We start from the raw sequence: 144,179 nt of genomic DNA on the forward strand, positions 1-144,179 counted from the left end.
TTGTGGATCAGTTCTTGCACATCATCAAGGTTTCTGAGAAGACCTCTGAGGTTCCATTGGATTATTTGTGTATCCATATTGGAAGTTATTAAGTGCTGTGTGTAAAGAAACAAGTAGTGAGTATGGAGATTACAGAGATTACATTACAGAGCCCTTTCGAGGCCCTGTAACGGGAGTTCTGCCCATTCTGGAGCGTTCGAGGGACCCTCGCCGCTCCTTAGGCGGTTGGTGCGCCTTGAGGGCAGGTGTGGTGTCCATTGCCTCTTGTGAGGCGCCGGACACGTGCTCTTGCGAGCGAGAGGTTACAAGAGAGGGTCCTGCCTTGGAGGGCAAGACCCCTGCGCCCACCAGCCCAGAGGTCGGTGGGGCACCCTGCGGGATTTGGCTGCGCCGGCTGTTGCCAGCGCTGGAAGGGGCCGGGGAGGTTGGGGCAGCCTCGGCTGCGCCCACCTTCGGGGTCGATGGTCCCCTCTCCTCGGTTGACGGAGCAGCGCTAGCTGCAACCGCCGCGGGGGCAGATGGCGTAACTGCCGACTCACTGACTGTGGGTCGGACAGCCACTGGAAGCCTTTGTGTCGCTGCCCCCTGACGCGTCACATCGGCAAAGCTTTTCTTGGGCAGGTATGAAACTCGCCTGCGTGCCTCTTTGAAAGTGATATTTTCCTTGACTTTAATTGTAACAATTTCCTTTTCTTTCTTCCAGGATGGGCACGACCGCGAGTACGCGGCGTGCTCCCCATCGCAGTTTACACAGCGGAGAGCGTTCTCACAGGTTTCAGTGGTGTGTTCTTTGGCACTGCATTTAGCACAAGTTTGGCGGCCTCGGCAGCTCTGCGAGCTGTGGCCGAAGCGCTGGCATTTGAAACATCGGAGTGGATTAGGCACGTAAGGCCTGACACGGAGCTTTATGTACCCGGCCTCAATTGATTCGGGCAGGGCACTTGAATTGAAGGTGAGAATTAGGTGTTTAGTTGCAATTTCTTTACCATCGCGCCTCATCTTTATTCTTTTCACATTAACAACATTTTGTTCATTGAAGCCCTCTAGGAGCTCTGCCTCTGTCAGCTGAAGCAGGTCATCATCTGAGACAACGCCGCGTGAAGTGTTCATAGTGCGGTGCGGAGTCACTGTCACTTGAACGTCCCCAAATGACACGAGACTGGATAACTTTTCAAATTGTTTCAGATCCTGGAGCTCCAAGACGAGATCTCCACTTGCCATCCTTGTCGCCTTGTAACCTGGACCAAGGGCGTCAGTTAAAGACTTCGATACTAGAAATGGGGAGATTGCACGCACTTGTGTGTCTGACTTTTCAGAGTGAATCACATGAAATCGTGGGAAGTTGGCTCTTTCACGACCAAAGAACTTGAATACATCTTCGGTGCGCCCTCTTTTGTGAGGGCGATCAAGGAGGGGAGGGAAGGAACTAGCCATAGAGTAATGTAATTTTCGGCAATAACGCCAACCACCCACCGTGGAGCCCTACAAGGGGACGTTACAGGGACTGTAAGAACAGGTCCTGCAAACGCCAGTTGTACGTTATCACTATAACCAAATATGAGATAACCTAGGTTGGTTATTCACACAAGGTTAACCCTTGCTGCCTGGAAAAATTGGAAATAAACGGAAGCTAGGAGAAGACAGGAAAGGCGGAAAGTAAGAGAAAGACGAAGGCTGGAGGGAGAGAGAGACAGGAAAAGGCAACTACCGATTTCCCCCGGGTGGGTCAGTCCGGGGGTGCCGCCTGCGTGAAGCCGAGGCCAAAGGGGTGTGTTGCCGCCGCCGAGGGGCCATAAAGGTCCAAACACCCGGCATTGGCTCAACCCCCAGGATCCCCTTTTCCCCGGACACAGCTAAGCCGCGCACGGCTACACGCGGGAGGGTCCAACCCTCGTGTGCTCGGGTACGTGGTGTCGCAACGCACCAAACGCCTGCTTACGCAGACGCCCCTGCGGGGCATTTTTTGGGAAAGTGCTACAATCTATAGCATGACAAACAGTGACTACAACAACATGTAGCAACACCGCAAGTGCGTCTAGAAAGCCTCTATAACAGCTGTAACATAAAAAAATTGTTGTGTGCACTTGACTTCTTTTGCAAAGACCTGGGAAATTCAGCCAGAGTCAGTGAGATAGACTTGTTCCTTGTTATCTTCTTTGTCCCTGCTCCTAATCTGGACAGAACACAAGTTAGACAGAAGCAGAAAAGCATGACTACTGCATTTTTATCTCACTCATTCTTCTGATGGTGCTGCAAAGGTTAGCGCCACCTGCAAATGCACAAATTGAGAAAGATAGGCACTGATGCTGCCTATGTGACTTATTCTGTCACTTTAAATGTGTGACATTATGCAAACAATCAGGGAAGAAAGGCAGAAAATAAATTACAAAACAGCATTTACACTGATTTCATTAAAGGGACACTAAAGAGGAACACTCAATCAGTCCAGATTGATCAAGTATTCTTGAAAAACTCTAGTATTGTTGCTTTCATGGTAATATTTTAGAAAAGAAAATGACGGTGAAAGTTTGTTGTTTCAATCTCACACCGAAACCCAGGCTGGTACGTCAGTATGATGTCATGAATAACTAAGTATTGAAAAATATGAAAAATAAGTATTTTTTCACATTTCAACCATTGTGGTTCAGTAAAAGCTCTTAAAACTTCCTAGCTTCCGCCATTGGCTCTATTACCATGCAATGTAATTAATTTCTATCCGTAGAAATTTACCTAGGAGCAAGGAGACGGGTTCAAAATGCACAACATCATGGCATGCTGGTAGAGGAATTTCAAGGCGGTGTCACCACCTTCTTTTCGTTTTTGTGTCTTTTCTGGCTTACCAAGCGTCTTCGTGCAGTAAGAATGGCTGTGGTGTTATATCAAGAGAATAATTTACTATAATACAGTGCAAGTCATTGTTTACTTTTTTTGTTTCTGCCTTGTGTCTCTGTTTGCTTGCGTTGTGTTACATGTTTAAAATGAATCGCAAGAAACTTACCCACCTCATCATCTCGCTTTTTCTGTCACTCCATTGTTGAGATAGATTATTTTAGTATTCTGGTTAAGCATAGACAGCAAGTTCGTTGCGAGGTTTACAGGGTGCTGCCTGGCAACGTCGTGGTGCCAATAACTCACTCTTGTACCCAATGAATGTACGGAGTGCAAGAAGGGAAAAAAAGCAGAAGACTGAAGAAGCTCTCGTCCGACTTGCATTGTCACTCTTCACTCTTACACATCATTTTCTGTGTATGTATTGCACTGTCATCCCTCATCACGAAGCTCCTAAAGAACGCCTTGCTGGCAGGGGTCCGAAATTTCTATTTAAAGTGATCGCCAACATCCTTGGATCGTGCGTGACCCGACACATGCTTACCGCAGCGTTAACAGCCCCAGACTAATGTGCCAACACAGAACGATTGAATGGCACCCTCACAGACGTGTTGTTGATGCACGTTTCTGCGTGTTATAGAAGCATGTTATAGTTATTTATTTAGGGAACTCTCATACTTGCCAGTATTTTTCTAAGGTTTAGAGAGCTCGAACTTTCATTAAATGCAGAAAAGGACAAGTTGGAAATATCGTTTCAGTACTGCTTTAGAAGTCCTAAATATGGGAACAGCTAGGCACTCTTAACTATATTGGAATTAAGGCTCCTGTGTGGCAGGCACAATGTCTAGTGTCCTCTTTTGAAGTCATTTGGCCGCCTAGCTTTCTTATGTGGTTGGTGTACATGTTTTTATGTGACTATGTCATGATCATCCCCAACCAGACAAACATTTGTCAAACACTAGATGGCTTTGTATGTGTGTAAAATGAGTCATAATTTTGCGCTGGATTGCATTTTGTTAACGCTCAGATAACACGAAGATCTGACATAAAAAAGATAGTGCAGATCCCTCGCACTGTGGGAGTCAATGTTACATATGAAGCATTTTATAGGCAGCTGGCTATGCAGCATTGTTTGGGATTCCACAAAGCATTGCCAGGTTGACCAGTGTGCTCATGTAAATCCAGTATTTGTGTCTGCGACGTGAGTACAGTGACCTAGAAGTAACGCTAGTGTGTGTGCGTGACGACAGCAGCAAGACGACGGCAACAGTAATGACGATTGCAATTTCTAAGAACAGCCGAATTGATGTGAACAAGTGGCGTGGAGGTGCGAGGTGGGTAAAAAATGAAGAAACTCGCTTACAGCAGCACATGGTATCACTTAGAGAACAGTAACGAGTGGCTTGATGGCGATACTTCAGCAAAACCTGAAGCCCATGTCCTTTCATAGCCATTTCGCCAAGTGGTATGGTGCAGCTGATTGCCTTGGCTGAGCCGTGATGGTGCCGCCATAGTGGAATTCAATGCAGTATTGTCGTAGTCGGACACTATGTAAAAAGCACGCCTCTATGTTTGATTAGGCGGCCTGGTAACGACAAGAAAAGCTGTAAAAGTCCAGTGCAAGCTTTGGGAAGAACAACATGGTCCACTGGGTTGGCTTAAGTTCCTGTCATGTTATTGTCATGCCGTGCATGTATGCATGCATGTCGTGATAATCATGGGAATCATGGCATGGTTTGACATACAGGCATTCGTATGCCATTTATTTTATGACCTACATGGCTTGACATGTTGTTAATGTCACATGTACATGTCATAACACGCATATCCAGAACATGTTCAGTTAAAAAAATGCACATTATGTCATTCAATTCATTATAGTAATTTCATTTATGACATTCGTGTTATGACATGATTGTCGTTCATGTCAGCTCCATTTTCTCACAAGTTGTATATCAGGATATCCATGACATGAGCGAAAGGACCTGATATGCATGTCATGATGGGATTATCATGAATGATGCAAACATGAGACGATGGTGTCATGATAATTTCTTTAACTGGATAGGAATCAAGATAGGTGTGGCGATACATGGGTGCATGACATGGAATTACATGCTCATGCATGTCATGACATGCATGCCATTCATGTCCAGTTATATATAAGCAACCACTGCAGCATCCTGTCATTCATACCATCTGTGATGACATACATGCCATCACAAGCATGTGATGTCATTGATGTCATGAAATGTCATTCATTCCAAGTATGCATGCCTGTCATACTGTCCCATGCCTCTTCCGATACATATCCTGTTGAAAAAATGACCAAAATGTCATCACGACATAGGAGGATAGACAGAGAGACGGACGGACGGACGGACTCAAAATGCCTGAAGTTCACAAAGAATGCTTCCTGTTAAAATAAGGACAATAACAGACGTGTAATCATATGGGTACTTAAGTTAACGCGAGTTCATTGTATGTACTTACATGCAGGCATATTGTCGTGTCCTTTAATAAAATTGTTGTAATTTTTATCCTTGCATTCTTCAGCAGGAACATCGCTCTAGGAAATCTTGCAAGTGTCGAGGTCTGGCATGACAACTCTGGAGAATTTCCATCTTGGTTGTTGGAAGACTTGATTGTGGTACACTGGAATACACGTAAGTGTCACAAAGCTCCTCTCTTTATGCACAGACCACTGTAAACGAAGGCACTGTAACGTTAATTGCATTTATGTGCGATATAGTTAAAATTTATAGCTATTGTTCAGGTTGTTCAGGTAGATGAATTCCACAAAAATACACAAAGCCAAGGAAACTTCAGAAAAGGGAGAATGGTTATCTTCCGAGAAGCATCTAGCATATAGCTACCATTGAGAGGCATGTCCCTTTTCTCCCATGCAGGTTTTGAGCAGAACTTGCACATTTGAGCGTTGAATATGTCTGTGGCTTCAAGTATTCTAATTATTCACTCTCAACCTGGCATCTACTAGTGTCCTGTCTGGGTGGGTTGTTAGAGTGACTGGCCCGATAAGGAATAACTGCTGTGTGACAGTATTGCATACACTTTTGTACTGTGCATGTGACGATTCCATCTCTAATAATTGCAGTTATTTCAGGGACACCTGGCTATGGCCGAACGCTTCAGCTGAACTTCTTTTGTAAGACATCCTGAGGATTTCCATTGAAAATCCATGAATGATACTCACATAGGGTTGCAGACAGACATATTCAAAAGGGACATTTGTTATGGCTGTTGAGGTGTTTACGCAAAAACAGATATAAATTAGTTGTGTCAAATAATGTTTTCATCTGTCCACTGGCAAGCTTATTTTATAGGTAAGATGTCAGTAACATGTTTTAGTGAAACTCGCATGCTTAGTTTACACGTGTCTTCTCAACCAGTACACATTACAAGGAGATGCTTACTAATTAACAGGAATAGCTAATAAACACATAGAGAACATGAAGTGAAAGTTCCTAACTAAACAATATTTGTAGCATGCATGTTCTTAGCAATTGCATGCAATATAGATATATGTATTGATATCTGGCCATATTTGCAAAAGGTGTACATGACTCTTAGTTTTGAGAAGTCAGCACCAATGTGTGATTCAGATTGTGCTGGCATGTTATTGTGAGGAAAATAACACCGAGCAGATTGCTTTGAAGCCTAGGCTGAGTGTGTGTTACTGAATTTGATTTTGTGCAGTGGAAAATGCATAAAATCTCAATTTCATTAAGAATAGCTAGCCTGAAAGTAACTAGCTATACTTTCCATACTAGCTAGTTTTTCAGACACAAGTCGGTAATTTACTATCCCCATGTGATAATATTTCGAATCTTCAACAAATTTGTTGTTCAGGTGTACAATAAAAGAAAAAAATAAGTAATATTTTAATGCTTTTTTGGATTTCTTGCTGGCACTAAAGCATTTAACAGGTCAGCTTATTGCCAAAGGGCATGTTTGCCGGTATCATAAAGGTCCAGCTTTTAGAAATAGAACATTATGGTTATTAATTTTGCTAGTTGAACCCAGTCTTTTTATGCTTGTATTCAATTTAAAAAAATTTTGCTACTCAAACAACCATGTTTGCTAAACTGCATTTTATTTACTGCTAAAATAGGCTGCTTCTAGCTTGTTCTGTATTTTGTATATATCTATATATATCTATATGTAGCTATATATCTACTCCTCATTTCACATGATGATGCAATAATTAACCGATTGATTCATGGGGACTTATTCCCAGAAAATGACACTGAAACAAATACAAATGTAGCTGTAAGGGGCTGCAAAATAATTATGACCACCAAGGGTTCTTTCACATGCACCTGAAACTAAGTACATACAAATTTTTGCACCGAGGCTCTGTAAGAGACTTGGTGTGAAATTTGGGCACTGTAACTGGGTATTAAATCCTTACTATTATGGTCAGCAGCAGAACGCCGTAGCTTTTGAGTTACTGCAGTAGATCACATGGGAATATAGTACTAGTCTAACATTTGACAAAAGCACAATACACTGAGCACTTGGGCAAGTACCTAGGCAAGCACTCATCTTATTTTGACCTGCACACAATAATACAACTACTTTGCAAAAGGATAAAAAGTTGGGCGAGTTGGTGCGGTAACATGATCTTGGGCTGCAGCGCGAAGGGACACGGACACAGACTAGAAGCAGACAGGACGAGCGCTAACTCTCAACTGAAATTTTATTGAAATGAAAAACATGTATATAGGTGGTTGCAAACAACCGCAACATAAAAACAAGACAAGGTACAACGACATCAGTTAAACATATCAGGAGGAAGGGAAGTAAAAAAAAAGAAAATGATACAACAAGACACTACTTCAGATTAACACGCGTGTTGTGAAGATGCTGAAATTCGCATTCTCACATAGACAAAGATGCATGGCTAATGCAAGTCTCTCCTAATCTTCTAATGTGGAATGCCTTGATTCCCATGTGGTTTGGCATTTGTGTCTTGAAAGTATTTTTGCGTCTTCAAACAAAAGTTTACAACCGCAATTGAAACAATGTGACGCTAGACGTGAAGCATTAGGGCTGTTAAATGAATGTTTGTGTTCTTTTATTTAGTCTAATACATTAATGCACCTGCTGCTCTGTCTAATGTATGTTCTCCCACACATGAGTGGAATCTGATAATCTATACCAGTGTTACAAGGCACAAAAAGGGATACATGTCTAATGCCACAGTCATCTTTTCATTTTTTCCACCCTGTTCAAGTTTCCTGTTTATCATAGGACACATGATCGACAACTTGCGGGGGACCGAGAAAACTGTGTTGACGTCGTATCTATTGGCTACGTTCCGTAAACCATGGGATAATCTATGTACATAGGGCACCGCAGCAAACCTTTTCTCCTTTTTCTGTTTTTCTTGTTTCTTAGCTGAACTTTTTACCCATTTTAAAAGCTTTTCACAGGTTAGTGATAATAACGGCACAGGATAACTAGCCTTCTCAAGCCCATCTATATTTGTTGTGAAAAACTTTGTTGCATATTGTGTGGACATGACTTAGTAATGACAGACCTAAGAGCTGAGTAAGCTATCCCCTGTTTAACAAGTTTGGAATGGCAGGAGGAAAATTCAAGAGAGTGTCCGTGTCCGTGTCCCTTTGCACTGCAACCCAAGACTACTTTGGACTCAAGCATGACAATGTAATAACCGAATGTTTGAATAGCGTTACACATTATTTGTTCCCTTTTCTTGTGCTTGTCAGTCGTCTGGTAGATACAGTGCAAAAAAGAGAACCTTTGATGATGTGTGGTGTTTAATGGCGCAAGGGCCAGGTTTGGCCAAAGAGCGCCATGACAGTAGGTAATGTTGACGATGTGTTGTGAGTGATGTGCACAATGAACTCATCATGGTAGGTGAGATATGGCTGTAAAAGGGCCTAAAAACTTCCGCTGTAAGAGGAGTAGAATACATAGGTGCTAAAATAATGACGATGACTAGGGTGTGATATGGGCTATGGCAATGGACTTTCGTTAAAACATGATGCAATAAAACTTAGCACTGACAAGAGAGTTTCAACAGAGCCCTTGAATGCAGGGCTGTTAGTCGTGTGCTAAAAGTTGCTTGGCCAGATGATTTTCAGGGTGTCTGTTTCGGCTAAAATCTCTAAGACTGTTTGCAGATTAAAAAGCGGTTCATCGCTAAGAAAAAATGCAGGGTGAAGGGGTAAATTCTCGCGATATGCAGCAGGGAAAAACTTTTTCCTGTCTGTTTCTGTTGCAGGGCACTGAATAAGAACATGGAGGACTGTGAGGCTATTGCCGCACTTAACACAAGTTGGAGGATCGCCCCCAGTCAAGAGATGAGAGTGGGTACCGTATGTGTGGCCTATCCTTAAACGGCAAAGAAGCACTTCCTTGTAACGTGCTGTTTTCCCACTTATCCAGTTCCCCAGTTTTGGTTTTATTATGTAAAACTTATTCATTACTTGTGTATCCCACTTGCCTTGCCAATGATTCCTTAATTTACGGCGTAGAAAAGGCTTTAGGTCTGTGGTAGGGATGGGAATATTTCTATCTCTGTCGCTAAAGGTTACTGATGTAGCGCTTTCGTCAGCTACTTCGTTTCCTTTTATACCTTTGTGACCAGGTACCCAGCATATGACAATCACTTGATTGCACATATATAGGGTGCACAATAAATTATACAGCTCATTCAAAACGGAATTCTTATGTTTTTGTAAACTGATTAGTGCTTTCACGACACTTAATGAGTCTGTGAAGAGAACAGCCTTAGCGATGTTTGTGAGCCTGATGTGTTTAATAGCCGAGAGTATAGCGTATGCTTCCGCTGTAAATATGCTTGTGTATTGGTTTAGTGTCCCAGATATTGAAAATGATGGTCCAAGAGCTGCATAAGCAACACCATCAGCGGATTTCGAAGCATCGGTGTAAAATTCAGCACAGGAATACTTCTCTTTTAGTTCAAGGAAATGTGATTGTATGTGAGCCTCAGGCGCTCGTTTCGATATTTCTAAGAAAGATATGTCACATTGGATAGTTTGCCACTGCCAAGGCGGTGGCAACCGAGTAGGAGCCATTGGGATATTTTCTAGAAAAGCGACGCCTGTTTCTTCTGACAGTACTTTCACTCGGAGGGATAGAGGAGGCCTGATGGCTGGGCGGTTACGGAATAGCCTGTCAGTGGACATGTCGCTAATTGCAAAATGACATGGATGCTGAATATCTGCTTTAACTTTCAAGGCGTAAGAAAAAGATAAATATGCCCTTTGTAGATTAAGAGACCATTCGTTGGATTCAACGTACAGGCTCTCTACAGGACTACTCCTGAAGGCACCTGTAGGAAGACGGATACCCAAGTGGTGAATCGAATCTAACATCTTCAAGGCACTAGGCGTAGCAGAGTTATACACTATAGCACCATAGTCAAGGCGTGACCTTATCAAACTTTTATATATGCTCAAAAGGCATCTTCTGTCACTTCCCCAGGATGTACGGGACAAGAGCTTCAGAAGATTCATTGTCTTCATGCACTTCGCCTTCAGGTATTTGAGGTGGGGGATAAATGTTAATTTAGTGTCTAATATGAGGCCCAAAAATTTATGTTCATGGCTCACTGGGAGCTGTTGTCGATTAAGGTAAATAGCGGGTTCAGGAAATATACCTCTCTTGTTCGAGAAGAGAACACACGTACTTTTTTGCGGGTTTAATTTAAACCCATTCTCGTCAGCCCACATTGACAATTTGTTTAGCCCAAGCTGTACTATCAGAGTCAAATGAAAGTTGAACAGCGGAGCGCGTGGCCCAAGCATAAGTGAAGATATAGTGCGCGCCGTCCAGTCATCACCATTGACAGACGCACACATCCGGTTTGGCCGCACTGCGCGATCCTCCTCTAGTGAAATAATTTCGCTTCTGTTCTGGTTCTCACATTTGAAAGGGAGAAAATGAAAATGAAGCTAAAATGTTGCAGTTTACGGCGAGTCTTGTCGCACAGATCGCCGAAACCTCCAGTGCTGTCGGAGCAAACAGCGGCGCACGTGGTGCAGTTTGCACCGTCATCGCAAGGTAGATTATGCCCGCGCGGCGCGGGCGATGACGGTGCAAACTGCACCACGCGCGCCGCTGTTTGCTCCGACAGCACTGGAGGTTTCGGCGATCTGTGCGACAAGACTCGCCGTAAACTGCAACATTTTAGCTTCATTTTCTTTTTCTCCCTATCAAATGTGAGAACCAGAACAGAAGCGAAATTATTTCACTAGAGGAGGATCGCGCAGTGCGGCCAAACCGGATGTGCGCATCTGTCAATGGTGATGACTGGACGGCGAACACTATATCTTCACTTATGCTTGGGCCACGCGCTCCGCTGTTCAACTTTCATTTGACGCTGATAGTACATGTCGCTCACAGATGGAAAGACTGCATGATTTAAAACCTATTTGTACGTCATCTACATACACAGAATAAAACATTGTACGTGGGATGATAGTGTAGAGTGAGTTCATTTTTATAATGAATAGAGTGCAGCTAAGCACGCCACCTTGTGGTACACCTGTTTCCTATGTAAATAGACGAGATAGCACATTACCAACTCTGACGCGGAACGTGCGGTTAGACAGGTAACTCTGGATGACATTCAGCAAATTACCTCGGACTCCCATTTCGGCCAGGTCACGGAGAATTCCGAACCGCCACGTGGTGTCGTAAGCCTTCTCCATGTCAATAAATACTGAAAAAAGAACTGCTTGTGCACAAAAGCATCGCGAATATTCGGCTCGATGCGGACAAGGTGATCAGTTGTGGATCTACCTTCCCTGAAACCACACTGTAGGGGATCTAATAGTTTGTTACTTTCAAGAAAATGAAGGAGACGCCGGTTAACCATTTTTTCAAAGAGTTTACATAGGCAACTTGTCAACGCTATAGGTCTATAGCTGTTGACTGAAGTTGGATCCTTGCCGTCTTTTAGTATTGGAATAATTATTGCTTCCTTCCAGGCGGATGGAATGTAACCAGCGGAGAATACAGAGTTGAAGAGTGATAGTAGTGTTTTGTGGGTTTCAGGGTGTAGGTGTTTGATCATTATATACAATATTCTGTCACTTCCTGGAGCAGACTTGTTACAGCCATTCAGCGCAGCCTGAAATTCTGCCATGCTAAATGGGCGGTTGTAAGGTTGGTTGCTATTTCCTTTCCGACCCAGAGGCAGTCGTTCCGCTTGTTGCCGGTATCTCAGAAATGTGTCTGAATAGTGGGATGAGCTAGAAATCCTTTCAAAATGTACCCCTAGAGAGTCGGCTTGGTCAATGAGTGTGTCTCCCTGTGTATTTACCAATGGTAGAGGATGAGTTTCGCGGCCTTTTATTTTGTTTACCCTGTTCCAGGCTTTTGCCTCGTCTGTATAAGAATTAATACTAGAGATGTATTTTTGCCAGCTTTCCCTTTTGGCAAGGCGGCGCGTTCTTCTACCTTCTGATTTTATTTTCTTAAAGCTGATCAAGTTCTCGGTAGTTGGGCAGTCGCGAAGGCGACCCCAAGCCTTATTTTGATTTTTGCGGGCTTCCTTACACTGCTCATTCCACCAAGGAATACGCCGTTTAGAGGGTGATCCATTCGTTTGAGGGATACATAGTGATGCAGCATCAGTTATAAATGCCGTCAAATATGATGCTCTATCATCGATTGAGAGGGTACAGATGTCATCCCAGGTCAAATGCGTCAGCTCTCTGTATCGTTTCCAGTCAGCACAGTCGACCTTCCAACGTGGCAGATGTGGGGAACCCTTATCGTCTTGTGTTAATTTTAAGAGAATTGGAAAATGGTCACTACCATATGGATTTTTGATCACGTTCCACTCCAGATATGGCACTAGTGTACTTGATGTTATGCTTAAGTCAATAGATGAGAATGTTTTATTTGCCACGCTGTAGAATGTAGGTTCTTTCTTGTTCAATATGCATGCATTGGAAGATAAAAGGAACTTTTCTAATAAACGTCCTCTTGCATCACAACGAGAATCTCCCCACAGGGTGTTGTGTGCGCTTAAATCACCTACTACAATGTAAGGTTCGGGGAGTTCTTCGATAAAACTCTGGAATTCTGTTGTAGAAAGTTGATGGCATGGAGGGATATACAAAGAGCTAACGGTTACTAACTTATCAAATAGCACAACTCTGATTGCCACTGCCTCAAGGGGCGTTTGCAGATGTAAACGTTGGCAGGCGATACCCTTATCAACTATAATAGCAACACCGCCTGACGAGGCGAGAGCGTCACTGCGATCTTTGCGGTAAATGGCATATTGTTTCAGAAAGTTAGTATGTGAAGGATTGAGGTGTGTCTCTTGCACACACAGCACCCTTGGATTAAACTTGCGAAGGAGTTCCTTAATGTCATCAAGATTGTGTATTAGACCTCTCACATTCCAATGCATTACCTGTGTGGCCATATTGGATGTGTTTTATGGTGTGTGTCAAGAGATATTAGGTTGGCTCAAGGGACCTTTCCAGGCCCCTTGATGCGGGGTATTTCCTTTTTGTTGGCGCGCTCCAGGGAGCAACGCCGTTCTTTCGGCGTCTAAGACGCCGGAGAAGTTTTCGTTACATCCATCGCCTCTTCAGAGGCGCTGGATGACGCCCGCTCAGCGGGCACTCTCGGGAGTTTTTCGGGCCTGTCTGCATGAGCAGTGGCCCTGGGACCAGCAGGCTCGGAGGTCTGCTGGCCCTTCATGGTAGGGGGCGGAAGAGCAGTAGCTGCTCCCGCCAGGGGGGCTGATGGCTTAACCACCGTCACACTCCGTGTGACTTGCGCGGTAGCCAGAGGATGTGGCGCTGCCCCCCGGCGCGTCACATCACTGTAGGACGGATTCGATTGGTGGTGGACAGAAAAACGCTTGCGCGCTTCTGGAAAAGAAATGTTTAGTTTGACCTTCAGTTCGATTATTTGTTTTTCTTTCTTCCATGACGGGCACGATCGCGAATAGGCGGGGTGGTCTCCGTCACAGTTAGCGCAGTGGGTTGCGGAAGAACAGTTTTCTGATGTGTGGTCTTTAGATGAACATTTTGCACAAGTAGCACGCCCTCGGCAGCTCTGAGATCCATGCCCAAAACGCTGACACTTGAAGCATCGGCGCGGATTGGGGATGTATGGTCGTACCCGAAGTTTACAATGTCCGGTCTCTATCGAATCAGGCAGTTCACTTGTTCCGAACGTTATTATTACATGTTTTGTTGGGATTTCCTTGTCATCGCGTCTTAACTTAATTCGTTGCACCTTTACAACGTTTTGGTCTTGCCATCCATCCAACAGTTCGCTTTCACTGAGTTCAAGGAGGTCGTCATCGGATATGACACCACGCACAGTGTTCATTGACCGGTGGGGGCCCACAGAGACGGGAATGTCACCAAATGCAACAAGTTTAGTCAGTTTGCTGTATTGAAGCTTGTCACGTACTTCCAGAAGTAGGTCGCCGCTTCCCATCTTAGTTACCTTGTAACCAGAGCCGATTGCTTCTGTCAGACATTTTGCAACCACAAATGGGGATATTGTACGGACTGTCTTGGTATCATGTTGACTATGTATTACGTGGTATTTGGGAAATATTTCTTTTGGTTTCATCAGAAAGTTGAAGGTTTCATCGGTGCGCCCCCTCTTCAGGGAGCGATCAGGGAGTGTAGGGAAATTTGAAGCCATATATAGGATAAATGTGTTCGGCAGGAATGCCCGCCGCCCACCTCGGAGCCCAACCTGGGGACGTCACAGGATTAGAAAAATTCTATTCTGCGTACGCCAGCGGTACGTTCCCACTATAACCTAATATATATATACCCAAGATTGGATATATTACACAAGGTTAACCCTTGCCGCCAGGAAATAGGAAGTTCAGGAAATGATCAGAAGACAGGAAAGATGGAAAAGTGGGAGAGAAAGACGAAGATTGGAGAGGAGGACAGGAAAAGGCGACTGCCGATTTCCTCCAGGTGGGTCAGTCTGGAGGTGCCGTCTATGTGAAGCCGAGGCCGAAGAGGTGTGTTGCCTCCGCCAGGGTGCCTTAGAGGTCCAAACACCCAGCATCGGCTCAACCCCCAGGATCCCCTTTTCCCCAGACACGGCTAAGCCGCGCACGGCTACACGCGGGAGGGTCCAACCCTCGTGTGCTCGGGTCCGTGGTGTCGCCACACACCAAACGCCTGCTCACGCAGACGCCCCTGCGGGGAAAAAGAGAACCTTTAAAAATTCTATTAGATACATCTATGGTGTATTGAAAATGGCTCTCCTATGTAAGCACATATATTCGCTTAATTTCAGAACGCACTTGGTGCTTTGTTTTTGATGAGTGGCTCTCCACAAGCAGCAAGGATGGCAGAATCGAGAGGGAGGCATTCGCTTCGAAGAACAGCCCACCTGTGCTGAGGGTAAGTGGTGGCGAAGTGAGGCAGGGAGTCCATTGGTGGTTTTTATTTACACGAAATTTTCACATGCTGTGTCTTGCTGTCAAGGCACGTGAGTGATGGTTACAACAGCAAAAGTCACATGGCCTGTGCCCTCAATTGCACCAAGAGCTGCCTCACGGCAATGTCCAGCATTTACATTTATTTCCCAAGTTGACGTGCTCATGAGCTCTTACATTTGTCTGAGAGGTTTCTGAGGTCAGAGCTCCAACTGATGCCAAACCACTTCTCACTGTGGTCAGTCCAGTACTCCAGAGATACTGTAGGGGTGCATACAGCACACACAGTACAGTTTGTGCAATTTCTTGAAATTTCCGTTAAATTATGAATGTGGTATGTTTGGTGCCCATTTTGTACATGAAAGAAAATGGCTGGAAGGGTAAACTTTAGCATAAATTAACGCAATGGTTTGCTTGTGATGTGTGAAACATTTCAGCACTGTGGGTGAAAGCCATGTGGTGTAAAAAAAGGGTGGAAATGTGAGCCCAAACTGAAGTTTGTGCTATGTTTGTAATTTTTTTTTCTCTAGATATGAAGATCCTGGCAAGATTATATTTATTCTAGCAGAGAGAACTTATGGTTAATAGCATTCAGAAGAACTGTATCGATTGCAGTCTGAAAACTGTTCCTTTAATACTTTGGGAAAGTGTCAATAATGCCCAGTTTATGGAGGGTGGTCTGAGGCATACGAAATATTGGAATTTTTTTCCGGGTAAATTAATTCTTTTGTCGGGAAAGTAAGCTTGGATTCACTTTTGCTGCTGCAAAAATTATGTTCTAAATATTGTTCATGTAATTTAAAAATGTCAACAAGAGGTGGTTGGTTGATCTTAGCTGATACCAGTCACTATATGTTTTTATATATAACTCCACCTCTCTGTGAATGAACCCACGGTTGAAAGGGAATGTCTTGTCTGCCTGCTCCTTGTCTTTCAGTCATTCTGTGTAGGTTTTAGCACTGCCCATCAGACATGAATGCGTACCAGCCTGCCCAGTTCACATTTCTTTACCTCATCGATATGTTGTCTTAGTATGTGTGAATACTAATTGCATGGCATAGGCATAACATTTGTGTGAGGGGTAGTGTTATATTTGGCTTCCTGTTTTTGGGATGAAAGGATGGGAGGGATGCGGGACCATCAGTGTCAGACCACTCCTGCAGTGGTTTCAATGAAATCTCTTGTGCCAAGCCCGATTTCTGTGTATGTCCATTCATAAGTGAAAGAATAGCTTGCTTGTAGGTATCCCAGATGCAGCTCCCATGGTGCGGCAATTTTTTATCTTAATTATCCAAGGTTAGATAATGTATGGTAGTGAACAGTTACTATATTCACGTGTTATTATACAAAGAGATACAATTATGTAAATGCTTGTTAACTCACTCTAATGTAACTACGAGCATCGGTAATAGTTTGCTTGCAATAATTGAAGCTCACATGGTGCACCAATCTCTGTCTGAATCATGCAAATTTGTATAAGGTACCGTAAAAGAGCAGCTGCGGTTTTCACGTATTGTACAAACAGATAAACAAACAAAAAAATTTTGTGCTTGCTCACTGCCAGAGTCTATGGAAGCGAGATAAGAGAAAGCACATATGAAGATTTCGAAGCCACAAATATGCAAATGGGTCGTCGGCAGCATCACGGCGTACAGTTAAACCTCGATGTAGCAGAGAACTTCAATATAACAAAATTCTCAATATAACGAAGTATTTAACTTTTTATAACTTCTTGTCTATGAAACGCCGTATGTATATAGAATCGCAATATAACAAAGAGGATGAAGCATAATTTCAATATAACGAAATTTCACTGCCACCTGGAAGATACACCAGGACAATAAATGGAAACTTCCGCTGACACAGATGGTGACGTTGAATTATAAGTGGCCGCTTGCGAACGCATTTTGAAAATCATGCGCCACGCAACCAAGTGCATCCGTCCAAGTGCAGCAGTGTCGTATTTGGTAAAAAGTCCAAGTGCACAAGATCCTATCGCACCCCGCACTCTGCATGCTTAGGGTGCGAGTGAAAGCGTGTGAGGGGGAGCCGAGATGGATGGAGCTTGATGAGCATTGTCTTCCCACGCGAGCAAGGGTAAAGGAGGGAGAGGAGCCTGCTTGCAGCAACGTATCAAGTAGAGGGGGGGGGTTGCCTTATTTTTTTTTTTCTAGCGATGCCATGGCTTTGAATGAATGTCAGCACGGCTGACGTATATATGCAGCCAGGCACGTACCCAGGGGAGGGCCCGGGGGGGCCCGGCCCCCCCCCCGAAATCAAGTGGCATACCCCCCCCCCCCCTCCCCACCCACGCCACCACTCCTCACACATTCCTAAAGCGCTGCCAGATTAATGTTGAGACTTGGCAGCTGTTCATCGGTCAGCATTATGCTGCCTTTGTCACTCCTTTTATATGGCGGTAGTTATCGCCATCTCTTGTAATGTGAAGGACAGTTTTCTCATAGATTCCGCACCCGCGCGATTAACTCGAGATGCGCTCAGTTGTCACCATCTATTCAACCGTCACGCGCATAGCTGTTGCTTTTGTTAGTTCAACCTTCTTTGTTTAGGCTGATCCTGGGACCAGGAGAGGGATGCGGCAGTTACTCAGCTGGTCTGTACTCTCATGGAACGAGTTGCGGCCGGAAAAAACACTAATTGCGTTTAACTTTTCCCTTTGCTTCATTATTTCCTTGAGTTACGGCTCGCCGCGACGCTGGCAGATGCCCGGAACCATATACACATGATATAGGTTAGATAAGGTGGGAAATAAAATAATGTGAAAGAACGTCCATCATGAAGCCCTGCAATAACCCTTAAACCCACAAGCAAGATGACTGTCGCCCGTTACCTCGTCTGTTTTCCCTAATTGTACAGCACTTTTTGTGCAAAATTGGAAACCGGAAACAAAAATCACAAGGAGTTGAGAAATTAAACGATCTACTAAGGGAGAGAGCCAACGCAACAACCAAACTGCAAGCAAAAGCGAATAATAAAAATGTTAGCCGTTGTTTATGAGAATATTTATGGATCAACATCTTTTTATTTAAAAAGGAAGTAGAGAAAACGCCGCCGGAAGTGGGGAATAATTACTTGCTTTGAATGACGCTTCTACAGTTATCGGTCGAACCGCCTCACGTAGCCACTTCTCTGCTGTGCTTATGTGGGTGTTTTTCTAACCTTTCTCGGTGAGCGCAGTACGTCTAGAATCGCAGAGTCCTGCGCTCTACGCGGTTGTATGGGACTGGCGGCCGCACAGCGTTACGCAATTCGCGGAACTGTCAAAACTGATCCACAAGGCGAAAATAACTGATATTCGAAACTATAACATGTGAAAGACTGAAGAAGCCGTAAAAAAATGAACGCAGCCTGAAATCAGTAAAAAAGAAACCTGGCATAGGACAAACCACGATGTATGCACTAAGCGATAAGAGGGATAATATCATAAGCAATCTCGAAGATACAGTAAAAGCAGTGGAAAAATTCTAAGCTGACCTGTATACAGTACCCAGAGGAGTCACGATACCTCAATTAGAAACAGTAATGTACAGGATACAGAAACTATCCTATAACTAGCGATGAGGTCAGAAGGGCGCTGCAAGACATGAAACGATGAAGAGCGGGAGGAGAAGGTGGAATAAGTCCATTTAATCAAAGATGGAGGAGACATAATGCTTGGAAAACTGGCGGCTCTTTATACGAAGTGTATATCGACTGCAAGGGTCCTAGAAAACTGGAAGAATGAAGACATTATACTAATCCACAAAAAAGGAGACGTTAAAGAATGGAAAAATTATAGGACCATTAGCTTGCTCCCAGTATTATATTATATATATTTACCAAAATAATCTCCAATAGAATAAGGGCAACACTGGATTTTGTCAACAAAGGGAACAGGCTGGCTTCAGGAAGAGATACCTTACAATGGATCACATCCATGTCATCAATCAGGCTATCGCGAAATCTGCAGAGTACAATAAGCCTTTCTATGTGGCTTATATAGATTACGAAAATGCATTTGATTCAGTAGAGATACCAGCAGTCTAAAGGCACTACGTAATCAAGGACTACAGAACGCTTACGTAAAAAGCTTGAAAAATATTGCTACATGCGTGTGGTAGTTGTTTGTTTGAACGAGGTGCGTGGGCGCCATCACTTAAGAAAAGAGGAGGAAGAACGAACTGGGCTCGCGCTGTGAATCTAACCGGTCAGCGCTGCAACCGTTGTTGTAAATATAATCTGTAAATAGTTTCTCTTCTTACTGGCTCGTCCTTCGCGTAAGAATATATACAGAGGTTCTACAGCTACCTTAATTCTACACAAGAAAAGCATGGAGATACCTATAGGAAAATGGGTCAGAGAGGGAGGCACAATTTCTCCAAAGCTATTCACTGCGTGCTTAGAAGAATTCAAGCTATTAAACTGGGAAGGCTTAGGAGTAAAGATCGACGGCAAATATCTCAGCAACCTTCGGTTTGCCGATGACATTGTTCTATTGAACAACAATGCAGACGAGTTACAACAAATGATTGGAGACCTTAACAGAGAGAGTGTAAGAGTGGGGTTGAATATTATTATGCAGAAGATGAAGATAATGATAAATAGCCGGGCAAAGGAACAAGAGATCAGGATCGCCAGTCGGCCACTGGAGACTGTGAAGGAGTACGTTTACCTAGGTCAATTAATCACAGGGAAACCTGATCATGAGAAGGAAATTCACAGAAGAATAAAAATAGGTTGGATCGCATACGGCAGACATTGCCAGCTCCTGACTGGAAGCTTACCATTATTATTGAAAAGTAAGGTTTGCAATCAGTGCATTTTGCCAGTGCTGACATATGGGGCAGAGACTTGAGAATGAGTTAAGGACCGCGCAAAGAGCGATAGAACGAAGATTGCTAGGCATAACGTTAAGAGAGAGAAAGAGAGCGGTTTGGATCAGAGAGCGAACGGGTATAGACGATATCCTAATTGACATCAAGGGGACAAAATGTAGCTGGGCAGGCCATGTAATGCGCCGGTTAGATAACCGTTGGACCATTAGGGTTACAGAATGGGTACCAAGAGAAGGAAAACGCAATCGAGGACGACAAAACACTAAGTGGAGCGATGAAATTAGGAAATTTGCGGGCGCTAGTTGCAATCGGTTGGCGCAGGACAGGGGTAAATGGAGATCGCAGGGAGAGGCCTTCGTCCTGCAGTGGACATAAAACATGATGATGATGATGATGATGATGATGATGGAGGTGGTGGGCCCCCCCCGAAAAAAAATCCTGGGTACGTGCCTGTATGCAGCCCATGCACGCTGCTTTAGAGGTAATCTGCTGCATATGCAAAGAGTAGGTATGATGGTGTGTGTGGTGTCTTCCCACGCGTTTAGTACTGGAGGTTGCGTAATCTCTAGTTTCGGAGATTTGTTCAGGCGAGAGGCAGACAAAGCATTCGCTCCCCTCTGCCAGCGCTTCTCATGATGGCATCATACCACTGTGGGCGGTGCTATCAGCCACGGGCGCGGAGTAGATGCGAAAGCGTGGCTGGCTTAGCTTCATACCATCGGACGATGTGAAGATCGACAGGGCATCAAACATTATATTTCGTCACCGGCTGTCAAGTTCAAAAGAATTACATTTTTTTCTCATTCAAGTTTGCTTTTTCCGTTTTTCCAATATTTCGAGAAATTTGGTGCCCCTTCCATGTAATGATAATCAATTGGCGACTGTACTGATCTGCATAAAACATTGATTTTCAAGATAGCACAGTTTTGATGTAACAAAGCAAATAGCAGATTTTACCGACTGCGTTATATTGAGGTCAAACTGTATTAGATATTGTCAGCATAAACTGCAACCTGAGTATCAGATTGAGACTCTTTTGTAAGCAATTCGGAAATTTAATCAGTTTTCATGCACAAGAAAACCAATATTATATGGATTCATCACTCATCTGTCAAAGAAAGCTTAATCATTAATGAGGTATGATATCAAATCTATATAATTCATGCTGGAATGCTGCTTAGGTGTTATCTGTTGTGAGAAGGCCTGGACATGATGACTGGCAGCATTAGAGTGGCATGGAAAGTAAAGGTGACATTTCAGCACTTCTTTAAAAGAGTGCATTTATTACATCACTGAACTGAAACAAGTGAGCAAGCCCAGGCCTCGCTTGGGCCTGGCATCAGGTAGGCGTAAAGGAGGCGGTGGAGTTGGTGCTGGGGATCAGTTACACCAGACGGGCACTCGAATGAATGGGCGCTTGCACTCTTAATGGTTGCCCACGCTTTACGTCGCCAGAACAGTACTCTACACGGAAGCACTTTGTTGATGCTGCTCTTTGTGACAGATAGCTTGCATTTTGCTGTGCTTGAAAATGTATGTATGCCCTGGTTTCGTTTTGCAGACTATGCAACGCTCATCGATACATGCACTTTGTGAGCATCACTTATGGCACTCTACTGTGACGATGAAAACCTTCTTCTCTTTCTCGCGTGGCCAGCGGCTTTTACTGTGCCTTTCGACAGTGCTTTTCTCAGGTGCACTGAGCGCACTTCACATCTTCTTCACAGATGTTCAGGTAAGGCTATTGTGGACTGACAACCTTTGCCCTTGATCAATTAAAAAAAAAGCTCTAAAAGATCCCCAGTTATCTATTTGATTGACACATCACATGACGTGCGCAACCCTATTTTTTTCTCTTAATCTCAATTGGAGGGCAGCTCAATTGGAGGGTGCTCATTGGTCCTTTATCTAAATTGCTGTCTCTCTACCTCCCAACGTTACATTTTATTGTGTTCATTTTTATCCCTCTTTGCCCAGTGCATGGCCTTCTTTCATGTTTCTTGAAATCTGAAACTAAGTACATTGTGAGCGTGGCTGATTTAGACCGTCAGTCAATCAGCTGGTCAGTTGGTCAAGGCAATGCTTCACTACACCAGTAGGAAACACTCATACAGAAGTATTTGAACTGACAGCCTAAATGGTTTACAAGTCTGAAATGTCGCTCCGTGCAGCTGCTTGCTTCAACAGTATGCACAATGATCACTCTTTCTTTTTTTTTCAGCCTGCAGCAACTGGTCTGTCAGCACAATACGTTGGTGAAGCAGGCCTTGTCTGTCTCATAGTCCGCCTAGTTCGCCAAGTCCCTACGGCAATCTTCAGACACTATGACTGCATGGCTTTGCAGCGAAATTTCTGGACCAGGTTCAGGTTGCTGCTTTTGTGCATTTTCGATGCGACATGTGGCCGGGCAACTCGTGGACAAAGCACCCCCTCGTACTCATCATCCAGCTACAGCCTGGACACACTGTATGGCATATACAGAGTGCGAACTGAAGGCACCGGAGGCAGTGCTGGTGGCCAGTCATTTCACTTGTCGCAGTTCAACGAAGATGTTAGCTACACTCCGAGCAGCACCAACAGTTCTGCTCAACTGCGAAAAGGGCAGTTGCGTCAAGAAGAAAGCACACCTAACCGTAGCCATGAAGGATCTCACGATGAACAAGCAGCAGCAGGTCGACAGAACTTGGAAAGCCGGGAGGCGGAGGAGGAAGCTGTCTTTAGGTTAGCCTTTGCACGCTTGCCACGAGACTTCACTGGAAGTGCTTCAATGAAAGTGCTTCAATGGGGATTAGTTGGCATGACAATGGCATGTTTCGATCTGTCAAAGTCGTACTGTTCGGGTAACTGAGATTAAAACAGCGACACAAAAGCGTGAAGCATACAAGATCAGTAATGCACAGTGGTTGAACAAGGAAAGCTTCTGGCATGAGCGAATCAACATTCATACAAGAGGATTTGTCTTCGTCAGGCACTGGTGAAGACAACGTCCCTGGTCAAAATGTCAGCCTGGGGCTTTCCTTGTTCGAGTCATTATTGATTGTTTTGTCTCCATCCTCCTGTGAACCCTTTGTCTGTACAAGGTCTTTGTGTGACTGTGTTTTTCTCGCCAGTGTTTCTGTGTGTTTTACCTGAGCAGTGCAACTTTAACAGCTAAATGGTTTACAAGTCTGAAATGTCGCTCCGTGCAGCTGCTTGCTTCAACAGTATGCACAATGATCACTCTCTCTTTTTTTTTCAGCCTGCAGCAACTGGTCTGTCAGCACAATACGTTGGTACGCCTTTCTGGGGAGACTTAGTGGCTGTAGTTGCTCTACATTAGGAAATTATGAATTCAATCTATAGTTCTTAAAATTTGAAGTGGATCGCTTTTCTTCATAGTGGCACAGAAGACAAATGTGAAGTCAAGTCAGAGTGGTAGATAAGTGTTGTGAGGTGTTTGATATACCAGTTATACAGAGAACTGAGACTTTGTAATTGAGCAAATTACATTAATGTAGACCAGTATTGGTACTGCCACTAAGAAGAGGCAGCTGACAAATGGTTATCGACCACTGTCAGTAATAAAGATAAGTATTGAATACTCTGCATTTCAACATGGAAGAAAACATATCTTAAGTAGCAACATTAGATTTTCCTCCCTCAGAAAGGGAACTTTACACTGCTCTTTACCAGCTTTAACCATTTTCTAATAATAGTCTTATTCAGTGTCCCTTTAAAAATGCATTAAAGCATCTCCTAAAAGATTCATTGTCCTTATTATTACATTCTTGCACTAAACATTCCAGCGTTTACAGAACAGCTTTGTCAGCACAAGCTAGGAAGGACATCAGTATTTCTGAACCACTTGTTTCTAACGGAAGATACTAAGTCTGAGATGCGCGACCTACGAACTTGTGTGCTTTCTTTTTTTTTCAGCAACACTGCATCGCCGGTGGTAGCAGCTTTGGCCAACTTGGTTAAGCTTCAGCGCCAGTACCGGAGAAATGATAATCCTTTTGGAGATGGCTACTTGGAGTCTCAGGAGAGAAGCTTTTCACCTTCTCTTGGAGACTCTGAGTTAACGTGCCTTGATTTTGGTAAGCAATTTCTTATGCAGTTACGTTCACACCTAATAAAATCAATTCATGTGAGTGCAGTGACTACTAACTTTTATATTGCCACATACATTTTGTGAGATTAAATGCGATTTGCACTATCATACTCATGTTGTCTTGTGAGATGTGCATATTGTTGGTCTTTCATTTCGAGTGTTGTAGTCGCATGTGAACAGACAGGCGCATACTATCAAACTGTTTTGTTTATTGTAGCAGGCCCTTGTACTAGAGGCTGCCACAGTCCCGCAAAAGGCACCTACTATAGCTTTGTGAAGAGGTAGCATTAGTTGGTTCTTCTGCAAGAAAATCTAATCAAATTGGAAAAGCTGAGTTTTCTTTCATACCTAAATGTAGCACAATTTACTTTACCATTATTAGTGTACGGTTGACTGCAAGCAAACCGGACATCATACATTAAGGTAGCTGGTACAATGTCCTCACCATAGTGGCACTGACCCTAACTCTTGCTTACATAACTTCCTTACTAAATAAGGCTCTGTTGCCAGTAAAAGTGACTCTTTGTACACCTTGAAGCGCTACTCTGTCACCCTGACTTGAACGAATATTTGCCTTAATTGTCCTTCAATTTAGTCTAGACTCATTTCAGCGGGCATTTCAGTGTGTTGTATAAATTGTTGATATGTAACGGCTTCAGAGCAAGGTTGTGAAAAATACTCCGGCATACCAGAATCTGGTCCTCGCAGAAGTGCACGTAGGATTTATGCTTTTACCATTGCTATCATTAAATGATAGCTTATCTTCGTAGAAATGACACCAAACAAGATGACACATGGCAGTAGATGGGACAGGTGCCAACCTGTCCAGTCTTCTACTACTATGTGTCGTCTTGTTCCGTGCCATTTCTATGAAGGTGAAGCTGTACAAACTAGAGCAACAATAAATCACACTCATTCAAACAGTTGACAGGCAGCTGCGCTTCACGTGTGCCTAGTGTCCCAGTTCTTCACATTCTTGTCTGCAATACTTCTTTGCAGTGCAGTGTTTCACCACGTCACCTAAACAACTGGCCCACTACAACACATTATTGATCTATAGTCAGACTAACAGATGAACAAATGGCTGCGTCCCTATCTGTGTTTTGTCTTGTTCTGGCAGATACTGATGATAATGAAGATAGTGATGACTCTGGAGTGGTATACAAAGTGCCATCACTGGCAGATGCAGCAGCCGACCAGCTTACCTGGCTGGTCGGCTCACTTGGCTGACTCTTGGTGGCAGGGCTCACTTTGGGCTCTCTCTGCGCCCTTGCCTGTTGCACTGAAATGTGAGTCTTCCTTCGTCAGTCACCACACTGCAACAGCAGAATTACAGATCACTGAAATGAATTTCTGGATGCTGTGTATGGCGCAGTAACAAACTGTCAAGATCAATTCAATTTTGTTTTTATGTTCAAGCACACGTCTGTAACCTAAATCTTCATTGCTGTTTATTGGCTTTTATTTGTACGTAATTTTCATGTTTGTACCTAAGCAACAGCATATAAAAATATAAAAGATTTCTATTTACTTTCCTTATACAGTGAAACCTCATTAAACTATAGTTGGCCGGAGCTTGGATAGAGTGCGTACTAAACGGTAGTACTGTTTAACCGAAATAGCATGAGATCGACCACTTACCTGTCAAAAATGGAACTCAGGGAGAGTGTGATGAAAGGGAAAAAACATGCAGTATTTATTCACTTCACGCCACAAAAGCAGCAACGACAGTAGCTTCAAACTTCCTGAAGCTGCGTGCCAGCTTTTCAGCTAGCCCCCTCTTCTCGGCAAACACTCGCATGACAGATTCCTTGTTAGCGTTACGTATTCTCCATGCACACGCGCAGTAGCGCTGCAGAAGCCGCGGGGCGCCTTTTTCTTTGCGGGTGCTGTTCTCATCGCGACGATTGCATATATGAGGCTGACGTAACGTGCACCTTCTGCCACTGTTGGGCCTGAATCGCCCGTGCTGTCGCTTTCCATGTCTTTCTCATCACTGTTGCTAGCCGACATTTCGGTAACAACAGATTACAGATTCAACGGTGGAAAAAAGTTGAACCACGTAGCCGACATCTCTTCGTGGTTGCAGCAGTACTGCCGAGCAACTTCGCATTCCAAATGCCACACACCGTAGTCAACAGCAAATCCCTGTCGCGTGCCAGCCCATCTATGGCCAGCCTGCCAGCGCCGACTTCGTGTCACGTTCGATAGCACGAACAATGTCTAATTTTTCTTCTATGCAGAGCATCCGGCGTTTTTTTTTAATCCGAGCTTCGGCATGACGCGAGTCCTCGTTTGCATGATGCCACAACGCTGTAGGCCCAGTGTTGCCACGACACATTAAAAAATAGTAGTAGATTTTTTTGCGAAAAATCAGTAGAAATCAGTAGATTTTTAATTTCAATTTTTGCACTCAGTTTATGAGCCCACGAATTCAGCGCTTATATTAGTACTCTGTTGAAGTATTGTAGCATCCAGGACATAGTACAAAAATTCACCCCGAAATTCTTAGCGATACTTTTGAAAAACCCGGGGATCCAGAGAGCCATTGTCAAGCACGAATTTAAAACTAGCGAAGCCCTCCGATGGCCTATTCAAAGGCGTCAGAGAGTAGTTAGTACCTGAAAGCTTTAGAGTATAGTACAAGGTAAATGTACCTGGTAGCGAAGCTTCCATAGGAGCCCATACGTTCAAAACATGGCGGTCCATCGGTGGTCCATGGCATAGAGTTTCCTACAAAATTACTAGAGGGAACTCTGGCGCTAGTGTCTACGTGAGCTACAATGCATAGAGTTTCTCACTATAACACCTAGAGGGTAATCTGGCGCCACCGTCTATGGGAGTTTCTTAAGGGGGCACCGTGCCGTCATGGGAATGACGGTATATGTGTCTGCGAGGCTCGTGTTGGCTGGTGTTGTAAGAGGCTTCGTCTAAAACATGGATATGGCTACATAAATAACGCGTTATCAAAGTAAAATCTTCATAAAATGTTTCCATTCACGCATATTACATCTTTACTCACCCACGATGCATGACCAAGCGAAGAAAAGCAAGAACAGACGACCAACTGTTTTAAAGCGAGCGCGAGCCTTGTCGTCTGTCCTCCAACTTTAGCGGCCCGCTGATACTTTTTACGTAACACATAACCGTACACGCAATAACAAGTTCTCATAGTTAAACAAAACATGTTTTTACGTAATAATAAAGCTAAAACAGCTTTTCACGTGCTGTTCTAGTAGAAAATGAATCATTTTGACAGACGTAACGGTACTTGCCAAGTGCGTCTTCAAGGTGTCCTGTCTCTACGAGAACGATGCCAATCCGAATCCACAATATACCAGCATTCCCATGCATACCACAGCGCAGGAGCGCCAGATTTCCCTCTAGGTAATGTAGTGAGAAACTCTATGCTACAATGGGAGCGGTTGTCCCAGCATGGGAATTACGGGAAGTACATGGATTTGCCTAAACTTCGTCCTTTTTGGCTTCAAATGGCTTAGAGACTTTGTAAACTCGTCTTTTTGAACAGTTTATTGCGTAATAAATAATTAAATAAACATCATTAAAATTGCCCGATGACAGGATTCGAACACAGGGACTCTAGTACAGAAGCCTGATATTGAAACCATTAAGCCACGGATGCATGTATCGACAAGCGAATGAAACGCACTTATGAATTTGTAGAGGGCATGCCAGTGCTTTGAGACGCTTGGTGCGTTTCGATTTGGGCACATGGACAAGCTTAATCGTTGCAATTAATAGCAAATGTACGCGTTCCCGGCGTCTTCTGCACTTCGAAGAATAAAGATTGCGCTGAAATATACGACAATAAGATTTATATATCGTAACATACAAAGCCACAAGAACGTTTGAATCCGTAAGCACAAAGATCAGACAAATCCATGTACTTCCCATCATTCCCATGGTAGGACAACGACTGCAGCGCCAGAGTTCCCTCTAGTAATTTTGTAGGAAACTCTATGGTCCATGGGGCTTAGCGCCATCTGTATGTGGTGGGAACACTTCCAGCGGAAGAAAAAATAATGTGATGCCATGTCCGTTAAAAGCAGAAGTGACGTCATTTTGTTTTCGAAGGCGCGAAATTTGTTTTGTTGTTCTTCCTTTGGAGCTATATATTCGAATGCCCTGCCATTCGACTGGATGGGCGTTTCGAGCTTTCAGCGTGGAAAGCGATGCAGGAAAAGGCCAGCCGTACGGTTGTCGAAATCGCATCCCTGCACAGAACATACTTCCTTTGGAGGCGGACGAAAGCTTTAGGTGTAGAGTGCTGATCCTATTGTTGGATGCCAAGCCCATCGGCCAGCGCGGTCGCACGAAAACAACTACACAATTATCTGTCGGTAGTAACTCACTACATTTGACTGAACCGATTAAGAAGCAATGAAGCTACCCACGTCACCAAATTCAGACAAACTTTGACAAGCAAGAAAGCACAAACTGTGAGGGGGGCGTATTTCAACAGGTGATACGAGTGCGCCTTTCTGCCCATTTCAATACGTGCGTTGCATTGAGAGTGATAGTGGCGTCAACGCCCCCTGTAGCGTTGGGCGCTTAAAAGAAATGCATTTATTATTAATAATAAAATTAAACTTGTATTTTCTTAACTCGTCGAGAATGTATAAAATTGTCTAGAAATTTCATTTTTGTTGAATGAATCTAACTGTGTTTCGTTCGAATTAAAAAAACGCGTTTTTCTTTCCGAATGTTTGTTCCCTCCAAACATAGTCGCGCTTCAATCGCTGCTCCTATAACCCCCCGTGCTGATGTCGGTGACCATCTGTACTGAACCGCTTTTCGCCCGAAGCTTCGCGACCTATTCGGATCGACCTTGTATAGTATCTTCCAGACAGGGGTAATTAGAGATCGCTGGGAGAGGCCTCCATGCTGCAGTGCACATAAAAATAGGTTGGTCATGATGATGATAATGGTCGTTTCATAGTTGTGGAGTTCGGTAGTGCACCCACTTTCACAAATTCACCGTTTCCCATAGAGCATAGAAACTCTATGCCTTTTCCCCACTTTGCTCAAAGACAGAGGTAGCGCCACGTTTGAGAGTCTGGAAACGCAGGATTGTATGTTAACCTCGGAGCCAACCACGTTTTTTTTGTACTCGCTAGGTGGCATCACATTAATATAACCTCTGTAACCTCTATGACCATCCATCCATCCATCCATCCATCCATCCATCCATCCATCCATCCATCCATCCATCCATCCATCCATCCCCTGTACTGAAAAAGTTGCAGATTTCGCTTTCATTTCAGTAGAAAAGCAAGAAAATCAGCAGATTCAAGCGCTTTATCACTGAATCAGCAGAAAATTTTAAAAATCAGTAGATCTACTGACAAATCAGCAGCCGTGGCATCACTGTGTAGGCCCCGTACACTCTCAAGTTCAACAAATGGCCACAGAGGGCGAAAAAATCGACCGCGCGCTGCTGCTAACAAAACCACCATAGTAGAATCACTTTGGGATGCTTACGTTAGTTTGAACATTTTTCGCTAGAGGCGCCGAAAAAGCGCAATTTTATCTTACAAACTTTCTCTTACAATTACCGAAGCATTTTTATTACATAAAAAAGAGGGCGAAATTATCATTGCCAATTAGATATTGTACTCTTTGTAAGTAAGTTTGTTTGTTTGCCACTATAAACGCAAATAGCGTTCAGCATCATCGATCTTTCACGTGACCTCTGGCCTGGATTTAAAATTTGGCCGGCGCTGGGCGCACCCACGTGGCAGCAGACGCTGCTGCCACGCATGATGACGTCACAAAAAGAAAACTTAGTAAAAAATACATGAAATGCTAACGTTATCGTTTTGTTGTTAAATACACTACGCCTAAATAAATAAAGCATTTATTTTGTGCTGCGTTTTAAAATCGAAAATGACTGTCGGCGCCTACACACGCGTGCACGCAGTGGGAGGACCGTTGCGATTCCTTGTGGCTGTGTGGTGTGTACTGTAGTATTGAATCGCTGTGTAATATCGGCGAGTACGAATAACGTTGCCGTTACGAAGCTACAGAAGCTTCGAACGAACTGTGCTGCATCCACGAAACAGCACGACATGTCGCATCATTCGGACTGTCGGTTTCGAAGAGTCGTGGTAGCACAGCGCCGACTTATTGGGTCACTGTGTAATATCGGCGAGTACGTACGTGACGTTTCCTCGAAAACATACAGCGTTTGGAGTAGCGTGGCTTGCTGCTTCAGCTTCGAAACCTGCATCTCGGAGTAGTGGGACGTAGCCACCTTTGACAGAGTGTAACGTATGCAGGTATCTATTTCCACAACGACAGTGGCCGCCGAAAAGCTTCTGCTTCCTTGTGTACCCTGCTCTGGGAGCCATCATGATACCTTAGCAGCGCGTATCAAGGCACCTGTGGCGAGCACAATTGAATAGCTCGGGCTGTTTTCCGACGCATTTAAGCGCATTGGCAGCGGTTTCCACTTGCCCGAATATTTCGACCAATTGCGCGCGCTAATTGTAATTTCATTCAAGTAGAAACAAAAGAACAAGGACAAAAGCAGGTAAACAATGACTTTCGCAAAGCTATGAGGAAGTGATGCGAACACAGAAGACCGCTCGTGCTTTACAGCTCTGACAGGGTATCACTCCAGTAAAGCTGTTGCGCTTGTCGCGTGCCTCACCCATTCAATGCAACGATGTGGGGCCTCTGAAGCAAGGCACGTGTGTGAAGTGTGGGCCTGTCATCTTGTTTTGAGAACGTTCGTGTGCGTGTATTAGCCGTGTGCGGATTGCATACAGCGTTGTCATGGCTCCCGTTGCGCGATGTCTTCTTCTTACCACGAACGTCTGTTGACTGGCGAACTCATAGAGTCAGTATTAGCCCCGAGAATTAGGAGTGGCGCCCTCTCGCGTGTGACGTCACGGCCAGGACGCCGCTCGCTCCGTCTCGCTCGGCGGCCGCGCGCGCTCGTTCCCTTCGTGTACGCTTGGGGTGTGGGTGGCTCGAGCCGCACTTATTGAAGGGTATGTCGGCTTATTTCTGCTGCCATGCCTGAACCACAGTTCCTTATCCTAAAGCACGTGAGTCAATAAAATGTGGGGCTTGGATATCGCAAGGTATGTAGCGTTGAAGGGGGCTACTAGTTTTACAATGCATATACACGCCGTGTCTGTCCATAAATTTTGCGTAAAAAGAATGTCTGCAAATTCAATACGTGAAGTTGTGTACGATGCTTGGCTAAACACTTAACATTCCCTTAGAATTTAGCTATGAGAGACATTGCATTTTACACGAAAGAAAAATCTTGGTAATTGGCGTCAGCATGTTATCCGTGTTAGAAAGACATTGCCCAGCGAAACTGTCATCATGATTCTTATAACTCTGGTGAGTTGTTCTAGCCAAATATGGCCATTTATTGATGCGTAAAAGAAAGAGTTAGGCGCCCATTTTTTATGAAAACGTTTGCTGCTAGTTTTACCCCTCTCTGAAACAGGCCTCCAAAAAACGAATCGCTCATGGCTGCTAACACGACGGCGCGTCATGTAGAGTATTTACATAGTTAATTCACAAATACCATAGTAGCAATCACCTGAGAGAAAAGTTTCGTTGTTAAGATCGAGAGCCAATCAATTGCAAGCGATGAAATGTTTCATAGTGGCCCTCAGTAGCCTTTATCGACAATATGGCACACCCATCACGCAACGTTAGCACCCAACAGTAGCAACCGACTGTCGGTATGGCGAGGAACGCTTTGTTCGTGAAACCCATCAGTTCACTACAATTTCGAATTGAAACCATAAAGCATATTTTACAGCTCCAATTGGAATGGCTAAAATATTCTCGAGCTACTACAGCGCAGCTTAGATTGCGTAGAAAAGGAAAATTCAAGCACTTTCTGTCTGACCATGTCTCGATCCAGCGTTGTTTAATTATGCAAACGGAGAACTATTCGCTTCGTCATAAAAGAGAACCTCGCCCAACTGCAGGCAAAATAAAAAAAACATTCATAAAGAAAACACCACAAGACTTACATGTATATTCACTTGATTTTTGACCCTCCACAGGGGAATTATATCTTCAGTATGTCCCATACTAATAATGATAGACGCTTCGACTTCTTTCTGGCTGCAGCCATACAGTCCAAAAGGCAAATTTCTCTAAAAACTTTGGGCCGAGCAGCCTGTGTCAGCTCGCCAAACAAATTCGTCATGTATATTCCTCAAGCACCAGTAAATTTCTCAAGTGAGTTGAACGTGTAGCACAGAAAAGGGAATATATATTGGTGCATTCAATTTTGTATTCTGTAAATAGACGTAAGCCTTCATTAGCGTTACTTCAAATTACCGTCGTATAAAGTAAACACGTGAAAAAGCGCCTAAGTTTCAGAAGCAGTCAAAGAAGCAAGTTGTGCTTGTAGTGTTAACTGCAGTATTAGTTATGTCCTCGTGTTACTGCCGAGCGTTTCTGTGAAGGAACACAAAAAAATTCGATATTACATCATGAACTACTCGTCGTGAGCAAACCGGTTTTAGCAGATTGTAACTGCTGTAGAAGTCATATATAGCCAGCGTCTGTGACATACTTGTTGCACCACGGTAGGAATGGTATCATAACCGGATTCTTATTTTCTATATTTTTGTGGTTGTCGATTGAAAAACCCGCAATGGGCTGGTCTGCGCACCTTCGGGAAGCACTGTAGCATTGCCTTCCAGAGCTGCATTGTCGTCTAAGAAATAAGCTCTGTGAATAAATTTTTTGCAAATGAAGACGTCGTAAAAATATACATGAAACGACCGCCATAAGTATACAAGCAGAGAGAACGCGGGCAAGCAAACGAAAACACCGCAGAAAGCGCCCGCACACCGCCCGAACTGTAGCAGACGACAGGCGCGAGTCCTTGCCCTGACGTCACGCGAGCGGCGCTCGCAGCGCCCCTGTAGTTCGTTCTCGGGGCTAATAACCAACTCTAGAGGAAAAGCTGGCCCGAAAAAGTGGGAACCGCTACGTTCCCGCTAGGGCGCCGCCCTGTTGCTACTGCAGGTCAAGCGCAGTTACTATTGAAATCGCTGAAAACAAGTACATGGAACCTTATGCTTTGTAATTTAGAAATGCATACCTCATGGCTTTATGAAGGTGATGCGTTAAGTTTACGGAAAGTGCTTGCTAAATGCGTGTACGCATTCATGCAATTCGACTTCGCCCTGCCATCTGCTAGCCGCCTGGTTAGCTCAGATCACGGAGGAAGGAAACTAAGGAGAGGCCGCACCCCAAGTTTCATCCTAGACGCCAGCGCTCGTTTCTCCCCTGGCGGAGCGATTTCATCTCCAACGGGTGTAGGTTTCCGTCGCCGCTTCCCTTCGCGGTCGCGCCCGCGTTCAGTTCGCGCTGCGCGCGAAACGTCTCTTGTTTGCGACGGCGCCTTTCGAATAACCGGAAATTATTATTGTGTTGTTAACTGTCACGACAGCAATGTAAACATGATATGGCTGATGCCACTAGTGAAATTCTGCCGATTCACAAGAAATTGGTACGAAAGAAGCAGACGACAGACATGGATTACTGCGGTGCGCCGAGCGAAGTAAACAACTGGCAAACGAAGCGAGCTCGTTCATTGATCACTCCTGAGTGTATGACGGTTTCTATATGTAACCCACGTGAATTTATTAATTACTCGGTACATAATCTTTTTATTCATATAAAAACTTTAAGTTCAACGAGCGCTTGTCCTGTCTTCTTTCTCGTGTTTCGTTTGTGTGTGCGCTGCCCAAGAATGGAAACCATGTCTGTTGTATGCGCTAGCAGTGGCCGAAGTTCACGCGTGCCGAGAAATTGAATATGTGCATGATGCATTGAACATGACCGGAGTTCATTCCCGCATCACCACTGCACCGATCGATCGGGTTACTGGACGATACACAACCGCGTCTTGGTCGCGCCGGCATTGCTGAAGCAGGAATGATTAATAATACTGTCAACTTTCGTCTCTTGAGTACTGTTAAAAAATGGCCAAGCTGTCTACATTGCTGCCTCTATTCCATATTGTAGGAGACGTACTAGTTAAAGTTGTGTGCGCATGTCGTACTTGTGCTATGCAGCGATATATCTCGTTTATTTCCGCACAGTGTCGATAGAAGTCCGTTGTCGCCATCAGATACAACACGGATTTGTAGCAAACATAATGTGACAAACTGCAAAAATGACTAGCTCGCAGGTGCCGTATGTATGTGCCGCATCGTATATGCTGACGATTTTTCCGGCGGCACATACGATGTCGTTTCCAATTACCTTGTCAGCGTCACTTACATGGTTAAGCAGACGCTGCCCTTTCGCCGCATTGCAGCCATAAAAATAATCGTCAAGCGTACCGACCTTAATTCTTAAAGGCAAATATAGCGTGTGCAGTTTGTTTCACACTAAGGGGAAAACTCAGAACGTATTGCATCGCGATGCGGCAAGCAATGGAGTCGTGCGGTGGCGCAGCTCGAGCAGGCGCACACGCTTGAGGGGCGGTGTCGTGATCTGCGTCGTCTGCTACGGCGGCACGCGCTGGCCGCATTTTCGGGAAGCGTGGTACTGTCAGGGGCAGTGCACCGATTTCATCGGTACTGCGGGAACTGAGCTGATATTCTTTACTAAACCTTGTGCGTCGCCACACTCTGATCCTTCATTGGCGATAATGGAGTTCCACAAACTTCTTTTGACAACATGGTTCATTTGTTCTTTCGAAAGGCTGGAGTACTGAGCGTGTGCACGTATATTTCTTCACTGTGTGTGCTACCGTAATGAGCAGCGACAAAACGCACCAAGATGTGCGCGCAACGTGCTCAATCTTTGTTTGACTCGAAAGGAAAACAAAGCACTCAACAATGGGAGTCGAACACGGTGAAACAAAGGGACGCGATTAAATGAACGTTTTAGGATCAGACAATGAGCTGGAAGCGATTTTTCTCGACAATCATTCGCTACACCAGACAGACCCTGCCCGCCGGTGGGGAATTGGACACGTCACGCTCGGAACTTCAGTTAGTATCTCGTCATGTCCCCAGCGGCAGCGATGACAGCGCTCATCCTGGAAGGCAGTGAAGTGTAGAATGACTTGATCAGGGATGTGTTCATTCGCTGTACGTCTCAGTCGCTGACGATGGTGGATCGAAGCCTATCCTCGGGCGACTGATAGAGGGGATGTTGCGCCAGCGATACTTTCAACGAGCCCCAGACATTTTAAATGATGTTGACGCCCGGGGATTGAGGCGGCCGCTCCAAGAGAGTGACTGCGCGCTCTTCTAGCAGTTCTTGCACAGCACGAGCAGTGTGGATCGGCGTCCTATCGCGTTAGAATATAGTCGCCTTCCAGAAACGGGCCGTCAAGAATGTATGGAATCAGTACGTTGTCTATGACTGCCATGCAGCGATGAACTTACATTCGAGGCGTATCAGTGGGCGTCGCCCAACGCTTAGTAAAGAATACCGGCTCATTTCACGCAGTAACGATGTGATCGGCGCCCTGCACCTGACAGTAGAACGTTTCTCGACAATGCTGCCAGCGCGCGCCGCCGTAGCAGACGACACCGTTCAAGATCCCGCCCCTCGAGCATCTGCGCGAGCTGCTGCCGCCGCCTGACTCAAGCGCTCGCCGCATCGCGATGAAATGCGCTTTGAGTTTTCCCCTAAATGTGAAACAGACTGTACACCGCCCTTTGAAGGAAATGTCCACGCGCACACACCGCGCGCGGCGCGAGACGTGCCCAAACACGCGCAGTGCAGGAGGCAATCAAGGCGGCGCGAACGAGAGATGGGAGAGGGGTACCACCCGCTAATAGAATTTTGCTCCGCATGCGGCGCTCTCAACGCCGGCGCAGCAGCGCCGCTCTCGATGCCGTTCTTGTCTATAAAATAGAAACACGCCTCCGCGCGCTAGGAGAAAAGTGTGGCGGAAATGACGTAGTAGGTTCTCATTTTCTTGCTGCTTTTTTATTTTTTTGTTGTACGGCCATGCCCTTTGGGCCACAATGGCGGCGTTCTGATTTTGAGCGCTCACACGTGTTGCTCTGGTAGGTTTCGTGCCGTGGCAAAGGCGCTGTGTGGGCGGGTTTGCGTTAGTCACCGTGTCTTACTGCGCTGTGTTACCTGCACCGTGCCTGCCGGATGTTGCGCGAGCGTGCGCGAAACCACGCGCAGTGCGGCGTGGTTTCGCGAAAGATGTAAACAAGAGAGGAGGATGGCACAGAAGGCGGAGCATCGCGATGAGCAACGCCAACTTCCGGCTTCACTTTTGCTTCACAAAGAGTGACGTCAGGGCCTCTAAAGTTTCCTTCCTCCGTGGCTCAGATGGTAGAGCGGCTGCCCCGGAAAGGCGGTGGTTCCGGGTTCGTGTCCCGGACCGACCAGGACAAATTTTTCTTCAACTCTGAGGCTTTTCTTTCGAGGAACTCGTATGGGTTTACTTTGTAGCAATCGCTACGAATGGGTGGATGTCTGATTTTCCCTTTATTAATGCAATAAAGGGTGACGCGAATTTCGGTTTCGGATCTGTTTCTTGAGATGCGTAGTAGTTTCACACAGTTTGACATGCGATCGCGCGTCAAGATCTGACGCGAGTAGACAGCGTCTGTCATGCATCAAAATCGCTTGAGAAGCGTCACAGTAGAGCATTTTTTTACATGCGGAACGGTGTTTTTCTTTGCAGGTTTCCCTACAGTAGGAAATTGCTCGGCAGGCGGACCAGCGCACCGGAATCGTACTGGCGAATTCGACAAGAAAGTTATAGAATCTGTTTAATTGTTGCACTTTGAACAACTCTGCCCAATTATGCTTCTACAAAGGCCACAGCTGAAAAACAACCTGATGCTGAGTATTGCCGTGCCACGAAGCAATCAAGAGGCGAGTGCCTAATACGGACGAAATCGAGTGCATATGAACGTAGGCGTTTTATTAACTGTACAATATTTTCAACACTTCTATGCCTGCCATTTCATGGCGCATATTTTTTCTGGTCACGCAGCGAATCCATTTGCATGATCGACTCCGGGCTTGTGGGACTGTTCACTTGCACTTGATGCTGAGTCTTTTACATATGTATCGATAAACTGCAGATATGCACATCAGATCCTTACGAGCATTTTCAAAATTCAATTATTTTAGACACCAGGCACATATATGTAATACTGACATAATATCAAATACCCTAGCTGGGACACATTTTTGTTGAGTGTACCCGCAGGTAAAACAGGTAAATCATGTGGACAGCTCATTTTCCTTAAATCAGTGTGTACAAGGGGTATGCAAAAATAACTTTTTTTCTCGCGCACCGATTATTTTGCTGTATAAGCAAGAGAACCCACCACGTTAGTGTAACATATGTTGTACATTACACTAATATGTGCTTTGATTTACCAAGTGAGATTAGTTATACTTTTATGGCTCATTCAGTCAAATCACACTGCAAGCTGCATTCATCACTCTTCTATTGGATATTGCAAATTTTTAATGAAACATGTTTCCCTGTTATGCAGATATGCAATGGCAAGCCCTTAAGGGCTTGCCATTGGCCTTTGGAACACACAAAATTTTGTGTGTTCCAAAGGCCAAATTTAGGCTCTACATTAAAGAAGACATTTCTAGTCAGAAATAACAAGCAAGAATGGTGAATAGATAGTATCAGAAGCCCAAGGTAGAAAAATTATGAGAAGTGCTGAATGATTTTAAGGAAAGAATGGTATTTGAAAATGCAAGACTCTTTAGTGGAGGTCAAGCAAGTCCATATAGGTAGAATACTCTGCAAAATTATGCGAGCGATGGGATGGCAAACAATGGGTCAGGAAATCAATTTTTCTGCAAAAGAAAAGCTGATGATTGTCATTACATAAGTCACTTTAGCATCATGAGACTGCTGCTTGATAAATTGAGAAACAAACAAAAAAAAGACATGCAAAAATAAAAAAAAACAATATATTGATGCTCTCTCCACACTGGAATAAATAAAAAGAAACGGATCACATCTAACGTGGACATCTCAGACGCCTTGTGAAACACTAAAGAAAAATTCAGTTTCGAGCTATGGCACTTGCCCCATAGATGTGCAGGGCCTTGGACCAATAGCGATAGTTACACCTGCATTTAGAAATTGAAAGCATTCATGCAGACAAAGGATGATTCTTTATATTTTTGGCTACCACTTCAAATGCTTCCACCAAGTGTTACAATGCTGCACACAGCCATACTAAGGATCTCGCAGCAACACCTACAGATAAAAAGCAAAAGCAGTCAAAGCGCTGGTGTATTCTGGACACCGTGTTACAAAACTTTTAGGCAGGAAGAGTGCAAGAAGCAGACATAAGAACTGCATTTATTTCCATAATTCCCCATTTGAATTACCTTTTCTTTTTGCTTAGACAATGCCTACGCCTAGCCACAGCAGCTCCTTCATGCAGACTCCGCAAGCCAAGAGGCCGTGGAGGCAAATGCAGGTAAGAGGCAGAAAGCAATAGCACCGGCATTGACATTAATCTAATTTCGTTCTTTTTTTTTACATAATAAACTTGAAGGCAAATGGGACATCGGTGCATTACCTTTTTGAACATTTAGTATACACGTACAATATATGTTGTACCTTGCAGTGCTACAGAGCATATTTTGAAGCTTCCCTCTGCATTTTGCACTTTAAATACATATGTATTGTGTGGCCCTCAATGCAGTTAATGTTGTAGCAGCTGCTTTGTCTGTGTATTGCACATTGGATTAAGCTTGTGATATCCACATGTGCAACAGGCCGATACTTCTCTCACATATACAAAATAAGGTTCTGTGTAGTTCTCAGTGTTACAATAAAAAATAAAATTAAACAATCCCTTCGTGCAATTGTGTTTGTTACAGCAATTCCTATAACGTTTATTGACAAGTGACAACTTCAACTGGTATATCCGTCATGGGAAGGAATTGTATGTATACATATAGCGAAAAAAGGGGGTATGTGGTGTGATGATGTTTTGACAAGTTTTGTTGGTTAAAGCAATACATGCCAGTTTAGCTCTTGTCACTATCAATACGCATTACCGCAATACAGAAGATGCCTCGCTATAGGACACGTCCTCCGTAGTTAGCTGAGACCCTAGGTGACAGGTTCACCCTTGCCGCTTTTAGCTTATCTCTGGAAAACACAGTGTATTGCGGTGAAACATACTACAGCACATTCATCAGTTTAGAATGCAAAGACCTTTGCCTTCCGCTTTTGTGATACACTAGGTATAATGAGGACATATTCACCGCTAAAAACATCCACATTGAAATGAAGACATGAACATTGATGTCGGCATGTGTGATGTTTTATCCTTTTGCTTTGTTGTGTATGTCATACTGCCATTATTAAATTTTCCTCTAATTTTGAAAGGTGCCAACGTGCATAACATCACATTGCAAGCAGTCTGTGTAATTAGTGTTCAAAGACCAGTGTGATGGCTTTTCTGAAGAGAAGTTGGGGTTAAGCTGCTGTTAATATTTTTTTTAGAAGGGTAGTTTTCCATGAAGAAATCGCATATCAGAAAACAGACCTGTGGTATCCTGGGTTTGAGCATGTAATGGTGGAAATGATGCAGAATACATTATTTTTTTTTTTTGCCTGAGACCAAGAACTAGCTGAAATATGTAAAATATCTTAAATAGCACCCATGAGCAACTGCAAGCTGCGCACACCTAGACTCAAAACACACAATTCTCTTGCTTCAGTCCAAGGAGGCTTTTAGCTGCTTTGTTGAAGCCTGAAGTACATTCTCAGTGGCACAGTAATTTCTGTCTACATTTCGCTCAAGTGTGCCCTATACATAAGAGCGATTTACACTTGCAACTGGGCAGCAGCCTTACCTTGGCAAACCAGTGGGAGGGCATATTTTATAAAACTATGTGACGCATAGCATTACCAGTCTGAGCAGAGAAGTGTTTAAATATGAGTCACCTTAAATACCCTTTAATAAATATCTCTAGCACATTTAGATCCTAGATTTTAAATGCTGTATAAGTCGTCTTCTTGTTCACGGCAGTTGCAGTGGGCTCCTGTCCAAATGTGAGCGCACTTATGCATAGCTCATCGGGGAAAATGTTTATTTACATACCTTTTTTTTTATCTCGCCTACAATCAAGATGAATCTGCTGTGCATGAACGTAACTTGCATTGCCACATTCAACAGCACAGTACATGTAGCTCGTGTTGGTTCATTCAAACTATGCATTATTACAGCCTTTAACTGTATATATTATGGTATGAGAGCAGACAAATGGATATGCAAAGACAGTTGGGCTCGTTAAAACAGCATAATTTTCTATGTGAAAAGGTGACATACACCAAATGAGACAGAACACGTGCGCTTTCATCTTTTCTTGCACACAAAAAAGCTGGAGCAATAAGGCTTTTTTCACTGTGCCATCTTTGTTCTCAAAGGTAATTCTTATTTATTGGATTACCTCTTACGCCATGTTTATTTTCTTGAGTGATTGTTTACACGTTAACGTTTCAAACTTGTTTTTATTTTCGCAGACTGAACATACCATGTATTGGATTGACTTCCCAGTAGAGGATACTTCCACTTGGCATGGAGTGATAAAGCAGAACAGTGTACTTTTATTAAAAGCACAGATTTTAGCAGTATAACAGCAGTTCATCAAAAACATGTCTGCTGTAAATAAAGTGTTCCTACCCACATTCCTTGTTTAGTTATGCTTGTATCCCTGTATTCTCCTCAGCTAAACCACTTATATTGGGAATTGATCATGATAAGCGGTCATGAGCATTTTAAGGAACAGCATTGAACCCTTTGTACTGGTGCACTGGTAAAATATATACATGCAACAAAATTGAAATATAAGGCGAAATAACAAACACCAATGCTTGATGCGGCACTACTCAGACTCGTATTTCAGCAATTTTTGCATAAAACAATCTACTGAGAGCATACTAGCACTAGCACATCATCTTCACTCTCACAAGTCGGCGCGTGGCCTATATATCCCCCCCACTGAACGTAGCTGCTGGCCATCACTTCTCCTGGAGCTCTGAATACAATAAAATGCTAAAATCACTGCATTGCATGCTGTCATGACAGTACTAAATTAACAAGAACAGACAATGAACACTCAAAAAACACAGGAATTTATTTGTGCTCTGATGCCAAGTAAACTCTTATCACACATTCTACAGCTGCTAGATAGCAATAATGCAAATACAGACAAATCTCACTTTACGAAACCAGCGATCTAACAAAATATTTGCTTGATTTCACTGCGACATGGTAGAGAGAAAAAATTGGACAAGAACATGGTTACTGTAAGCCTTTTTGTCGCACATTTTTTGTCTTAGCGTGCAGTGGTGTTCAAGAGATTTTCTAAAAGGTGCATTTGCCGACCAAATAATTAAAGTGATAAGAAGCCTGCACAAACCCAATGTGCAATTTCCAGCAATGGCTTGCACTGAGCACACCACATTTATCAAAAAGTTCTTGGGGAGTTTTATCACACTGTGGGTGATTTACTTGCACTTGGCTTCTTGCACTTGGCAAATGGCTTCTCACCTGTGTGGGTGCGCATGTGGCTTTTCACTTCGGTCTTTCGCGAGAAGCTGTGAAGGCATGAAGGGCACTGAAATGGCTTCTCGCCTGTGTGCGTGCGCAGGTGGACTTTCAGGTTGGACTTTTGTGAGAAGCTCCGAGGGCATGAAGGGCATTGAAATGGCTTCTCGCCTGTGTGGGTGCGCATGTGGCTTTTCACGTCGGTCTTTCGCGAGAAGCTGTGAAGGCATGAATGGCACTGAAATGGCTTCTCGCCTGTGTGCGTGCGCAGGTGGACTTTCAGGTTGGACTTTTGTGAGAAGCTCCGAGGGCATGAAGTGCACTGAAATGCCTGCTCACCAGTGTGGGTGCGTATGTGGCTTTTCACTGCGCTCCTTTGATAGAAGCTCTGAGGGCATGAAGGGCACTGAAATGGCTTCTCACCAGTGTGTCTGCGCAAGTGGTTTTTCAAGCTGCACTTATAGGAGAAGCTTTGAGGGCATAAATGGCATTGAAATGGTTTCTTGCCTGTGTGGGTGTGCAGGTGGGTTTTCATGCTGGACTTATATGAGAACCTTTGAGGGCATGAAGGGCACTGAAATAGCTGCTCACCTGTGTGGGTGCGTATGTGGCTTTTCACTGCGCTCCTTTGAGAGAAGCTCCGAGGGCATGAAGGGCACTGAAATGGCTTCTCACCAGTGTGTGTGCGCAAGTGGTTTTTCAAGCTGTACTTATAGGAGAAGCTTTGAGGGCATAAATGGCATTGAAATGGTTTCTTGCCTGTGTGGGTGTGCAGGTGGGTTTTCATGCTGGACGTATACGAGAAACTTTTAGGGCATAAAGTGCATTGAAATGGCTTCTCGCCCGTGTGGGTGCGCATGTGGGTTTTCAGGTTGTGTCTTCTTATGAAGCTCTTACAGCACAAATCACACTTAAACAGATGCTCGCCAGTAGAGACCCGCCCATGTGCTTCCAGACGAAACAGTTTACCAGCCTCATAGTCACAGAAATGGTCTTGTTGGAGGCGTCCCTGCTGTGAATTTTCACTGTTGGCTGTTGATGGAGGAATAGAAGGCCCGGATGCTGTATAAATGACACGAAAGTAGTATTACGACATGCAAAAGAGAGAACACAGATACCAAAGCTAATGATGAGCTGTCTTTTTTTTCATTTGGGAGGTCTTGAGGGTGCTTTAGGAGTGGTGGAACAAATGAAACCTAGTGGTCCTTTTTTATATACACAATATTTGTGTATCTGAATGCTTCAGGACTGTTTATGAAGTACACACATATAAATTATTTTTGAGAAAGGTAAAGAAGTATTAAGTGAGAGAAGCTGGAGTGTTTGAAGACATTCACAGATTTCTATGATCCTTAGAGGACAGCATCAAAAAGTTCCAACCCAGCTTGCTCTCCTATCTCCAACAAGCACTCAAGGTTTAAAGGCCATATTTGGCATTTGCAAAACTTATGATTCAACAACACGCCTTTTTTATAAGACTTCATTAATGGGTTTCTTCTTGATCACATGTGTAACTTTGCTAACATCTTTGTAAGTTGAGATTGTAAAGAGCCAGCTAGCACATGCTTTATTTTTCTGTGTATAATCCGCCAGCGCGCAAAACCCAGAGCTCCTTTCAGTGTCACCCAGGAAAATATACGCAATACCTCTGGGAGATTAAAAAATTATGCAAAGCCACTCAAGACCGCTTATCTGTGGGAATACGAAAGCATTACAGTCCCCTTGGCGAATTTTTTTCCATGCGTTCCTTGTCTGCGCAAGCTCTTGTGCTCTAACTGCGCCTCAGTAAGGTCACATCAAAATGCACCAAGTGTTTCAATGCTTCCTCGCGAGGAATTCATAACTCGAAGGACTGCTCAGCACCATTAAATTTGAGATTATAGCTTATTTTATACACTCATGACATTACGCCACCTCCTGCCCACTGACTGCACGGTCCAGTGATGCATGCATTGGCCACAGCTTTCATACAACATGACATGCGCAATGATAAACGCACTAAGCACACTTCTAGCCAGCCAACCAGAACCGTGGGGCCACCAAGCTGTAAGGGAAGCGTGCTCGCGCCAATATTCGTAAGCCCAGGGGGTGGGGAGGGGGGAGGCATTCTGCTACTGTGGCTCCTGCGTATCACACGGCTAGTGTGGCAACACGCACCCTATTTTGAAGGCAATCTGTGGTGGGGACAGAGACAAGTGCTGACTGCTGATAGCTTCGTGTACACTGCATAGTTTCCGTTGAAGCGAGGCAGCATGAAAGTCAATTAGTCCACAGCTGCTAGTGCGTTTCCTCACTCCAGCGTTTCAGTGAGTGTGCGTGGTGACCGAGTGAGAGGTGTTCCTGTTTGCTTGCCCGCGTCACACCTTCTTAAGTTAGTAAGCTAATGATTAAAATTTTATACAACTGATAAAACTACTATTCTTCATATAACTGCCTCCTAATTTGCTATTGCAATCGATGTGTTGCCTTTCGGGCAAACCTGCTATGTTTTTTAAAGCATTTTTACTTAATAAACCAGCGCGATTCCAAAGAACCTAATGTTCAACTTCTGTTAGACCGTAATAGTATTCCAATATGTTTTTATTCCAGATCCGCCATTAGCCTTCGTGATAGGTCACAATGGCTCAGGCTCCGCCCATATGAGCATTAACAGAGATTGGAATAGTTTTACGCTATACCAGCCTTGGCGAAAGAGATGCCCACCCTCTGGACTCTCTGCAGCATGCGCCTCCCTAATATCTAGTTGGTTTGCAATACCCTCAGCCTACTTCTCGTTCTTCTGCACTTCGGCTATAGGACGCACTGCGCAGTTCAGTGCGCTCAACTGTATTCCAATGCACACTGAATACAATCACTTTGGCCATTCTGACAGCTTGCCGGAATCACTGAAAAGTTGTATTAGAAGCACGAAAATTGCGAGAAACTGTGCAGGGAGCGGAGTCGCATGGGGTGAGGAATGTGAACAGCTGTACTTTTTTACGGAGAACGAATTTCGGTGTTTGGCACAGTTTGGCGCAGGAATTTAGGTTTGTATCAAAATAGCGCAAGTGGAGTCCCATCCCTGCACACTTGATCCCAAGGTAAGAATATGATTCGTCTGAATTCATTTTGCGTCGCACCTCGTGTTAATTTGTTTGAAGTTTACCACATTTTGTTCTTTCAGTCCTTCTAAAAGCACTTCCTCTGTGAGCTTCATCATGTTATCGTCTGAGATTACTCCTCGGATGGTGTTGATGGTATGCTGACGGGTGACCGTAACTCGGACTTGTCCAAAACAAAATAGATTACGTAGCTTTTCATACTGAAACAGGGTGTGAGACCGGGCTAGTTGGTATTCCACGCTGAAGTGACAAGCGGAAAAGTGGACACCGAACACTAAAAAGGCGACAAGGACAAGTGTTTTCATACTGCTATCGTGGAGCTCCAAAAGGAAGTTGCTGCTGGCCAACTTCGTAGCCTTGTAGCCTCTGCCTATAGCCTTGGTCATACATTTACAAATGAGAAACAGTGAGATCACCCTCACGGTCTTATCTGGTTCATCACAGTGTACTACATGGTAGCGCGGGAAATTCTCTCTTTGTCGGCCAAGGAACTTGGAAAACTTTTGTGCACCCCAGTATTTGGGGGTGACCTGGGAGTAGGGGGAAAGAACTTTCAGAATGCAGCTAAGCATGTGCTGCATTCTTCTGTGTTCCAAGGGTGGGTCATTACTCTCAAGAGTACAAACTGGAAATAGGCGATATCCTATAGGCACCTGTTGGTAGGTGTAGCTCTTGATCATGAACTGGATCTGATCGCCGGAGGTATGAGTGTCTGGCTGAGCTGTAAATTACGCAACCACAGTCTATTTTACTGCGTGCTAAAGAGCGACAGATTCATAGAAGACATTAGCAGTCAAAGCCCCCATGCTTCTGCGAAAGGACATTGAGAACCAGTCCATTTTACTGTGCACTAAGGAACGATAGATACAGGGTGTTTCAGCGAACACATTAAAAAAATCCTAAAGGTAAGTTTTTCAAGAAAAATAGGAATGCTCTTAAGGAGCAAGCTTTCAAGTTCGGCGGACAGTAAATTATGAGAAACATGCAATTATATACAGTGGACTCTCGTTAAACGGAACCTCAAGGGACCGGGAAAATATGTTCCGTTTATCAGGAGTTTCGTTTACCGAGAGAAGGTTCAGGATTTCGCAATCCGTTCCAGACTGCTTGGTCCCGACGAGGCAGGCGTGCGCGCAATTGGCAGTCTCCCCTGAAGCGGATCTCGGTTGCAAAATCTAGGTATTAAAGAGGACGGTACGCTATGGGCACAAACTTTATTGCACAAAAGCGGTAAGCAATGAACTTTTTTTCAGAGCACTAATAAAATTTAAAAAAAATCTCAATAGTCCACTTATTCCGCGGAAATCAGTTGGAACTGCGATTTATTGGCTTGTGAAAAAGGACTTTATGTTTGCTTGTTTGAGCTCTCGCAACCGTTTTCTTTGAATGGCACCACTCATGCTAGACAGGCTTCTCAAAAACAGCTCAGAACCTTCTTCTCGTTGGAAGAAACTCTTCAGCATTTGGACTGCCGATTCCGCCTGCGCAGGTGTCACCACAGGATCAGAGTCGGCCGTCTCGTGTTCGACTTCTTCATCCTCGACTTCGCTTTCATCGGGGGGACATATTCAGCTACAATGCTCTCCACGGTGTTTTCCGGACATGTTGCCACATCACTGTCAATTTGAACATATACTCATCAAATTGAATGCCCATCGCAGCACAATTCTCCAGTAGCAGCTCTTCGGCTGCATCTTGGACATCAAGCTCACCCGGTGTGCAGTGTTCTTCTGTAGCTGAGGCAAACCATGCATGTCTGAAGCAGCTGGATATGGTCGTTGCACTCACCTGCCGCCAAGCATCATCAAGGAGGTAAATGGCACGCAGTACATCGACCCTGTAGTCGTTCCCTTTGTCCATGCATAACAGCATCCTCTGGAGAAGGTTTTTGCGGAAGCGCGACTTGAGTGCTTGGATCACACCTTGATCCATAGGCTGCAGCAGCGCTGTGGTGTTTGCTGGCAGAAATTCCAATTGTATGGACTTCAGACGCGGCACAGTTCCATGTGCAGGGCAGTTATCGACGAGGAATAAAACTTTTCTCTTCTCTTGCGAGAACCGCGCATCCTCTGGGGTTCTGCGTGAATGTCAAGTTGCGGTTTCGAGTCTATTTTCGGTTCCGTTTATACGGTGGTCTGAAAATTTAGGTTCCGATTAACGGGATTTTTTTTACATTGCCCTAATACAAAACCAACCAACTGCGAGGCGCTTGTTACGTTTAAGCGTTGATTCCGTTTAACCGATTTCCGTTCATCGAGATTCTACTGTAGTTAATTACCTAAAATTAAATAACGATATCTTTAATTAGCGACTTTCTGCAGTTATTGCCAATGGCAAGTTTGTAGCCACGGGGACGAGGGTGCCGTATTAGCTTTTAAAGCAAAGAAAAAGTCGCTCCCTAAAGCCCTGCAGCGTGCGAAAATCAAGTATTTTTTCCCGCATGAAACCGAAACGCGGCGAACATTGTGTGCCGGAAATATAGTGCAAATGCAACATCTGCTGATGACGTGTTACGGTGACTGCAGTGCCCAATTCGAAATGTCTGTGGTGATTTCCAAGGCTAGGGAGCCTCAACGCTCGGCTTAGACCATGGCTGTCATTTTCTTTTGTTGGTATGTGCAAGAAAGAGGCTAGCTATCGCCCACTGCACGATCACATGTTCTAAGAGTTCTGGTAGGAATTACTAGGAGGTTTGCTCTTTCTTTGTCTCGACCACATCTGACGTGGCTACCTGACAAGCTAAATGTGAGGAATGACTAACTGTTCATTTACTCGTTAGGTTCATTTGCTGTTTGTTTATAATTGCTGCGTGTTAGGAAGCGCATGAGACAAAGGAAAGGTTCGTTTGCGGAGCAAGGAGGACTTCCGCGGCAGTGGCTGCATGCTGTTAGTTCTTGTGGCTTGTAGCGCCAGTTTTACAAACGCGTTTGAGTTTCCCTTTAAAGTGCTAGTTTTCGAGGTGCGCATGCAACACAGCCATTACATTACCACTGGTTTGACCTCGTCCATTTGAGGATGCAGGCTTCAACGCCGCAGTGTTAATATTGATACGGAACACTATTTGCAATCACGAAGAGGCGAGCAGTGTGAAGACTACGACGACGATTAGAGGCTAGCGCAGGCTGTTGCCTCTGGGCCAACTGCGGCGTATTTGCTTGTAAATATACTTGTATATAGCTTCTCATCTGCATCTTCCTACGTAACATATCTGGTGGAGGTGGACGTTCCCTGTACCTCGTCACGGAGCTTCACAGTGGACGGTACGTCGAACCTTCCTTCATGGCTCCCGGCGACGACAACTCGACTCTGCCGGCTCCGACACCTGCTGCCGCTTCGACGACCTACATCACTCTCCCCGCTCCCCGTGATCCTGGCGTATTCTCGGGCAAAGATGGAGAATATGTCGAGGACTGGATCAGCCTGTACGAACACGTCAGCCACAATAACCGGTGGGACCCTATTATCATGCTCGCCAACGTAGACATTTATCTTGGTGGCACACCTCGAGTTTGATTTCGGACGCACGGAGATGAGCTCACCAGTTGGGATTCACTTAAGCCAAATCTCTGAGACTTGTTCGGCAACCCTTACGGTCGCCAACTTGCCCCGGAGAAGACGCTTTCCGGCCATGTGCAGATGTCAACAGAGCTTTATGTCACGTACATTCAGGACGTCATGGCTCTGTGCCGCAAAGTTGACGCACACATGACTGAGTCAGACAAGGTTTCCCACATCTTGCAGCACGAACAGTGGCTGGAATAATTTATTGTGCTTAAAATAAATAAGTGACTCGATTGAGAACAGTGCAGTTTGCGTGAACATTGGGGTCAGTGTCAAAGATGGGCCATTGTCAATCTTGGATATTGACATTTTGGATTCAGACATCACTAAGTTTAAAAACCGCATTGTTTGTGTGAAGCGCCAATATTTCTGCCTTATGACTTAAAATGTCATGGACACCGGCACTTGCTTGGTGATCATGGCTTTCAGCCACATCCGAATAGCTTCCTGAAGGTTACGGTGGACCATCTTGGCCAACATTCTTCCGTCACGATCCACCAGATTACTTGACCAGCTTCCAAAATCTTCACCTTTTTTTGCTAGTCTGATATTGTCTGCTTCGACATTTCAAACTCCTATGAAGTATCCGCTTGCAATTGGCCACTTTGCACTTGCCTGATAACGGTGGCCTTTTTCATTGTCAGTCTCCTATATTTGCCTCACTTCGATGTTTTTGCCAAGCTGGAGGCGGATGACGAAGGTGGTGTCAGCACCATTGGTAGCAGCTGCCAATGAAACCACTACAGAGAATTGGTTGTTAAAGCGGCTGAGCCTAGCATTGCTGAATGCATCTAAAGCAAACCACTGTGTACATTAGAGGCAATACGAATAGTACAAATCACCATATGCAACTGACAGGCGCCGACAGCAATGATGGCGTGAAGCCTTGTGGGAGGCTGCAGCAAGTGGTGCCTGCTATAGAGATTGTAACGGAAATGGTAGTTCTGAACTGGCATGCGAGATACGTGCAACGCAAGTTTGATGTGGCAGGAAAACAAAATGATGGTGATGTTGTTTGCTAGGGTTGAGGATTGGGCGAGTTGGTATTGCATTCTAGAACTGGTACAGCGCAACATACAAAGGAAGAAACAAGCCGAGCCGGCCAGATAAAGGAACAGAGCGCTGACTTCCAAATGGTTTATTAGCGAGTTGCATGAAATATATACCTACAAGAAAGCATCAGGACAAGTCATCACAATACCTCACAAAACGTCACACTGATAGAAGGCTACACCATTATGGGTCACAGAATGCGTAATTTCGTCATGCAAGGTTAAACTAATCAAGAAATCTTGCTTCCTGTGAAAATAGGGACAAAAATGGCGCGCTAATGCACATGCTGCCTGCCCTTGCTATGAGATCAGCTTCAATTGTCTCCCACGTAAGTTGTGATCGGTGCTTTTTTAGTACTTCACACTGATAAAAATTCGGTTTACATCCGCAGTCGCAACAGTGAATTCCTACGTGTCCCTGTATAGTCCGGTGCACATTGCAATAAACCAGTTGGAAGTCAGCACTCTGTTCCTTTATCTGGCCAGCTCGGCTTGTTTCTTCCTTTGTATGTTGCGCTGCAACAGTTCTAGGATGTTGTTTGCATTTTCGGTAGCCTTTGAGTTGCGATTCAGAGACAGAGTCTGGAAAATCGAACGACAACAGTATGAAACATTAAAAACTTTGGTCGTTGTTACACGTTGACCCTATAGAGCGTGTTGTGGTACCATGGCAGAGTTCGAAAAATCAGTCAGCGAATTTATCATTTTTACGCTGTGACAAAGAACAGATACGAATTTTACTTAGTGCTAGTAAAGATTATGTAAGCCATTTCGCTAATCTTATGCTCCAACAGCATGCGACTGAATTACCAAGGAGAGGCTGGGCCTGGGTGAGGTGTTGGAAAATGCCTTTAGCACATGCTTCCTCTGTTTGCCATCTATACTGTGAATCAAAATATGGAAGTTTTCCTGTTTGTAGTAGTCAAAATAGAGAATCATCATTTCTGTTGTTCCTGTGGCCAACACGCCAACTTTGCAAGCGTCTTAATATAGCTACGGGTGCAGAAATATCACCTCCAGGTTTGACTTCATTATTGCATTTGCAAACAATGCGACAACATAGGTGGAAGTGTACAGCAGTATTGCGGCAGTGCATCGCCCGGTTTCTGTGAACACAATTAGAAACAGTGTAAATGTCGATTTTAACTGGAAACTTTGATGCTCAACGGTTACCCTGTTGACAGTGAATGTGAAGACATTGTGGCGGGATTTCTCTGTGAGCACTGTGCATGAGTTCTACTGATGAACGCAGATTGAATTCATTGCAAAGGCATTTCAGTTTCCTCATTAGTGTCTCGCTTCTCAAAGTGAAAAAGCTTCACCTTTCACATCGGCAGGGAAGAAGAAGAAGACCACGGAGTGCAGGCGTGCTTCGTGTCGGCTCCTCTATTTTGCTATGTTTTTGGCGGATTATCGAGTTTCTCGTGGTAATTCTTCTTACCAGCAATCGGCGGACTCATCAGGACTCCCCCGACACCAAGTTTCGCCAGGTGGGCCCATCTTCTGGCCGATAAGCAGCGCCTTTTGTCCCGCCACGCAGGCGGGGCAAGCTAAGCCTATCTCCACGTATAGGCAGGTTGCGAACGTAGTTCCCGCGCCTACTAGGGCGCCCCTCGCGGCGGCGAGCGCGAAACCGGCAGGATACGACCGGCCCGCTTGCGTTCGGAAAGCCTGTATGTGCACTGTTTCGCGCGTAGCTGTTGCCTTTTCTGAGCAATGCCGAAGTGCAATCCGAGCTATTGAGTAGTGGGCTGCAACAGCACATACACCAACTCACGAGGAACAAAGTTTTACAGGTTTCCAAGTCGACCGTATGAAGCCGAACGGCGTCAACACTGGATAGCCCTCGTCCGACGGCATAAGCTGTTTTATGTTCCGGCATTATGCCAAGTGCGTTATAACGCTAAATTCTTTGCTTTTACAGCAATGATGGCAGCAACGGACACCTACAGTCAGTGGCGTAGCTAGGTCGTCTGGCACCCGGGGCCCATAGGTCTTCTGCCCGCCCCTCCCCTTCCCCCGAGCTCTAGTTTATTGGAGAAAGGCGAGGATATCAACAATTTCTGTGTGTCTCCAGACGTATATGACATCCCCCCCCCACTGGCCCCTTGCACCTGGAGCACCCCCCCCCCTTGCTACGCCACTACCTGCAGTGCGTACCAGGATATGCATCAAACAAAGTAGTTTGTTCCTACACTGTACCGCAGTAAAGCTGTGGAACTCTTTCCCAATCCTCTCCCATTCAAACAGTGCTAGGGCTTGCTGAGAGATTTGAGGAGGGGTTGCAGCCGGCTGAGCTGGCATATACCCTTCTGCGCCCAGCATGTCAACGAAGGGGCAGATGCGATCACCAAAATTTTTGACAACGTAGTTTATTGGAACCTCCTTTGCACGCACTGAAAAATCGCAACATAAAAGTATCGCATTTCCAGTAACTAGGGCGAAAATATTTTCCCAGCGTAGTCTAACACAACTGGTAAGTTCATCCCCTTTTCTGTGTTTGGGGAGAGCAACGTTAGAATACCTCTGGTAGGTCTTACGAGTTGTTCGTACGCCCGACGTTCTTAGATGAGATGTTTTGGATTCGTATTTGCCGTCCTGTATGTACAGGGAAACTACCGCGGCGTCCTTGCACTTCCCTGTGATGCCAGCACGGCAATCGCAGCTCCCCGCTAGGATTTGTCTGCTGTCGCCAATCTTCAAGAATCAATTTGACCTACAATTTCATGCGTCCACACCGTAGATAACGAAGTAACTTACGCTGAGCTTCACGCCTCTCGCTGGTGCATTATTTTTCGTTTGCGCAATAAACCTAGCAGTCACTTCCGATCAGTCCGTGTTCAGCACTTCCCTCACGTCGTACACGTGCCCCACTTCAAATAGACGACTTCCTTTCTTTAAATTCTTTTCACGAAAAAAGCTATGAAGATCTTGTAGTTCCCGAAACCCGGTTAAAATTAATATCGGCACGCCGTTTCGCGCCATCGCTACCGTTTCACAGGACGCCAAACACGCAGCGCGGGCTGCTGACGCTGTGAGTAATCCTACCACATTCGCGCAACTATTCGTCAGATGGCGCTAGGGGTCGGAAAGACAGGGCGCCACCTAGCACTTGCAACGTGCCCATAAGCCACTATTGCCCGGCCGCCGCGGCGGCGGGGCCTGCCAAGCCTACCGTGTCGCCGGACCTCATTGGAGCTCCCAGTCTCCGACGGCAAAGTGCCAGGCCTTTCCTGACGTTAAATGGAAGTTGTCCAGGTAGACGGAACAGATATTAGGCCGGAAGATTTCGGCGAGGGAGCGGGGTGGTGCAATGTCAAGAGGAAGAAACAAGCCGACGGTGCGATCGAGTCGGCGCATAACCAGCATGGGCACATGCAGCGACGGACGGTAGCCATGTCGACAGCGGGAGTCACTACAGCGCTGTACAAAAGGAAGTACGCCCGTCAAGTGAAGCAGGTTGCCATGGCAAGCCGAATGCCAGAGTTACTACCGGACGATTACAAAATCGTCGTACGCCCCCGAGGCGGCTTCAACGTGCGCGATTACGGGACGGATCGCATTTACTGCTGCCTACGTAACGCGGCGGGTGTAAACAGAGAAGCCGCCGGGGAAGATGGCATCTGCCTCAACGTTAAGCAGAACGTGGTGGTGCTCAGCACGCCGTCTGAGGACAGAGCCAAACGCTAGGGAGCCATTAGCAAGCTTTGCATCGGAGACCGAGAGTTCGAGGCGAATAGTTATCAAGCCGCCCCGGAGAACACTTCCAATGGCCTCATTAGGAACATTTCCAACACTCTTAAAAAAAAGGTAGTCGCAAGCGACTCTTTTCGGGGTGTATCTGCTCGTCGCACATATGATGACCTTTTGGGTGGTAACCCGTACTCTCTTGAAAATAAAGTGCAGGCGACTCCCTCACAGTACCGGTGACTCTCTCCCGCAAGACCTACTGAGGTGTATGTATTACTCCCAAAGCAGGAGTTGATGCGAGTACCTCAGTGGTCCAAGCAAGTACCCCTTGGTAGTCAGCGGTGCCCCTTTGGAATGGCAACAATGACCCTTCCTAAGGTAGTCATCTGAAGACTCACAATGGTGGTGTACATGACTACCATGGCAAGAGTTGGTTAAACTACCTTTTGGGTGGTAACACGTACTCTCTTGGAAACACAGTGTGGTCGACTCCCTCAGTATCGGTGACTCTCCCGCAAGTACTGAGGTGTATGTATTACCCCCAAAGCAGGAGTTGATGTGACTACCTCACTGGTCCATGCAAGTACCCCTTGGTAGTCAGTGGTACCCTTTGGAATGGCAACAATGACCCTTCCTAGGGTAGTCATTTGAAGACTCACAATGGTGGTGTACATGATTACCATCACAAGAGTTGGTGAAACTACCTCCTGGTACTTAACCAGACCCTTTGCAGCAACTGCTATGACCTCTGCCTGGGTAGTCAATAGACTATCTCTACACTAAGATGGAAGCTCACAACATAATAGATTTTAGTTTGCATGTGCAACAAATGCCTAGTTATTCAGCCACCGTTATTTGTCATGATAAACTGCAATACTATAAACAACTAAAAAAACACTGAGCACGTAACACTACATTGAGGGAAACACCAAGAGCACATATTTCACTACTATCACTGTATTAACCTCAAATGCATCAATGGACTATACCTGGCAAAAACAGAAGACAACAGTCTGATTTGCTGAATTGGAATCAATGGCCAACCTTGAGAAACATTATGCTTCGGTTTACAAGGCATACTAAACAGCTGCAATATGTCCAAACTTATGAGGTAATTTAGCATTTCAGGCATTTGAACAAGGATTTAATCCTTTGCCATGACAAAGGACTCATTTATTTCAATATGCCAGGGAGGCATACATGGACAGAGGAATTAAATTTCTATATTGATATTAGCGACAAATTTACAATCTCACCAAATCAAAGCAATCATACAGCATTGATGCTTATGGAAGAAAAGAAATATGCATAAAGGCCAGATAAATGCAAAACCGGACATTATAAATAGCGCCAGTTCAATATCTTCGTGGTGCCGGCATAGTAAGTACATCCCATAATGTTTCAAAAGTGCAACTTTTTGGCCGTCATTTCATCCAATTTGTCAAAAAAGACTGTTGTCTCACCTCCTAAATGTTTCCATTAGCACTGCCTCCATGTTTGCGTCAAATTCTGCCTGCTCCGGTTAAGATCTGAAAGAACAGCACAACTGTTAAAACTTTGTAAACATTTTATTCAATAAGAACATGAACACATCACAGTAACCTTTAGCAAGAGCACATATAGTAATCACAAGGAACACTTATTTCTTATAAGCAGAGAATACAGTTTACAGCAGGAAGAGAGGAGCCTGAGAATAGCTATAATGCATCCGTAGATGTTCTCTTTGAACGAACCATAAATGGCCTTGCCATCAGGGTATATCACAAGCCCACACACGTGGATACAGAATAGGCAGAACATATTTAAATAAGTGTAAGGATACATGCATAAGTTCATTTTCCAGATTCAACTGGAGGGTAGGTTTTTGGCAAGAAGCTGCCTGCACAGCTTGACTGTGTCCAGAAAACCCCTACAAGCAGTAGCATATGAGTGGTGCAGGAAATCTTCAACAGACACACATAGAATAGTCACATTCAATAAAGAGAAACATTCACTATTTATGCATACAGAGTCTAATAATCTTTGCACAAAATTTGAACAGTAAAATCGAAACGCTGAAATGGTCACACATATGTTCACAAATAATAAAAGTAATAACCAAGCAAACATGCAGCATCTACTAGCAAAGACATAAAATCACATTTCAACAAAATATTTCCGCAGCTCAGCTTTGGTATACCCTTTTGTATGTTTATACGTGTTTAGAACATGGGGCAGGTTGTAAGAAAACATTAGAAATTTATAATTAGTGCGAAAACATGGTATATTCCATGTATTAATAGGTCGTATGTGTATGTTAGCACGACGCATGTCCAAAGATGCCAGAGTAGAATAAAAATTGGCAGTGGATGCCATTGAGAAATAAATTTTTTGTAACAACTTAAAGTTATACAAGTGATTGACGGGGACAGTGTTATGTGCTTCAAAAGCACACTTGGAGGTGGTTGTATTGTTAACATTAGCGATTATTCGAACAATTTTCTTTTGCAATACGAGAACATTATTGAAGTTTGTTTTGGTCATTGTGGCCCATACTAAACTGCACATGTACATTGTACATGGCTTCACTTTGCTGCAAGTAATTTGAGACAACAGCTGTCTTCCAATAATGGGGCTCACTGCTGTGAACTTATAGCATAATGCCCTCCACTGTCACATTTTCACATGAAATCTACAGAATGTTTCTATTATACATGAATGAAATGCAAGCTGTGATTCTATAGGGGAATGGCACTGAGCTAATGCCTACTAAACAATCTGCGTAAGTGTGAATGACAGCATCATTAACAAGACTACCCTGCTGCTTTGCAAGGAGTCACTCCATCACAGTAACATCAAAAGCGGGTTGCGCTCATCACGGAAATGAGACAAAGTTCCAAATAAGGGCCAGAATTATGTAGTATTGTTTATTGATCAAATAATGCTCACTATGTTCTATCAAGTTAACAATGCCACAGAAAACAGCTAATTATAATGGCCGCCGGCAACTCAGTGGTGTGACATACCACGTCTAGCGACTGCCTCATAACACATTATCCTTATGTAATACTCTAATGGCACTTTCCTTTTGCAGCAAGCAGTTAAAGTATTAAAGTACTGCAATGCACTTGCAAAGCAGAGTTATTTCCCCATAGTGGGATCAAGACCACATAATAAAAAGTACACCACAGGTACAGCATAGAAGTGTATTCTGCAGTACTGTATAAGTGCTGAAACTTCCTTCTTGGTACTGCTGAGTGATTTTCATGCTGCCTAGTTCCTGTTTCGTGGTCTCACAAAGATTATGGAATGATCAACACACTGTGACTAGAGTCGCTAAAGTTATACATTTACATTCATTGGAACCATTTTGTTTAACCCTTTAATGAGCACGCATATAAATACAAAAATTATTTTATATCTAAATGTGCAAAGACATTGAGAATAAGCATAATTAACGAAAATAAATGATATTTTGTAGAAACTCCTTTAGTAGTATGAGGGAAGGATTGGGCTTCTCCCCAAGCGACATATGGCTGCGTTTGGAATCTGTACAGAGGGCTCTTTGCATTGTGTGTCTGAGGTCACTACAGCAGATCTTGCACTGGTCTGTCTCCTCTGACCGTGCTTTCCAAAGAAAACGAGTCCCATGTCTTTTTTTTCCCATCCTGTGTTCCTGCTACAAACCGACAAATGACACTTGCTGCCAATCATTCAATGTTGGCTCAATACATTTAACAAGAAACTTCTTACTCAATGCCAAAGATCAGCAAGAAAAATTTATACTTTTTGGTATGCTGTATGCAAAACTCATCAATGAAGGGTTAAAACAACTGAAGTGTCAGAGCAGCATAGCCACACACTTTTCACTACATCATAGTATGTATATCAATATACATTACAGTACGAATGCTGTATTACTAGTCTATAAATGCATCTACCACTACATCTTGAACTAATGTTTCACTCTAGGTTCAAGGTGGCGATGCGATATGATATTTTGCTTCTTTGATCACCTACAAAATCTCTGATGACAGTATTGCAGATATAGTAGCTATAGCTGGATTGCATGTTTGCATTTGTTAAAGAAAACATGTAAATGAAACGAACAAGTACATCAAGAGAAGCAACTAAATGTTTCAACTAAGCCACATAACAAAGAAAGAAGAGCCAGTTTATCTAGTGAAATATGCATGCAAACTTGCAGCTGATCACCCGTCTTCAAAATCCAGATTTGGAGCATGTGTCACAATTTCGCTTGCCTTTCTTGCTTTCACTTATGCATCGACTTCAGGGCATCCTGGTGGCATTCACTTTCGCAGGTTTTTGTACTTGTTTCTTGGGCACATATACCATGAGAACTGGAATGAAATGAAAGCAATTGACTTTACATACCTAATCAACAGTTCAATGACTTCCAGTTTTCAGGTTTTTAAAGAAACTGCAAACACAGCACAGTTAAACATGGAGTTGCCCTAACCTTTGCACTGTTTCCTTCATGTTCCAAAATGTACCAAGTGAGCTATTTTAGCACACCTTCCAACACAATATCTGAGAATTACTTTCAGTATTGGTGTTGGTCAAAACTTTAATGCATGAAAACGGCTACAGGTACAAAAATGTATTATTTAACCAAATACATATTTAGCTGAGCATGCAATTAATTTTACAAGAGGTGGCCATATGCATGCCAGATGCAGAGGTGCTGTTGATATCTTCATATTTAGTTAAGCTGCAAAGCTTTAAAACTACCACATCTCTACTCAATCACAAGCACACAGACCTGAACAGCTGCAAGCAAGGATGGCCATAAACTTTACAAAGTAGTAAGAAAGGCTTTGGCAGCATGCTTAATGTAAAAAAAAATTATGGGGTTTTATGTGCCAAAACCACGATCTGATTAAGAGGCATGACGTAGTGGGGCACTCCGGAAATTCGGATCTCCTGGAGTTCTTTAACGTACACCTAAATCTAAGTACACGGGTGTTTTTGCACTATGCCCCCATTGAAATGCGGCTGCCTTGGCCAGGATATGCTTAACATCTAAAAGTGCAAAAGAAATAAAAAAGTTATAAGAAAATGCTATTACATGGCCAAGGTGCAATGTGTCCCTCAGCGCTGGGTACTTGTTTACGAGGCTCCTTGCAGCAACATTGCACAGTTTATTTGGGTACCTGATGTTTAAAAAAGCATGCATCAACCTTCGACATCAAACAATACACAAAAAACAATATGCAACAGCACTGTAGCGCAACCATTTCCATGAAATAATATCAAACAGTTGAACTGTGAGTCATCAGATGGGAGAATTTAAGTAAACTGCACCATGAAAGCATTAGGTATGTGACAAGACCGAGGTTAGAGAATTTATCAGATGGATTTTACACAGGACAGGGGTAACACTTAATCCTTTTGTCCTGCAATAGCCAAGATAAACAGATAATCATGACCAGAGTTCACAAACTCTTGAAATACTTTCCCCAAACAAGATGTTATAAAAGGTTTTAATTAATATTTCAAGTTAGCTTATTACTGAAACATGCACACAAGGGAAAATTAGCCATGAATACAAACTTGAAGGAGCATCCCCTATAAGAATTTACAAGGGCAGCTTATTAAGCTAGTTGTTGATCCATTATCGTGAGTGTACAGTGCAAAGGTTAAACGAGGACATAGACACAAGCCCTGACTACCAATGGAGGTTTTATTGCTGAATACACACAATAGTGATACAGCTATCTGAAAAATAACTACTAAAAAGGAGAACAAAGCAGACCATCAAGAGGCACGCGAACAAATGTAGAGTTGCATAAAAAATACTGGCCGTAGGTTTGACTTCCCAGAAACTTGCGCTCTCTTTCTGATAATGCAATGCGTGGCTTGCTGATGCATGCACTCGGATCCCGTGCCAATTGTGCTACTTCAAGTATGATATGGGTAAGACCATCCCTGTGCTTGTGAATAACTGACATTCTTTCAAACCAAAGAGTGCAGCCACGCATGCTAGTATGATGTGCCAAAAAAACTTTCTCTGCCATTGCGCACATTATATGCAGGTTCGCACAACCTCTCATGAAGGCATCTGGCAGTCTGCCCCATATGACAAGCGCCGCATGAAAGAGAAATTTCGAACACAATGTTTTATGTAGATTCAACAACACAATGTTTTATGTGGATTCAACATGCCAAATCTTGCGCTTGACCTTGCAGATGCCTTTCTGACTGCCCTATCAGAAAAAGAGCTAATGTTATTCTGGAAGTCACGTGAACGGACTGTATTTGTGATGCAATCTTATATTTTTTTTGTATCTCGATTTCCAGCATAGTTCATTTTTTGCCCACTCGTCTGCTTTTCTTGTTCTATCTTCAAAAGTTTTTCATATAGCTCTTTCACTTGCTTGTGTAAATTCGGCACATTGAATAATAACATCTCTGTTGACAGTCGGCACTTCTGTCTATGCACCGTTTACCTTTGTGGTGTACACTACCTATAAGAACTGTAACCAGCAGCTAAAGAAGCTTTATTCAACGCATCATTCTAGCGCCCTCGCCCACTCATTAACCCAAGACTCATGGCAAGGAAACCACGGAGGATATTGCTCTATTGAAGCATGACATAAATTATGACTGAGTGTTAAGCTTCCTGTAGCTTTCATGACTGTTTTTTGCGAAGGAAAAGGAATGGAAGTAGAAGAAATGCTGCTGGTGGTAACCGAACCCGCAAATTTGACATGACGCATGCAGCGCTGCACCAATTCATCTAGCCATGACTGTCTTTCCCTCCTGGTAGCCAAACCCCCATATTTCACACGAAACACGCAGCACTGTACGAATTCATCTAGCCACAACTGTCTTTCCATCCAATTCAGTTGGTATTTGTATACCCGCATAAAATGTAGCACTGCTAGTGTCACGGTTCGTGTTGTTAGCCAGAATAAAGAAAATGGGCTCAGGGCTGCAATGTCGACATTGCCATTGAATATTTAAATTTCGAGGTTATGAGTGAGCTGTAATTCAGAACTAGTCAACGATGTATCAGTGATAAAAACATTTCGAACCAACAATGCCATATACACTGCTAAACACTTAAAAAGGCACTACACAATTTGGACATTGTTCACTGCTAAAATGCAAAGCTTTAGGAAAACATTTTTCCCCTCGGTTATCGAGCGTTTTCAAGGGGAACTACGCAGAAACGAAGTTATAATCATGAATTAGACAACAAAAACTTGTTTTGATTATAGACACCTCCCACTTGCCTTAGTGACATAGACGCATGAGAATGGAGCGTAATACGCTAATTAACACTGTGCTTACCATTCATATTGCAATACAAGGTTGGGGAAAATGCACGACTGAACATAATTGAGACATTTACTGTGGAATGAATTCTCATTAGGAGTCTCAGTGAGTCCGACTGAGTCGAATTTCTGAAGGTCTTAGCCCGAATGAACCCGGCTGAATAGAATTTTGGTGAGTGTGAGTGAGTTCTCATTATTTTGCCGCCCAATGCATCCAGGTAATTGTTGTGACTTACATTGCCTGAGATGACGAATTGTAGGCAATCCATTCAATTTTCTTTTGAAGATTGTCAGGCACGCCTCCTGCTGTAATATTTCAGAGGTGTGCAGCAACGTCAATGGGCATCGGAGGCAGTGTGTACGTTGACAATTCCTTGTACTGTCCTTTGACTGCATTCTCCGCATGTTCAACTGCACTACCAGACAGCCTTAAAAAAAGAAGTATTCATTGAAATCAACAACAAAATCCAGTGCTAGAAAAACATAAGATGTGGTATCACAGACTATCACTCCACATGCTCAAATATACCTACTATATAGTTAGTGACGAGCTATGAATACAGGAAGGGCTCTTGATAAATATGGGCACATTTGCCATAGCAAATGGAGCCCATTGCTTTTCAAGGATAATGATGTACGAACAGCAAAAATCACTGACTGAAACAACTGACTCGTTAGAGCATGAATGGGCTGTTAAAACGAAATTTAAAGAGCAATTTTATCACCCCCTACACAGATACCTCCTTACCAACACACCATGATCCCTCTCCCCCTTTTCGCATTGGTACCATGCACAAGGAAGGCGCATTTTTGGTCCCTTCACAGACATTGGTACCATGAGCAAGAAGCTCCCCCACCAAGGTTGAATAAGCAACCATAGTGACGCACCTGCAAACATTCCTTCTGAGGAAGACTTGTTGCTAGCTAAATCGTCTACACAGGTATTGCTTTATGAAGGACAAATACTGGGCCATAAAGTGCCAAGTCCAGACTAGCATTGTCTTGGGACCAGAAACAGTGAACAAAAGCAGGTCAGATGAAGGCCAAGGATGATTTGATAGAACAAAAATATACTAGAACAGCATGGTTCTCAAATACAAAAACTAGACCGCTTGTGTTTATCCAAACATTATTAACTCCCTATGACATTTCTGGTGGCTAATGAATTATTATTTGAATGAATGTATTTTTTCTGATAACTTCTTGGTGCCTTTGCTTATAAGCTTTTTTGGTGAAACATCGCTATTATTTCAAACAGGAAGTCAAATGTTCCCTCAGCATTACATAAATCTGAGCTACTGATAGATACAAATGTCAAGGTCCGATAAGACTTTGAAAGATGATACGGAAAGATTGAGGAGTCGCAAACATGATTGTGCTTCTTAAGCTCTTCATATATCATCAGTTATATTTGGGCTGTCTAGACTGCACAAAATTTTAAAAAGTATTTTGCAGCTTTTTGTTTTTATGTTTTCATAAATACACCTCATTTGTCATACCTATTAGTAGCAGAGCATTCCAATATTTAACAAGGACAGTGGTGTGCTATAAAAGTGGAACTAGGACTATATAGATACATAAAAATATTAGGGGAAACAAAACGTTTTATTTTTACATAGTGGAATTGCCCCTATGGCATGCATTTATTTGTTTACTAAATTCCCATGAGCTTATTCCCCAAAGTTAAGATACAACCAGGGGCAAAAAAAAGCTTTAGGACAGGAATGAGTGTCACTTGCTACTACTTTACTGAAAGCAAACAGGTTCATATTTATAGGTGAAGGTGGCCATGTGCGCACATATGTTTGCACGCAATACTCAAACAAGTTTGCCCATTATTATTCAGTCATACAGTACAGAAACTGTCATTCAATTCAGTTCAAGCCACAGATCCGTGCCACAGATGTATCACTGACATAGACGTCACATTTCATGTTGATGAAACAGGCCTCCAATATTCCCATGCAGACAATCATTGCTTTTACCAAGAATGCGGATGTGGAAAAGATATGGCTCACACGAGCGGTAATTGCAGTGCTTGGGCAAATGTGCATTAATCTTATTCCTGGCAGACAGCTCATGTTCCCTTGCCAAATCGTTGGTGCAACAACCTGTCTGGCTGATATGCACCTTGCCGCAATTAAGTGGAATTTCGTACACCATACCGACCGTGCAAGTCACATATGGCCTTGTATGATTTTTACCACAAAGGGTCAGCTTCTGTGGGTCTGAGATGCGTGGGCACAGGACAGTAAGCTTCCGTGGAGCCAAGAAAAGAATAGGTACTTTATACCTGCTGGCCACTTTCTTTAAATCGTGGGCCACTTCATGCATGTATGGAACAACATGCAGCCTTTTCTCCACTAGTGGCTTGGCAAGGGGCATCCAAGCGTTCTTTTTGGCTGTGACGCTCGCCTCCTTAAATCATGGGTTTGCGGAACTGCAATATTTCTATCTCAGCTATTAATGAGCCAATTTGAAAACTTTTGCAGTAGAATGCTCCCAAGAGGGCACCTAACAACTTCCAGCGTATAATTAAATTAGCTATGTGGCCTGGTGAGGGGCTCTTTAAAGTACTGCTAATAGCAATATTATAGCTTTCCAGCATACGACAGGTTTTAATGTTATACAGAGTTAATGCATGAGTACAGATTAAATAAGATCGGGTGCATACGGCTTTTTTGGTGCCTCTGATGCTTCGGCGTGGCTTGGAGAGGCAACCAAGTTAATCAATGCTCCATCACACACCGTCGTGCTTTCACCCATGTCGACGTAGCACTGGAACCGGTCGTTGGAAGATCTGAAAGCACACCCAGATGGTTTATCAATAGTTTTGCACATTAGAAGTGAAGCTGTGGACACGGAACAGGCATTGATTAATTAAACAGCCTTTTTTTATGGTTGCTGTACTGTCCCAAACAGGTTTGTTATTTAGAGCCATCACAGCACAGCACAGCACTAATCCTGCTGCCCATAGGTGAGCTAAGTACAGGATGCATTAAGCTAACAAGGCTAAGCTTATTTATGCAATGTCAGCAACCACCAATGTATAAGAACAGATGATTTCGCAAAGATAGAACCATATTGCTGATTGCCCAAGGTTTTCATAGTCCTATTGCTGAAAATGCCATCAATTTTTTTTCCTCAGTTGGTTCAAATTAACTTCATTGCTGCGTGAATGTTGCAGCGCACAAATGATGACAAACATTGAACAGGCAAACAACAAGTCCGTTTTCGTCGCCTTGCCTGTTTTATTAGTTAAACGCTACAGAAATTTGCAGAATATGGCATATTGCGACCAGTTATGCTAACTAAAGCACCATTACATTGACTGAAGCTGTTACTACTCCCTCTCCTACCAGATAGGGAAGCGATTGCACACCTGACCCCAATATCAGTAGTAAACCAACTGCACAAGTTTTCAGAAGATGGAAGTCCTGAAAAGGCTAGTTTCCTTGCGGCTTCTCGACACGGCAATAATTATAGTTGAGCAACGTTGCGTTCGTACGGGCAAGTATGCGCTACACGTCTCAATTTAAGGCCAAGTGCATTGGCTGCGACGAAACAAAAATATTAGTAGTTGGCAGCACAGTGAAGTGACAGAGCAATTTCGTAAGACTCGATCTGTCAGTTCAAAGCGCGGCAACCGAAGTTATTAATCGTGCTCGACATTTCCGCTACGCATACTGTAGCTACTTTGCCCATATTTATTTATTTATTTATTTATTTATTTATCATACCCTCAAGGTACGGTTGTACATTGCAGAGGGGAGAGGCAAAGTAAATACAGAGGCAAATCACAAAATAAGGAAGGAAGGCAAACAACATTGCAAAAAACATCGTATACAAAATAACATAAAACGAACCAAACAATGACCAAATCCTCTTTGCGCTCCATAACGCGCAGTACATTTACGCTCACCTGTATTAGAAGATCGTTGCCTGTCATCAGGTACACGAACCCTCCCGTCCGCAGGCTTTCGTGGAGGTCGGCGAGTTTCCGGGCGCCTGTGAGCTTCACGATTTTTTTTGATGGCCCCTGCGAAACGAGGCAAGCCGCTTCTTCCGCACCAGTCGGCGAGCGTTCAGTTGAAGCCGGATCGGACGACATACTGCCACCGTTGTCATATTTCACAGGCGCAACGCAAGCAAGAGGCAAACCGCTTCTTCCGCAACAGTTGGCGAGCGTTCAGTTGAAGGCGGATCGGGCGCCATACTGCTACCGCTGTCGGATTTCACAGGCGCAACGCAAACAAGAGGCTAACTGCTCCTTCCGCATCAGTCGGCGAGCGTTCAGTTGAAGGCGGATCGGACGATATGCTGCCACCATTGTCAGATTTCACAGGCACAACGCAAGCAAGAGGCAAACCGCTTCTTCCGCACCAGTTGGCGAGCGTTCAGTTGAAGGCGGATCGGACGCCATACTGCCACCGCTGCCGGATTTCACAGGCGCAACGCAAACAAGAGGCAAACCGCTCCATCCGCATCAGTCGGCGAGCGTTCAGTTGAAGGCGGATCGGACGACATGCTGCCACCGCTGTCAGATTTCACAGGCACAACCCAAGCAAGAGAGGAATGCCACTCGCGTTTAGATACTCGTTCACCGCCGTAGATAGCAAGGTGCCGTCAGAGCCATAGCCGTGCTTCTCATAGTTACGAATCCAAAGTCGAAGTAAATACGAAAGCCGTAAGTCATGTGCCGGGTCCTGAATATTTCGCTGCGCGCGTTCGCAAAACAGTTTTCGCTCACCGCTGCACTATCCTTGCTCAAATTTGGCAGAACGACCACATTTTGGTGTCTACGTCGTTTAGTATAACACTTAGCACAGTTAATTGCCTGATCTTTGTTTTAATGCAAACTTACCGGCGCTCATGAAAATGCGAGCTGCTGCTGCGACGCTGTACGCATAAACTTGTAGCGCCGCCTGTCGTCAGCTGCAGAAAGCAGCATATCAGGGAGCGTTGCCGCGTGTTGCCTGCTCCTGGAACAGGCGACCGTCCTCCGTTAGACGCTGCTTTTTAAAGCTGACGGCTGGCGGCGACACTGATTTATGTTGCGCCGTTACGGCAGCTGTTTGCAGCCTCAATGGCACAGGCAAATTTGCGTTTTTTTTTTCTTACAAACAAGGCACTTAACTGTTTCAAGTGTAAAGTCGACGCCAAAATGCGATCGCTCCACAAAATTTCAGCAAAAACAGAGCAGCGCTTTGCACGTTTTTTGCACAGGGGTTTGCAGAACAGTGCACGAAGTTTGCACATTCCATTGTGGCCGCAATGATGGTACAAACGGACCACAACGTTTTTAGATTCTAAATCTAAAGCGTTGACAGACCACCACGCCCCACAGAAGCCTTCGTACGAGGCAATACCCCTCTAAAGGGCACTGCTTCACAGAAGTGGTGCCTTTTCGGATTGTTACCTGAGATTTTCGCTTCTAAAATTATAGAGGGAAACGAAGGCTGGGAGGTTTACCTCCTATTCAGAGAAGTTGTAGGCATGCTTTTGTATGATGAGCTTCCCTCAGAGTCTCTTGTTTATATGGAGGTGAAAGTTCAAGAATTTCTCCGTTCATTCGTTACCCGCTACCCAGAAGCCCGCATAATCCCTAACTTACATTACCTTGTGCACTACCCATGCATGATCTCTCTTTTCGGACCACTCAAACAAATCTGGCGTACATCAAAGATGAAAAACTTCAAAAACAGATGTAAAACACTTGCAGAGCTTCACCAACTTTCTCAAAGCTATGAATTCCGTGAGATTGTCTTCAACCAACGCCACACCATGTCAGGCCTGAAACCTGTGCGAAGATCTGTTTTACATACGTGCATTGAGGAGCGCCTGCCTCCAGGTAACGTATGGCAGGCGAAGTCAGTCACTGTGCCGCAAATGGCATACCATGTGGGAGATGTGCTTTTAATGGCCAAGGGAGACGAAATTGACTTATGGGGTTTTAGGTGCCAAAACCACTTTCCGATTAGGAGGCACTTGTAGTGGAGGACTCTGGAAATTTCGACCACCTGGGGTTCTTTAATGTGCACCTAAATCTAAGTACACGGGTGTTTTCGCATTTCGCCGCCATCGAAATGCGGCAGCCGTGGCCGGGATTCGATCCCGCGACCTCGTGCTCAGCAGCCCAATACCATAGCCGCTGAGCAACCACGACGGGTAAGGCAGACTACCCACAATTTGCACAGATTGCAGGTATTTTTGCGGCTCAGGATGAGGTTCTGTTCTCGTTAGACAAGATGGGACTTGTTGAATTCAGGAGACATCGATAAGCACGTAAGGTATCTAAACGCAATGTAGTCTGTGCGGCGCAGCCAGAAGATGAGGTATTACCAGAGTTCCTCTATCTTTATCTGGCAGGGAAAGTGGTACCCAGATGTGAATTAGGGGTTTCATTAAAAATAGTAATATTTTCTTAGCTTTATGTTATGAAGTCTAAGTGGGTGTACTTCACAGTTTTTGTTCTGTTGACATTGTGTGTATATTCGTGTTGTATTTTTTTCTTGTTTTTTCCATTCAGTGCATGGTCAATCTACAGAGGTCCGTTCAGGTGTTCCACAGGGTTCCGTTCTTGGACCCCTACTGTTCCTAATTTACATTAATGATCTTCCCTCGCTTATCAACTCCCATATCCATCTATTCGCTGATGATTGCGTCATCTTCAGAGAAATTACCAATGCTAACGATATTGAATTACTTCAGTCAGACCTTACCACGATAGGAAACTGGTGCAATGTATGGTTAATGGAGCTAAATATTAACAAATGCAAAGTCATGCGTGTTTCTCGGAAGACAACTACAATACCATCATACTACATTAACAACATGTCGTTGGAATCAGTTTCTTCATATAAATATCTTGGTGTTTACATCACTTCTAACCTGAACTGGTCTCTTCATACTGAAAACATAATCAAAAACGCTAATCGCATGCTTGGCTACCTACGTCGCAACTTTTTCAACGTACCTACTAATTTGAAACTTTTGTTATATAAAACATTAATACGACCCAAACTCGAATACGCGACTCCGGTATGGGACCCTGCTCATGAAAACCTAATCACTGACCTCGAGATGGTTCAAAATAACTCTGTACGTTTTATTCTTGCTAACTACAACCGCACAGCGAGTATAACTAACATGAAATCTAATCTTTGCCTCCCATCGCTGGCATCGCGCAGAAAAGTGTCTCGTATTGCCCTCTTCCACAAGTTGTACCATCACCATACTCTACGAGATCACCTCATCCCCCATCCAATTTATGTATCCCGTCGCATTGATCATCAGTACAAAGTGGGTATTTCATCATGCAACACCAAAAGTTTTTCACAATCATTCCTGCCGCGAACCTCGCGTGACTGGAACCATCTTCCCGTTGAAGTTGTAGGCCTTATTAATTATGAACAGTTCCGTGAAGCCTTAGCTAACATTGTATATACAGGTGCCATTTAAACGCTCATGTAACCAACTGTCTTTGTCCTTTTTTTTGTATTTACCACTCCACCTTTTTGTATTTACCACTCCCCCTCTGTAATGCCCTTGGCCCTGAGGGGTATAATAAATGAAATGAAATGAAAATATTCATGCACTCCCCCCCCCCCCCTTAAGGTATCTTTATGTACAAAATACGTATTAATGTACAGTGCGTTGCATAAATATACCAACCAGTGTTACTACTTTTGGAGTTTGGTGTTGTACCACCCTGCTTCAATTATTTCTTACTGAAAAATTAAAAAAACAATTTGCCTTTCTTGCTATACTGATTATGCAGTAATACAGCACTGCATGAAACGCATTTTACTTTTTGCGGCTATAGAGTTGAACTCGGGTAGTTACATATCGTGCTGTTTTCTTTGGTATAGTCAATCAGTTATTTGATTGAGTGAGCCAACGAATCCACATTCACTGCAACCTATAACATCATATGTGCCTATCACTGACTCCCTTCAAGCAGCATGGGAGTCATCCATTTCATGCGTTATTCACGATTTCGTTTTGTGACTACCCTTGGAAAAAAAGGTAGTCAGCGACTGAAAAAAGAGAGTCGAGGTAGTCGTGACCCTCTTTTGACTCTCTTTTTTTTAAGAGTGAAGAGCGAGAGCCCAGCAGACATCATCGCTAATCTAGTGACGAAGCGCAACCCTGGAGTGCTGCACGCGAAACGCATGAGCAACACGGACAACATAATCGTTTTGTTCAACGGATTCCACGTACCGAGATACGTATATTACGGCCCCATGCTCGTCAGATGCTCCCTCTACAGGAAGCAGATTGACGTGTGCTACGAGTGCGGAAGGCTGGGACACCGCGCCGACGTGTGCCCCAATCCCAACGACAAGATTTGCCGTGGATGCGGACGCAACAATCCGTCGCCTGACCATCAATGCGAGCCGCGGTGTCGACTGTGCGGCAAGGGACACTTCACGGGAGACCGCAGGTGCAAGGCGAGGTACAAGACCCCATACATAGTCAAGCGTCGTCAAATAGAGCGAAAAAACAGGAAGAGGAAGAAGCAGCTACAGCGTACGGCAGTGGTTACAACAGCAGCAGCGACTGTAATGGCAACGCCGGCTACTACCTCAATTTTCCAGAGATAGACCGTCATTCAGTCACCGACAACCGAAGAGGACGCTCGACTAGCCGTGGCGGGAAGGGCGGCGCGGGAAAATCCCGATCCCGATCCCACTCTCGCAACCGAACACAGACGCCGAGAAGCACGTCGATGACGCGCGGTGGCGGCGGTCCGGGCACCGCAGCTGTGGGCCACATCAACCAGCAAAGTCAGCAGCAGCAGCCGTGGCAGCAACAAGGTCACAGGAGCACTGGGCAACAGGTGAGCTGGGCGGCTGTCGCCGGTTCTCCTGGCGGCGGAGGCGCTTCGGCGGGCCGCTCTGGCGGGCCTACCGTCGGCGGTGGCGGTGGGAACGAGCTCGAGCGAGTGATAGAGCGAGTCCTAAAACAACGTTTAGAACCATTAGAATCAGTAATTGGCGAGCTTAACACTTTTGTGACCGCACCTATTCCCGTCGACAGTATGTTCTCGGTGGTACAAGTTCGAATTTCGGTGCCTCTCCTAGCGCTTAGGACAGCTAGCGCCATCGAACAGGTTAAAGAGAGACTATTTTATCAGGTTCAGATTTGTGTTTCTATTTTCCACCGTGTAGGGATTTTTAAAGCGCCTGCATGGTCGGGGTGACGAGCGCTCGTTGTTTTCGAGATGGCATTTACGTCGTGCGCATCCGCTCCATGGAAACGGTGAGTTTCGACGGATTCCGACGCATCTGGGCACGAATTTGTGGATGATAACAGCATCACAAACTCGGAAGACGACTTCGATTCGTCGGACTTCAGTACGGACGACGACAGTGCAGCAAACTGCCGTGGAACATCGACAGGTATCCGCCGGTGAGTTTTGCTTTCTTCTCGGACCATGTTATCGCATCGTAAGGATTTCCGCCATGTTCTAAGGGTGACAGTTCCTATCTGCAGGGTGTCAATGTCATTCAGACAGGACCATTTGCCGGCGGCCACGCAGAGAGTCGAGTTTTGTATATGAAGACCGCCGGGAGTGGACCTTGGAATCGCGCTCCGGAGTGCTGCGCGGTGGTTCGTAAGAGCCGCCAATTTCTTGTTGTTTTTCGCCGCCGAAATCATCAGGGATATATGCAACAACACAAATAAGTATGCGTGGATGCATATTTTCGAGAAGCGCACGTACAGCGAGAGATAGATCGCGGAAGGAAATCACTCAAGAGGAGATGCTCAAGTTCATCGGACTTCTCGTATACATGGGAATCGTGCAAGTCCCATGCTTGCATTGTTATTGGAGCACATGCAGATTATTCTCCGGGCTTCTTCTACCTACAGTGATGCCAAAGAAATGGTTGAAGGCGTTGCTTGCCTTCCTGAGGGTGTCTGATCCAGAGAAGACGACCGTCGCATCCCATGGCAAGCTTCACCGCATATCCTCCCTGCTTCAGCACATCAACGATTCTTCCACATTATTTTTTCAACCGCGTCGGAACCTCTCCGTCGGGGAGAAAATGGTGAAATCAAAAGGTCGGTCTGAATTCGCCAGTGCATGAGGGATAAAGTGTTACAAATTATGGGTTTTGGCAGATTCAGAAACGGAGTACACTGTTCAGTTCAGCGTCTACACGGGAAAGCGCGAAGAGCCTAACATGCAAGGTTTGGCATTCGATGTTGTGACGCGGCTGTGCAAAAATTATCTTAATCAGGGTTGCATCATTTCTTTGGCCAATTCCTACACTTCCACATCTTTGTTTGTTCGTTTACTGGAGCGCAAGACACTTCCATGTGGGATAATGTGGAAAGATCGGCGTGGCTTTCTAAGTGAACTCAAAGGTACGCAATGGGAAAAGAAGGCGAAGAGCGAAAAGAGAAGGCAGAATTCGATGGCTGCGGGAGCAGGATGTTTTGTACTTGCAATGGAAAGACAGGCGGGTTGTGAGTATGTCTACCACGCAGACAGCGAATAAACTCTTCCTTACAAAGCGAAGAAAGAAAGTTGGGAATATGAGGACAGAAGTGTCCGTGAAGAAGCCGGTGCTGATCAAGAAATACAATGTGGGCATGCTTGGAGGGGATAAATCTGACCAGCTCATCGGATCCTACACCATTCTTATGAAGTCCGTGCGTTGGTGGAAGACACTGTTTTTCCACTGTATCGATATAGCTATAGTAAATAGCTTTATGTTGATTGATGAGCATCATCAGCAGCATCCAGAAGTCCCAGAATTATCGCGAAGTTTGCACTTCAACCAGTTTGCATTCAGTTAGAACAAATCGACCAGCTGCTGGGATATGATGAGCCACATTTTGCGGAGTTGCGCCTGTTGTTCCCTCTCGGAGCGCACCTTAGGTTCAACAACATCAAATACAAAAAATGGAAAGATATAGAAAGTGTAAACTGTGCTATGAATAAAGAAAAGTTGCGCAGAAAACAAATCTGCGAAACGTGCAGCTAACCTCTGTTTCACTTCATCGAGAAACTGCATCGCACGGTGGCGCGATAGACGACACTAGGTCTAATGTTTTCTTGTGTGCCTGAAGAACTTTTGTAGATACAGAGCTAATATTTGCAGGATGATTTCATATGGCCCTTTTGATGAAAATGTATATTTCGATTTGTTTAAATATTTTTTTCGTGCAAAGCAGCATTGATGTTTTTATCGATCTTTCTCATTTTTGTTGCAATTTTTTCGTTTTGCTTAATTTTTTCGTACTATTATTAATAAAAATGTTGTTTGAAATTAATACCGTTGGGAAGATAATTTCTTCTTCTGCAATTTTATAATATACACTACAACATGAATCATTTCCTGTGGCAGGAAAAAAAATAATTACCAGACTACCCTAAAACTACCGATTTTCCCGCAGTCACGAAAGTGTTAAACGCGAAAATGCGCTCCTTAGAGAGGAGAATATCAAATTGAAAGGCAAGGCTCCACAACCGCAGCAACCATCGCAACGTCAAACGACGATGTCGCCGTCCTCGGCGCCTCGATCACCGACTCCATCACGGCCTGAGCCGGCCGAGATGGACACGGACAACGAGGGCAGCTCGAGGGAGACGGCGGATGAACGCGACGATCGTCCCGTTACCGCGAAAAGGATCGCACTAGATCCCGCAAGACCCGAGAGCAAACATGGATGCGGCCGTTATGAGAAACTACAGAAACGCGTAGACAACATCGAGAAGAGCCTCGAGGAAAGTTTTACAAAACAGACGGCTCATATGAACGAAATGTTCAGTAACGCGCTAGCTAAGCTCTCTGAACAAATAAAACAAATGTTCGCCGCGCACTTGGCGCGCATAGACAACATAGAAGCGAGGCTATCGCCAGCTGCAGGCAGACCAATCAGAACAATGAGCAAGCCGTACGCTAGACAGCAACAACACAATCAGCAGCAGCAAAACACGCTTACAGACGTAGAGATTCAACCGCAGGTGCAACCGCAGCAGCAACCAAGTCGCCTAGATGGTGACGGGTTAAATTAAATGCAGGCATCACCATGGCTACACACGCAACGAAGCACACTAACACTGGGAAACAATACACAATCTGGCAGTGGAACTGCCGGGGCTACAGGAGGAAGCGGGGTAATCTCCAGCAATTCATACGCAGCCGTGAGACGAAACCGGACGTGATCCTTTTGAAAGTGTCTGCGTTCACCCGGTCGACGGAACGCAGACGTTAGGTTCACCCAAACGTCACGTCCGGGATGTCGCATTCATTCTTTGTTTTTTGCGTCCGTGATGTCACATCCGTCTTTGGTTTTGGCAGCAGAATGGCAAGCTCAAAGGTGAGCCAGCATCTTTTTTATTCTATGGGTGAGCTACGCTCAGACAACTGGACAAAGATGTGGATCGTTTATTTTTGGGGGCTTGTGCTAGCGTAAGCTATCGTAAGTACTTCACTTTTCCATTCGATGTGCCTATACTATGCAAACCTACGCTTTCGGCTGCCTGATACTTCATTTCCAGGTTCCTTACCAGCTTATTTTCCTTGTGACGCATCCCGCGGACCGCCGCACCGATCAGCCAGTGCTACAGTGTGCTGGTAAGAGCCTTTTTCACAATCACTTGAACGTAACATTACCTGGTTACGGTGCTGCTACACGGCAGAATGTGTAAATGGCAGAAGACCCAAGTGCGGCATGTGCGCGCACTTGTTTAGAGAAAATAAAGTGTATTCATCATTTATCTCGCAATGTAAACGCACATTCCTGACACATGGTTCAGGTCTGCCGTCCGCCGACTAAGGGCGGTAGTGAATGAAGTCGCTAAATGAGTGCTTTGCGGCGTGATTGCACGCGCGGGAAACAGCGTTCGTTTACATAGTAATATGAGCCTTTACATAGCAATATCGCTGCGCTGTCAACAGCCATTTTCTGGTAACCTTTCTCCGCAGCGTAACGCTCGAGTGCTCTGTGCAGATGTGACAAAGGTTGTGTATGCGGTCGGTATTTGTGATTTTCTAGAAAGAAGCTTCATTACAAAGTGCATGATCAGGCTGCGTGGTCGTCCATTCTACTAGAGCGGGACAATCAATAAATGATACAAGCATGGACATACATATGCTGTTGCCAAATAACCCTTAAGGTGGGTCCATTCAGTACTGGTGATTTAATCGTGGATGAAGACTGGGATGTTCTCTTTATGTGCTTGCTTCAAAGTAGGATAAAACGAAACTTGGCCAACAAATTTTACTAGTGTTATAAGGTTTTGTGAGAAAGGGTGTTGTGTATTGCTTTGTAACGAGTGACATTTAAGAGTGCGACATTGTCTTCCATCGCACGTCTATATCCCGGCTGGAAGTTATGTTCATGTGCTCAACAGTGCTTCAGGAACCCTCTGAGCGCTTACACGTTGATATTACAGCCACTTGTGAATTCTGTTCCTAATGTAAGCATTAAGGGGTTTTAGCACTCATCTTAGTGATAACCTTAGACGTTAATTCTATAGTGTATATTGTTAACTGACAAGCTGGGTCTGGTAAGTTTTACATCTTGACACTTAAGAACCTGTGGCATGATGAGTTTGTGCAAAAGAACAGTGCAGGTGCCATCATATATACATTCATTGTCATTCACGCACACTATTGGAGGGACTCCAATCTACATTAAGTACAGCGCAATCGGCGCCAGTACCAGTGGTTGCTTAATGCGTGGTTTGGAATTTACGCCTGTGCAATAATCAGTACCATCTTCAATCATGCACTGACTGGACAGCGTTATGTGAACGATATCCTTGAAGGAGTGGTTGATGAGTTTCTCAGCAAAGTCCCGCTGTCACATCTTCCACTTCTGCTGTATCAGCAAGATGGGCCACTTGCATGCAGCAGCAGCCGAGCACGAAACTGGTTGGATGCTACTTTTCAAATAGATTGGAAGGCACGATCCTGTAAACAGGCTGGCTAGGTCACCTGACCTCTCTCCATTAAGTTTCTTTCTTTGGGGTTATGTGAAAGATTGTTCCGGACGTCAGATTAGTTCAAGGTAAGGATAATGGATAATGGATGTCTGCCATAGAATTCCAGCATCGGTCATCAAGAAAGTCACTAAAGGTGTGATAAAATAGACAGTACTGCATAGCTGCAAAAGGAGACCTATTTGAACACGTCCTCTAGACTGATGTTCAACGGGGCTTACAAATTATTAGATAGTAAGACCACACAGTTTTTTTTTGTCTGTGTGTGCGTGTGTGCCGACATTCGGATTGCCAGTTCGGCTCATAGAGGTGGTATATTTAATTTCGTGAATGCATTGGTTTTGCCTTTTCTCTACAAGTTGGTCGCTATCCAGTGTGTTTATTTCGCTTTTATTTGTTAACACGAACCTGTTTTTGCGGCACGTATACACTTTCATCAAAAATAAAACGCGCACTTTATATTGCCTTTGGTTCGAAGCAAGTTTCTGGGGCGAAATATAACTTCGCCCGCACTCTTTCGATGCGGTGCGAGCAAAGTCTGGATTTTGAAACATTCTGTGCCCATTACATTGCTCTTCACATTTCGTGTGTGGTCAGAGCTGCACTTATCAAGGGGCTTTTGTTATCATTTATCAGTCGGCCTTGAGAGAGGGATAATAAGTGTGACGCAGAGAGAAAGGAGTAGCTGCAAAACCTGCTGTTGGGGCTCCTTCTGTACCATTATCAAGGTGGTGTGCTGTCTATTCGGGTTTGCGATAGGCAATGCAGTTACTTTCAATCAGCTTATTTGAGGGCACTGCTTTATGATGCGGGTGAGAGTTCACTCACATGGTATTTTTCATAGTTCGTGAGGTTATTTTCCAGTCGGTAAAATTGTACGCAATTAGTATGTCGCTGAAAACACTGCAGTTAGATGTCATTTTGGGATGCCAACAAATGCCTCATTGACACTTTGAAAATTATGAGAGTACTTCTCGAGTTAGATCATTGTAATTACCAAATTAAATCTCAGTAACGAAAGAATTACTGGCTACTACTCCACTTTACTGGAAACAATATGCACTAGGTTTTCTTCGAGTAACGGAACTGTTTTTTTTTAATCATAGTGCATGATAGCTGTGGAACACTCTCTCTCTTCATCCCTATACCCCTTTCCCCAGTGCAGGGTAGAAAAACGGACATGCGTCTGGTGAACCTCTCTGCCTTTCCTCTCTTCTATTTCTCTCTCTCTGTAGTTCACTCAGTAACCGTAATGAGGCCAAGCCAGATTCACTTGAAATCAGAATCAACAGCAGTCATGTGCGGCAGCACTTATGCTCCGACTATCAGAAAAAAAAGAGAGAGGCTGCAGTTTGGAGAAAGGCGAAGCAGTGTTAGTGATAGCCAAGTATGCGACAATTAAACGAAGGAAGATTACACCAGCAAGGGGACTCAGGCTGTGAAATTGAACTGTCTCCTACAATGAGGTCTTGTATATACTTAGCGCCGTCACTTCAGTGCTCAAGTCTTCGAGGTCAAACGAAGTTTCTTGAAGTGCAAGAAATATATATATATATATATATATATATATATATATATATATATATATATATATATATATATCGTAAGGAACCGCTTTATTCCAGCCAAGCTCGGACTACTACCTCGAGGATTAAACTGTGCTGCTGGTGATGATATATGCGGATGGAAAAGATGTGCAGATGATGAAGTTGAAAGTCAGGCATGTGTTGTGCCCACGCTAATTCTCTCTCGCCGTGGAAGCGGCCGCCTGGCTGCGCGTAAATACTATAAAATGCGTCAAGTATTTGGTTCTAAGCGGGAGACATGCACTATCTCTGTGCCGCAGCAATGGGAATCGGGTGGCGTTCTAACAAGCGAGACATGGTAATTGACAGGTGATGTCTGCTCAATGACCGTGGAAAGTCGAATAAAACACGATAAATTTTTTGCATAAGCCAGGAACGCACACAGGAGTCCAAAGAACTTTGTCACCAGGAGAAAAAGTTACAGCACTGTGGGTCGAGTCGTAACGAAACTTGCGAGTGTCCTGGGAGACGTCGGTGTTAAGCGGGGCGAGGCGTCTGCACTCTGCGAGGCGAGACACAAACTGTTCCAAGAAAGGAACTGATGGGGGTACAGGAGTCGAAAGGAATGATACATCAAGAATGAAACTTGGTGAACAGCCATAGATGAAGAAAAAATGTTAAAATCCAGTAGTGCGTTGCATAGCCATGTTATAGGCGAATGTCATGAACGACAGGATTGCATCCCCGTCGTGTGGCCAGGGTAGATGTACAGGCTCGTCCACTCTTAGGGTGAACACGGCTCACCGTGGCCGCGCTCCGCGGGGCGCCAGTGGTTCCGGCGCGGCGGCGCATCGAAGCGAAGCGGCGCAGGCGCACACGGACCCAGGGGAGGTGTCTCGCGTCGTCTGCTACACCACTGGAGCGCATCGCCGCTTGCTTTGCTGTACACTTCGCTAGACCCAGGTGACTGAGTGCCTGAGGCGGCATTGCAGGACGGTGCACTTCACTAACTTCAGCATTTTCCAGCTGGTTCCGTCTACAGCTTGTGAACAGCCTGCTTAATCAATATACATAAACAGAAGCAAGCTTCTCACCACATAAGTCACTTAGCATGTTTTTCATATGTGATGAGGGTAAAAATAGTCATTTTTTCGCGCTCTTTATTAGGCTGGGGCCCTCTTATTTTACTTTCACAGCACTTGGTGTAGTGCATACCGAGAAACCTATCAGGCGCGCTCTTGGTTGGAATCATCATGTGATGAGCCTAGCGCGCCGTTTCGCGCATGTCTTGACGCTAGAATGAATGTGCTTAATTGACTTAAGAAAACGACCGAAACCCGCTACAAATTTCGCAGAAAGTTAGAGATCCATTGTTCAATCACGCATCATCATGTTTGCCAATTTTACCATTAAGGAGGGCAATACTATTACTTCGACAACAACTAAGAAGTGATATCCGCTGTTTCGCACTCTCTTATTGACGCTATAATGTCGCTGGTAGGAGAGCATGGAGTGCTTACGCGATGTAAAAAGTGCTCTCCCCGGCATAGCAACTGATTTGGCGCCCATTTTACTCCCCCTTTTCATCTTTCTACATCCTATAAAAAAAAAATTCATTTTTGCTGTCACAGCTTGTGTAAAATCACCGAAGTGGTGCCGGTCCTCTGACGGCTACCTGATGCGAGATGTTGCATTCTCATTTTGAGGAACCGTCGGTCAATTATTTGATTACATTGATTAGGTGAAGTAAAACATAGGCGCCGATGTTTTTTTTTGTTTTTTTTCTCCTTGGAATCAATGCACGCCGCATGCGAATGCTGTTTCCGTCCGTTTCGAATAGGTAATTAAAGTGGGAAGTCTATAATCTACATGTCTGTTTTCTAGTTTAAATTACGTCTTGCCGGGTAATTAAGTCGTTATTCGCTTCTATTTCATTTCAGTACTTCCTCAGAATGGGCCAAATACCTATTCTCACTAGCATATCATAATTTGCTAATTGTGCGGTATACGTCGCGAAGCGACACATGGAGTTACGCCATAGAGGTGGGCATCGGATAAATTTGGAGATTAGGAGGAATTTATTTCTTTTTTTTGGGGGGGGGTAGGCGGGGGTGGGCTGGGCTGAGTAGGTAAAACCCAAATATGAATACGGCACAGGAACCCTTGCCGCGGACAAGCGATGCTGTTGCCGTCGTGGGGAAGTGGCCGGTCCGTGTGTTGGACGAAGGCGGCCACGACATTTAAACCGACGGTCATGAGGCCGGCATGGTGTCATCTGCCCACAGCATGCCGGTCGTCGGCAAACGGACTGGCCGTTTGTAAACGCTAAGCCCGGCCCAAGCCAGATTGCTTTGTTAAGGCCAGTCTAATTTTTATCTGACCATGGGCGTCAGCCCGATCAACCGCTGAGGCCCCCCCCCCTTTTTTTGCGTAGGTCATGCTGCCCCATCCTAGCTTAATATGATGATGCGGTGCAGCCAACGACTACTCAACTGGGTGACTGGCCACTCAGGAGTTACAGATTCTGGGATGACTCGCCAAATCGAAAGACACCAGAGGTGCTTCCATTAAACGCATTTCCGTCGACTTGCATGATGAATCGCATTTTGTTCGGTTGCTGGTTGCCATGGCACTTCGGCAATAAAAACGCTGTAACAGTGCAGGATAATTTCATTTCCCTGGTGTGCTTTGCAAACTAGCCATGTCGCGGGTACTGGAAAAAGAAAGACGACGCACTGTAGATCTGTGCCTACAAAACTATTCTCAACGCGTTATATCGGAGATGACAAAAAGGCCACTGAAAACTGTAAATAGAATCCTCCAGGCTTAAACATAGGATGGAAGAATTGCGGATGCTCCCCGTAAACCCGGCAAAGAGTGACCATTGTTGCAGCGGCTGCTGCAAACCCGACCTCCACCGTCGGAGAAATTAAGAACAGCTTCAGGCTGAGTGACGTCCCTGACACGACTATCAAGCGTCGCCTCTAGGCCCCAGCCTAATTAAGAACGCGATGAAAATGACTGTATTTTTACCCTCATCACTTATAAAAAACATGCTAAGTGATTTATGTGGTGAGATTCTTGTTTCTGTTTATGTAGATTGATTAAGCAGGCTGTTCACAAGCTGTAGACGGAACCAGCTGGAAAATGCTCCAGTTAGTGAAGTACACCTTCCTGCAATGCCGCCTCGGTCACTCAGTCACTAGCGAAGTGTACAGCAAAGGAAGAGGCGGTGCGCTCCAGCGCTGTAGCAGACGACGCGAAGCACCTCCCCTGGGTCCGTGTGCACCTGTGCTGCTTCGCTTCGATGCGCCGCCGCACCGGACGCACTGGCGCCCCGCGGAGCGCGGCCACGGTGAGCCGTGTTCACCCTAAGAGTGGACGAGCCTGTACAGTCGCATGCAATATGACTTGCAACACTCTTGTTCGTGGTTGAAGGGGCTCCACGGCTGCGCAGCAGCTCTGACGTTCGAAATAGCACTTTAATAGACACCACTAATTGAAGCTGTGTTTCGGTCTGGTACTTACCATGTGTTTGCACAGCCGTACAGCCTTGGAACCCCTTCGACCACGGGCACCGGTGTTGCAACTCATATTGCACGTGACTGTACATCGCAATCATCAAGCTGTTGGTCTGCGGATGGTAACTGGAAGTCGTCTTGCGAATTGTGTTAGAGGCGCACAGAACTTCGGTAAAGATAGAAGAGAGGAAGACTGCTGCGGTCACTGAGGAGAACGCGCGGAGCGCTGCGGTGTAAGATAATGTTGTGTAGAAAGAAATCGGCGACTTCAGCAGCAGTCCAGGATGGTAGAGATGCTGTCTCCGCATAGCGTGTTAGATGGTCTATGGCCGTTGCAATACAACGATTCCCATGTAAGGTCATGGGAAGAGGACCGTACAAGTCTATTCCAACTACTTCAAAAGGCGAAGCGGGACAAGGCAGAGGTTGTAAAGAGCCAGAAGGAGCTGTTGGGTTTGCTTTGACAATGAACGCAGGGTGCAACATAGTTCGCAACGGCTGAAGATGGGCCAGGCCAGAAGCAGCATTCATATTCTGTTGTAAGTCTTGTGGTAGCCTAGATGACCAGTCGTCGCAAGATCGTGAAAGGCTTCAAGCACCTCACATTGCAGAGAACATGGTATGACCGGGACCCATTTGTTGCCTACGATGTGATAAATGTTGCGATGTAAAACCCTATTGTGCAGCTTGAATTGATTAAGTTGTCGACGAAGTCAGGCGTTTGGAGGTGACGAAGAATCTTCCATGCGTTGGAGAATAGTTCAGCAGTATGGGTCGATGCGTTAGTGGGACACAAGGACAGATAGGCTGTTGTGTCTTAGCCATTCGAGGGCTACAATGGGTAAAGCTGATGAAGAGGACTCAGGACGTACACAATCACGGAGAGGTTATGGTGAATCGTCATGATTCGGCAGAGGGTAGCAAGAGAAAGCATTGGTGTCTTGATGCTTCTTTGCAGCCCTGTAGGTGACATTGAAATCGTACTCCTGTAGGTGAAGCACACAGCAACCCAGGTGACCTGATAAATTCTTTAGCGATGAAAGCCAGCACAGTGTGTTATGGTCGGTAACGACTGTGAAATGGCGGCCATGAAGGCATGGGTGAAATTTTTGCACGGCCCAACAGCAAAGCACTCCTGCTTGGTTATGGTGTAGTAATTTTCTGCACTGGTTAGCGCACGACTAGCATAAGCAATTACTCGTTTGCGGAATGTGTTGTCGCATTGTAGTAGAATGGCACCGAGACTGACTGCTAGCATCGGTGTGAAAGATGGTGGGCGCGGTTGGATCAAAGTGGCACAGTACTGGGTCTGACGTCAGGGCACGTTGCAAAAGCAGGAAAGCATGTTCACATTCATCGGACGAAACAAAGGGTGCATTACTGGGGAGGAGTTGATGGAGCGGGGACGTAAGTGTAGCGAAGTTGCATATGAAGTGCCGGAAGAAGCAAGTCCAAGAAAACTGTGCATGTCATTTTGACGCAGTGGACACAAAATTCGAGGATGGCAGTAAGCTTCTCGGGGTCCGGTCGAATACCTTCTTTGCAGACTATGTGCCTAAGAACTTTGATGGCCTTGCTGGCCAAACTGCATTTGTGCGTGTGTGTGTGTGTGTGTGTGTGTGTGTGCGCGCGCGCGCACACGCGCGTGTGCGTGTGTTGAGCTGCAAACCAGCATTTGCAAGACAGGCAAGGACTTCATCAAGATGTTGCAGATGTTGTGAGAACATGGTTGAAAACACGATGTCGTCGAGATAGCACAGACAGGTTTTCCATTTCAATCCGCACAAGACTTATCGATCATGCGTTCGAATGTGGCAGGCACATTGCAGAGTCCAAAAGGCATCGCACTGAACTGTAGAGCCCATAAGGGGTAGCAAATGTCATTTTTGCTTTGTCAGATTTGGACATCGGTATTTGCCAGTAGCCTGGTCTAAAGTCAAGGCTAGAAAAATACTCAGCACCGTGGAGTGAATCTAGTGCATCATCCATCCGTGACACGGGGTGAACATCTTTGCGCACGATTTTGTTCAGCGCACGGTAACAGACGCAAGAACACACTGAGCTGTCTTCGTGACAATTGCAACGACATGAGTGTCAACAGCTCAAGTGAGAGTTGATCCACGAGGCAACAGTTGGGGTTCGATTTGGTTTATTGCAGTAAGCAATGCAGACCCCTCAGAGAAGCGAATAAGGCCAGGGGTAATCAGAATTGCTCGAGATAGGGTATGGTCATAGGGTAGAATGAATACGCCGCCATCCACAATGTTACAGGAGTTGACACCTATAATCTTTTCTCTAGGTGGCCAAAGAACGTAATCGGAAGAGGTGACGAGACGAATGCATTCTTCGTGGTTAGGAAGAGAATTGCCAGTGGCATCCAGTTGTGTGAGGCACTGACGACAAGAGATAGAAGCGAACGCCAAAGATAAGAAGTCCCACCCCAAGATGAGTTCATGGGTCACTCACGAAATACCGCAAAAACAATGTGGTGAAGAATTTAGTCTATGGACACACGAACAGGACACGGTGCGATTGGACGAATAATAACGTTGGCCGCTGCACCAAGAGAAAGGCCGGAGTAAGGCAATTCTTGTGTTTTATAGAGTCCCGAACAGTCAGATGGCAATAATCGCCAAGCGTCTTGTAACATGGAGCCACCTCAGAATTGCGCCAAACAAAGATGATGGTTGCAGCCAGTCTTGCCAGATAACTACATTTTGACTATTCTGTATTGTTTGCATTTTTTGTGTAAAAGGAATTGCTGCAGAGAGTTTTATCTTCAGTGGCCTTCAGTTGACGTCATCTGCTACAACTACCTAGCACATAAGTTAACTCCATAGCACCACTAGGATGGAGACATTGTGTCGTGGGGTGCTTCCTTAAAAGTGGACAAGAAGATTCTAAAGGAAAAGTGTGAGATGGTCACAGTAATAACCAAGGCATTTGGCATGGGAATGACCCAGCTATGAAAGTATTATCAGATGTGGACAAGCATATAATACTAAATGGCGCCTTGCACGAGTCCCAAGTGTCAAATGTAATGAGTATTGTGCATTGAAAGGGCCAAAAATGTTTTGTACATGCAAGGGAACACTATGGGCATTTGATAACAGTTGCTTAGATGTACTACATTAACAGGAACCAAACGAACTCCCTTAGACATAAGCATGCAGCAAATTCTAGGACTAGATAAAGCTTCAAAGAAGTAACTGCATTTCATGTAGGATAGGTGTGAATGACCTTTGTGCATGAGATCAGTGACAAAAACACTAAATTAATGCAGTACAGTGTCTGTATCATATCTTGTGCAGACCAAACTAGCCTGGAGTTTCAGCGTTCCTTGTCAGTTCATTTAAATAGGCACTACATTGTTCAAAGAGCAATATTGTTCTACAAAACATAATATGCAAGATGTAGCATGCCAACCCTCGTGGCTCAACAACTACTGAACCGAAACCTCAATGAGCAGTGAAGCTTCCTTGTAATTTTCATCGTAACCATACTTTTGCTCTTGAAAGTGAACCTCTTTAGTGAATTTGCTTGTGTATTAATTTTTCTTTAGGCAAGTATTTTTTATACATGTTAATGTCTCAATCCTGGTTTTTCTTTCCGGGGCTAAAACAAAATGCCTCTTAATTCACTTTGATCTTTTGACCTAGGAAGCCATCATCTCGTGCTGTGTACAGCAAGCACATGCTTCGGGCAAGGAGAAAGCCAGCACCATATCTACATCAGCAAGAACCTCGGTGCTCAAAATAAACATTTTCTGTGCAAATACCTGTCTTTTTATACTTCCAGCATGAATTAATAAGTTTCTTTTGCCTTCACATGCAGGAAGGTTTATAGGAATAAATAGTGACTGTTGAATGCCCAGGAAAAGCCTTGAAGCCATTCTACTTGTACAGTGATAAAGTACATGTGTACTTGAACTTGATAGTACAGAAACGAAAGGCAAAGTAACAGGCAAAATGCTCGGGGCAGCAGTCGTACAAATGGTAGATCAACACAGCTAATTGTGCTGTCCAGTTTCATTCAGTTTGACCAAATGTTGCAAGAATTGCCTTCAATATGAATCATTCAGTTTAGCCAGCTAAAGTCGAACTCGTACAAACTTTGGAATGTCTGCTGAGAATTTTAGCATAAATGGTATGTGTGCATCCTTCAGCAGCCCTACAAGCCCAGTAAGGTTTTTGCGTTACTGTCCCCTCTCCCTTGGGGTTATTGCAGTGTCTACTTCAAGTGCTTGAGGGTATGATGGAGAATGACTCCATTCTCCAATGAGAAGGCTATATAAATATGCAGGACAAGAGCTTGTAGGCCTAGTTATAAGCATGAATTAGATATGTATAGACCAAAGGCAATATGAATACAATATGTTAAATTGCATCCATATGTGGGAACTGCCCACATGAAAGGAAAGAAAGTGCAATACTTGCAACCTACCAACATAAACATCAATCTAGGGAAGGATTCTGTAAGGATCCACTAAGTGGACTGTTTCAGCACACACTGATTAGGTAGAGCTATAAGCTGGTAGAGCAAGCGGCAATCATCACCATGGGGTCTCGTGCTCTATTCATTCAGCGTGTACTGGAATGAACAGTCCACTTAGTCAACACTTACAGACTACTAGCCCCCTAGGGCTGTGGAAGCACGCAGTATATTAAGCTTAAGTCTGGAGTGCTACCTTCTGCTTATGTGGCAAGTCCTCCTGTTTACCTGTTCCTTTCAACTGAGAGCTGAGCACTGCCTAGGTTAAGTCAGAAAAAGCAACCAGCGTCCATAGAATTCAAACTATTACTACTTGCCCTATATAAGGGGACAGTGAGGCCTAAAATGACACTTGACTTGGGCCATATTTTTTGCGATATGCATGAGAATATTGGGATTTCCCATCAATTTTACCCTTCCTACATCACATAGTGAACAAACTGAAAACTTGACACTGTTGCACAGAGCGATGAAGGGTCAGGATTTGAGCGAGAAAACAACACATGACACCTGAGCACAAACTATGAACTGGTTTATTTTTCTGCAAGTGAAGCGTACATAAAGCCTACACGCATGCACAGGAGTCCTCTTCCCGGTCTACCTACACCCTCTATTATCAGTTATTATGCTAATCTCTTTATTGCTGAGTTAAATAGACGGTGGGCTGACACATGAGCCCTGCGGGTCCACCTTGAGGTTGTATGCTTCCACGACTTGTCTTTTCCTTTGGTTCCTACTTCTCAGCAGAATCATTGCCTTGTGATAATCACCAGTTGATAGTTTGTGCTCAGGTGTCTATCGTTTTCTCGCTCAAGTCCTGTCCCTTCGTCACTCCGCACAACAGTGTTAAGTATGTTGAACCAACTAGCACACTGCACAATTTTCCTGATCTTGAAAACAATTGTAAACTAAAGTCCGTGAGAAACAAAGTGTTCTGTCATGACATACAGATTTATGCATGATCACTTTGCTATATAAAAATACAATTTTAGCCAATGTTAACGAAGAGCTTCACTTTTGGAGTTCACTTAAATAATGTCTGTGATGCATTGTGACAGTATGAGGTCCTGGAGATCCTACTGTGGAGATATGTCAACATTGAGCCTATTCCTGTTTAATCTATGGATAGATGCCTTCACGAAGAGTTGGAGAAACTGCACAATACAATGTTTTATATCACATGTAATAATTATGCTGTGATAAAGTGTACACGCTGAGCTTAATGTTTTAGAAAAGCTCAAGAAAAGGCTCCAGAATAGGTATGATGGATAGGCAACCTTTTATTTGGCTCTCTTCATAGTGAAGTCTAGACGCATCACCTCAGCCACACTTAGTAAAATCTGTGGGCTCGTACTGCCCATGCCTTTACTGCACAAGTTGCCTTGGTGCTCCCAGTCTTGACAGGTAACACTTAAGCACCCTCTCATGCACGTGTTTGTTCCAAAGCTACAAACTAAAGTAACTCCCACATGCGATTCTGTAACTCTAGACCTAACTGCAAAAACGCATGCAGTACTATGAGTTTGGCATGGAGTCCACATGACATGTGCACAACTTCAAATTTCCTATAGGTAACAGATAACTGGTAACCTGTTAGAGTAACAAAATGGATGCCAAGGAAAATTCACCCAAAGCCTTAGGCAGGAAAATGAGGTGTTGTGATGAGATAAATAGCAATCACATTTGATCGACTGACTAAAAGCTGGCAGGGTATTGCATTTGACATGATTGAAATGAGCTGCAGCATGGCATGGTAACTGTGGCAGCCTTTACAATGCCGCGCTCTCTGAATTACACTTATGTGCATCCATATGCTGCAGCGACCAACTGTTTTTATTCAAGAAAGCCAGGTTTGTGGTTCAGCACACATCATACGCTGGCAAACTCACTGATGAGTCAACTCCCTGAGATCATCCCATGAGTCTGAGTGAGCCCAGCTGAGCAGGATTTTGACGAGTTTGAGCCCGAGTGAGCTCGGCTGAGTAGTATATTCTTATGAGTTCAAGTGAGCAGCTAAGTATAATTTTGGCGAGTCTGAATAGTGAGTTCCGATTATTTTGCCAACACATATATGGTCCGTGTACATTCGAAATTCAGTTACGACACTTGCGCATAGGTTGGAAATTAAGCTTCTCGCCAAGTGACTACTGCATAAATGATCATAGAGCAAGAGAAGAACGATACGCCTTAATGATGCAGCGTGCCGCGCGGGATCCATGTGTGCAGCGTGCCAGTGGATGGGTGCGTGTTTGGGAAATTAGGGGGTTTCGACCCATCCACAGATAATTTACATAATACCTTTCTCCATAGTGTATTATTGCGATAGCAATTTTTGGACACCCCAAGCGAATTTTCGCCATCACCCTGATGTTTGGTTTAAAGTCCAAGTGTGACAAAAATTATAGTGCCCCGTTGCATCCCACATGCTGGGGTTAATTGTGAATGAAAGGGTGCGATTGTGAGCCGAGAAGGATGGCAGCTTTATGCGCGCTGTCCACGTCCCGTGATCAAGTGTGCGCTAGGGTCGGAGAGCGCGCGACGTCTCTTGCCCGGCCGTGCCCCTGCATATATGGCTGTCCGCGCGCAGCAGAGTGCATATACACGGCCCGCGCGTGCCACATTTTTTAAAAGTAATTTGCGGCCGGTGTAAAGGCGGCAAGCCGACGTGGCTGCTGGTTTCACGAGTGTTGGAAGTAGCGATATCTAAGTTTCGGGCGAAACTTAGAGAACAGTGACTTCCTTAGAGGGGCCAAAATTTTGGGGCGCATGAGCGGCACGTATAGTAGAATGCAGTGTTCCATTGTAAAAAAAAATTGATGTAACAAAATAGAGTGCTGAGTGTTACGTCTTTGTTACATCAAGGTTCAACAAAAATTAAGCGCTGGAAATCAGCGCTGGACGCATATGCAACTCCTTACTCCACACTGAAAACATTTGAGAAAACATTTTTTTAAATACTCCGTACATTTGTATAAATCCCTACCTGCAGATATTCCTCTGGTTTAGCCAAATTATGTGCTGCCTACTTACTGACGCAGCACACATATCATTGCGAAATTTATAATTTTTTTGCTTTTAGCAAAAGCATTGAGTTATTGAATTTTGCGAACAGAAAAAAAAATTGCAACTTCCAATATAGCGCGCTTCCTAGGCTACTAAATAGCTATAATGTTCAAGGAACATACTGTTTCCATGAGTAGTTGACTCACGCAGTAAGATGTACTGCTCCTACACCTTGTAATAAAAAGCATATGCATCGACACATAGCAGCTGATATTCTTGCTTATTTTCTCATCACAGAGGTAGATGGGGCACATGAACCAATATGCTCACACAAATCAACGTGACCAACTACTGCGGAGACATGGCAACGAATTCTTTATTTACTTTGTACACCACAAGTGCGAGGTTTGCGCATTAATTTGACTTCATGAAACCCTACTTATACTACAGACTTTACGGCAATGTTTGCATGGAGTGCGGTGAAGCGCTCGACAAAACTGCACATATTATATGGTTTGTTTGACATTAACTCGAGATGCAAACGTTTGTGCAGGCAGGCAAGCAATGTTTCCATTCACGCAGCGCACCAAAAGAGCGTGGTATATGCACTGATCTGGTTTCATGACATCGTACTTTTGCCACAAGCTTTACGGCAGTGCTTGTGTATAGTGCTGCGAAGCACGACGGAACTGCACGTTATTATACGGTGTGCTTGAAATCCACTCGAGATGCAAACGTTTGTGCAGGCAGGAAACGAATGATTTAATTCACGTAGCACAACACGAGAGCGCGCTCTATGCAGTCCTTTGATTTAATAAAACTCTATTTCTGCCACAGGCTTCACAGCAATGCTTGTGTAGAGGGCTGTGAAGCTCGACGCAGCTGTAACAACATCCCACGGTACACCCGATTTTTCCCGAGTTTGTTTTAAAGGGCCCCTCACAGGCTACATAACAAATTTTGGTTATACGCTGAAAGTTGTTACGTGCCCTCTAAGAAGTGTTCTACCGCAAGCATTTTTCAAATTGGTTCATTAACAGCAGATAGAGAATGATTGAAGTGCCGCGAACACATTATTTCAGGAGGCGAGCGTCGCCGCCTATATAAACATTCTCTCGACATTCCCCGTTTCGCCTGTGTAAGCAAATTTCCTTCACTGCGTTCTCCCATACCGGAGCCGAGGGGTCGCGGAGGGTATACCCTACCGTCTTCTTTTTTTCACCGTCACCGGCACACTTCCGGTGACGGTGTCGCGCAAGCTGTTGCGCTTGTCTCGTTTCCTGTAGCGGACGATAATGCGCGCTCTACACGAGAACACGTGATTAGCGGTATAAGTCAGTGCCCCAGCACTGAGGCCAACGCGACAGGATAAAAGAGCATGCATGATCGCAATGCTGGAACACAGTAGACAATGACGTATAGTTTCGTTCTCTGCGCGCGTGCAAACGTCGGAAAAAGGAGACGAAACGGAAATTCATCTCTCTTGCTACAGTGCGAAGTAAAACAAAAGCACCCAGACATTCGGGTTGTATTTTTCATTATTTCTCTAAACTTTAATTAGTCCACTGCAGCAACAGATTCAACAAATAACTGATGCTGCCTTGAATCTAAGTCACGTGTCACTCTGAGTGCCATCACAGCACAGCCTGTGCTCCTATGCAGCAGCAAAGTTACGGGCATTCATCTGCTTGCTGCTGCGATAACATTATGACACTTGAACTCAGAGGTACGATTTTTGTTGTGTGAGGTTACAGATAGCCAGTAGACTACTTGTCTGATGTTAAATGCTATGACCCACTGGAAATCCACGATGCACTCAATGAAAACGTTTTTATGCTGTGTGTGGCGTGACTCACCAGTGACCCACACGCAAGAATTCTCGCTCTTGTGTTGCCATCTGAGGTTTGAAATTGCAATTAATATATATTTTTATTGCATTGGACATGGGGTGGCATGTTTGTTTCGGAGAGTGGAGTGGCGGCGCATTTCTCAGTTGGTTTTCTTGCAAACTTTCGCAGCAGTTTTTCAAATACGTGCCATTGGAATAAGTACCTGCATTTTTCTTGCTACTCCCAAACTTCTCAGCGTGTCTAATAGATAGATCCTCATGCCCCTTACGAATGAAAAAAAAAGCACAATGCAGAGGAAACAAATAAACTTAGTTTTGGGCCAGAAGAATGCACCAGCAACTTCGCGATCACCAGCGGATGAGTCAAGTGCTTCAGTGTCAGATGTTCAGCAGTGGACAGTGAAATCAGTGACAAAGATAGTGTTTACGAACCATCACAGACCTCAGCCAGCATGTCGAATGGAGAGTCAGACCTGACTGATGATTCTGAGGTGAATGATTCAGGATACAATGCTCTCATTTCTCTCAGCCCATCTCAAGAGAAATGGACACCGGCAACAACCACTTCGCCTAGTGTGACACCACATTCTAGGCCGCCCACTATCATTCAGTTGCCATCTAGCCGTTATGCCCCATCTTTATGTTCACTGTTTATTACGGATGACATTTGGCAAATGATGGTCAATGAAACAAACAGGTTCACACAACAAGTGTTGAAGTCAACTACTCCTAAATCTAAATCACGCTTGAAAAATCGGACGGAAACCAATGCCAAAGAAATTAAAGCATTTATTCGAATACTGATTTGTATTGGTCTCCTCTGTCTTCCTACTCCCAAATCTAAATCAAAGTTGAAAAATTGGATGGAAACCAATCTTCAACAAACGAAAGCATTTGTTGGAATACCAATTTATATTAATCTCGCCCATCTTCCTATCCGAGTCACTACTGGGCAAAAAGTAACCTGTATGGTGTTGAACTCATTTGTCGAAATATGAGCCGTGACCGCCTTTTCTCTACTTTTGAGGTTCCGGCATTTTGCGGACAATTAACTGGTTGCAGAGTTGCAGGATCATGTCTTTAAGATCCATCCTCTGGTAGAGAAATTGAACCAAAATTTTTGCCACTGTGCTTGAGCCAGGAAAGGAGGTTGTGATAGATGAAACAGTAATGCCATGGCGTGGCATACTTTCGTTCTTACAGAGTCGGGCTGTTCAAGGCATGTACCAAAGTCGGTTACCGGCTAAAGGTTGATGTATATGCTAGAAAGTGTGACTGAACAGTTGGCATCGCACACGCCGAAGATGTATGCTTGAAACTCCTGCAAAATTGCAAGGAAGTTGTGTGCCCGCTGTACGTAGACAACTTCCACATGAGCTTGCCGCTCACTCTTCGCGTTCTAAAGAAATGCACTTTCATTTGTGGCACAGTTCGCTCAGTGAGGAAAGGGATGTTACCGGACTTCAGTCCAAAAATGGAGTGAAGGCACTGAAGTGGATGGACAAGAGGCCTGTTCTGATACTCACATCTGTCGCCAAATATGAAGCAACTTTGGTGGACAGTGGGAAGAAAACAAGGGACGGTGCACCAATTATGAAACATCAGGCCGGTCTCGATTACAATGCACCAAAAAAGGGCGTCGACTATAGTGACCAAATGACGTTATACCACAACTGCCTTAGAAAAGGACTCAAGTGGTGCAGAAAGGTAGCTGTTGAGTTGCTTGTTGGATGTGTCATCATAAATGCGTGGAACATTCGTGGCATGCTTGAAGGAAACTCTACGCCAATTATAAAATTTCAAAATGAACTGGCTCATTCACTGTTCGGCCCTCGTCAAGACAACATCGAAGAAACTCGTGGGAGAAGTGTCCACATGCTAAGAAAAACTGGCACATCGGCACACGACACTCAGTGGCACTGCACTGGCTGCTATGCGGCCAACAGTACCAGCAGTAGCCCAAACACTATGGTGAGAGTGAGAAAAGTGACCACTTTCTGTGAATAACGCCCCGGCAAGCCATTCATCTGTTTGTTGTGCTTTAATTCTAAGCACAAGTAACCTGAGAAGCAAGCTAGCTTCAACTGTAAAGTGAGTAGGATGAAAACTTCAAGACATGGCTAATGTTCATACTAAATTTTAGCCTTTCTCTAACTAATAAATATTTCTAACACAGGAACTGACTTCTTGTCTTTTTTAATGGCAAGCACTTTGTAGTTCAACATAGGTTTCTAGCATCTTGAATCCATTGAGGGGCTACAGAATGTATTAAACAAAGCTAAAAATGCATAATGTTGTGCTGAATGTGATCAAGACACATGTACAAGAAACTATAGTCATTAGTTCGATGAGGACAGTAATGTGCTTTAGCAAGTTAGAACTTTGTTACCAACTTGCCCACATTCACATCTTAACAGATTTAACAATGTTTCCACTACGTGGAGAACCTTGATCTACAGTGATTTTATCATACTGAAGAAGGTTGGTGTTCCTATTATAACACGTGTACTTAAGAAGCTCAATCTCTCAGGATTTCATGTTGTTTTACTTGACATAAGCTTACGAGGCTTACAGATTACGTGCTCGTATCTCAACGTAAACACTTACTTCCTTTTCAATGATTTGCATTTCTGTAAAAGCACAGTAAATTTCGTCAGACGAGAAGTGCAAATGTGTTTTTTATTCTTTCATACTTGGTGCTTGCTATTATACAACTTACTTATATCAACTTGCTTGTTTAGAAAACTCATAAAAAACACTCCCCCCACCTTTTTCTTTCTTCTTTTACTTTCCATTGACTCTGACTTTCATTATGCTAATAAACTTCAGAAGAGCTTGCTCTCAGGCTAGTTTGTACACACTGCTAATAATGAAAAAATGGAGAGAAAACGGGACAAGAAAGAAAGGCCTACAGAATGCTGATTTGCGCGCGGCAATCTATATCAAGGACGGGGTGCTGGACCAGGGAAGCTAAGAAGCCGCCACAACAAACTATGGGAGCTAGGTGAATGGCTTCGATGTCCACACAGAAACATAAATATAGGAATGTTATAGAATGCTGTGTCATTCAACAACCCCGTGAATGTTGAAAAGTGGGATAGTGATTAGCTGAAAAGAGTTTCAGAGAGCTCCAGGGAGTGGGGAGGATGATACAGTAAGGGGGCTAAGGTGGTGACACGCATTAAGGGCATCAAGAATGAAGTGAAAAATTATGGAACATAGGGGGATTGTCTCATCACTGCTCGATCGCTCAACACCGGATAGCTGTGGCCAGTTGCCTTAGCTGAGATTCACCTACCCTGTCATAGCATGTGCTGTGCTTGCTGCTTTGCAGTCTTTAGAATAGGCAGGTGTCAGGGAAGCATGCCCATAATGCCTGCAATTAAGTAATAGGCGACTTGCAAAATAGTGCCCACTCTCTTCCATACACAGCCATGGCTGAACCACTCACTAGCAAATCTGGTAAGAAAATAACGCTGACCTTCACTGTTACTTGGGCTGCAACAAGTCTGGGCTGCAAACAAGAAGACACAAGACAGAGCGCTGTCATGTTTTTAGCACAGTTCACTTTCCTAAGTAATGTACCAACAAGGTCATAATATACATTATATAAATACATCAATTTGTAAACAAGATGTTATTTTTAATATGGTCATTTTTAAAAACAGCACAAGGATGATAGCATAATTTTAGGCGTAGTCTTAGCAATGAAAAACTTTTGTCAGAAGTTAAGCAAAGTTTTGGCAACGTAAAAATGTGCATCCTCATTGCTAAAGCATTCCTGTCCGGGGAGTGCTGGGAGTTTGTCTTGGTGTGATGTAAAACCCTCCACACATTTATATAGTGCTAGAGAGAGAGGTGATGGGGGAGTGGTAGTGGCCAGTGGAGAATCCTTCCCTGAAATGAATTTCTGGCTACGTCACTGAATGTCTGCAATGCCTTGTAATAGCAATAGGTCTTGGATGGAAACACTATAGATGATACCAGTGAACCTATTGAGCCTATTCCTGTTTAGTGAGGTGATGCATGTTTTCCCAAAGAATTATAGAATCTGTACAATGGCATGTTTTGTACCACCTGTAATAACCATGCTGTAAGAAAACAGAAAGGCTGAGCTTAAATGTTGTAGGAAATCTCTTAAGAGGCTAAAGGATAGGTAAAGATGACTAACTTCTGTATTCTCCACTCAACCCTCCACCTGGATTTAAATGCACAGCAGCCCCACTCCTTGACACAGGCGGTTGCTTAGCTTTAATTAAACTTCATGTCAATTACTGTGAAACACAGCGTCGTCTTCAGTCAAGGGGTGGCACTGCGCTCATCTCAGTGGAATGAAGCTTCCAGTCATACATGGTTTCAGAATACAGGGTAAGTGACCTCACATTTTACTCTCTTCGTCGTGAAATCTAGACACCAAAGCCTTGGTTTGAACAAGTAATGCTTTAAGCGCTCTCTCATGCATATGTTTGCTTTAAGGCAGAGTCAGCTTACTATTTCCTGCTTCTGCCACATGCAAATGACACAAAAATATCTCAATAAAATGATTGTGATTTAAGTGGTACACACTCTCTGCAATGTGATTAAATATTTGTAACTACTCATGTGCTGGTCAGCATCTGCAGCATTATGTTCACCAAGATAGCTTTTTTGTCTCAATATATTCGATATTGTTGCAAATTTAAGAGGTTTTGCAGCTAACATGTAGCTGTTAACTTGTGTCTCGAGAACATACAGCTTTAGTTGAGAGGAGCGCTATATTGCATGAGACAAAGAAAAATTTTTAGACTGCTTGTTTTATTTATGTGTGAAAAACAATTGTGAAGGTTTTAATAGCAAAGTAATACAGTAGGTGTTGGCAACGCGAACAAGCCATGCAAAGTGTATGCATTAGAAATGAACTATCCAGATGAGGACCCCCCACCCCACTGATATATGTCGATGCTATAATATCATATGCTGTGACATTTAACACATATGGTGACTAAAAAAAAAGGATAACTAAAGCAAGAGCAGCATTAATAAAACAACAATATCAACTGCAAAATTTATACAATTTTTCTCAAAACTTTTATCTTCGCATAAACTGCGACCCCACACACTGTGGGCACTTTTGCTAACAACCTTCACATTTCACTAGTGCTAATTCTAGCTTCCCTTTAGCTTCTAGCTTGATTCTAGCTTCCAGCTCAACTGCAATGTTTTGAATGTCAGGGCATGTGCAAGTGAAAATTAGTTTGTGATGGCCATGTGGATCTGTTTCTCTGCCTGAATAATAGGGAGAGGAGGGCAATATAATTGCCTTGAGAACTATTAAGCAGAAGCAGCATGGTGGATGAGGAGCAGTGGCCGGCATAAAACATTTCAGGAGTTCAATGTAGTAAGGATACAGGAGTAATATGATTAACTTCACAAGAATATGAGGCCATTATAACACTAAGGGAAACAGACTGGCCCATCACACTGAATTTTCAAATATCGTAACTGGTCTAGAACACCTTGCACAGCTGCTGTAATTAGGAAAAAAATCAATGTAGCATTGTCTTAAAAAGACAGCTTTTTTGTTTGTTTACTCTGCTATGCCACTGTACACATTATTACTATTACTGTTTTTTCTTTTGGAACAGAAAGTCACCATATGCCTGGAGGTTTTAGATCACCTTCTTGGTGGGCTCCCGATATATGAACAGTTCGAAAACATTAACATTGTTGCTTGGTTTATTGCCCAAGTAGACCGGCACGTAACGACTGACTACGGAACTAGGCGTGTGAATATGCACACCCTGTATCCAATCAACCCCTATATCAATCAATTTTGTACAATTAGACCTCCGTATATTGAACTTTAATGTAACAAACCGTTTTACTTTGCAGAACTTATTTGGTGTGCATATAGAAATCTTCAATTTATTGAATTCTGTTTATCTGCAATTTCAATTTACGGAAACTATAAATTCTTCTAAAATTTAAATGAGGATATGTGTTGCATTTGAACTGTAAATTCTATGGACGTACAAGCGCTTTCCGGGAGTAAAGCTTCACGATTTCCTTCCAAAGTTTATTCGACTTTAGGACAAAATTCTGCAGCAAAGTTATGAACGACCACAGGTGACAAGCAGCTGAATGCGAGGTATCAGGTACAGACAGACGGGGGAAAACTTACAAATCACAATAGCACACATTTAGGCGAGTATGTAAACAGGCGAACTAAGCAGGGAACAAAAACAACACAGCACTGCTGTCATAGGTCCCGAATGATCAGAGTTTCGTCAGAGTTGGTGCAAGCACGCATCCGCAGATAAAACGGGCTCCCACCGTGCATTGACCAATACTTCGAGAGCTGACGCCTACACAATAACCGGGGTAGGTTACAGCACTTGTTTCTGCTCTGATCGTATAGTGTTCGAATGATGTCGCGACAACGCAAGTACTTGCAATAGGGGCGACGACCTTCCACAACTCCAGAACATCACAAAAGACCGTTTGCACATGTACTAACCAGGCAAACAAACTAACCACGGCAGCGAAGACCACCTAAATCGAACATAGAACGCAGAAACACCTCGTAAAGGTTTCACCATAGAGAAAGGTTACACCTTGTTGCACAGACGCTCACAAGAAATTCAAGAAATGTCCAAAGCCAACGCTTTTTCTAGAAAGTTAAAGGAGGCGTTGCAAAGCGCACTACCGCCGCCTTTTAAAAATCCAACGGGAGCCAAGCCAAATCAGTAATAAGTTGGCTATTTGGGTGAACGCAACGCACCCGTTAGAACCACCGGGTACGCGCAACGCCGGCCGATCCTTTTACAGGAGACAAACCATCCGGTTAAACTTGCCGGCTACAAAGCCATAGATGCGACCACGACAGAGAACAGGCAAAGAAGGAAACGAGCATTCTGCACTCGTCGATTTATTTTATTTATTTACAATACCTTACAGGGCCCAGAGGCCATTGAGTAAGGGGGATGAACAAGGATATTATAAGAAATGCAAAATGTACAGGTCGAAAAAAGGGAAAGGGAAATCATTGCACAGGGCTAGTACTAAAAAGCAGCAACAAACATAAGAGCAAAGTACAAAAAATAACTGAAGTATACAAATACAGCACAAATGTCTGACACATGACTCAAGGAAGAAAATAAAATAATAAGGAGGGGTTTACAAAAACACAATAGACAAAAAGTGTCATTTTGTATACAAGAGAAGGTGTGACGTCACAATGTCGCTTGAAAGTATTCGCACAGCTGATCATGGAATGATTGATGGTTGCATATGGATGCAGTATTATCGGGAAGATCATTCCAAAGAACGATGGCACGTGGAAGGGCTGATGAATTGAAGGCTTGTGTTCTTCCGTATATGCGCTTGATGCTGTACTGACTATGTAAATGGCTCGAAATGCGTGACGGCTCTCCTAGAGCTGACACAGATTCCCTGGGGCAGTGGCAATATTTATGAAATAAGCATAAAAGAGCGATTGAACGACGAATATGTAATGGCTCGAGAGAGAGATGAAGCTTTAGCTGTGTTACGCTCGAAAGGGAACTGTACTTGGATATATGGTTGATGCTTCTGGAATCGGACCTGACCTGGGAAAAATAGGCACCCTCAAAGCCTTTCCTGTGCCGCACTCGGCAAAAGATGTCCACAGCTTCGTAGGACTTCGCTCTTACTTCCGCTGCTTTGTTAAAGATTTTGTCACCATAGCACGGCTTCTCACAGACCTCCTAAAGAAAGATGTGCCTTTTTCACGGGGCTCCTCTCAAGCTGCAGCCTTCAGTTGTCTCATGACCTTAATCACCACTCTACCTGTTCTCGGCCACTTTGACGTTTCAGCCCCTACTCAGGTGCACACCAGTTCAAGTGGCCATGGAATTGATGCTGTCTTGGCACAAGTTCACCAGGTCATGACTGGGTTATTGTGTACGCCAGCCGCCTTTTGTCTCCTTCGGAGCGAAACTACTTCATTACCAAGAGAGAGTGTCTGGCTCTTGCCTGGGTGGGTGCGAAATTCTGTCCCTGCCTATATGGCCGGCCCTTTTGTATTGTCACCGACCATCACGCTCTCTGTTAGCTTTTGTCCTTAAAAGACCCCACAGGGAGGCTTGGACAATGGGCTTTGCATTGCAGGAGTACTCCTGTTCCGTGGTCTACAAATCGGGGCGCCAGTACATCGACGCCGACTGCTTGTCCTGTTACCTTGTAGACACAGCCAACGTTGACACAGATGCTTCCACCTGCATTCTCTCCATCTTCCAACTTTTGGACGTGGCCAATGAGCTACACCGTGACGCCACTTTGCGGACCCTCATTGAACGAGTTGAATCTGCGCCTACTGACCGATCCTTACGGTAGTTCGTCCTCCAGAATGGCATCTTTTACTGCCATAATTTTCACATCAATGGTCCTTCCCTTCTCTGTGTCGTCCCTCGACTTCTTTGCTCAGCCATTCTTCATAATCTTCATGACACACCAGTTGCAGGCCATTTTGGTGTCACTCGCACCTATGACAGTGTCCACTGTTGCTTCTACTGGCCCAGCCTTGCTCACTCTGTATGATGATGCGTTGTGGCGTGCGAGCCCCCCCAAAAAACAGCAACACTTCCTGCTGGATACCTTCAGCCCCTCGACATCCCAATTGAGCCATTCTTTCGAGTGGGCTTAGATGTTCTTGGCCCTTTTCCCGAGTCCAAGTCTGGCAACAGGTGGATCGCTGTGGCTAAGGATTACGCGACATGCTACGCCATGAACCAAGTGCTTCCGACCAGCTGTGCAAGTGAAGTTGGGGGTTTCCTTGTCCGCGACATCATTCTAGTGCATGGTGCCCCACGACAGCTACTCACGGACCGTGGTCATATCTTCTTTTTACAAGTCATTGCTGACATTTTGCAGTCTTGCCCTACCAAGCACAAGCTCACTACGTCGTACCTTCCTCGGACCAATGGCCCGACTGAGCGATTGAACCGGACTCGTAGGTGCCGACTCCGGGACTCGAGCCCCCCCGGAGTTTTCTGAAGGGGGCGGAGCCTCCCTCCCCCCACCCCAGTGATGCTAAAGCCTACGCCCCCTCCCCCCCCCACAATCACACCTAGAATGTCATTACCAGAGTTTTGTCACCCACATCATTTGAGGTTTCTTATGACTTTCCTCAACCTTCTCACTAAAAATTCTATTGTAGCTAATAGCTTACTGCATCATTGTTGGTGCAGATGTTCACGGCTTTTAATTCATACTTTCGCTTTAGTTCAGCAAATCCTGACAATAGGAGGAAAAGTGCATTAGAAGCTCCAGCGGTGGCTGCCTCATCCATATTTTCTCACTTCAACATTGTCTGAAATATACACACAGGACAAATTTTATATTTTTGAAAGAGAAGGAGGTAGCCAATTAGAACCTATTTCTAAAGGTATGGGTAGCCTATGCCTAGAGAATGAATATGCTGCCTGTATGTTGACCACACTTCAAATTGCTTTGCATGCTTTTATTACTCTGAAAAAATAAAAACTGCATACTTCAGTGACCCCTTCAACGGAGCCTTTTATCAACAGCGTGTGAAATGCAGGTGAATGATATGTGTCTGAAATTTATCCGACTTGTTCTTGTGTGGCCTGTGGTGAGGTTGCTACTTTGCCTCATATGCTCTGGGAGTGCGGGTTGCTAAGCCCAAAGTTCACCAAGGAAGAGTGGGACGCGCTCCTGGGAAGTCCAGCGCGCTCGCGATCGGGCCGGCAGACTAGATCTGTCAGATCTGAAAAATTCTTCAAGGTCACACAAAGTTCCTTCAACTGCAACTTTTATTAAAGTTTTTTTTTATATATATATAAAAAGCTTGTCGTGCCCAAGCTCCACCCCCCCTCAGGAAAATTAAAACTTTCCACCTATGATCGGACTATCACCGACATACTAAGCATGTTTCGTCTGACTACCATGACTGGGACATTGCATTACCCTACGTCACGTTCATTTACAATTCTTCACGCCACGGAACTGCTGGTTAGTTGCCATTTTCACTGTTGTTTGGTTGCGACCCTGCATTGCCTTTGGACGCTTGACTTCCCTCCACTAATGCCTCAAGGAGCAAGTATGCCCACGACGCCATTGTCCATGCTGACCACATGAGGCAGCTTGTCCGTGCTCGTCTGCTGGCATCACAAGACAATCAAAAACAGTCAGTCAGTGGCACCATGACGTGCATATTTCACCAGATTTTCTTGTGCTCCTTTGGTTCCCTTTCCGTCGAGTCGGGATCTTGGAAAAACTCCTTCTTTGCTACAGGGGCCCTTACCACGTCTTATGTCAAGTGACCATTGTCACCTATGAGAAGGTAGAGCTGACGGTATGAGAAGCTAGAGCCTCACCTGATGCCACTCATGTCGCACGGCTAAAACTTTACCACACTCTTCCCGACGGTCCCGTTTGTGGTCGCCGCGCTACGCTCACGGCGCGCACGCTCCGATATCACGTGCGTCGGACGACCACCGCTGGTTCGAGCACTCTGAGCCAACGTCTCCTTGTCCGAGCCGCCGCGCCCTGCTTCGGCCCGCTTTGTGTACCGACACGCTGCTGCACGCGTACGCGACCCGCCGGCCCCAGGTGGGGGAAAACGAGACCGCGCGCGGCAAGGGAGACCCTAGGCGTGGTACTCGGGAAAGAAGAAATAACAATTATTAAGCTGGGATTCGATACAAACACCAGTTTTATCAACACGTCTTAATCTAATGTTAATTGCGACACAATACACGGCCAAATGATCGCTGGTGGCTGCTAACGGCACACCGTGACAGAGAGAACGAAGAACCCCAGCAGTAAGACGTTGCCTATCCTTTGGTCAACGCCTGCCATCGCGCGCGCCACAGCAGGGAAAATGGAAATAGAAAGAAACGGCAGACGAACAGACAGGAGCACGATCGGAAGACCCCCGCAGGGGCGTCTGCGCAAGCAGGCGTTTGGTGTGTTGCGACACCACGGACCCGAGCACATGAGGGTTGGACCCTCCCGCGTGTAGCCGTGCGCGGCTTAGCCGTGTCTGGGGAAAAGGGGATCCTGGGGGTTGAGCCGATGCTCGGTGTTTGGACCTTTAAGGCCCCCCCGGCGGAGGCAACACACCCCTTTGGTCTCTGCTTCACATAGACGGCACCCCCGGACTGACCCACCCGGGGGAAATCGGCAGTCGCCTTTTCCTGTCCTCCTCTCCTATCTTCGTCTTTTTCTCTCGTCTTTTTCATCTTTCCTGTCTTCTCATCACTTCTCCTCACTTCCTAGTTTCCCGGCGGCAAGGGTTAACCTTGTGTAGCTGGCCAGCCTTGGTTATGCTGTATTTGGTTATAGCAGCGATGTACGGCTGGCGTTGGCAGGGTTTCTCCTGTCACGTCCCCCTGTTGGGCTCCATGGTGGGTGGTCGGCATCGCGGCCGGAAACCCAATTGTATCTATGGAAAACGCGTTTCCTAAACTCCCAGATCGCTCTCAGAAACGAGGGCGCACCGAAGAAGTCTTTCAGTTTTTCGGACGGCAAGTCCACAATTTTCCTCGTTTTCACGTAATACACTCAGAAAAACCAGCTAAACAAGTGCGAACAATCTCACCGTTCCTTGTATCGAAGACTCTTACAGAAGTGTTTGGTCCAGGATATAAGGCTTCGAGGATGGCAAGCGGTGACCTCCTCTTGGAGCTCCGCGATCAGAAGCAATTTGAGAAACTGCCTAAACTAGTATCATTTGGAGAGACCCAAGTAGTAGTAACCCCTGTCGGGGTTGTCGGATGATCCTACGGCTGTCAAGCTGATGTAGGAGTCGTCGGACTAACTCGCCGCTGCCACCATTTGAAGGAGTCGGAGGTCGTAGATGAGGAACTCGGTTAACAGGATTTATTTACAGGATTAACATATTTTAAGACAAGATACATTGGCAGTCTAGCGCGACTCCCCTATAGAGCCCGCTAGATTAACATTCAGCAAAACAGCATTCGAGCACACAGCTCACTACTACATTTTGGCATAACATCGAGCACTCAGCTCCTTACGACGAGCACGACACGAGCACGAGCACCCTCTAGCAGTCTGCAAACGCTGCTTATAAGCCTCCGCTTGACGTCATAGTTCGACGTCATCGTTCGGCGTGGACGGAGCACGAATGGTCGGGAATGTGCGTCCAATCATGGTAAACTTGCCGCCGCCCCGCAGTACAGCCCACACACACAAAGGCTAACACGTTCGAGCCTACACACACAAAGGCTAACGCGTTCGAGGGCTTTGTAGAACTCTCGGTATAACCCGCGGTGTCGTCGACCGAGGGCCTCGTAGAACTTTGCGCCGTCCCGGGTGGCGCGGCGGCGCACCACATTCCAGAGCTGCCCGCGCGCCACGTGGCCGCCTGTCATCCGTAGTTCTCAGAAGGCGCCTCGTCTGGGGGGGTTGGAACACGCGCAGCGGGCTGAAAGCTGCCACGTTGCCACCCCCGTACGGCCATTCCTAACAGCTCCTCCATGGCCCGGAAAATCTCGCCTGGCCAGTGCTGGCAACCGCTGGGCAGGAAGAGAATGGCTGGCGAGCAAGATGACGGCTTTGCTCTCTGCAACCCCTGCGTACTTGGAATGCCTTCAACCATCTCACAACAACTGGCACAGAAGAGTCGACCCGGCAACACAATACCGCTCAGCGTTCAAACGCCCGGAATTAGCTGCTAACCCACCAGGCCTCCTATCACAATTTCCATGCAAGTCACTCAACTGGGAATCCCAAATTTTGCCCCAAAATTTCGTGCCACCAAAGCGAGCGTTCACGTTCCTCCTGAGTTCGACCAACTCGGCCGTCGCGCTGCTCAAGAGTAAAGGGTTACGCAGAATTAAACCGAACGCTTTCAAACACCAATACTCAAACATAACACCAGCAGCCTAACTTCGCGAACAGCCTGTTACTACCCTATCACAGTGGCGTACTTATCTCATGTACTGCTGCCACTGAACCGTCTGGCCAACTCTGCAGGTACGTCATCACAAACGCGCTAAGTTTGAGGTCCCTATTCCGAACACGTGCTTGCATCATACAAAGTTTTCATCACGCTGACTCACATTTGTTCCTTTAATCCACACAGGACACGTTCCTTAAACAAACAACCACACTTGCGTAACTTACGTAACACAGAGGAACCTTTGAACAAATGTGTCTTTTACTAACTAGCTCTTCGCACGCGTACTAGAGAAGTCAGAATACGGTTGCCCTCGACATACACGAGCAACCCAGTCAAAAACCTTCTGCTTCCTTCCGTCCGCACAGGACACGCGCTAATAGACCTAAGAGCTTTTCTCAGTGCAAATCCCGCACTTACTGAATACCTACTCGCTTAACCTCAGAATTCAAAAAAACACTTAAAAAGAAAGAAGGTTAAATAACACACACGCACGTTACGATAGGCCTCTCAACGATAACCTTGACCTTCAGGTTACTCACATACACACAAAAAAAAAGCCTATATACTTATTAATGAACATCTCGCGAGACTACAGGTTTACATAAAACGGGTCATTCAAATCTCGAGCTTTCTCAAACAAAAACACAAACAAAGCTCAAACTTTACATATTGAAAGAACTCCTAGTCTCAAATCGCGAAAACATTCCGATGCTCAAAATAAATAAAATATACTTCATTTCTACGGAAGGGCTCTTGGCCTCCCTTTCCAAACGCTTACGTCTGACTCATACTTTGAGTCGAACCCGCGGTGGTCGCACTTTACAAGCTACTCTGGCTACGGAGGAACAACAAAAGGGCTGACTCACTATCAGCTCCCCCAAGACGTTACGGTCTCCTGCCAATTTGCGTCCTCCCGCCCCGCTTTCAACAGGACCTCGACTGACCGCGTCGCTACTCCCCACCTGGTCTAGTCTTGCCACCTTGCGCTTCTTTGAACTGCACGCTGAGCTTCGAAGAGAACGACGGAACGACGAGGAATTTGACTGCCCCGTGCCCTTTGTCCGCGTCCGTGCAGAACAAGCTTCTCGGTCCCCCTTTGACCGGTGGCTCGAACTTGTTCGATGCGTCAACATCGTCCGTGACGACCGCACCTTTCTTTTCTCCGCGCCCTGCCTTCTTGCGCTTGTCGCCGTCTTTGGCTTCGCTACATTAGTCACCGCATTCCGATCTTTTCGGCGCTTCTTTCTGCGGCGCTTTCTCCTCGAACTCTCTTTCATGCCGTCATCTCGCGCCTCGTGCTGGCCGTTACACATCTCGTCGGCCCAGATCGGTCTCTTACCCGCACAGTCTGAGTGATTTTCATTTAAATCAACATTATCTCTGCCTCGACTGGCGGACAGCTCAACCGACTCTGGCACAATGCAGCAGGCTTTACTCGAGTAAGACAACTCGCACTCTTGCGAACTGCCCTCTACTACATTGCCCAGCTCACGCTGTGCATCGGCACACAGCCCGTCGGTATCGATCGCTGTCTCACGCGCACAGTCCGAATGATTCCTAAATAAATCATCCATCTCTAGGCTACCTAGACTGGCGGAGAGCCGCACCGATCCCTGAACAATGCAGTTGTTCTCTCGTGAGCTACGGAGCTCGCCATCCCGAGAACTATTCTCAACTGCACCGTCCAGCTGGCACTTCTCTTCTACACGCAGATCTGACTCGACATGGGTGCTCGCGTCTGTCAAGTCAACAGTACCCTGTACCTCGCTAACGACCTTGATACCATGAGATGCGACGCACACACGCGGTAACTGTGCCAAATTGTTCGCAGCTGGCCTAGCTGTCTCTACAGTCCTCTGTTGGCACAGCACCTCGTCGCTCTCACTCTGGCCTTTAACGGCCTCTGCTGCCACTAAGGCATCGTTAGCTGCTAGCACTTCGAGTTCGCTTATGAATGTGCTGCTATTCTCACAGGTACTACTACTCTCGGCTTTCGAACAAAATCTGCTATCTACATCCTGCCACTTTCGCTGCGTCCAGCCTACAGATTTTTCAAGCCGCTGTTGACTTTGTTCGATTAACTGCTCGAAACCTTCAATCTTTATGTTCAATGCCTCAATGTACTGCCTTCTTACTTCTGTTAGGCCTTTTTCCTGTGAAATGCTTTTTAGTTCCTGCCTAGCTTCTTCCTAATCTTGCTTAAATTCTTCCTGTTCCTGTCTAATTGCTTCCTGTTCCCGCTTTTTGCTTAGAATTCGTTTGCCCATTTGTTCTATAAATTTTGAATCATTGTTGCTTTCTAGAATTGCCTTACGAATTTCTGCTTCCGTCAAGTCCTCCTCTACGTTTACCTCGATCTCCTCACACAACCCCAACAGGTCAGCTCTCGCCAAACACATTAGGACCATGGTCGCTACTTTAAGCTTTGGTTCTGCTGTCACACAATACTTGTTGCGATACCCACGCAAATCAAAATACAAGTAAAATATCCCCAGCGAATCAAATCCAAAAACACAGTCAAATTGAAGCCTGGTAAATCTTACAGCCAAAGCCAAACGCTTACCCACTGAAGCAGCACCATATCACCAGTCCTTCCCCGCCGTATCCAGTCAGTTGCAAGAGGTGGTCGCCCAAGTCGCCTCCAACTTGATCAGGATGCCGGTCGGTCACCATGTGCCAACGTCCGTCAGCTGCCGTTGTTGTCTCCCGAGTCGTAGGCCGATCTAGGAGCCGTATAGTCGGATCCCTCCGCTGCCATTCAGTTGTCGGAGTCGTCGGAGTTGGAGCGGTCGTACTTGTAGGACGATCGGAGAAACTTGGGGCCACAGGACTAGGCGCGCAGGATTTAATGGCAGCATTTACATTTTATAACATGAGGTACATTGGTAGTCTAGCGCGACTCCCCTATAGAGCCCGCTAGATTAACATTCAGCAAAACAGCATTCGAGCATACAGCTCACTACTACATTTTGGCATAACATCGAGCACTCAGCTCCTTACGACGAGCACGACACGAGCACGAGCACCCTCTAGCAGTCTGCAAACGCTGCTTATAAGCCTCCGCTTGACGTCATAGTTCGACGTCATCGTTCGGCGTGGACGGAGCACGAATGGTCGGGAATGTGCGTCCAATCATGGTAAACTTGCCGCCGCCCCGCAGTACAGCCCACACACACAAAGGCTAACACGTTCGAGCCTACACACACAAAGGCTAACGCGTTCGAGGGCTTTGTAGAACTCTCGGTATAACCCGCGGTGTCGTCGACCGAGGGCCTCGTAGAACTTTGCGCCGTCCCGGGTGGCGCGGCGGCGCACCACATTCCAGAGCTGCCCGCGCGCCACGTGGCCGCCTGTCATCCGTAGTTGTCAGAAGGCGCCTCGTCTGGGGGGGTTGGAACACGCGCAGCGGGCTGAAAGCTGCCACGTTGCCACCCCCGTACGGCCATTCCTAACACCCCTCACCGCACGATGAATACCTCCCGCGGCGTTGTCTCGGATGATGATTTGCTGGAGCTCACTGAGGCTGAGCTCTTGGAGGGCTTCAGTGAACAGAATGTTATAAATGTCAAAAGAATTAAAATAAGGCGAGATGGCAAAGAAATCCAAACCAAACACTTGATAATCACCTTCGGTTCGAGTGTCCTGCCCGAGTCAATCGAGGCCGGGTACATCAAGCTCCGTGTCAGGCCGTACGTGCCCAATCCTCTTAGATGCTTTAAGTGCCAAACGTTTGGCCACAGTTCACAGAACTGTCGAGGCCGGCTGACATGTGCCGAGTGCAGTGACAATGAACATTCCTCCGAAACGTGCCAGAAAACTCCACATTGTGTCAACTGTGATGGCGAGCATGCCGCATACTCGCGGTCCTGCCCGTCCTGGAAAACAGAAAAAGAGATTGTGACAATCAAAGTCAAAGAAAACATATCTTTCAAGGAGGCACGTAGGCGGGTGTCATACCTGCCTAAGAGTAGCTTTGCCGATGTGACGCGTCAGGGGGCAGCGACACAACGGCTTTCGGCGGCTGTCCGACCCGCAAGCAGTGAGTCGGCAGTTACGCCACCTGCCCCCGCGGCGGTTGCAGCTAGCGCTGCTCCGTCACCCCAGCAGACGGGGCCATCTACCTCCGGGCACGTGACCTCGAAGGTCTCGTCGTCCAACGTGCCGAGGCCTTCACGTCAAGCAAAGCGCTCGGAAGAGCCCGTGTCCAGCGCCTCGCTAGAGGCGATGGACACAACCACCAGCAAGACGGCGCCACCAGCGCCTAAGGAGCGGCGAGGATCTCTCGACCGCTCCAAAAGAGAGAAAACTCCCGTCACGGCGCCTGCAAAGCGCCGGTGAACTAACCTTTCCTTTCCAGAACACACAGTATCCAACTCTATCAAAATGGATACACAAATTATGCAATGGAATGTGAGAGGTCTCATCCACAATCTTGACGACGTAACAGAACTCCTACACAAACTTAATCCAAAGGTACTGTGTGTTCAGGAAACGCACTTAAAAGCTACACAGACAAATTTTCTCCGGTCACACGTTAGTATTTTTCGTAAAGATCGTGACGAGGTCAACACCTCATCCGGCGGTGTAGCGATAATTGTCCATAAAACTATTGCTTGCCAATACTTGCCGCTTAGGACGTCCCTCGAGGCAGTTGCGGTTCGCGCAATTCTTTTTAATAAGTTAGTAGCCGTCTGCTCTATCTACATACCTCCAAACTATCACATGAGTAAAATTGAATTCCACAAACTCATTGATCAACTTCCAGAGCCATTTCTTATTGTCGGGGACTTTAATGCGCACAACAGTCTCTGGCGAGATTCCAGGACTGATTCGAGGGGTCGACTGATCGAATCCTTTCTTGTTACGTCCGGTGTGTGCCTCTTTAATAGAAAAAAACCCACCTACTACAATGCTGCGCATAATTCATACTCCTCCATAGATTTAGCACTTGGATCTTCCATACTTCTCTCGTACTTACAATGGAATGTTATAGAAAATCCATTTGGGAGTGACCACTTTCCGATAACTTTAAGCTTACTAACACGACACGACACTCGCCCACAGGTACGTCGCTGGAAACTTGACTCCGCTGATTGGAAAGGTTTTAAGGAATCTACTTACTTATCACAAGATTTTATACGCGATTTTAGCATGGATAACGCTGTAGCATATTTTACCGCTTTTATTATTGATGCAGCTGAAAAGTTCATTCCACTAAGAAATGGCCACTCAACTAAGAAACGAGTTCCTTGGTGGAATGAAGACTGCAGGGATGCACGAAAAAGACAAAATAAGGCGTGGGGCAGACTGCGCCAATATCCTACGGCGGAAAATTACATCGCATTTAAACACATCAAATCACAAGGACGGCGCACAAGACGGCAGGCTAGAAGAGCAAGCTGGGAGAGTTTTCTCTCAGGCATCAATTCCTATACCCAGGAGGCTAAAGTATGGGACGGGCTGAGAAGGGTAAAAGGGCAGCAGATCAACCCATTACCTTTGATTGATGAGCGAGGGAATACCTTGGAAAAGCAGGCCGATGCCCTTGGAGAACATTTTGCATGTGTATCAAGTTCCAAAAGCTATTCAAAAACATTCGCTCAATATAAGAAAATAGCAGAACTTCAGTCAATAAACCGTAAATGCAGAGCAAATCTACCGTACAACTGTCCTTTTGATATTGCCGAGTTTAGAGCTGGGTTAAGCTCGTGCATGAGCTCTGCACCTGGAGTTGACAAAATCATGTATGACATGATTAAAAACCTACACGCTGATACACACATGACACTTCTGGCACTTTTTAACTCTGTTTGGGCTGCTGGATACCTCCCATCCTCATGGAAAGAAGCTTTAGTAGTGCCGGTCTTGAAACAAGGCAAGGATCCATACGACGTTTCAAGTTACCGTCCAATAGCACTGACAAGTTGCTTATGCAAACTGTTCGAGAAAATGATACATCGTCGTCTTCTACATTTCCTTGAATCGAATAAAATGCTCGACCCTTATCAGTGCGGCTTCAGAGAGGGTAGGTCGACTACTGACCAGCTCATGCGCATTGAGGCAGGCATTCGTGACGCCTTTATCCATAACCAGTTCTTTCTTTCTGTTTTCTTAGACATGGAAAAGGCATATGACACGACTTGGAGATATGGGATATTGCGTGACCTCTCAGAAATGGGTATTCGAGGGAATATGCTTAATGTAATTGAAAGTTACCTATCAAACCGTACATTTCGAGTTAGGGTGGGAAATGCTCTATCCAAGCTGTTTACACAAGAAACCGGTGTGTCGCAAGGAGGGGTATTAAGCTGTACCCTTTTTATAATCAAAATGAATTCCTTACGCTTATATATACCGCAGGGCATGTTTTATTCGGTGTACGTAGATGACGTGCAATTGGGTTTCAAATCATGCAACCTTTCTATATGTGAGCGACATGTCCAGCTTTGCTTGAACAAAGTGTGTAAATGAGCACAGGAAAATGGCTTTAAACTGAATCCTGTTAAAAGCTCATGTGTTCTTTTCACGCGAAAAAGAGGCTTATTTGCAGCGCCCAGCCTAGAACTACATGGACAACACATACCAGTTGTCACACAACACAAATTTTTAGGAATCATATTAGATTCAAAACTGACCTTCATTCCACAGTTAAAGCACCTAAAAGAGAAATGTCTAAAAACATTGAACCTTCTTAAACTTTTATCGCATAAAACATGGGGCAGCGACAGGAAATGTTTGATGAACGTTTACAAAAGTCTTATACGCACGCGCTTAGACTATGGGGCCATAGTATATCAATCTGCCAGTCCAAGCGCCTTGAGGATGCTTGACCCTGTTCACCATTTAGGTATCCGCTTGGCGACCGGTGCCTTCAGGACAAGTCCTGTAGAGAGTCTCTACGTTGAAGCTAATGAGTGGTCGCTTCATCTTCAGAGGTCATACTCTAGTTTCATGTACTTTCTAAAGGTGAATGCAAACCGCGACCATCCCTCTTATGTAACCATAAACGACGTGGCATCTGCACAGCTCTTTAATAATTGACCTGCAGCACGAGAACCATTCTCTCTGCGCATTAGAAAGCTTGCTGAGGAAATGCAAGTTCTAGTTCTTGAGCAAAAACTAATGGTCCTAGCTAAGCCACTGCCGCCATGGCAGTGGAAAACCATAGAATGCGATACATCATTCGTAGAGGTGACGAAACACGCCCCACAGGCACATATTCGAATGCACTTCCTGGAACTTCAATCGAAGTACTCGTGCATAGAATTTTACACTGACGCTTCTAAGTCGCATTCCGGAGTGTTTTATGCTGCAATCGGACCATCCTTCTCTGAGTCCGATGGACTACATCCGGAAACAGGCATATTCACCGCAGAAGCTTATGCAATTCTATCTGCTGTTAAGGAAATCAAGAAAAGAAAGTTGCACAAAGCCATCATATACACCGACTCTCTAAGCGTCGTAAAAGCCCTAATGTTCCTCCGCAATCATCGAAACCCTGTACTCACTGAGCTTTATTCCGTTATTTGCACATCCTACATGTCTCAGCAGCAAGTCATAGTATGCTGGGTACCTGGACACAGGGGCATTGAGGGTAATATGCTGGCTGACCAAATTGCCACATCAATAGCTTCACAAGATACACATTCTACCACTGCACTACCTGCCTTAGACCTAAAGCCATTCATCCGAAAGAAACTCAGAAGCCACTGGCAGCGCTTATGGGATGCTGAAACAAATAATAAGCTTCACTTGATTAAGCCAAAACTTGGTTATTGGCCGCCCGCAACAAAAACACGACGAACAGAAGTCCTATTCTGTCGTCTCAGAATAGGACACACATATGCCACACACAGTTTCCTGCTAACTGGAAATGAGCCACCATCCTGCGGTAGATGCGGTGAAAGGCTCACGGTCCTCCACGCCCTCCTGGAGTGTCGGGAAGCCGAAACAGAGAGAAAAAAACACTTTCCGTTAGCATACCGGCAGCACATTCCCTTTCATCCTGTAATGTTTCTTGGTTCAGAACCGTTGTTTGGCACCAGAGCAGTCCTAAGCTTCTTAAACGATGTTGCCTTACATGTTGTTAGCCCTACGAATTTGTAGCACATCCTCTCTCCAGAGGATGCCGCTGCGATAACTTATTTTTCTACAGCACATGCCTTCAGGCCCTTCAGTTTCAAGGGCTCTGTAAGGCAGTAGTGCGTCTTGCAAACATTTTCTTACATATATTTTAAAATATGATCAATCTATCACAATGTATCTCTTGTGTTCTCAGTAGTACTCACTAGTCATTGCCATAATTTTATTACATATAGCTTTTATGCACTTTACAGAGATCGCTTTTAGGCCCCTTTACAGCTACATCACAATAACTCACGGAACTCATCTACCCACTGTAAACTCATCAGCACTGACCTGGCGCTCTTTGGCCATAATTGGCCCTTGCGCCATAAAACAACAAATTCATCAACGATCGGAAGACGCTGCCTCAGGACATCGAGACGGCGGAATAGTGCGCGCGCGCGCCGAGGCCGGGACCCCGCCTATCCGAAGTAACGATCGGCCGGCGGCGGACAAAGGGGGCCTCCACCGGCAGAGAGGAACACGTACGCACCTTCAGACGCTCCAATGTGGTCCCTCTTCGGGCCCCGTCTTGCGCGTGCATACCGGGAGCGCACGCCCAGCAGGGCCCGGATCGCGCCAAAATGTCGGCCAATGAGTGAAACCTGTTGTCCTTCTCGTGGGCGGGATGACAGCAGAGCGAAAGCTTTATGATGGATGACCCGCTGCCAACTCGTCCAGGCAAGGTGGAGAGGGCCACGGAGCCCCCGGAAATGCGCTTTGAAGAGCTGCTTCGAGTTTCTAAATCGCCTGTTTAAGGTAGGGGCTGTATAATAGAGAGCCATCCCTTTCCAATCCTTTCGCTTAACATCTTACTTACGTCACAAATGTGGACATCAATGCAAGCATGGGCAGAGAGCTGACATGCTTATTGAGAAGCCCAATCAAGTGTTCATTTCTGGAAAATCTAAGCCAGAAGTGTTTTTGTAGAAAAGAATCCACTCCCTCTGTTAACGGGTAGTTATGCAGAGGTATCAACAACAGAAATCTGGTTCTTTTTTTTTTCTAGCTTTCACCTCTGCAGCATAAAAAAATTTGCCGATGTTCAAACTACCCTGGATTCCAAGTCTCATCGATGGCTCCTTCTTTTGAGACTGTGATAATACTGGGTGATGACGAAATTGTGGTCCCTGACCAAGTCAAGGTAAAAATAACACAGACACGTTTCGGGACCCATACGGGTTCCTTGATCACACTAAAAGCAGGCAAGAGCCGCAAGTAGTTTTTATGCCAAAGTGTGACGTAGAGAATGGGTGTATTTGCAGGCAGATTTCCATCAGTCCTGTTGATACTGTTGTCCGTAGTTTGAATAAATAAAGATTCTAACAAGAGTCACGTCATCGGATTCTTTTCCTTAGCTATTATAGCTGCGTATTCCCAATTGATGCGGTGATTGCGATTATCGGCGGGTTCGGCAAGGGCGTTTGAGGCTTTTTTCTTGTTAGAGACGTCACTTTGGGGCTCTTTTAATCTTCTCGTCAATTTGCCGGTTTCTGCAATGTAACTGCAGCTGCAGTTTGTGCATGGTACCTTGTAGATCACACCGGGGTAATTCTTGCTTTCAAGCCGATTCTTTACGTTAACAAGCTGATTTCTCAGCTTGTTGGATGGCATGTGTGCTATTCTAAGATTGTATCTTGAGAATACGCGGCTAAGAGCTTTGCTGACGCCAGACCCATATCGGTCGCCAGCGCGTTTCGTGAACGACTTGCCTTGAGACGGCTTTGGATGGAAGACACGAGCTTCCTTTTTGTTAATAAACTTCTTGGGGTACTGTTTGCGAATAATTCGTGACGAATTTTATTGACTTTGTTCTGCATTACGTGGTCACTTGAGCAGATGCTACGTTAGTTGCAGCTGCTTGGAGCAGATGGTTGTCCAAATGGATTGGGCCAAAAGAAAATAGGTTTAAATATTTGGCAGTCACAAAGCAACCATTTGTGCAAGCTGCACAAGTAAGTCTGTGTGATTGATGATAAACTAGATCCTGATCAGATTCGGTCACAATTGGAAGTGCCCCGTGTGATCGAGGTGCTAGTATTTACTGTTTAATCCGGCACCACACAAATGTTAGTTTTGTATGTTTGGCAATGACAAAAATTAGAAGTCACCAGTTCACCACCAAGATAGCAAGAGCCAGCACTTCGATAGCGTTTACTTTTGGCATCTGCTTTTTATCTATCGTACCATGATTGTTATAGACTAGCTCAGGGTGTCTACCAACCGGGAAAACCGGGAATTCTCAGGGATTTTGAGTAGTCTGGAAAAACTCAGGGAAAACTCAGGGAATTTGTGCTTCTATCAGGGAAAATTAGCCGTAATTTTTTTAGAGGGTCAAAAGTCGCGGTAATGCTGGCTCGAGAAACAGACAGGAGTCGTAACGAATCGTCGTCGGCTGGAGGAGTTGCCAGTGTACAGTCAACGGCCGACTTTCCGGATTCCCGATAACTCGGGCGGCTTCGCGGCACCACCACGTACCCCAAAGAGTCAATGTATCTTAATGTCTGAAATTTCAGACGCAAGAACTCTTCGCCGTCCAATTTTCTAAACGTTTTGCGTGATCGCAGGTCCGAGACGGCATTAATGAAAACCACCACCGCTGCTATTTTGATTACCTCGCCGCCTTGAACCGGTGCTCTCGCACGCAGATCCGCTGGCAACCGTAGCCACCACTGCGGCAACGCTAGGCCTAGCGGCTTCGACGTTCGCTGTTAAGCTTCTTGTTGTTCAGTGCGGTGTTTCTTCATTTCTCCGCTGACAGCAATAATTTTGTCTTCGAAGCTCGGAAAGCATGGCGCATTGCATAATGCTCTTTCCCGAAAGTCTGCTTCGCCTCATTACAGTCGTGTAACGCTGTGAAGCGTAACAAGCGTAGGAAGGGGCAATTGTCGCGGGACGCCGTATGTATTCCTTAATTTTACACGTGTGCACCCGCCCTCACCTGTCACAGTAGGAGCACTGATATGCCTAATAAGTGCACTGACAGGCATTCAGAGCTTTTTCAGACGTACATGTGTAGATTTTAGCCCTTAAGGGCGCTAAAAGACATGAATTTATTTTTTCGGACTGCCTGATTTTTCGGAAGTTTTCGCGGCCCCTGGGGGGTCCGAAAAATTGGACGTTGAGTGTAAATTGACCACGAGTATTCTTCAAATGGTCCGTGGGGTGAACGCGCGGCGAAAGGAGGACGAGAACAGAAAGGATCGACGCACTGAGGAATGAACGGGGAATTAGGTATGCGACCGCTTCTTTGAAGGAGCCTGCGCTCAAAAAACAAATTGTTGGCTGATGCTGAGATGCAGGTGTCCCTCATCCAAACGAAAATAAACTCTTTAAAGCAGTGAAACACAACACTGAGGCGTCTTGCGCGAGCTGAGAGTATGTCAGGACAGTTGCATGACACTGAGCATGCTATCAGTTGATAGAAATAGCTCATATTCGAAAATATTTGCTTCTGTATGCATCTCCTTTTTGTTTGTACTATAGAATGTCCAACTCGATTTGAAAATTTTTTCGAAGACGTTTTATTTGCTGTGCATTTTAATAACCCCTCCCTTATACTCTTTTTTTGAATAACATATAAACACTACTCCTTAGTATTCAAATTGGATTAAGTCAGTTTTCTTTAAAATTTTTTTCATATGCTTACTATAGAGTAACAGCATAGGGCGATATGGTTTCAGCGCGACTTGACATAAAACATAGTTCTGCATCACTCAGGGAATTTTGCAAAAGCACTCAGGGAAAACCTGGAAAGTTCAGGGAATTTGGAAATGTCAACTTGGTAGACACCCTGTAGCTTTTTCCTTCCGTCTGGCAACTGTGTTGTCAGCACAGCATTGGTCTTCAGCCTGTTGCCAGTGGCTTGGTGGTGCTGCCTGTAGTAGGCGCATTGGTGGCAGGGGTGTACAGGGATGGCACAGGTATGAGGGCAAACCTAAGCATGATATGCTGTGTTGTCTTTTAAAATGAAGCTTTCTTTGCCTCTTCCCCCGTGTGTTTGGCGTGTCCATTCGTGTTTTGTCACGCAGCATGGAATCTTTACTGTCAAAGCAGTTCCAGTGAGTGCACTTCTACGATGCCTGTTGAAACAATAAATCCCAACATACAACCCATACATTTAATATTGGTTCATAGGTATGTCTTACGCAGATAGACCTCTAAGTGGAATAGTGTATGATATTGAATGGCTTCATTGGAATTGCTTAAGTTCACATATCTGGGAAGCTGCACTCTTAGCCCACTGGGTATGCCCATTCTTGGTAAATCCTCCCAACACGTATGTGTCACTGAGGCAAGGTGTATAAAAGTCCTTACATGTATTTAGATTGCCTATCTGTGCACAAAACTCCTCACTATTCCCTCGACAAGCACCAAACAACTCCTGTACCCACGTGAAATTGTTGCATCGATGACTCAGTGTGTGCCTTAACTACCATTTGCATCTGGCCACGCTTTGTCAACAGTGTAGCATAAAAACGAACATTGTATGGAGTTAACCCCTTCAGGTGCTGTGTGCACATTTGTGTGTGCCAAGACAGTGCATCAAATGCAAAAAGCACTAATGAAACTAATATTTTATGTGTAGCATTCATGTTGAAATGCTTCTGATCGGGCTTGTGCTGAAAGCTTGAAGGTAGACAACTAGGTATTTGCTTTCTGTATCCGTGTGTTGTCACATGCCAGGTTTGCTTCTTTCCTTGTGTTTCACATGAGGTGCATTTTTCGAGCGGTGGGTTAAGTTCAGGGTGTCATACTGCACTGTAACCCAATACCATACCCAACTGCAGTTTTGTGCTGAAGTGGAACCAAGCCTGAAATGAAAAAAATAATGGTTACTGATTTGGCACGAAACAGTTCAGGCATTTAAGGCATCAACAGGTGCTCAATAGTTTGCATAATTCTTTGAATAACTACTTCTTCAATTGACGCACCCTAGTAGCAAGTTGTTACTGCATTTGCACTAGTTGCATTGTGACGTCCAACCCTGTCGATGGAGACCCAAAATTATATTCGAGATGTTACAAGAAAAGAAAAATTCCCGCAAAGATTGTACCACGAGGATTCAGACTTGCAACCCACCGATTGGCGGTACAGGATTCTACCTCTCTGTTTTTGCTACACCAGTGGAGACTACTGATACGAAAGAGCATGTTTGCACCTGTAGCTGCCATAATTCATTAATGAAATCTGTGTACGAGATAGAGCTGGCGTCCACACCTTCTTCATGTCTAGCACATCCCATCCCCATTTGTGGAGGTGGTCCTAAATGAAGTGGTCTTCTTCTATATGTAATGACAATGATTGAGTGCGTATGCTTCGTCTTCATTAGTCTTCTTTTAGTGCCCAACTTCTTCGCAGGTTAACTGGATGGCACAAAGGTTGTGTTATTTTTAAGGATAGTGTACGGTTTATTAATGGGGTAGCTGAAGTTTAAATTTGAGAAAAGTCAAATGAATTTGGCAGTAAGAAGCTAATGGCTGTTTTAGTAGAGATCAGTGGCTAAGTCTAGATGGGTTAGAGGTGGGAAAAGAAAAACTAAGTTTTTCTACTTCGCTAATGGAAGGTGGAACTTCTACAAACAAATGCAACTAACACTGCTTTTACTTCTTGAAAGAGATTGCTTGCTTGTGCCTGCCAATGTTCACGTAAACAAGCACCGCACAAAGCAGCAAGAGGCTTACCAGGCACTATACTTTGCCAGCTATTGCGCAACTGTTTCATGTTACAGGCGAAACTGTACTTTATTTTGGGGGGAGGGAGGGGGGAGCTGTAGGCTGCATTTTCATAGTTGAGCTTGAGTAAATGTAATCTGTATTGCTGTGACGTTAATAAAGTACCTATGTCCTTTTTTTGCAGGCTTGGCATTCAGGTAGCCCATGCTTCCAGCAGCAACACGGCTGCAAACACTGGAAAGCCGAATGTGGCTTGTGCTGTCGATAGCACATTATGCACAGCAGCACCTTCAGTTCCTGTTCGTGATTTTGCTCCTACGCTAAGTACAAACGATTCGAGCAACTCGCCTATGAGCCATAGGCCCAGTTTGCCCAGACGTTGCAGAGTTGAACCTGGGTGTACTTTTCGGCCAGAACGCAGCGGACAACAGCACAGGCCAGTCACAGGAAAAGTTCTGCATGACCGTTCCAGCAGCAAGACTGATGCCAAGACCTGCGGGCCCTCCTCTGACTGCCCTGCAGGTTCCAAACCATTTGCACCATCGTCAAAGAGTAGGAAAAGTCTGACTAGTAGCAATGAGGCTCAGCATGGGCGAGCTGTTGCCACTGGCACAGGTCATCTGTATGCGCTGCATTTGCACAACAATTGTCCCGAGTTGCCACCAGTAGAGGACATCGTGAAGCGTCTACAAGAAATACAAATGGAATTTCAAAGGGACGGCCTCAGTATGAAACTGCCATGCTCGATGACGGATACGAAGCCCTGCTGGATCTTGAACAACTTGAGGACGTTCAACCGCATCCTGATGAGAGTCGACATTGAACTGAAAGAAGAAGAGCCGCGCAAACTCTGTGTTTGTTCTGTCGACGAAGCGGTGGTGGTGCACTCAAACGACAACTGGGTCTTTGACGCCTGCATCCTGTTCCACCTGCTCCTCAAAAGGCACAAGTGCATACAAACTTTGCACCTTGACAAGACAACTGTAGCATCCAGTTACCCACAGATACTCTGCGATGCATTGGCCTGCAACAGGGGCCTTAGGCGCTTGGCCATCGCCTGTTGGGATTTCTTACCTGCCACAGAGCGCACACTCGTCTACTCATTGTGCAAGATGCCTGCACTCGAATATATTTGCATTTCGAAACTGTCTGTGACGTCAAGCGCCGCTGCACGTATCGGTGACATGATAGCGAGGGCAAAGTGCATACGCAAGGTCAAGTTCCTGGAAAATGACATGTCGCCCGAGGCTGGTACGGAGCTCATGAAGGGACTGTGTCGCAACAGCGGTCTTGAGCTGATTTGGCTTGATGACAATGCCCTTGGAACTGGCGGAGCACATTTTCTCGGTGAATTCCTTGCCACGTCTACCAAACTGCGAGAGCTGTCGCTGAGTGATGTGCCATGCTTCGATGAACAACAACTGGTGTTCATTGCAGAGGGGCTGAAGACAAATCGTAGCCTCGAGAAACTGGAGATTCATGGGTGCCGCGTTGCTGCGGGTGGCATTGACAGGCTTGCCGAAGTTCTAAAGAACAACAGCACTCTGAAGTACTTGGAAGTGTCCGCATGCAACCTTGCGCAAGCGGAAACCAGGTCTTTCGCAATCCTTTTAGAGTTTAACACTGGTCTCCTTGAAGTAAACATCAGGGACAACCTTATCGATGACATTGGAGCAATCCGGCTGGCACAGGCATTGAAGTTCAATATGCACCTGGAGAAGCTGAACCTTGAGGCTAACAACATCAACTCACCGGGAGTGGTTTCGCTTGTCGAAGCACTTGCGAGGAACAGTGTGTTGAAGGAGCTAACGCTGGGCTGCGTTGAAGCGGAGGATGAAGAGGATGAACGGGCAGTCACTGCCGCTTTAAATCGCACAGCTGCCTACGACCGTGTGCGACTGAGCTGCTATGACATTCGGGGTGTTTTCAGCTCTCAGCGAGCCTCCGCATGCATGCTGACCGTATCACATCAGTGCACTTAGATACAAGTGTCGACGTCGATGCCAATTGCCTCAAGGACCTGTTTGTTGCACTGGCTACTGTTTCATGCCTAAAATTTCTCTGCATAGATTCCCAAGCCACTATGGATGGTTCCGCTGCCAGGAGGTTTGCCAAGCTACTGTGTACGACGAAAACGTTGAAGCATGTTCAGATAAACTCCTGCAGCGCTGACAGCGTGGCGCTTGAAACAGTCATGAGGGGCTTGAAGAAGAACCAGTCTGTGTTGTTCATGGAGGTAGAGTTTGCAGCCTGCCACAGCGCTTGCACTGACGCATTTGTGGACATGTTGAAGGGCAACACAACGCTCACCCATTTTGGCTACATTACCACCAAGCTTTCTGAGCTGCAAGTGATTGCTCGCGAGCTGCCAGCAAATCACGTCCTGACCTCCCTCAAGATTTGGGAGAAGCCGAGCTTCAGGGAGACCATCTTCGAGATGCACGAAATCCTTCGGCGTAATGTCTCGTACCTCAACCGAGCTGTCGAGTTTGCCATGGAGCCGGAGAGGTTTGGTACCCAGCGGTATCCACCTGTGGCTTTCGAGGAGCTTTGCCTGACGGACTCTTTTCAGAACCATCTTGCCAGCATTGTCGGACCACACCGTGCACCCGAGGCGATGCGCAATGCCCGTCAACACATCACGACAAACCTGTTTGCTATCACAGGTGTGTGCCAAGTGCCAGTCACTTGCTGGCCGCACCCAGAAGGTGCAAGGCAAATAGACTGTCTGGACATTTTTTGTTGGCTCAACATCTTTTCCCATCTGAGGGTAACGGACATTGTAGTCTGACGGACTGTTAACATGTCACCATAAGGTACTGCAGTGTTATCATCTAGGTGAAAACAATATTACTGTCTTATTCGTTTCTACTATCTTATATTATGTTCATAATTGCACTTTCTTTCTTTCTTTCTTTATTCATTTATTCATGACATTCCTTACAGAAATGCCTTGGGGGACGCGACAAAAGGCACTGAACGTGCCTGACTGGGCCTCGCCACCCTTGGCAGCAGCAGTCACACAAGAACAATAATAACAAAAGTATTGACTACAATAGGCTCAATTTGGAACACGGTAAAACATCAATAAGTGTTCCTCATCAATAACATAAATCATTAACATAATAACATAAATACACATACACATCAATAACATAAATACACATATAATCAGATACATTGCACAGGTACGTCGCAACTATCGTCCGAGTACAGAAAATATATCGGACTTTCACAATGAAAAGCCAAGACACACAGTAAGAGGAAACCAACTGGGATCAGTCCGGCACGATTTTAGTCTGTGTTAAGGAAAAAATTTTTGAGCATTTTTCTGAAAATGTGCACTGAGGTAGCTGTAACGAGCGCTTCAGCAATTTCCGGATATTCGTTGAGAAGGTCTGGTATCGTAAAGCTTAGTTTTTGATCGCCATATTTTGTCTTGAAACTTATTGTGCGCAACAAACAGGGACGAAGAATAGAAGAAACACAAGGACGAGCGTGTTTCTTCTATTCTTCGTCCCTGTTTGTTGCGCACAATAAGTTTCAAGATGAATTTGTTCCAACTAGGCCGACTCGCAGTCTTGCCATATTTTGTACGAGAACATGGCCTGGGTATTAAATTCTTTCGTAGGCAGTACGGACCAGGTTTCACTTGATATTTGGTTTGAATAGGTGTTGTTTGGTGCTGATGCAATATTTCCAGGGTCAAGTTGTGTTTATACAATTTATGAATAGGCAGTATTTTATTAGATTTAAAAAAGGGTGTAGTGTCTTCAGAAAGTTCTAAATTTCCGATTGCACGCACCGCTCGCTTTTGCAAACAAAAAAGACTGTCTAGGTTGGTCTTAGTCGTTGTTGACCATACTAAGAAACAGTAACATAACCGGGAATGAAATAGTGCGTAGTATATCTGCCTTTTCACCGCAGACGGGATATAATATCTCACTTTATTTAAGATTCCAACAGCTTGCCCTAGCTCACTTCGGAGCTTGTCAAAGTGAGGCGTCCATGAGAGGTTTTCTTGAAATGTCACCCCCAAAAATCTAACTGATACAGATTGTTCGATGGTAACGTTTTGAAATTTTAAATCCAAGTTTATAGTCGGGTGGTATCCTCGCGGCCGGAAGAGTAAGTATTTCGCTTTGCTGATGTTTAATTGAAGTCTGTTAGATTGAAGCCACAAATCCAGACCTGTTAGCCATTCGTTAGCTCGATGAAATACCTCTCTTTCATGAGCACCTGTGAAGAATATATTCGTATCGTCTGCATATAAAGTTAACTTTGTATTTTTGTTCATGTTTACAATATCGTTAATGTATAATAAAAATAACGTTGGTCCTAATAATGATCCCTGTGGTACGCGAAATTTTACAAATTTTAAGTCCAAGTTTACGCCATTTATGCATGTGAATTGAGCTCTCGAAGTTAAGTAGCTTTTTATCAAAGACCAAGCTTTGCCCCGTATTCCATACAATGGCAATTCCTTTATGAGCACATCGTGTTGGACACAGTCAAAAGCTTTTCTAAAATCCAGAAATATTCCCAGGGTAACTATTTTCTACTGCAGTACTTATGGTTGTCATAACATTAAAATGCAAAAGCACTAAAAATGAACACATTTCTTGCGGTAACGAAAGAGTTAATATATGTTTTAATAAAAACAAAAAAGCAAGGCCTGCTGCTTTCCATATACACACACTTTGATTTAGCTATGCAGACACTTCTAGCACACACTAAACAAAGATAGATTTAAAAGATAGCCATCATTAATTATGAGGACATAAATGAAAGCACAAAAGGTGCATAGGTTATAAAATGCCCATCAAGGGTAAATATGCAACTTGTACTTATCTTACACAGATATACCCTTGAAGTCATCTTATACCTCACAAAACTTAATAGTACATAATGCTATTTCACATTTCTTCTCATACATTGGCCCAATTGAAAACAAGGCTTTACGTTAGTTAATGATAGCATAGTCCTCTGCTATACTTGCATGAAAGCGCCACTCCATTGAATGGGTTCGTTAATCAAAATGATGTTCACATTATTGTCCTTTTATTGATGTGTGTGTATCCTAGTCTTCTGTGCAGCTTTTTTTAAGTAGTTGATATTTTAGCTGTGATAATCCCTTACACCAGTTAGCTAGAGCTCGTTGATTAGGTTTTGGGTGTGCAGCTTGGCAATTCCGAGTGGCCTGACCTAGCTTGTGGTTTCCTATGGTATGCGAATGCGTGAGTATTGTGTTAGTGCACATTCTAAAATATGTGGAAGCTGGGTAGAAACAGCTCTTGTAGTTTAAAGCACTGGCAAATCTGCGCTCACATTTTATACAGTTGTGGCACGTTGTGGTGCATTGCTTTTAATACCTTGTCTTGGTGCACTGTTTGAATTGCTGCATTCACTGTTTAACAGCCCAAGGAAGCTTTCTGCGCAAAATTTTTGGGTAGTTAAAAGGACTCCTGTAATACGAGAATGAAATGTTGAGTGCCTTTGCTTGCTCTCTTTCTTTTTTTTTGAGCATGTGAGCAGTGTGATGTACAGAATGGTCGCTGACTGCGCTGATACCAAAAGTTTGTATGTTACACCAGATTGCAGTGTTTTTAATTGTTGTCTCAATCCAAGAGCAATTGTGGCATCTGCACCTTTGGTGAGTCTACAATATGGGAGCACCGTTGCTGTATCCTTTTGGAGACTTGTAATCTCATGCTCCTTCCTTTACCCCAAATGAAGAATTCCCTTTTCTAGCAACCAGCTACTGCTTGATCAAATTAAGCAATGTGCTGGTCGAAAGCAAATAAAAGGAAAATCCTCATTAACATTACTGTCTATGTTGGCATTATTGAGGATTGCTTACTGAAACCTGTACAGTACACATAAACACCGTGTAGGAGCTTGGAACTGAGCTAACGTATTAGTGTCCAATGAACAGATTGAGGGTTCCAACATGTGACAAGACTGTTGTTTACGTGCAGGGTGCACCTAACTGGAATTTTGTCAAAGTTGATGCTGCTGCTGCTGCAAGACAAATGTACAGCACAAACTCGCTCTGTACTAAATGCAACATGATGGCATTAAAACACGTGCAGATATGCACATGGATAACACTACTTTGGACCTGAAACCACCTGATTTAGCCGACCGCTTTTCGTGATTTACGAAAAGAATAAAGAATTGATGCAGGTCCAGAACACATCTTGGAATCTAGTCAGACCTCAGCTATGAATGACATGCTTGTGCACAAAAAAACTTGTCAGAGACGCAACGTCTTATGTGTGGGAATGCGAAAGCATTATAGTCTCTAAGGTTAAATGTTTTTTTCTGCGTGTTCCTTGTCCGGGCAAGCTCTTGCCTGCATTTTAACTACGCCTCAGTAAGGCCAAATGAAAGCGTTTCAACGCACTCACTTGCCCACGAGGAATTCCTAACTTGAAGGACCGCTCAGCAGCATTCAATTGGACATTAATGCTTTTTATTTCATGCACTCGGGATGTGGCGCCACCTCTGACCCATTGGATGTGCTGTCACGTGCCCGACGATGCATGCTGTAGGCCACATGTTTAGTCAGCCAGATGGCTATGACTTGACGTGCGCAATGACATACACACTACGCACACATTTAGTCAACCAGAACTGCGGAGCTGCCGAGACGTCGGGGAAGCGTGCTCGTCTCCCCCTCTAGAGGCCTGGGTTCAATTCCCACCCAGACCAAAATTTACCCAATGTTCTGTTCAAAGAGGCATTAATTTACTTTGTTTACAGAAACCTTCCTGAAAAATTAGACGTCGACTCAAGTATTTTTTTATGTGGTTTTACTCTTTGCCGTCGGCCATTTCTCACACTGTCATTCGGTCATGCCGCCGACCACAACGCCGAATTTTCGTGCAATGGCGCATATAATGCTTTTGCATTAAGATAGGTTACTATGCCATGCAATTTAGTATAAGCAGAGTCAGGACTCTGGTATGAGCGAGTGTAAACGAGAATTCTGGTGCAGCAAAAGAGCAAGGATGAGTGAATTGATGTGAACTCGAACCAGTCCATGCGAATTCTCTTGTCCTTACTCTTTTGGTGCATTGCGATTCTGGCAAAGAAAACACGCAACAACTGGGCCAGTAACATGTTTTGTTGAACATAAAGTTTTGTGTTACATTTGTGTCATATGGATTTGGGATCACCAGTGGAGAAAAGAAGTTAGAATCATTTACTGAAACAAGGCATAGTAGGCAGTTTAAACCTGACCTTTTTAATAAGGCATGCTTTACTGAACAGCACAGAGAAGACAGGATGAACAAGAAGAGGGGATGACAGTACTGTTTGTCGTAGCCTCTGGTTGGTTGTTTGTCCTGTCGTTTCCGCGCTGTTGTGCAAAGCAAGCAGCAAATATTTCCTGCCCCTTAAAGTGTTTCTCAACATCACTAAGCCTTGCCTTCATTCTTAACGAAGCTATGCACAAACTCTCTGGGCCACTTCCGTCAGTGTCCTCACTGCAACACATCCACCACTAAAGTGTGTGCTGAAGTGTTCGGTGAGGTGGGTTTTCACCTGGAAGCAGACGCCCAGAGTTGGATACATGTTATGTCCAGTTCGTTAAGAGGTAGTTACTTTATGTGAGTATTGGTCAGTATGTTTAGCATTTGATATAGAGAATAAATTGTTTTATCCGGTTTTCTTATGTTCTTACTACAGCTGTGTAAAGGGAAAAAGATATGATGAGGTATTTACAGAGAAGTGCAACACGCGTGTGAACATACTTCATTAATTTCTTGCGTAACCCTATTATCTCAAATTATTATCTCGAATTTGGCCAGACAAAGGGCAAAATTATTTTTAAAGACTCCAGCTGCCAACATTTTTTACTTCCTCAGAAAAAAATTAATTAGCTTCTGCTTGCGCTCTTCCATGAATTGTGGGCTGCCATCTACCGAAAGTACGAGTAAACACCAAGACAAATCTAGGCTTGTCTATGTTGCTACTAAAGAAACGTGCAGATACAACGCAGATGTAGCAATTTATTTCAAGTGAAGCGCTTCATGAAAAGCTACAAAATCAACCATTTCACTCCTGCATCTTTGGTGTAAAGGAAGATTGTGTGCACGTGTGCTCTCAATGTGAGTGTGCAATGCAGGATGCTACGCAATGTGACAAATCTTATAAGGGATTGTGTTTCTTCATGTCCCTTCTGTTTTAAATGTACCAGCGACATCTTGGCCAGTCCCTCTTGGTGGGTATGCGTTATAGTGCGGAAATCGTGTGGCAATCTCAAAGAGCTCGTTGACAGTGGCACAACATCAAGTTCTTTTTAAAACCTCCTTGCACGATATGTACCTCCCACTTATTGGCGAAACCTCCATTATGGGTACATGCCATTGTGTGGAAACTGTCATCATGATCAACATGCAGACACACTTCATGGGCCATCCCTCGTCGTGGGCACGTGCCATAGTGTGGGAATCTATCATTATGCAGCAATCATTTCATGCAGCCATTCCAAATGTGGGCAATTTAAGAAAAAGGTGATTAAATCTCTGGTTTTATTTCCATTAAGTCTATGTGCTTTAGATTCCCATAAGCGGACATTACATGTACAGGATTTTATTTTGATCTGATGTTTTATTATGCAGAACACGAGCGTGCTCGCTGGCACAGTTGGTCAGAAGCCGTTGTAGTCGTCGAGACACCACCAAAAAAGGTGAAGCGTGGGATAGGAAAAGAGAGCTTTGCTTTTAAAGAATAATCGCGGAAATTTATGCGACTTTCAGAGCTACGCATTGTATACGGATGCTAGCATATCTTGAACTTTCACCCACTCCACAGCTGCTTGTGATAGCCGAATCGCACGACACCATAACAAGGGCAGCGAGGGGTTGGGAGTGTTTTCGAAATAAAAGAAACCTTATTGGGTAATCATTGGTCAGTAAATGATGACCAAGTCCCTCGGTACAGAAGGTCAAGGTGGAGTGCCCGAGACGGACAAGACATTCGGTGCATGGATGTTGTAGGCCGAGCTTGTAAAGCAGTGATATGAGGGTGGGGGTTCACATGTAGAATGCGTGTTGGCATGCCTGTAACTGTGTGCGCAGTTTGGGGTGGTGTATGTCACCAGTCTGCGTGTTATATATGATTTCAAAGACCAAGCAAGATTGGTGCGAAGTGTGGAAAAAAAGATACATAAATGTGCACATTTGTTTTTATTAGCAATGATGCCTCATTATAGTCAGTTTCTGTTGTCTCAAAAAAAAAGAAAAACTGTGTAGGCTGTATCCGGGACACAGCCACAGTGGGCAAGTGAAATGTCTAGGGTAGAGAAATGACTGTAAGAAATACGCAGGTTACATTCAAAGTTAATTTCACATCACATGCACAGATATACATGATGCGAAGTGAAGTACATGGAGAAAAAAAGAAAAAAAAACCCCTAAAAATTGGCTGGACGAAAGTCCGTGCACCCTCGGAAAGCAGCGAAAAAATAATAAATAAATAAAAAACAATGCTGCGCATTACAAAGCTGACACAGCTAATGAGGACCTGCGGTTTAATTTTGCAATCGATAAAGGTGCAAAAAAGTGAGGCGTACAGACAGGATCGCAAGAGTAGAGAAGTGGACAACACTAACTTCTCTACTCTTGTGTCCTGTCTGCACGCCTCGCTTCTTTTTTGCATAATGAATCCTTACCAACTAGCTCAGCTTTCTCTTTCTAATCGATAAATGTGGGCGTGGGCCCTCTGAGTTGCTGCGCCGTGACGTCACGCCATATCTGGGCTCTGCGCGTCGGACGCGGAGGCGCCATAGCCAAGCAGTTGCAACTTCTGCATGGTTGCTTGTGAGCTTTATAACTCCTACTGGGTACAGGTCATCATGACTGTTTTATTCGTATGTCAGCTTTGATGGAACCTACTATATGTGGCAGAGTGACGTCTCTCGAACGCGACAACTGCCGCTCGGATCAACAAACGTACTGCAGAGCTGAACCCTCTGTACGGCGAGCGAGAGGCTAAATTTAGCTCCGATTGCGTCATGTGCGGCGCGAGAACGGCGCATTTAAAACGGTGCCAGGGAACGGGACAAGAAAGTGAGACGCATACAAAAGCCCACTTTCAGCCGGACACTAAAGTGCCAGGAACAAGGAAGACGAGAAGAGAGAGAAGGAATCGACTAGGAGGGATGAGGGTTGGTCAGACGAGCCGTTACCACTCTCCGTTGGAACGAAAAGAAATATTAGACCACATTAGGCCCGCCGCGTCGTTCGGAAGCTTGACTGCTGAAGGAGCTGAAGTTCCTCAGTCTCGAGGGGCGCTCGGAACTAAGGAATGAGTGCAGTAAAATATCTAGCCGAATAATAGAACCCAGGTTGTCGATGAGCAGCCGAAGATGTAAGGAGAAATAGAGAGAACGGTAGAAGGTAAAGGTTACTGCATAAAACATGTAGCTAGTGAATAAAAATTAAGTAATGAATTAACATGTAAAATTAAAAGTTCTTTCAACTAGGAGAAGCCTTCCTGGGACAGGAACAAGGACGGCTTACTGACACGCGTGTGTGTCTCGCACAAAATCGCGTAGGCCTCGAACTCCACTCGCGCGCGTTTTGGTTTTAAACTTCGCGCAGTTCTTTGAAGGGAGATGGTGGTGATGATGGTAGGTTTGCGAGCTTGTTCAAGCCAAGACAAGTTGAAGTCTAGAACGTAGCCAAATACAGTCAAAGTTTTGGCCACTCTACTATGGTGTCTAGATAGTCTAGATAGGGGAGGTGTAATGACCGGCCAGGAAAACCTGACCCCCGTTCGCGTGAATGCCGCGGGGCGGCGCTGTTGTCAGGGGCGCCGTCAGCACGCGCGGCCGTCCGCTGCGTGTTTAGAGGGAATGCTGTAGTGGAAACGCATTTGACTGAGTTTTAGAAATTTTAGCTAATACTGCAGTCCCTTAGACATCGCAAAGATGGTATTGCGCTACGGTTATCATGCGGTTTTCGAATACGGGGTAACACAACCGAGTTTTCTGCTGGCAGAAAGCGAGCACGCATTTTAGAAATTCCATATTAAAGCCACTAAATCAGCGGGGACCTTATCTATCGTAGAATGCTGTTTGCACGATTTATATGCAATCGTATTCTTTCTTCTCCGAGGTCAACGCGATAACTGCTAGGATCCCCAGGAATGTTCATTTTCGCCACCCGTTTTTTTTTTTAGTTGTGGGCGTTATTACGTACGAAAGCGTTTAAGTTCGTTTACACCTGCCAAATCAGCATTAAACCATGACATACCTTGCAGGGCAACGTCCTGGAGTCATTTCATTCTCACTGCAATTCAAAAACCAGATAAACAAAAGCAACATGTTTCTGGACGAGCAAACTTTATTGCAGCAGAATGTACTTCCAATTCTGCTGCTTGTTTCGCATCAGGCAAGGCTTCGTTCTTTTGCCTTTTTTCTCATCCATTTCCTGGTTGAGGCTCTTCAAATGAAAGTGGATTCTGGTAAGGCAGAAAAACCTGACCACCGCGGCAATGCTCCACACAACCAATTTGTGGCACATTTGTACTCGCTTTCTTGAGTATGCTGAAGGCAGCTTTAGAATGCAGACGCGTTCTGCTAAATTCATGTGTTAGCCTGCTTTCAAGAGCTTGAATCAGACGATACAATGACTCCGACGGGTAGAGTAGCCCACCCAAGTCCCACTCTTTGGAGGCATCAGCTGGGAGTTCTTTTGGGACACAGTCCCTCGGCACAAGGCAGGCATCCCTGCATGCTGCACAGCTAGTTGAGAGCACACGCTTCCTGGCCAAGTAGCCTGCAATGTAGTATACCAAGCGAGCATCGCTTCGTTTTTCAACATAGTCCACATGGTCCACGGCCACTTCAACAGCCTCCATGAGTAATACATCATCTTGTTTCTGATTTTCCAGGAGTGCCTCTTCCGCAGAAAGAAGGGAGTCCAGAAGTCCTGGCGATCGACACGCTTCCACCTCTATAGGGCTCTTTGCAAGACTGTAAAAGCTCAAGCACCTGCAAATGTTGAAATTACAGGAAGCTGTTCAGCAAAATTATTTTTACAGCCAAAGATATACAAGTACCTGAAGATAAGGATGAACTGAGCCGGGGTGGGGTGATCATTTGCACCACTTGCCTGCCGTACTATCCCAAACGAGCGCTCAAGGCAGTCTTGGCTCAGGTGCGACGTCATCAGGTATCTGAAGCCGACCTTTTTGGTTAAGTACTTCAGGAGGGCCTTTGTGGAATGTATTGAAACACGTAGCGGTTTGTCGACCCTTGGAATGGCAAGCGCCCACATCAAAAACAGTTCTTGGCAAGTCGGCGCACGGAAAAGGGACAGTTTTTCCGAACAAGATTTATAACCGGAATCGCACCCTGGCACGAAGCACCACCTCTGAGTTTTTTTTTCTTTGAAGTTGAAGGCATCTTCGTCAGCCCACAGCAGTTATAAATAAGCAGCACACGCACCAATCTGCAGCAAAACACACCGTGAACATCCGGCGCCCAGGCGCTGTCTAGCCGGACTCGCTGCCTTCTCTGCGCAGTCTCCGCGGAAATGCACACGGCGCCCCGGGCCGCAGCGCTCTGTATTGCCCTAGCGGCAGTCACGCGCAAGGGGATCACCCCTCTCTATGGGAAGGGCGCCGCGGTCATCACACCTCTAGACACCCTAACTCTACGTTGCCACCTTATGTTGGAAAGTGTCTGCGTTCACCCGGTTATAGTGCCTAGAATATACTGGCTAGTGTGCGCAGCGCGCGCCCCGCACTATGCGAGAGGGTGGCTCCTTCCGTGATGCCTGCCCGCTACTGTCAATAGAGGGCGCTGCTCGTCGGGTGGGTGTAGGGTGCCTCGATGCGCGCGCGCCCTCTGGGCGCGCGCATCGAGGCACCCTAGGTGGGTGTAGAGTTACTGTATATGCTACCTACCTGCGGTAGCATATACAGTAACTCTAGGTGGGTGTAGAGTTGCTGCATATGTTACCACAGGTAGCAGAGTTGCGCGTAGGTCCGCCATCTTGCCTGGCAAGCAACCAAATCTATGCGGCGAAGCCGCGCTCTGTTTTTGCAGGCGACTTGCCTACCATGTTGTCGATCGACCGTGGGCGCTTTTGCATCGCTTGTGAACTGCTTTTCCGCCTAATCGCAAACAAAGTGCATCGAAACAGCTGACTGAATAAGATCGTCAAGAAAAGGCGCCGAGATCGGTCCCCACCGAAGCTTATGCCAAGCGTATCCGCCGAGTCCATCTGCACGCTCTCGGCGCGTTTAGGCTCAGGAATCAAGAAGTCTAACAAGGATAAATCAGCCTATTTCAGCTTTCGCATCAGTGTCCTTAAATAAACACAAGTAGCATGAGCGCACAAACAGCACAAGTAGCGATGAGCGCCGATGCATGTGACGCGCCATGAACACAGGTATATATGTGCTGTCGCCGAAGGATCAGTCCTAGCCTGCGTTTTTCTGACGAAGATATATGAATAGACAGACGTGTCGACTGAAAGGTATCACTGAACTAAGAAAACGTTGCATATCCTTCGCACGAAGAACAACAAACGGCTATCCAAATCGGTAGTAACAGCCAATACAGCGTCCCGGTCGGTGGTTCATTTAGGACTTTTTTCGAAGTTAAAATGCAAATCGCAAGTGAAAATCGGTGTTGTGGCACTTCCGAGCAAGCTACTGAATATGGACAGCAAAATTTTCTTTGTGGTACAGGCGTGAGCTTTAGTTGCTGGGCGATAGCGTATCTACTATGACTGAGCGAGGCTTCTCTCTGCGAAACTAAAACTGCTTCTTGGTCCATGACGTAGAAAATTATGCGCCGATGTCCCGCTTCTGGCGTGGCGTAGTGGTAAAGTACCGAGCTTAGGATTTGCAGTTTCGACGTTCGAATCCTGATCGGAGCTTTATTTTGTTTTTTTTTGTGCGAAAATGCTCTCTGTTTCTTGCTGTTCTCAAACAATATATATATACGGTGTCCAGGCACCGCGTATTTAACGCGCTAGAGCTGTTTTTCGCACCAGTACCCAGTGCCTCCAGTACGCCGCGCCTGCCCAGCACCCCAGCATCCAGCGCGCGGCACTGGGCCCATAATCCGGCGCTGCACTGGACACTGGGTTTTGCAATAGGCATACCTGCTTATGTGCCAAAGCCCTCAAAGTGTAAAAACAAGAAAGGGGCTGGCAGATGGAATGGCACACTGTGGTATAAACTTTTTTAAAACAGGGTTGAAGTGCCTCAGACAGGCTGGCCAACGTTTCGATAGGTGGACCTATCTTCGTCAAAGGCGGCCTCGTCATCCTCGGCGTGTTAGTTTTAAAGGGTTAGTGTAGTGACGTCACGTGCGGGTGTTGTCGCTGGCGGCTGGTTTTAAAGAGAGAGATTACAAGAGGGAACAGGCGTTCTCGTCCGACGTCTGTGAGCCTCATTCTCAAGACGAAGGGACAAGAGTGTGAGAGTGGGCACGCGGGGAGGAAAGAAAGGAAATAGAAGCGGACAAAAGGGGGGAAAAAGGAGAAAAAAAAAAAAAGGAGGGGGAGCCAGGGTCGTGCCAAGACACAACAAAGGGGGGGGGGTGAAAGAAAAAGAAAGAGAAAAATGAAATCTTTAAGAAATACGGGGGCTTGGGAGCGTGTTGGGGATGCGAAGGGTTAGGAGGTATTCTGGGGAGTCGTTGGCGGCATGTTTTTGAGGCATTAGAACGGCCGGTCAAGCAATAGGTCGAGTAATTTTGAAATAGTTAAGGTGGCGACGCGGAGTCTGCGGTGCAATGTGCGGGGTGCCTGAAAGGCAGCGGCATGGTCTTTCAAGGGGCACTGCCCTACGCGCTTAACGTAGGTGTCGTTACGGCGGCATCCAGAAGGCGATACTCCGGGTTGAGGCGCCGAAAAAGGCATATTGACTTCGGAATGTGTTGTCGAGGGGGTTTCAAAAAAAAAACAGACTAAAAAAAAAAGGGGGGGGCAGGGGGAAGGGGGGGGGCGAAATCGGTATAGGAAACAGGAGGGTGGCGCGTGCAGAAGCGGGCGCGGGCAAATGTACATGGAAGAAGGGGAACGTTCACTTGGTGTAGACGTAAAATCCTGAAAGAGTACATTTAAATTGAGTAGTAAGCATTCCTCCGAAATGAAAGAGTAGGTGAGGTTAAGAATTAAAGTTGGCTGGTGGCCTAATGTGTTTTGTGTATTGGTTGATGATATGAGAGTTTCAGATTTAAGTTACAGCTTTTAAAGATTCTAAGTTGCCGCGTGCCAAATTAATTCCTGTCGGGTGTAGGCAATTAAACTTGTGTATGAGGTATGATTCCGTGTACTTCCTTTCACGAGGGGAACGGAAATTTGTTTGTAGTATATAGAGCCGTGCTTTGTCAAACATATGTCCATGTTCATTAAAGTGGCTGGCTACTGCTTTGGGTAAATTGTGTTTTGTGTCCGCGCGGTGACCATTGAGTCTTGTATTGATTTGTTGTCCGGTCTCACCTATGTATTGTTTGCTACAAGCGGCGCATTCTAGACAGTAGACTACATTGCTTGATGTGCAGGTGAAAGCCGAAGTTACCTTGTGTGTGTAATTCGACGCTGTACTTTTTACTGTAGTAGTGGATTGAATGTGTTTGCATGTAGAGCACCTGGGGCGACCACAGGGATTGGTTCCCAACTTCTTCTTTTTCTGTAGTTTGGCGTGCACAAGAACATCTTTAAAATTAGTGTTGCGTCTGTAGGCTACTCTGGGAGGGTCGGGGAAAATCTTCTTAAGTTTCTGGTTGCTGGTGAGAATCGGGTAGTATTTACTTAGGATGTTATTCACGTTTGGGAGTGCGTTTGAGAATTTAGTAGTAAGAAGAGGCGTTGTTGTTCTTGTGATCTTCGGGCGGGGCTTGAGGACCTCGGCTCGATCAAGTTTGGTTGCAGCGATGTAAGCTGTTTGAAGGTCACTGTTTGGGTGGTTCCTGTTTGATAGCGTTTCTTTAAGGTGATCGAGTCTATCTATGTAGTCTTGGTTTTCAACGCAAATGCGACGTAGTCGTGTGGCTTGGCCTTTAAAGATGCCTTGTTTGCAATGTCTGGGATGGTGGCTGGTATATTCTAGGTACTGTTGTTTGTCGAAAGGTTTCCTATACAGCGTTGTCTTTAGTTCACCATTGTCAATGTATATTGTTGTGTCCAGAAAGTTCATGCGCTCAGTTGAGGATTCTGATGTGAATTTTATTGTTGGGTGAACAGAATTTAGAAAGGATATATATTTATCTAGACTGTCTTGGCCATGTCCCCAGATTATGAGTATGTCGTCTATGTATCGTAGGTATGTGTGGGGCTTGGTAGTGTAGCGCGATAGGAAATCTGTTTCTAGAATCCCCATAAATATGTTCGCGTAGGTTGGTGCAAAAGGCGTACCCATGCTTGTACCATGTATCTGTAGGTAGTAACTCTCTTCAAATTCGAAGTAGTTATGTGTGAGAACTAATTCAAGGAGAGACAGGTAAACTTCAGTAGAGTGTTGTGCACTGTGTTTAGACAGCGTTTCTTTTATCGAAGATAAACCATCAGGGATTGGAATGTTGGTGTACAGCGCCGTGACGTCTAGTGTTGCGAGAATTGTGTTGTGGGGTAGTGTGCCTTTAGTATTAATGTCTTCTATAATTCTCAGCAGGTGGGGCGTATCTTGTACAAATGACGGAAGTGTTTTCGGCAAGTTACCAAGGTAGTGGTTAAGGAATGTGGAGATGCTCTCTGTCGGGGTGTTGTTGTTTGATACTATCGGACGGCCTGGGATACTAGCAGTGTATAGTTCAGCGGATGGAATTTTATGAATTTTCGGAAGGAGGTAAAAACGTCCGGCAGTTTTGTTGCTTGGTTTAAGAAATTTGTATTCTGATGGTGTTATCAATTCATCAGCCAAAAGTGATTTCAGCCTGTTGGTAATTGTCACTGTATAGGACAATGTCGGATCGTTATCTAGTTTGCGGTAATGTTCCGGGTTGTTTAGTTGTCTGTAAGCCTCGTGCTTGTATTTTTCTATTGGCCAAATAACTATACTTCCACCCTTATCTGCTTCCTTAATAACAATGTCATTCCGGCAGCTCAGATTTGAAATGATATGACTCTCCGACGCAGTTATGTTTTTAGGTCGCTTAGATGTCTTGGATTGGCTTATAATTTCTTTAGTGATAGTTTTAAGGTATATGTCAAGTTCTATGGCTTGTTCTGGTTCGGGAGTCCAAGTGGATTGGGCTCTAAGTGGTGTCGTCCCGGTGTCTGGTGTGTCTGCAAAAAAGTGTCGGATACGCATTCGTCGGGAGAATTCTGAGAGGTCCTTGTGAAGCTCGAATTCATTTATTGTGTTGTTCGTGGGGCAAAAGTTTAAGCCCTTGCTGAGTACGGCTATTTCTTTTTGACTTAATGTTTTAGAAATGTCTATAACATTGGAGCGGTTTAGTTCTGTGGAAATTTCCTTACTGTCTGGTCCTTCTAAGCTCGAGGTCCCTCTTGTCTGGGTGTGGTGGCTGTTTGGTTGGAAGGTTGTTTTTTGATTAAAATTTGCTTTTTTCCTTTGTTTTTGAACCAATTTCCTAGATTGTTTTTCGCCGTAATGTTCTAAATCTCTCTTCTCATCTGGTGTCAGGGTTATGTTCCTAAGTCTGTGGTTAAAAGTTTCGATTTGCTCTTCGCAGTGTTCTTGGAGGATATTCAAAAGTGAAAGTGAGGCATTATGTAATGTTGTTTGCCAGTTTGCGCGATGGTGTGGTGGGAGTGTTCCTAGAGCTGGTACAGCCTTGAGTGTTAGGCCTTTAGGAATTATATTTTTCTCGGTGCAGCTTTTGTAGGTTTTCAGATGGGAGGTGTAGCTCACATGTTTTTTGGTAAGTTTTCTAGCATGTAGGAATTCGGTGCTTCTTGGCATTGAGGAATTATTGATTTGCGGTGTCTGTCATTTACTTGTCTTCTTGCGGGTAGATTTGCGTGGGGTGTTTTTCCGTTCGGCCGGTTTATTATCGTATGCCTGGCTTAATTAGCCAGGCATACGCTGGCTGGTAATAGCCAGGCAAAGTGTAGGCAGTCTTAAATATTACTGGTGAATAAATGACCAACCATTAGTATTTCGACTCTGGTACCCCATTAAATTTGCTGTAGAAACGTACCCACCTACTAGCAGGCACTGGATATCAGCCACACCTTCAAGTGCCACTTCATTATGTGCCTTTTCACTGCAGGGATTCGAAAAGTAACCTTCTGTGGGAGTGTAGTGAAAGTTTTTCTCTCACAGGATTGACATAGCTACAATATGGGTAATAATGCAAAACACAGTAAAGGCCCTTACCGTATGGTAAATAACGACATTAATTCCTATTGCATCCTGCTTCACATAAGCAGTAGTAGATGAAATATCTTTACTTAGTTGTGTAACCTCTTTCATGTTCAGAAACAGCAACCAAAGCAGTGCATTATCCTGAAAATGTGAGCTGGTTTTTTATGACAGTTGTGTGAAAGCAGTGTGGTGCATGGGTTTGAATGGGATCGAATAAAAAGCTTTTCCGCTTTCAGAGCGATTCGTGCAGACGGGAACAGAGCACCCGGTCATTATACCATTCCGATGGCACTGCGCGGACGCTGCGATGAACCAACTGTGAGATGCGCTGCGCACGTTGTGTTGTTGCTCCGCGGCTAGCGCGCACGCGAACAGCGAACGCCAAGATGGGCCGGATTCACTTTGAATTTGACTGGCGATAACTTGTGTCAATCCCGTTCGCTGCAGCGGCGGCGTCGGGAAATAGAAAAATTGGCCCGGGCATCTGCTTCTCCGCAATGCACGGTTGCTTGACTACCACGTGATGACGCTCTGCCAATAGGGGCGCGAGCGGCGTGATAAAACAGACGCGCAACTCTGCTACCTGCGGTAGGTAGCATATACAGTAACTCTAGGTGGGTGCCACAGTCGCAGCTCCGCTCGCTGCGCAGACTGGTCGCCGTTGGTTTTGGCGCGTGTGTGAGATTTCCGCGTGTTTCTTGAGTGGTTGTTTTGCGGCCTTCCTACTTCTGTGCGTGTCTTGTGGCTGCTGTGTCATCAAGCGCGAAGTTTGGTAAGTTCACGAAACAAATGCTAGTGGTGCAGCACGATGTCAAAGGCAAAGCGGCAGTGCAAGGAAAAGACGTGTTTCGTGCCGCTTTGTCGGAGTGGTTACAAGTCGAACAAAGAACGTGTCTCGATGTTCACTGCTCCAAACGACCCTGCGAGGCTCGCGGAGTGGGAAAGGAAGATCAAGAGAGGTGACAGAAAGTTGACGCCGTCAGCTGTGGTGTGCGAAAAACACTTCGAAGACACCTGCATCGAGCGGTCGTTCAAGGTAACAGTCAACGGCGTTCTTAATGAGATTCCCCGAGAGAAACCTCGTCTAAAGCCCGATGCTGTCCCGACTGTTTTTGAGAACTACCCTCCACACCTTGTACCCAAGACGGCACCAAAAAGGAAGGAAAGAAACTTATGCGAGCAGCAACCAGCTCGTAAACGCCATAAGCGGGATACAGATACTGGACTCGGCAAACCGGGCTCGGAAATCAACGAGGCCTCCTGGGGACGTATTCTGAAAAGTTCGCCGCGGCGAACGTTTCAGAATACGTCCCCTGTTCTCTCGAAGCAGGCTTCCAAGACTGCAACGACTGCTCCGGTTCCAGTGAAGCGGGCACTGTGAGCGACTCTGCAACACTACAGACATCTAACCACCACGGAGGCCGTCATCCATTTGAGAACATTCTCATTCCGGCTACATGGATGCGGATACCTACAGTGGACGACAGCCTAGCTTATGCTTGCTGCGAAGCACAAGCAAATAATTTTTCAAGTTTGTTCGTGGAAAGAATGGTCAGGTTTGGAAACCCTTCAGCTGACGAAGGCTTGGTCGTGGCCACTGTTTATTTGAGAGGCCGAGAGGAGGGCAAGAAAGCTGTAAGGACACTGAATGAGGCAGAATCTTTGATTGGAAATGTTAGTTTGAAATACTTATGTGGTGGCTGCGGTATGAAGCCTACCTCAAAAAAGTATGCTTCATACCGGGATATGTATTTTGCCGAGAGGTGCCTCCTCACAACTCCATCCAAAGGGGAATCATGTGTGCACTGCAAATATCAACGCAAGCTTGCACAAAATCAAATGCGCAGAACAAAGAAAAAAAGTGCATGCGATGAAAAGAAAAAGTCTAAGAACATAATTCGCAAATTGGCCAGAACACGAAGGAGGCTTACCATGGCACAAGCACAAATTTCCCAGATGAAAGAACGCAACGAAGCACTAAGTGAACAGGAATTTGAGAGGAGAATCCAAGCACTCCCTCGCAAGCAGCAGCTGGCGGTGAAGAACTGTTTTCTTGTTGCTAGGAGGAAATCAACTAGAGGCATGAAATATGATGACGAGTGGATTGTCGAGTGCCTGCAGATGAGGATGCGATTCGAAGCCCACGGCTTTACGAGCACCTGAGACGAGAAGGAATAATGGTTCTGCCTGGACGCCGTTGTTTGCAAAAATACCTTCAGCGTTTTAAGGGTGGTTTTGGCCTCAACGCAAATATATTCACAGCTTTGCGTGAGAAGACTAAAAACATGGACACATTCAGCTGCCATGGAGGCCCCGTCATCGACGAGATCAAGTTGTCAGAAAACCTGAATGTAAAGTCATCGGGTGAGTTGTCTTATACGTTCATGCAGCTAGGATGACATCCAATAAGCTATGTTTTGCATAAGTTTAAAAGCGCCCGTTGTGTTTGTTTTGCAATTCAGGTGAGATCGAAGGCTTTGTCGACCTCGGTGACCACACACCTGACGAAAGCAAGGGAGTTTTGGCCAACCACGGAATGATTGTATTGTTTCAACCGTTCACTGGTAAGTTGCGTTTCCACAATGCACTGTAAAAAGTGATGCTATCAGGAATAGCTTTGCTTCACGCCAAACTCTTCTTTTTCTAGGCAACTGGACACAAATACTTGGTGTCTTTGCTTCAAGAGGAAATGTCAAAGCACATACATTAGCCAAGATAATTTTGGAGAGTATTGTGCTCTCTGAACAAGCTGGCTTGTACGTCGACTCAGTTACCTGTGATGGTGCGAGTTGGAATCGAAGCATGTGGCGACGTTTCGGAATCCAAGGTAAGATTATGACAATGCAATTATAATCCACTGCTGTAAAAAGCATATCGGTGAATAACCTTCAATTGTTTTGTGCCTGTTGAATGTCACATAGTTTTAACATTATGTTGGAGCTACTTTACGATAGCATGTAGAACATAGTCGTTTGTAGTGTTTAGATCTGAACTAATTGGCATTCTGTATTCCTTCCATAGGATCAGCTGGCCATGTCAAGTGCAGCGCTAAGCACCCAGTGGACCCGAACAGGAAACTGTTTTTTGTGTCAGATTTTCCGCATTTAATTAAGAATGTCCGAAATGCATTCGTTTCCAAAGGGTACCTCACGCCCAGTGGCCATGTTCATATCGGGATCATTCGAGCTGCTTTAAATGCGGACCGTGAAAATGTGACCCTTAAGGCAATGCCGAAAATAACAGATGCGCACATAAGACCCAATAATTTTGAAAAGATGAAGGTTGACCTAGCTCGCATTTCAACTTTTTGGAGATGAGGTAATTAAGGGGCTTTTTCTACACCGCCGGCATGTGGAGACTTTATACACTCGGGTGCAACCAACAGAAGACTTTGTCAAGCTAATCAATCGTTTGATACGAGTAATGACCTCCAGAGTAACCAACTGTGCACTTAAGCTAGACAGCCCGAACATGGGTTTCTTGGAAGACTTTTTAGTATATCTGGACCAGTGGGAAGAACATGCTAAACCAGCTGGAGGTGGTTTTCTATCTAAAAGTACAGCCGCTGGGTTAAGAGTGACAATAACGAGCACTCTAGGCTTGCTTTCCTACCTAAGCACCAATGTGGGTTTCAAGTATATATTAACATCCCGTTTGAACCAAGACAAATTAGAAAACCTCTTTGGGATTATTAGACAATCGTCGGGATGTAACGATCACCCAACTGTCTCACAGTTCCTGGTGACTGCCAATTTGATGGCGTTTTACAACCTTGCCAAGTCGCCACGAGGAGGCAACTGTTCCCAGGATGTTGTCCAAGCCCTGCTGAAACCAAGCGACACCAATAAGACATCTGTTAAAGATGTTTTAGATTCTATGGACAGCTTGATGGACCGAGGAAGGGTCGATGAGGCCGAGGATGTAATTGACACTCTAGTGGCAGAAAGTGACCATACAGGATACACAGAAAAGAAAAGCAACAGCGCCCTACTTTACTATGTAGCGGGCTATGTGGCGAGAAAAATTATTGCAAAAACAGCTTGCACCAGTTGTGCTGCTCAGCTTTGCATAAGCAATGCTGAAGCAAACGCAAATGCGGATGCATATTTCACTACCCACTTTGACAACGGCGGGCTCATTTATCCAAGTCAAGCTTTATCGAGTGTTGTAAAGCTCATGGAAGATAGCTTTACATCATTCTTGAGCAAGAACAAGTTGCACATGGAAAGCTTACCTGAGTTTGTCAGCCTTTTACATTCCCTAACGTTTCCAACTCTTGGTTGCCCCGAGCATCAGAAGCAAACACTGTCAGCTGTATTAAAGTTCTATGTTCTATTGAGATTTAGATTCTTTGTCAAGGGTCTTAACAAGGAACGAGACGGACAGCGAGAGAGACTAAAACTTCTAAAGCTGCGGCACTGCAATTGAATACATGCTTTTTCGCAGCTTGTGTTCGCCAAAAAGCATTACCCTCCACTCGCACTGGCCCCTTTGATTAAAAATGCTGTATTCGCTCCATTAAACCAAATATGTGTTTTGTTAAACTTGTGTTTTTTGTGTTTGGATTCCACCAACCGTTGGCGCTCGCATGTGCGTTTATACTGAGCGTTCAAGCTCCGGAAATCTGTACGAAGCAGGCTAAAACGTTACAGTATTCCCAAGTTCCTGAACTGATGTAAAGCAAAGTATTAAACGGGAGCCGAAGCTACGCGCAGCACACTTTCCAACTCAGTAGCACGGCGCAAAACCGTCTCGCCCCGCTGCGCGCGCTCACCCGACACCCACTCGCACCACAGCGCCGCCATGCGGCCGCCGCCGGCAGGCATCACCTCTGGGGCCACCGCGCCGCTCGCGCTGAGCACACTAGCCAGTATATTCTAGGCACTATAACCCGGTCGACGGAACGCAGGCGTTAGGTTCACTCAAACGTCACGTCCGGGATGTCGCATTCATTCTTTGTTTTTCGCGTCCGTGATGTCACATCCGTTCTTGGTTCTGGCGGCAGAATGGCAAGCTCAAAGGTGAGCTACGCTCAAACAACTGGACAAAGATGTGGATCGTTTATTTTTTGGGGCTTGTGCTAGCGTAAGCTATCGTAAGTACTTCACTTTTCCATTCGATGTGCCTCTACTATGCAAACCCTACGCTTTCGGCTCCCTGAGACTTCATTTCCAGGTTCCTTACCAGCTTATTAACGCGATAGCGTTAAGGAGCTCGTGTCGCAGAAAAGCCGGTGTCGTCGGCGTCGGTGTCGGCGTTTGCGGCGTTGACCGTGAGCGATAAATCACGGCAGGCGCTTCATAAATAAAAAGCAACTTCCAAGATTGGCCCGGTGGGAATCGAACCAGGGTCTCCGGAGTGTGAGACGGAGACGCTACCACTCAGCCACGAGTTCGATGCTTCCAAGCGGCGCAAACGCGCCTCTAGTGGATGCGGTGTTGCCTTCGAAACGAGCCGTGGCAAGTTTTTGCGGTGTATATCGGTAATTATGAACATGTAACGTACAGAAGTCACAATTACACGAGTTGCGAAGTGCGTTTCCGCTCCATTTCTTCTGCGCTTTCCGCACACGCAGAGCCATCTTGCGGCAAACACAGAAGACCCCCTCCTCTCAATGTACGGCGCTGCCCCGACAGGAGGCGCGCCGCGCGCGCATTGGGACCGCTGCCAGGCGCGTCGCGGGACTCCCTCTCCCCTGACGACGCTTCGCCGTGCTCCCGGTTTAGATTACTATCTATCTCTCTGCCCGTGCCGATCACGACGTTTGGCTGGCGTAGATCGTCTCCCCTCCGACACACCGAGTTCTTTGGTTCGTTCCGTTCGCTCAGGCGCACGTTTCGTTGCCGCGCCGAACGCTGCGTTGCTCGACGCTCACCGCGTGATAGGCGGGCGCTAAGTCCGATGCGGGGCGCATCGTAAGTGATCGCTGTGCCGTAGCGCATTGTCTTACACCCTTTGGCGGGTCGATGGGAACGCTGTCGCGTCCCACTCTTGAAGGCGAAGCTTAAGCGTCCTCCAATTTTTTTTCCTTGTGACGCATCCCGCGGACCGCCGCACCGATCAGCCAGTGCTACAGTGTGCTGGTAAGAGCCTTTTAACGCGATAGCGTTAAAGGGACACTAAAGGTTACTATTAAGTCAACGTGGACTGTTGAAATACCATCACAGAAACCTCGAAACGCTTGTTTCATGGCAAGGAGAGACTTATTTTAAGAGAAAATGCGTTCTGAAGCGTCCGCGTACCTCTAGCGCAGTTCAAATCGCCCGCCCTCCGATCGAGGAGAACTGACATCATGGTCTCACGTTGCGCTATCGGTGAGTAGAACGGCGTCCGCAGACGGCGCTACGGCTTTTCTGCGCAAAACGCAAACGCGCGGCCAGAAACAGAGCCAAGACAGAGCCGACAGCAGAGCGAAAGCGGGAGTATGGTGGCTAGCGGAAGGAGAAACTAATTACCTCCCACATTACGTCCCACGGCACACGGAAAGTCCGTTTTCGTTAAACTATAGGCTGCGGCGAGCTCGCAGCGTGGTCGGCGTGGTCTGTGAGAAGTGACAAGCCTTTCCGCACTCGCAACAGGGCATAAAAAGTGCGAATCGACGCAAAACTCGGCCTAGAAACGTGCTTCGCCACAGCCGACCCAGATGTCGTTTCCCGCACCGCCACCAGGCGCCGCTACTATACCTCAAGCTCCAGCGCAAGACGCCCATAAGCTGGTTCTTCATTCTATGACGCAAACTTCGACGCTCGTCGCAATGGACCCTGACACCGACAGTTGGCTCGCGATGGTGGGCTCAACTTCAGCGATTTGAGCACCGACGAGCGCGACCTGCTGCTGAGGGCTCGCACTGCCGGCGTCGTTGCGTACTACGACGGCGGCCTCGACACCGGCTCTCCGGAGCGGGACAGCAACGAGGGCTTCCCACGACATCACATGGACGTGGCATTCTCGCTGCTTGTTCCAAATGAAAGTTTCGCGAGCCAGCAGAACCCTCACAGCACGACGCGATAACGAAAGTACTGAAACTCCAAAGCGTGCGCGGCGCAGAGTCGTGCGCGCAGAGTCGAGCAAAACGAAACCTTTCGACCACCCATACTACTGAAGGGTAACGCCAAAATCTTAGTTTTTGTTAGAATCGAGTAGACGTAGACAAGTAGCATTTTCTTCCGTCTTATAATCGAATGAAATGATATTTTTAATACGAGTAGTTGAGTGTTAGTAACATAAATTACGGGGAGACCTTTCGTCATCGGTTTAGTACCGGTATGTCGCTGGGGGGTCTCAAATCGTGTCATGCATTTACCTCAATTTCTCGGTTACTAAAGCTCTGTTCGCGATTATATTGACGCATTAGACGTTCTAGAACATTGCTGTACCACTTTAACTTGACTTTCTGGTAACCTTTAGTGTCCCTTTAACATCCGCCTTAGGGAGCACCAAGGTGCTATAAGGAATGAAACAGGTTCTAATCTGGCCGCGCATTGTAGAGTTTGCTCATGCAAAGCCATGTTTGAACAAACGGAAATACTGTATAAAAATATGAATAAAATTAATCGCGAGATTGTAGAGGACTACTTCATGCATGTGAACTCAGGCGCATGCGTCAGCCAGATTTCTATCACTCTGCAAGATAAAGAAACTGATTTTTTTAATGGAAAGATAGGCTAACACCATTGTAAATGTCACTTTACACGTGTTTACCTTTTCTGTATATTATAGTCCGTTGCTTGAAATAATAAACCAGTTGTTAGTCTGCGCTCGTATTGTGTACTCCCTCTCGTCCTTCGTCCGGGTTGCGCTTCCCACCCATAGGAACATGTTCAATCACCAACTCGCCCAGCTTGCCGTGTTAATTCCGAGGATCTCGGAAGATTTTCCTCGGGCGATGAACCCCTGGCAGTCTGGCCCCGGGCATCAACAGCAATAACCGTTGGACAAATAAAGCTTATTCCTATCCTATCCTATCTGAAACATTTATTCACACTTAAATGGTCAGCCGTGTAACTCTAGCAAACAATGATGAGAAATAGTCGAGAAAGGAAATATCGCTGGAGCCATCGTTTTGTCTGAAGACAAGTCCCCGTGTTGAAACGCAGGCTCAAGGGACATTCCCCTTTCTCAGCGAGTTCTCATCATTTGAAGCCTCTGTCTACGCCTGAACATATGTCTTATTTGGATTCCTAACAGACAATGTGGTCCTTGAAAATCCACATACAGAGCCTTAAAAGTCCTTGAAAATCCATGAATATTTGTCATATACACAAGCATGAACCCTGGACTCTTTTGTTGTCTGCGTGCGTGTCAACCCCAATCATCTATGAAAACTTGTACGAATTAGCCCAGCAAAGAAATATATTCATACTATACACGTATAGTGCACTTAACGACCTATTTTTACACCCGCATCTCTATGACGAACGCTGACATGCACTTGGGCAACTTACTTTTTGCTCGCGCCAGCTGGGAACGGCGACCTCAAAGGAGGCCTTAACCCAACAGCGCGCAGCTTGGTAGCCTAGCTGCATCGCCACAGTAAAGGACGTCCTAGAGCTGCCGCGCTAGCAGGGCTGCCAATGCACAGCTTTGTGCTGAATGGCACAACTGGCAGCATTCGTTGCTTTTTCGTGAAGCGGGTCAAGTCAATATGAATTAGTGCATATATTGTAAGGACCTTTCTAGGCTGCCTCTTGCTGGACGCGCCCACTCCCTCGTGTAAGCGGGTTACACAGTTGTTTGATCTCTTACTTCGGCAGTCTGTTCAAACGGTGGCCACAGCTGGAACCTTAGGATGCGGGTAAGTCGAAATCTTTAAAACCCAGAAATGGTATACCTGGAACTTGCAAGTAAGCAGAAACTGGCTCGCGACAGGAGGCACCACTTGGGGAACAAACTATGCAATAAGCGTTATGTGCATTTGTCGTGCATGCGGTTGCGCCGTAAAGGTGCATTTCACGTTATCGCTTTTGTCGTAATAGCCCAAGTTCAAACGCGAGGGCCATGGGACTGCTGAAAGGTCGACAAGCGAAGCCAACGTCCGTGCGAAGTGTCTGCAACTGCTGTATTCTATGAAAGGGGTAACGACTATCATGGCCTATAGTCGGATACAACTTTAGAAAAAAGGGGGCGTTTACTCCTCCGAGGCGGATGCACACGAGCATCCACCAATGGGCGTGCACTCTGGAACGACGTCATGCGCCGGACGGCCGGTGACTTCGCAGCTTCGGTCATCTGGGCGGGGCCTCCCCTTTTTTCTAAAGTTGTATCCGACTATAGTTGGGTCAGCGAATTCCTGCAAGGATGCCAACGTCCGGCCGTGAGAACGGCGTTGACTGCTGCTTCACGATTACCTTGTCTTTGCGTCATATGCGAGAACGAAGGTGCAACGGCAGAGGCGGAGTCCGGCGGGGTCGTGCAACATCGTGGGTCGGGCACTGCGAACAGTTCGACCATTCTGATTGGCCGATCAGGAAATGGCCCGCTTTCCTATCGAGTGATCTAGTGAATACAGATGGTTTTAAGTAGACACCCTCTGTGTGTATTTGCGCTCTCCCAGAATGGTGTACCGTGCTCCTACAAAAAATTATGGGTTTTTTACGTGCCGAAACCATCATCTGATTATGAGGCACGCCGTAGTGGGGGGCTCCGGATTGAATTTGACGAAAGGGAGTTCTTTAACGTGCACCTCAATCTCAGTTCACGGTGTTTTTTGCATTTCGCCCCCATCGTGGCCGGGATTTGATCCCGCGACCGCGTGCTTAGGATCGCTACACCAAAGTCACTAAGCAACCATGGCGGGTTCGCGTTCTCCTCTATAGTCGGATAGAACTTTAGAAAAAACGGGAGGCCCCGCCCAGATGACCGAAGCGGCGAAGTCACCGGCCGTCCGGCGCATGACGTCGGTCCAGAGTGCGCGCCCATTGGTAGATGCTTGTGTGCGTTCGCCTCGGAGGAGTAAACGCCCCCTTTTTTCTAAAGTTGTATCCAACTATAGAATGTAGCGTATACTCCGAGAACGATGTAGCTGCGTGCTACTATCTACTGCGCTCAGGGCTCCAGCCAGCGAGAGTATGATTTGTCCGGTGAATAAGTTTCTCCTTCCATGTAAATAAAGCCTCTGTTTTATTCCTGCAGCCAAGTTATAGCGCTGGTTTTTCTGCAGCATTTACCGTACGAGTTCAAGAAATGCTGAAGCCAAAAGAAGCGCAACATTTAAAAGAACCATATGTTTGTCCTGCTGGTATTTCATGCAGCAATATGGGTGACAACTTGAAATGAAAGGGCCTCATAATTTAAATAGCAATTTGCCATTTCTAAGAGAAAGAGTCCTGTGCAAAATGAAGCAGAAAGCTAAGGGTATGACCGCAGGCAGAGACAAAGATGAA

The 144,179-nt window shown here is 45.3% G+C and overlaps 3 protein-coding genes and 1 long non-coding RNA gene across 4 annotated transcripts in view; 2 read left to right on the plus strand and 2 right to left on the minus strand.

The window, feature by feature from the left end:
* Positions 1 to 41,701: 41,701 nt before the first annotated feature.
* Positions 41,702 to 42,370, minus strand: LOC135905010 (zinc finger protein 782-like). The gene has a single exon (XM_065436011.2). It carries the CDS (start codon positions 42,290 to 42,292, stop codon positions 41,702 to 41,704), a length of 591 nt encoding a protein of 196 aa, XP_065292083.2. The 5' UTR covers positions 42,293 to 42,370.
* Positions 42,371 to 50,850: 8,480 nt separating this feature from the next.
* On the plus strand, positions 50,851 to 118,393 carry LOC135905009 (NLR family CARD domain-containing protein 3-like). Its single transcript, XM_065436010.2, has 2 exons — positions 50,851 to 50,961; positions 115,682 to 118,393. The coding sequence occupies exon 2, from the start codon at positions 115,848 to 115,850 to the stop codon at positions 117,477 to 117,479; it is 1,632 nt and encodes a 543-aa protein (XP_065292082.1). The 5' UTR covers positions 50,851 to 50,961; positions 115,682 to 115,847; the 3' UTR covers positions 117,480 to 118,393.
* On the minus strand, positions 54,711 to 65,173 carry LOC135904993 (uncharacterized). Its single transcript, XR_010565287.2, has 4 exons — positions 64,364 to 65,173; positions 63,116 to 63,241; positions 60,678 to 60,869; positions 54,711 to 57,501 (listed from the first exon to the last, which is right to left on the minus strand). It is a non-coding gene; the product is annotated as an uncharacterized lncRNA (long non-coding RNA).
* Positions 118,394 to 142,585: 24,192 nt separating the features above from the next.
* The window catches only part of LOC135905008 (galactosylceramide sulfotransferase-like), a 25,982-nt gene continuing 24,388 nt past the window's right edge, over positions 142,586 to 144,179 (plus strand). Inside the window, exon 1 of the mRNA XM_065436008.1 lies at positions 142,586 to 142,591. Coding sequence (XP_065292080.1) covers positions 142,586 to 142,591 — 6 coding nt within the window. The remainder of the gene's footprint in view (positions 142,592 to 144,179) is intronic.

The sequence above is a fragment of the Dermacentor albipictus genome, chromosome 6 (assembly GCF_038994185.2).
Source record: "Dermacentor albipictus isolate Rhodes 1998 colony chromosome 6, USDA_Dalb.pri_finalv2, whole genome shotgun sequence".
Lineage (NCBI taxonomy): Eukaryota > Metazoa > Arthropoda > Arachnida > Ixodida > Ixodidae > Dermacentor > Dermacentor albipictus.

Excerpts from the sequence above, each read along its gene's own strand:
- LOC135905010 (XM_065436011.2), bottom strand. The coding sequence starts at position 42,292 with ATGAAAACCCACCTGCACACCCACACAGGCAAGAAACCATTTCAATGC.
- LOC135905009 (XM_065436010.2), top strand. The coding sequence starts at position 115,848 with ATGAGCCATAGGCCCAGTTTGCCCAGACGTTGCAGAGTTGAACCTGGG.